This window comes from Episyrphus balteatus, chromosome X (genome assembly GCF_945859705.1).
Source record: "Episyrphus balteatus chromosome X, idEpiBalt1.1, whole genome shotgun sequence".
NCBI lineage: Eukaryota > Metazoa > Arthropoda > Insecta > Diptera > Syrphidae > Episyrphus > Episyrphus balteatus.
The window spans coordinates 5,915,436-6,057,430 of NC_079138.1; the positions used below are offsets into that span (position 1 = coordinate 5,915,436).

Sequence of the window (141,995 nt, forward strand, 5' to 3'; positions counted from 1 at the left end):
TTTTTTTTTACGAAAAGAAAATTTACCCTTTTAATATTACAAAAATATTTATAGAAAAAAAGTTATCAAGCAATCTACTTGCGTACAGAAGCCAGACTAAATAATCAAAAATTGAGTAAAATTGAGTAAAAATTCGAAAGATACAAGATACCAAACCAACACCACAAAAAATGTTTATTTAACTTTACAACACAATCAAAATCGAAAAAAACCGGCAAAGAGTAGTTATAAAAGCTCGCCGGCCATACAGCTTAACGCTTTACTTTAAAGTATCTCAAATGCGGCATTTAATAAACTACAATGGGTACACGAGTACCCCTTTATCAGAAAGAAATTTGATAATTTTCTCATTCTGAAAAATGTAGTTCCGTGAATTCCTTTGGACAAATAGAGTTTTGTTAACTTAAAAGTCGGTAGGCACAAACGACAGCGGTTTCGAGACAATTCGAAAATTTTACACTATTTTTCTCTGTTTTATTTCTTTCTAAGAGAATTTGCGCTTTATTTTCTCAAAAAAATGCAAAAACATTTTAATTTTGTGCAAAAAAAAGTGGAGACCTTTTAAGGTTTTAAAAAAATACATATTTGTATAAATCATAAACATACTAGTTCAGTCAATAATCTGGAATAAAAAGTTGTGACGTCCGTCAGCTAAGCTTGGATTGAAGAGCGGATTCACCCTAAGTACAAATGCGTAATATTTGGTTTTGTGGGGTTTTCACTATTTCAAAAAAAAAAGCCCGCAACTCTCAATATCTTGGGAACGACTTGTTCCAGGCGCCCCCCGCAAAAAACAAATTATGACTCATCAAACAGTGACTTAAATACTGCATCCAAACTTTGCTGACGTCACAAGCTTTTTTCAGTTCCCCCGCATTTGACTCCTCACTGAATTAACTAATATTCGGCTCTGTCAAAACACAAAAAGAGCTCTGGGATTGTTGGCTCTACATTGATCTCCATCTCTACTAAGTCAAAAAGCTTCAATAAACCAGATAAAAAAACACACACACTAAACAAGATTCAGAGTCATATATGTTCGACGTTGAAGCTTTTCTCGTAATGTTGTTGTTGTTGTTGTTGTTGTTGTTGCTTAATGGATATTTTTTTCTCTTAATTTAAAAAAAAAATCCTCCCCCTTTACTCCCTGCTGATGGGACAAGTACAAATGTTTCTTGTTATCTTTTTCTTGACTTAAACTCTGTGTATACGAGACTACCTACAAAATATGCGTTTTTTTTTTGTATCTTATTTCTGAATTTTTTAAAAGAAATTATACAATAATTTTTCTAACATTTTCTGTCGTCGTGTTTTTTTGTTTGTGCTTCCGTTGTCTATTAGCCTTTTTGCTTTTTGTTGATGTACCTAATTAATAAATTAAAATTGTTTATTTTTCGTCGTCTTATATCTTTCGTTGAAAGATCAATGATCACATTACGCATAGATGGCGCTGCTTCGCAAGAACAATTAACTTCAGTGATTTGCCAATTTAATTCCACATATTTTCGCCTTAGCAATTTATAGATCGAACTTAAACGCGTCGTCGCCGCTGCGGCATAGGCACAGGCACAGACACACCACCGTCACCGCTCCATTTACGCTCATTATACGCTAAAGCTAAACTCTAACTATCTAACTTCTGATTGTATGAAAAAATGTCTGCCTTCCTGCGTATGGTTGCTTGCGCTAGTAATGGTTTGGTTGTGTGATTCGAGTTTCAGACTTCTATACATTGTATAGAATTTTTTTTTTTTTTGTTCATATTAAATATTTATTTTATTTACTGTGTTGTGAATAATTTTCCCTTCGCGGTTAGTGTATCTCAAAAGAGTTACACTGTCAAAACTGTCTTGTTGACCGACCACCACCATCATCGGGGGTATCGAAGGAAGTCGATTTCTAGTTGGTTGTTGATGATCGTGGTTTGCTTTGCGCTTTAATTGAAAGAAAATAACCCAATTTAAATAAATAAATAATGAAAAAAGAAATGAATTGAAGAGTGAGAGAGTCATCGTAACATTTTGTGTTTTTGTTGATGATTGGTGAAATTCTTCGATTTTTTTTTATGGAGCGCGTATTTTTTTTTTTAATTTATCTTTTTTTTTTTGTAATGACTGATTTCTCTTGATCATCTGTTTTTTTTTTTTAAGATAAAACTTGTTGCATTCGCGTGTGTTTGTTAATGAAGAAAAATGTTTTCCTGACAAAAACAAAAAGAGGAAAAAATTGATCAAAATATACATTCAACAACGAGGAAAGACCGGTAACCTTGCCAACGATTGAAAATTTGATTTGTTTTTTTTTTTTAATTTATCGTTAAAAATAATAAAAAAATCAAACTCAGAATCATGGCAGAGTCCGGAATTGATTTGGGTTTTGATTTTGATATCGATTATCTTGAAGAAATGACAACGATAAGAGGTTCAAATGGCTTAAATGCATCAAGTATGGAATTTTATGAGTTGAAATCTCGAATTCCACCTCCAGATGAAGTGTAAGTTTATTAAAATCTTCTTATTTATCTTTATATTGAAAATTAATTTATAGAAATTAAGTGCTTATGAAAGAAGAAGAGAAGGTGTCATATTTTGAACCTTCCTTTTAAAGAGCGACAACAGCGCGGCGTAGAGTAAGTGAATCTATTCTCTATGAATATTTTTGCCTCTTGCTTAAAAAAAAAATTTTTTTCTTGCAACTTTAATCGATCACGTGTGGTTGCAAATTTGTATAAATGTTTGTTTATTGTATATCTACGCAAGTAAATACAAATACATGTAAAAAAAAAATTAAATTAACTAGTTTATTTGGGGTCTCAACAATCATTTCAAAGGAGCTAAGCAATTTAAAATCACTTTTTTTTTTTTCTTTCATATTGTCACCTTATACTTATATTGGCAACGACGTCATAGTTATCGTTAAGACAGATCATGATAAAGCTTTTAAAGGCTGCGTGAAACTGATCAACGCGTCATTGATGTCATTTTTATTTTATATTCAAAGAAAGTTATCGTACCGTCTTCAAATTAAACGAAAAGCTTATCTTTTTTTTGTTTGAGCATATATTTCATACTGTTCGCAAAAAAATTGAATCGAAACGAAACGAAACTGAACGAAACTTATTAAATTTATGTAGTCCTCTTTTTTAATATATTAAAAAGTCGGCTTACTTAAACTCTATTTATAAGAGATTCTATAACAAAAATAATCAAATCATTACAATTTTTATTGTATAATTTATTTTATTAAAAAAATAAGTTCAAAAACTAAAACTCCAAAATAACTCTCTAAAAAGAATAAAACAAAAACTTCTAAAATTGTTTGTAATGTTCATAATACTCTTAGAATATAGGAATTTTCTTATTATGGTAGAGGTTCATTATTGCACCTCTAGAGGGTGCCATATTTAACTTTATGTTATGCCGCATAGCTTGTAACAAGCAAACGAGCAGGAAGCTTACACTGATACCTCACTTGTCAAATTGCGACAAGCAGCCTAGAAGCTATAGTTGAACATATGAACCTACACACGTACAATACATACCGGTTAAAAACTAAAAATCCTCCTTTTGGATTGGCTGCAGTTAGATAATGAAGCCTTATCATCCACGTAGCATTACAACTATGGTTCGAACCTCAGTCAAAGATTGTATACGATAAATTATCGTTTTGGTTCAGAGAAATAATATCGCCTTACCAACATGGGTTTGTGGGGGGAAGATCGACCTCCACCAATCTTGATCTATTTTCAAATTATGTCCTCAATAAACTAGAAGAAGGTTTTCAGGTTAATGTCATCTACACAGATTTTGCCAAAGCGTTCGATAGAGTGAATCATTTGATACTAATATCTAAACTAAAAAGTGCAGGTTTTCACTCTGCAGTGCTATCATGGCTTTCTTCCTACTTAACGAAAAGTTATCAAATTATTTCCATAGATAAGATTCAATCTTCTCCTTTTTTGGTAACCTCTGGCGTACCGCAAGGTAGTCATCTTGGACCGTTATTGTTCTTGATTTTTATTAATGACTTGCCTAACGTTTTTAAAAACTCACACCGCCTTCTTTTTGCGGACGATCTTAAATTGTTTAAAAGCATTAAATCCTCTCGCGACTGCAATCTACTCCAAGATCGTCTCTTGATTGTTTAACTAATTGGTGCACCATTAATGACTTGTTTTTGAATGCCTCCAAATGTCAGTGTTTTACTTTTTCGCGTATTGCCAATCCAATCAATTTCGACTACAAAAAATAAACAATAATATTCTAGAAAGAGTTTTTGAATAAAATAATATTTGATTGTAAATTAAACTTTATAAAACATATCGAATACATCATTGCAAAATCTAACACCATACTTGGTTTCATAAAACGTAATTCATCTGATTTTACTGATCCCTATACTCTAAAATGCCTGTATAATGCTTATGTCAGATCTATTTTAGAGTATGGATGTGTTATATGGAACCCTCATTACAATATTCATTCTACTAGAATTGAAAAAGTTCAGAAAAAGTTCACTAGGTTCGTTATTTGGAAACTTGGTTGGAATATTGAAATGCCCTCTTATTAAACTAGATGTAAGCTAATTGATATTCAGTCACTCGAAAACCGTAGAAAAATGTACTCTGTATTGTTTGTAAGTGATATTTTGTCTTATCGTATTAATTGTTCTTCGCTTCTGTCTTTAATTGATTTGTATGCTCTAATTCGTCCTCTGAGGACAAGATTTTTATTTTTTGAAAGCGATCATAGGACAAATTATGCCAAAAATGAGCCAGTAACTCGCTGTTTCCGTGAAGTTAATCGTATTTCTTGTGTTTTTGATTTTGACTTTCATAGTAATCGTTCTACCCTTAAATGTAATCTACAACGTCATTTTATAATTAATTTTTGAAATAAGCAAAATACTATGTACATTAGGGTGTGTCACTTTTGTATGGGAAAAAAAAGTATACTCTAATTTTCAAATGTAATAGTGGTCAAAAGTTGTATTAGGGTCTGAGATTTAATAATGTGTACAAAAAAGTTTATAATATCATTCGCCTTTGGCTCGCTCAAATCGGTTGAAGTTGTTAAGAAAAAAACGATTTTATATGAAAAAATGATTTTTTTTATTCACTTATTATTTCGCAGTTTCTTTACTAAGTGTTCAATTCCAACAAATATAAGCTTAAAAGTTTTATCTTTATATCAATTATCTTTCACGTGAAAGACTAAAAATATTAAATATGTTTTTTTTTTTGTATCCAAACATATGTTTCAAAAACCTCTGAAAATCCAAATTTCTTCGATTTCTTCCTATATTTTGAGCGAGCCAAAGATATTAATTAAAATGAAAATTGTAAACGCAGGATTTAATTTAGATAAGCAATGCAACTTTTAAAAGCTATTACATTTGAAAATTCCATACTTTTGCATTTTGACACACCCTAATGTACATACCCATATATATTTATTTTTATTTATGTGAGTTATTTTCAAGTAGCCTGTAAGATATTTTTGTCTAAATAAATACTAAATACTCAGTCATGAAATTTTGGAGCAAATTTGAAAAAAAAGTGGAGCAAATCCAAAATTTCCGGAGTAGATTTGAAAAAAAAAAATTCTTACTTTTAAGGAAATTTCTTTAATTTAAAATATTAAGGTCTTAAATTAAAGTCAATGGGGCGTATTCATAGACACAGTTTAAGAAGCTTTTAAGAAAAATTCGAGTTTAGTTAAACAACAGTTTTAGTTAAACAACAACTACGAGTATGAGTTTGGCCCAATTTGATACATAAAATAGAATTATTTTGAGATAAATTCAACTTGGACCTATTTATATTGTTCTATAAACCTCTTTAATGCAAGTGGTGGTTCAAAAATGTATTTTCAATTCTAAAATAATTGCAATTTCAATTTAAAACATTCAAATCCAGTTAGTTAGGTTGGTTTAGGTAAACAATTTTTCTGTAATCATTCTTATTATTTCAAAAATCCGTGAGATGAAATCTGATTTATGGCTTAAAAATATATAGGTACACTGAGGGAAAAGCCACAATAAAACAACGTAAAATCAATGAAAACCACATTGATTTAACTATTATTCGGAATGATTTTGCGTTGAAGATGAACATTTTAAAATCAACGTGGAAAAATTGTTAATTTTTGATGGTTTCGTATCTTAAAGTCACATAAATCAAAGTAGTTCATCTTTGAAACAACGACGTTTCAACTTCAATTTATTTTTTCCCTCAGTGTATATTACAAAATAATTCAAGAATTATTCATTGACAGTTGTTGTTTCAGTTGCGCGGATGAGTTGTAACCAATTTCGATTCAAAAATACCCTCATAGATAGCGATTTATAACTATCAGCTAATACACTGATTGAAAAAACAACTTAAAATCAACGAAAACCACTATTTTTCGGAATGATTTTGCGTTGAAGACGAAAATTTTAAAATCAAAGTAGAACATCGTTAGTTCGAAGTGGTTTTCACTTACAAAACATACTTAAATCAAAGTTGTTTCAACTTTGAAAAAAGCATCAATTTAAATAAAAAAAAGAGTGTGTGTACACATGTAAACGCGACTGAAGTTATACTTCTCACTCATGAGTCGCACTCTTTACTTGCCACATGCAACTTGCCCCATGCAACTTGCCACATATGCAACTTGCTACATGCAAATTGCCACATGCAACTTGCCACATATACAACTTGCTACATGCAACTTGCCACATACAACTTGCCACATTTTGCATACTAAATGCCTCGTGCTACTTGCCACATGCACTTGCACCATGTTTTATGGCACATGGTACTTGCCACATGCAACTTGGGACATGAAACATGCAACTTGCCACGTGTTGTGTGTTTTTATTTTATTGTACTGCGGCGTACTGCATTTTTAAATACTAAAGGACTACACGGAGAAAACATAACGCCAGGGATAACTTTACTTCTAGTATATTTAATCAGAATAAAGTTGAATATACCAGAAATAAAGTTAAATATACCAGAAGCATAGTCATCCCTGCCTTATTTTTTCTCTGTGTACCAACTCTAAAGGTGAAATGACAGCCCTGCTTCCCAATTGTCTCGGAGATGGCGATCGCGTCATAATCCGTTTGACATTCTTGTCAAAAAACAAATTTTCATACCCACCGTCCCATAAGAAGTATAACTTCAAAAAAAAGAAAAAATTGGCAGCCATGGGGATTGAACCTACAACTCTTGGATTTCTAGGCGAATGCTTTATCACCGTGCTATCTCACTGTTGAAAATTAAGGTGATAAAATGCAACAAAAGCTAAAGTGCGATAAAAATCGAAAAATTTTGTGCGTTGTCTCCAATTTAGTTTAAAGATGTTTCATGTTAGTTTTTTCAACGTTAAATCAACATTGACCATATTACATTTTACATTTTGTTTTTTCCCTCAGTGTAGTTGAAAAAAATTGAATTTTGAAATCTTATTAATTAATTTAAAAAAAAAGTCTTGGAAACATGAGAATGATAGCAACCGTTATTATTGCATATTTAATAAAAAAAAATCCATTAAAAAGTTGATCGTAGTTTTCCCGTAAGTAAGGTTTTAAAATACCAAATGTCAGTATTTATCAAATATCAATTAATAGTTGGCAATCCGTAATACAGATTAAAGTTACAAGGATGGCATGACAGTAATAATTTTAAATGAAAATGGTGAAGTGAATTAATAGACACACAATCGGGCTTTTTCTCTCTCTCTCTCTCTCTCTCTCTCTCTCTTTCTCTCTCTCTCTCTCCAAATGCCAAAACGTTTATTAAAAACGCTTTGATAATTTAATGCATGAAAATAATAATTAAAGGAGCCAAAAAATCATGTGTTTTTTATGCGATTTCAACCCTCTTTCGTGGAGAATAAAATAATGCTGTACGCATGGGATAACGGATAACCTTAAAAGGACAAAAATGACAACTCAACAAACATATTTGATTGTTTGTTTCAATAAATCTTTAAAGAAGTATTGATGGCTGTAAAACCACGTTATATCATTTTATTGGCAAACAGGCAGATTCCTTTCTGCAAATTTTTTTGGTTTTTTGTTTTGCACACAATCCAAAAGTATTATGTACTTGTGTACTCGAATGCATATCAGTATGTATGCAGTACTCTTGTTTTTAATATTTTCTTATCAACAAAATTGTAGAACCTATAAGATAACACCAACAAGTATAATATGTATGATATATTTTTATATACAAGTTTAAAGATTGAAGAGATTTTAAGACCTTTTGTTTGTGTATTTAAACAAAACTGAAAAGTAGATATTGTTGTTTTTTTTTTTTGTTTTTTGCTATTGATTCAAATAAATTTATTGACGTACATTTTATTTATCATGTGAATTTAATGTTATGAAGATTGTTATCGAACAATTTTTATTACACATCCGGTTCGCAATATTTTTTGCAAGTTTACGATTAATATAAAATAATATGGTCTACCTTGATGAATTTATCATGCATTGACTTCTAAATATTGATCCATGTAAATGTTAGAAAGACCCATTAGGTTCACTCATAAGTCATAAAACAAAATCAAATAAATTTTGTGGCACGACATGTCATACATGAGACAACCTCTGAAAGAGCAAGGACTAGCTCTCAACCATTCATGTGTCGGTGTTATTAATTTGCAAGAATGGAAAGGACTTTTTTTTGCTTTGTGATTTATTTGCCTGAGGTTAGGAAGACTTTCAAAAGCTACCCCATTATTTAATAAAAAAGATTTTTATAAGTTAATAAGTTTTTTTATTTAAAGATTATCTTTTTTGTAGGTACTAATCATTAACAGCAACCCATAATTTTGGATAGTACAAATAAAGTTTCAATTTCTCTCTAGGAAATTCTCCTAAACTTTTAAGATAACTACCAATTTTAAACATAATTGCTTCAGATCGAGAAAAGGAGAGAAATATGGAATACAATTTTTTTTTAAGAACCCTTAAATTGCCCTAAAATACCAAATTTCGCAAGTTTAAATTCCAACAAAAACCCCTGTAATAAAAAAATATATTTTACTCGCCCCAAACCAACTTTAAAAATTTCGTAGTATTCTTTTTCCACTGAAATGGGTTGTGTTTATTTTCTAAAAATTGGCGTTTCAAAATATTTTTTAACTAACTTAAAAAAAAAAAAAAAAAATCAACTAGTACGTACGACCCAGCAGTTAACATAAATAATTGAGAGATTCGGGACAGTCGTACCTCTCCTCTCTCAATAAATATATGTTTCTATATTGTTATTTTGATGGCTCTTTTAGAAAAAATTGTAGACAAAATTAAGAAGAAAATTTCCAAGTTCAAGTTCAATGACAAAAAAAAAAAAAAAAACAGCCTAAAAGATATAAAAGATTTCTTTTATTTCAAAAGTTCAACTTATTGAAATGACAAAATTTATAAAAAAAAAAAAAAAATAATATTAGGGAATATAAATTCTGCAAAATAATGATTTAGTTAAACGATATATTTTATATATGGAAATGAAAAATATAGGAACAATATATTTGCAGATTATTACTCTATCGCACACATACAGTGACGAGCGAAAGTAACCGACAATTAAACCAATAATTGAATTATTAAAAAAAAACGTACAATCCTGAAAAACGAAAACCTGGAAATTCCAAAATCCTGAAAGGCCAAAATCCCGAATATGAAATAGAAAAACTGAATTTTTTATCAAAATTGTTACATTGTTTTTTTTTTTGTCGCCTTTACCTACTTCTTAATTTTACACTTAGAATTATTTTTCCGAAATCAAAATCCGGAAAATTTATTAAATAAAAAATTTTGGATATTAATTTTCAGAATTATGAGCTTTCGGGATTTGGGTATTCACTATCCCGGGTTTTCGGGATTTCGAATTTCTGGATTTTGAATTTTCTGGATAATTGGCTCTAAGGATTTTGGATTTTCAGGATTATAATTTTTTTTTTTTTTGGATTTCGGATTTTTGGGATTTTGACCCACTGTATTCTATTAGTATTTTTTTAAATAGAATTTTATGGCTAATTCTAGGCACGATATTAGCTCTTATACGGGTATTAATGGATTCAAACTTCTTTAAATTTGTTTGATCTCAAAAAATTCCCAATAAGGGTCAAGGTTTTGTTTTAGAACATTCAACTTTTCCTGATTTTGTTATACAAAATTCTGCAAACAGTATAAAAACGCTTGGAAAATATTTAAAAACGCGCACTTGCAAGTCAATTTTTTGTTTGTTCAAATATTTGCTTCCAGAATTTTGAAACCAAACAGAAAAAATATCGTTACATTTTGTATGAATATTTAAGTGTCTGTCTAATTGTATTCTTTTATATTCTATTTCTATCAACTTAGTAATGACTCAAAAAAAAAAAAAAAAAAAAACATTTTCAAAGTGTTAGCAATCACTACTGTAATTCTGTGCAAACAAATATATTGTAGTCCAAAACGCATGCGTTTCTAAAGGCCAATTTTAGGTGTTTTTTTTTTTTTTTTCTTCTGATAAACATAAAAACCTGATCACAGCACCGCATAAAAAGTTTTTTTTTTTGTTTTTTGTATCGTTGTTTTAGTTTTTTGGCAAAGTTTTTCATTCATGACACAAAATGTTTCTGGTATCGAACAAAACTCAACGATCTATCTGTCTTCCTTATTTAATTTTGTTCTTCTGTTTTTTTTTGAAAATGAAATGATTTCGAGGTGAAGTGTGCGTTTCGTTTTTTTTGACATAGAGAAATAGCACGCGCGTCTCTCTTATTAAAATTTGAAAAAAAAAATCTAAAAAAAAAAATAGCCGCGAAGTGTGTTTCGAAATCTCCTTTTGACGGGAATCAAAAGCAAGACCGCAAAGCGCCAAAAACTCCTATTTTCTTATTATTTTTTTTTTCTTGAACGAAATGAATCACGATTTTTGCGACATAAAACAAAGAAACAAAAAAAATTTATCGAATTTTCTAATGTTACGGGGATCTAATGTGATGGATAAACAATATTGATTTCTTTTTAAAAAGTGTTTATGAATTTTCGCAAAATGATTACTACATCGAATAAACAACCATCTGAAGCAACAATAAACCAGCAACAACAGCAACAACAAGATAATCAGTCACATTATTTTGCCCTGCGATCTCAATCTCAAGGATCAGAATCAAGATCACAGTCAGGATCGTCGTCGAGGAGAGACAGTAATTTGAAGGAATTTCGTGAATTTCTCAGACGAGTGCGTACTTTACAAATGTCTGCCACCAGTAGTGGTGGTGGTGGACAAATTAACGGTAGTGGTAGTGAATCCTATTCAGCAGAACATAAGTATTCTACAAATTTGTCACAATCGATCGGCGTAGATAACAACAATAATAGCAACAACCAGGCTGGTGGTGTCATTCATGATCGTTTGACAGCTGATTCGTCTGTGAAGGCAGATTTGCAAAATGTTGAAGTTGGAATCGATCCTACGCTTTTTATGGAAAATAATGTTGAATATAAAATGGATATTGAACCGTCTTCACCAAATGTAGGCCGAGTCACCAATACTTGGCAACAACTGGACGAACAACAGAAACAGCAGCAACAACATCAACAACAAGAACAACAACAAATGACAAATATTCGAGTAACTGTTGGAATTGATAAGGACTTGGAGATGATCTTGGAAATGGACCCAAGCATTGTTGATTTGGGTGATGTACCTGTTATTGAACAACCGAGAGTAATTGGCTTACCACCGTTGATAGGAGGGTAAAATTGATTGTTTTATTTTAAAAATATAGTTTTTAAGCAATTTTGTTTTGAAAGAATAAGCCATTTGTTTTGAAAGACTAAAGCTTAATCAGTATCTGATCCCTGAAAATCACCAGTTTCCAAAAAATTGTTGGCTGGTTACAAAGAAATCTGAAGCTTTTACCGAAAAATTATTATCTGATAACAAAAACTCAGCCGGTATCTGATATGATACCGAAAAATTCAGGTATTAAACCGAAAACTTGGTAGCTGATGCCGAAAATTTAATACCAGATACAGCTTATACGGTACCAGATTGCATATAACACTGGTCTGCAAGGAAATCCTCCTTTTTATGAAACTATACTTTTATAAAGGATTTTTGTGTGCTGATTCCGAATCACATTTTTAGGATATTCCCATTAGAAAATCTCGAAAACCCATTTTTTTTGCTGTTTTCGACGCAATGTTTTGGCGTAATGTAAACTTTTTCAACTAAAATTTTCACGGTTTATAAAAGAACTTATTTTTTTATTTCAAATTCAGTTTCAATCTCCTCAATGTCTCTTTTCTTATTCGAGATATCTAAATTTAAGTAAGTTAAGTAGGTTTGGCATATATTACCATAAAGAAACTGATCATTAAAAATTCATATCTCTTTCTTCCAAGTTCAAAAATATACTTTTCTAATAGATTTTAGTATGTTGATTTTGAGTCCGAATTCAAAATTCAGCTCCTGTTTTTGAGATATAGTATTTTTTTAAAGATTTTTTGACCAAAAACTTGATTTTATGACTCTCTAACGCTTATATCTCAAAATCCTGAAGTGCTAGATTCTTTTTGACTTTGGATTCGAACTCAGCACATCAAAAACCATAACAAAAGTTTACTTTTGTTCCTAGGAGAGATAAATTTGAAGATTTAGAAGGCAGTGTATCGAATGATTCATCACAGATAAGATATTTCTAAATAGAAAAATATTATATAAAATTACAAAACACGTATATAAATGTATTTTACTATAGTTTTCTTTAAATATTTTTACGCATTTGACTTTTTAAATATAACGGGTGTTAAAATCATAACATTTCCCTTAATTAAGGTATTTTTGTTCATATGGGATTTACTAAAAACTGCAGGATTTAAATATTTTTTGTTGTTTTTGTCAATTAGTATTTTAAAATGTGTGTTAACCTTAATAAATAAATACAAATTTCGTGTTATATGATAGATCATGTTATGAGAAATAAGTGCTCCAATTTTGAGCTCAATATTATTAATAGTTTTATTTTCGTACTAGGTCAACCAAATCTAAAAGGGTTATTTTCTACAAACTAGGTACTCATATTTTTCAAAAATCATTTAAAAAAAAATGGTGCTTGCCAGAATTTTTCTGAAACCAGATTTAGATTCAGGAAAGCCAAATCTTTCATAATTTCAAAAAATTATTTGAAGGAAAAACGATATTACGAAATTGCTACAACTGATAGACAAATCGTGAGTTGAAAAACAATGATTGGTTGCAGCAGATAAAAAGTGGGCCCTTTGGCTACCAGTTTTATGTTCTGGCCCTTGGATCTTGCCAAGGCCTCTTAAGAATCTTAATTTATCAGATTAAACGTGTAATATTGCTAACAGAGCCTAGAAAATAAATAAATCGATTTCCAATTTTCAAAATAGAGCAACAAAAGCTTTTGTATTGTACCGATGTTAAAGAACTTATTTTCCAATTTGATTATTTTAAATCCAAGTTGAGAAAATTTGTTAAGGATAAAAAGCCAATATCATTCTCTTTATTGAAAACATAACTCAAGCACAAGTAACTTCTGTAAGGCCTAATACAAGAAAAACTGTTAGGTAGGTCGTGGGTATTGTGTAAATGGCGTTGAATTCACTCTGTTTTTTGGTATTGAATCCCAGTCTTTTGATTTCACTCATCTTGATCATCTTAAGGGGGGAAATCCCTCTGGAATTTTTTATTTTTGCATTATTTTTTTTTTGCGTAATAAATTTATTTATCAACCGAAGAAACTATTTTCAGTGGTCTTAGCCTTAAATGAAGCCTCAAAAGTGCCTAGATAGTCCCGAAACCAATGCTCTCCGAACCTACTATAGTACGAAAACGAAAACTTTAAACGCATTTTTTTCGAAACTAGTTTTTTTTCGCGCCGTGCAATGTAACTCAAAAACTAATGAAGCTATCGACTTGAAATTTGAAGCAAATTACTCCTTAACTTATTGGCCACAACATGAACCTAAAAGTTGAATAAAATTTGTATAGTAAATATTTTTTTTAACTACTTCTTTGTAAAAAAAACATGGTTTTTTTCGTTTTTTTTATTTCTAATTTTTATTTTTCATTAAAAAAAAATAAATTTAGGTTCATGCAATGCGTATTAATATCATCTAACGGAAAAAAATTTCTTTTTTGATTTAATATGATTTCCTGGACCTGTGCATTGCACGGCGTAAACTAGAGGCGTCAACTTTGAAAGGCTCCAGAGCCGCCATTTTGTTATTTTTTCATTTCAAACAAAATTTTTTCAATACTTAATAATGTCAGTAATATCTTGTCTTTTTCCAAATTTCAATAAGTGCTTTCAGTTTTTCATAAAAAAATATTGAAAAAGGTGTCGTCCAGAGGGATTTCCCCCCTTAACACCTAGAACTTTTGCAATTATATATAAATAACAGCACATATCATTAAAGACAAATCATTATGGGAAGCTTTCATGAGAAAAGTCGTCACAAGATTTGATTAAACAATCGCTGATCGCTGTGATGAATTGTCCTGAGATGGGCTGTCCATGATGAGTTGTCTTATTATAATTAATTTTGCAGAGTTGATTTAAAACCCAAATACCTGTAAGATCTTTTAGAATGTTAAGGGTTCTAGATGATCTAGGTTTTTGTGGTTGAGTGACAGGCAAACTTGTTTTTTTTTTTTTCAAAAAAAGGGTTTCCAACATATTTCTAATAATTGTTATAATTTTCTTCTCTCAGGCCAACATTTAAAACTGCAACGCCAACATCACGAACGCAACTTAAACTTCAACTGCAACGTGAACAACAACAGCAAGAAATTGAACGGCGTGAAGCCGAAAAACGCTCCATTGCAATCCAGCATCAGAGTGGCGGCACATTGACGTCATCATCGTCGTCATCATCATCAACGGCAATGATTATGGACACCTCACAAATTCAGCCATCAGCAATCATACGCCAGCAATTGCATTCAACGCAGCATCATCATCAACAATCAGCTCATATGCAACCAATGGTACAAACAACATATCACAGTACTTTGTCACCATTGCATCATCAGCACAACCAATTGGGTCGTGACAGTATTAATACCACGGCTGCACTCAAAGTTCCACTTCAGAGTATTGGAGTGGATGTACCGCCGCAAGTTTTACAAGTAAGGGGATTAATATATTTTTTTTCCCGCGTAGATAGTTTTATTAATACTTGTTTTTGTTTAATTTTTTTTTATATTTCTGCTAGGTCCGAACAGTATTGGAAAATCCAACCCGTTATCATGTCATTCAAAAGCAAAAAAGTCAAGTTCGTCAATTTCTTAGTGAATCGTTCAAACAATCTGGTGAATGGGACGAACAAATATTTCGCCAGGTGAGTGTTTTATTTTGTATCTTTTCCGTAGCCTTTAAGCTAGTTTATTAGGCTATAAGCCTCTGTGGCACGTGTCTGTATATGGGTTTATGGCTACTTTTAAATCTTATCAGTTTTTTTTTTTCTGACGTACTATGACTTCACGTGAATTAGAGCTTAAGACTACGAAAATATTTTAACTAGGTACTATCTCGATGTACTTATAAATCGTCTCATGATTTTTATTATTTCTATGTTTTGTCTTTGTTTTTCTATGTTTTTCTATGTTTTTTCTATGTTTTTTTTTGTATGTTTTAATTTCTTTTTTTCTATGTTTTAATTTCTATGGTTTTTTGTTTATCACCTTTAATCTAGAATGGAAAAAATCCTTTGGACTCTACATCCGCATCGAACAATAATTCTCGTCCCGTTGGTAGCGGCGGCATTTCAACATTTCACAATGAACAAAATCATCGCCAGGATAATAATTGTTCACCAATGATTACAACAACAACAACAACAATTCGCGACAATGACACCAATGTCATGCAGTCATCGCCGTTTAGCGTTGGAAATTTTTCAGCAGCTTCCACTTCAATTGGTGATGCCAATTCGATTAGCAATAAAGGATTTAGTGGAAGCAGTGGATTTCATAATAATTCCAGTAATCTGTTAGCATTGAGCAATAATAGTGGCAATAATAATATGAGTTCGTCGAAAATATTAGGTAGCCAATGTAAATCGGCTTGCAGTAGTAATACTGATACAAATAATCGCGGCGGTATAAATAATTTCGGTCGCAGTGGCGGCGGTGGTGGCGGGACAAGCGGTGCAAGTCATTTTTCGAGTAATATGACAAATGCAAGTCCGGGTGCATCGGCGGGTGGTATGTCACCTAGTTTGAGTTCAGTGGCTACCAGTAATTCTGAGGTGAGTTTTTTTCTTTTCCTTTTTGTTTATTATATTTTATTTTTTTGTTTAAATTATATGACAACACATCAATTATAAACTTGCTAAGTCATACAAATTTTGACAAGTCAAAACCCTCTGCAGGGCTGGCATAGTTGTAATTTTTCTAAAAAATGTTATCATGAATGAAAAATTTTTGAAAATATTTAAATTCTAAAAAAAAAACAAAACGGTGCGATGCGATGGATTATGACGCCAGAGGTCTGGATTCAAATCCTAACTTCCACCACCTAAACATTTTTGTTTTTCATGCGAGGAATTGACAAAGTCTCCAAAAGTATTATTTTTAAAACTAAAATATTATCTCTGCTTAACCGTTGGACATCCCTGTAAATTGTAGGTCAATTCGCATATTAGAATGCGGTTGAGAGTTGTTAGCCATTAAGCTTTGCTTTTTTGTGTGAGTAAAGCAGCATAATACCAAGTTGCCCTCGAGTTCAATAACGGCATTTACATGTACTTACTTAGTGTGACCAGCGCTACAATCCATTTTTGATTTGGGATACAATCAACAAGTTTCTCAGCCAGCTCTATCCTTAGTTAGCTAGTTCTAGCTTCACACGTCAAGTTGTCTAAAGACCTCTTCCGCTTGAGTGTGGTATTCTAAAAGAGGTCTTCCTCTACTGCCAGTAGTCGAAAACTTTCCGGGCCAGTCGCTGCAATTTTAGATTAGGTAAGTGTCCTTTTACAACCCTTGCAGTCCGTAGTCGAATCTTCATGTATAATCACCATCATGCAAACGGGACCTCAAATCTTCAGAAAACAATCCAAAAATTTCGCCTTCGTCAAAGTCAATACCACTGCACCACATAAGTAGACTCCCGGATTCATATGAAAGATCGATAAAATATATCTACACGTTTTTATGAAGACCGACCCATATACCGCATCCGTCGAGTCCGTCATGTTCTCATAAGAACGTGTGTATTTTATCGATCTGCCAGCTAAATCCGTTGACGTATAGTAAATTAGCAGTGTCAGCAGTTGGCAAGTGAAATCCTTTCTAGACAAAGTTATTTACTACACTGAGGGAAAAGCCACCATAAACAACGTAAAATCAATGAAAACCACATTGATTTAACTCTATTATTCAGAATGATTTTGTGTCGAAGATGAACATTTTAAATTCAACGTGAAAAAAGGGTTAATTTTTTGTGGAATCAAAGCAGTTCAACTATTAAACAAAGACGTTTCAAAATCAAAGTTTATTATTTCTAATACGTCAGGCGTTATTGAGTGTTAAATTGTTCATTTTTGACGGCGGCAGCATATGCTTGATTTTGACCGTCAACCGTTTAACCGTTCTTATAGATAAGCGATGTAAAAGAGACTGATTCCCTTATAGTTGGTGCAGTTCAGAGGATTTTTATTTTTTGCTTCCATATTGAAACAGGGTTGAAGTCATAATTATGCAGGACTCAACAAACCTTTTACAAAATTCTGGTGATGGGATTTTTGTTCAGAAAAAAATTGGAGGCACCTCTTAAACATAACACTCAGTTCCTGTCTTAGATCATTGAAGCAGACATAAGTAAATTCTGAGCTTATAGAGATCCGCCTTAATTTTTCTTACGGAGCACAGGGCCGGTTTTAGGGGGGGCAACCTGGGCCGTCGCCCAGGGGCGCAAGCATTGAGGGGCGCAGCAGGCACCCCCGAACTTTTACAAAAGTTATATAAATAACGAAGTCTATCCAATCGATGTTTTATTTATTTTTACTTTCACAAAGGCGCCCCAATTTTTTTTTATTTTACTTTTTCAACGGCGCTCGTATTGTTTGTCTTAAACTTTTTGAAGAATGAAGGCGCCCCCCAATTTTGAGTTAATTTGTTTGGCTTCCGGAAGGACAATGGTGTCCAAAATCTTCGTTCATCTTTGGAAAACAAGGCGCCCCAATGGCTTTTGAAAGACTAAAGCAATTCTAATATTCCTCCAACCAATTTAATTTTTGCAAAGGCGCCCCTATATATGAAACACTAAATCATAGCTGGTTATATCCAGACTGTAATAATGAATAAAGAAACATAAGGGAGACAGACAGAATCCCGAAATTAAAAGTTCAGGAAGCCCAAAATCCAGAATACCCTAAATCCCGAAAACCTAAAATCCAGAAAGGCCAAAAATTGACAGCTTCTCCATTTCTCATAAAAAACTACGTTTGTGTGTGAGAATAAAAGAATAGATCTGTTCGTTGTTCCCTCCTCCAAGGCACTCTAAGTCATGTCAATTAACTGTCAAAAAAAATCAGAGTTTCTTGGGTTTTCACTTCACATCGAACACCTCAGGGCCCTAGTTTCATCAGCAAACATCGAACACAGAGGAAATAACTCTGGTTGAAAAAGGAGCTACAAAAAACGCTTGACAACGAATTCGGAGCGACCCAGAGTGCCCTAGAGCTCACAACGAACAAACCTAATACTTATAAAGGTATGTCGTTTCCGATTGGCCGTCCGGAAGCGTCCGGAATCATTCAGAAGCCTGCTACAAGTTTTTTATTCTCCTACTGAAAAAAACAAAAAAAATGATTTGATTTTTCACCAATACAGATATTAAGATTCAGAATTGGATGGTGATTCAAACTTTTTTATATTTATATTGGATTTCAGAATGAGTGAATCATTGAGTGATTCCAATCGAAAACGACATTAATGTACCTAGTTGAAAAAGTTTTTGAAAAAATATTGTTCAAATAAAACCAACTTTATACCTACTCTTTAAATGTGTTTAAACAAAAAAGTCAGAAATAAAGGTAAACTTGTCAATTGAGCCTAAATGACATGAATATTTTATTTTTTTTAATGATAACCTTATGTACTATAATAAACTGCACATTGTCAATAAATGCATTAACAAGTATATGAGAGGTAAGACATAATCTGCTATTGCATTTTTCATGATTTTAAAAAATTGTTTTAAAATTAATTTTTTTTTAGAGGCGCCACTTGCAATCTTGCCCAGGGGCGCCGCCGGTAGACTGTGGGGCAACTTGTATGGGAGACCGGAAAAAACTCAATTAAAACTAAACTACTGAACCAATTTTCATGAAATTTGCAGGAAAGGTAGCTAATAGCAAGACAAATCTACACCAATGACCACCCATTGCCACGCCCCACAGTGGGCCCATATGGCCTTAGGCGTCTCAAAAATCTGTAACTTTGTTGTCTTTTGTGATAATTTCTTCAAATTTGGAACATAATGCCTTTGATATATAACGAATCATTCAACTTACTTTTTTTTTGAAATTAAAATTATTTTTAAGCTTTTAAAAATTAGTCAAAGTTCAAAAAGTACGATTTTCGCTTGATTTGGGTATTTAAAAATATCTGTAACTTTTTTGTATCCTGAAATAATTAAAAAAAATTTGGAGCATATAATCTTTAATACATCAGAAATCATTGAGCGTAGCTTTTTTTAAATGCAAATTATTTTTGAGCTTTGAAAAGCTAGGCAAAGTTGAAAAAGTACAATTTTGGCTCGACTATGGCGTTCCAAAAATCTGTCATTTCTTCGCGTCTGAAAATAATTAACTCAAATTAGGAATATATTACCTGAAATGTTTAATAAATTATTTGACACACTGTTTTTTTAGCTAATATTTTTATTTAAGTATTAAACTTTTATTCAAAGCTAAAAAACTACGATTTTGACTAGGCTAGAACGTCTCAAAAATCTGTAACTTTTGTATCTTAAAAGATTATTTTCTCAAATTTTGCAAAATAAGATAAAAAGGGTTTCTTAATTTTATAAAGGCCTTCCCTTTGTGTCTTAAAATTACTTAATTATTTTTATGAGTATAAAATAAAGAAAAAATACATTTCAATGTAGTTTGTTTGTGTTACGTTATTTGAAATTAAAGCTATTTTATTAAAAAATTATAAGAAAAATATTGATTATACTCATTGTAAATAAAGCCGTTTTTGAGGCAAAGTGAAATAGTAGAAAAACTACGCTTTTGAGAAAAGAGCAAAAAAAAAAAGAAATCAGAAAAACAAAATGGTTGTCAATTTTCACGAAAATCCTTCTTAATTAAATACTTTAAACGGCTCTTTTGAAAATCTTCGACTAAAATCAAAATCAGTAAATAAAATCTCTATCTAACTTTTTCCATAGATGAATTTTTTTCAACAATTACAATATTAAATTCTAACATTTTTCTGCTACCTTAGACTTTTTTAATAGTACAATGACTGAATTGTTCAAAATACAAATATCTTCAATTTCGGGTGCATATACTAAGTCTAAGAGCCCACAACAAATTTTGGGAGTTGAGGTAATAGCGTATAACCAAGATGTGAGAATGCAGTTTTATAGCCTTATGCGTTCTAATAACGAATTCAAAAGTCTGGCAGCTTTAAATCGCGGCTTTATATGGTTTCCGAGAGGTTAAATATCGCGAGTTTTCCAATTAATGTGAGTAGGCTAAAATAACACAAAATCACATTCTGAATATAAAGACTGATGCTCTGTCATTTCCCCAAGGCCTGAAGACATCAATCTTGACAGTGCGATCAATAGAACTCAAGATATGTATTGAAACAGGTCAGGATGCACCAAAATACGTTTTTTTGTACTATGTCTTTCGACAGATATATCGTTATCTATCAAAGAAAAGCAGATAAAAGCAGCCAATTCTTTTTGTATCTTTTAGTACATAAACCAAAGAACAAATTTGTGAAAAAAAGTAGACAGCGGAAGACAGCGGAAACATTTAAAACTCAATTCGAAATTAAAAAACTGAAAATAAAAGCTTATTGTGTAAAAAAAATAATATTAATTAAAAATATATTTTTAAAAATTTTTATTTTCAGCAATATAAATAGCAGTTAAAATAAGCTTTCCAACGACATACAACACTTATATAATTTATTCAAATATAGTTTTGAAAACGTATCGTGAAGATTTGGTTTATTTTGTTACTCAAACAAAGTATTTTCAAGTGGAGACTTCAGATACAATTTTGTAATAGAGAAACTCATTTTAAAAATCAATTTTTTAATGAAAACATATAGATTGACTTTCCCTTGATTCATTTCCGTAAAGAAATTACCAAAAATTAAAATTTCATAAAAACCATTTTTGAGACGCAAATGGTCCTTTGGGCCCATTGTGCGCCCACTCAGAAAAAAATTATATTAAAAAATCAGAAATTAAGTTTTTGCAGCTGTAAATGACTTACTTCCAATCGCTTTTTTAGAAAAATCAAATTTTTTTGAGTTTATTTGAACATTTTATTAAATATATGTAAATCAAAAAAAAAAAAATCAAAAATTTTCGAAAAAGGAAAAATATCCAAAAACGGTAGGTATGGCATTTTTTTCAAAATTTAACTTTCTTGGAAACTTTTTTTTCCTTGGTTAGCTCTAAAATTTAAACGGCTACCAAGCCTAAACTTTTCCTTCAATTAGCGGAACATTCCATCAAATCATTCCATTCTTTTTTTGGAAACAAGTGGAACTAAAGATAAGAGAATCTTCAAATAACCAGTTTTACTGTATTCCGATTCCGATAGTTATAAATAAAGTCAAAAAAGTGGCTTAGTGAAAAAAACATTTGTTTTAATAGGTAAATGTGCAATGCAGGTTTCATTAACACAAACTCCTGATCCCAACAGCGACTAAATTGGGAAAAACTTTAAAATTGTGGGTTTAAAAATTTTTTTTGCAATCTTATCAAAAATTTTGGGCTGTTTAGCAAAACGGACTTCACATTCAGATTCAGCATACCAAAATACATTTAGAAAGATTTGTCTGGCGAAAATAGCTGCATATTTCTTTTTTGCCTTATTTTTTTTTTTTTTGGTTTTTTGAATGACTTTTTCTTTAACTATTGCTGAGATTCAATACTATCTAGGAAAACCTATCCGCGAACAGAGGCAGACGGAGGCAGTAGTTAAAACCTAATTTGAACCTAAAAAGTCACTAAAATTGAATGTTTTTTTGTCAAAAAAATGTATTCAATTCTTTTTCGCTAAACTAATGTACCATATTGTTTGTCAATTTATTTTAAGCCTATTTACAAAAAAAATTGGTTCAAACCTTTAAATTTTAAGGAAAATAAATCATTTTGAAACTACTTGTATTTTTATCAGTTTTCACTGTTTTTCAACTTTGAGCGATAATCTCCAGGACCACAATTTTTTTTTTGAAAAACAGTTTTCATTTTCTGATTCTTCAACTAATTTACTGTTAGAAACTGGTGCAGTATCAAAATAAATCCATCTTCCGAAAGTTGGGTTTTTTCCGCCTTTTCCCCGCTGTGGTAGTGCTTAAACCGGCACTGACGGAGCACCATAATTTCTTTATCGTCCATGCTGCAAGGGGCTTAATCAGGACACGCATGTTTTATTAAATAGAATGAAAAATAAAATAAAAAAAAATAAAACATGCATCTCCTGACTAAACCCCTAGTCCTAGAAAAATTGTTTATAAATTATTGAAAACAAGTGGCGGTTCCTGGTTTTCAGTTTTGGGTTCTGCATTTTTAAGTTGAAATAAAAAAAAAACCCCAAATTTAAAATGTGTAACGATCAATCACTTAAAATTTATTGCAACTTACAAAATGTAAGAAATTGGTGCTTGTAAAAGTTGCAAATACTTTTAACTGATTGCTAGTTTCGAAAAAGTTATGAATCTCCGGGTAGGAAATACCAATTAATCAAATGAGTGTAGTTTTTTTTTTTTGAGAACTAGGTACTTCAAAAACCAACTTTTTTGACTTTTGAAAATTAAAAAAAAAATCGTTAACCGATACAAGAAATTGGAAATGTAAAGAAAAAACCACGACCCTTCGCTCATTTATTACCAGCAGTGCTTAAACCAAATGAACATTTTTCAGTTTAGCCTACAAAAAAAGTGTGTGGATTTCTTTCTTTCTTTCTTACTTTTGTCTATTTCCTACTTTTTTGTCGTCAGGTTCTTTGAAGGTGGAAAGAGAAAACACATGAAGTTGAAAATGTAATCCATCTTGCGAGAAATTTTTCATGGGACAGAAATATAATAAATCGAAATTAGGTTCATGATTAGTCAACTACAGAATATAAAAAATTTATATTCGATTTGAAATTAAATAATGGTATAAGTTTTTTGTTAATTAAAAGAAAAGGATGAAAAGCTATATTTTATACAAAATGTTGTTTTCATTTTCCTTCATTTTTAGGTAATTTGAATTTGGCATTTATTTGGCCAACTGACAAGAATTGCCACAGTTGAAAACTGTACTTAATTTAGACAAGAACCTCGTCAAACATTTTTTACTTAAAGGCTATATCTAAAAAATGCTCATAAGTTAACATATACCTATTTCAAATAAGAAAAAACTTTAACCCTCTTTGGGAGCCATCTAGCGTCAAAATAAAAATCTAAAAAAATTAGGGCATTTATTTTTTTATTTTTTTTTTAAATAGTTTTTGCACTCAGGAACTTGATTCTTCAATAACGAGCGTCCTTATATTTACATTCGTACCCGAAATTTTGACTCTTGTTTGCTGACTTACCCTTTAAGACCATTTTTTTGGCAATAACAATGTAGAGAAATATTTTTTGCGATGCCAAAACCATCATAAAAATAAAAAAGTGCGGCTTTTTTCCCTGTCACCTTAGAATTGCCGGCATATTTAATTTGACACCGATCAACCATTATTTCACTATGTTTGCATTTTCACCTCATAAAATCTAAAAATTCTATAAATTTTCCCCATCTTAAGCCCAGCAATTACACAGCCACACAAAAAAAAAAAAAGTTCTGACCTAGGGTTGCGACTATGTTTTTAAAATAGTTTTTAGGTCGCTGAAACCGAATCCGAAGTCCGTTTTGCCACAATGACACGAACAAAAAATTTTTTTCTGATCTAGATGTGCAAATATGTTAATCATATAATTTTTGGGTCACTGAATCCAGATTCGAAGTCAATTTTGCCCTATCACGTCAGGTTTTCGAGATATTCTCAAAAAAATGTCAAAACCAAAAAAAGAAAAGTTGTTCTTATCTGGGAGTGCAAAGATATTAATCGTATGTTTTTTTGGTCGCTAAAATCGAATCCGAAATCTATTTTGCCGTATCACTTCATGTTTTTGAGATATCCTCAAAAAATGTCAGATAAGAACTTTTTTATTTTTGATTTGGACATTTTTTGAGGACATTTCAAAAACCTGACGTGATACGGCAAAATAGACTTCGGATTCGGTTTAAGAGACCCGAAAATTATATGAAAAACATAGTCGCAACCCCAGATCAGAACTTTTTTTTTTTTGTTGTTGTTGTATGGCTGTGTTATCAATCAAGTGTTTTCGCCACCGAAAACTCTTTGTTAATGACCGAATATTAATTTCAACAACTAAACGACAGACGACGACACAAAGTCGACACGTGTCGACACGACTAAATAATATTTATCAAATTATGATGAATTACATAATTTTAAACTAATTGATTCTATTTTTTTTTTAATAGGAGTATGTTCTTGCTCAAATACCACAGTTCAAATAGGTACACAAACATTATTTACCTATTATACCTAGGTTTTTTTTTTTTCTTATAAAGACCAAAGTGTGACAACAATGCATCCAAACTCTTTCCTTCTCATACATCAATATTTAATATTTTAATTTGAAACCCTTTGTAAATTAGATTTAATTTGTCAAAAAAAAAAAAACAAGTACCCGTAAAAAACTTGAACAACAACGTGTTCTACTTCTATGTGTTTATCTATATTTGTGTCTCACCACCATAATAAAGTGCTGCCCCTATATGACTGCAATGCGAGAAAAAATGGATCAAATAAAATATGAAATGATTATCATTGTCGAGATAGATTGTTTGTGTAGTTGAATAAATATTGAATCGACTTGAGTAATCAAAAGATGTAAGAAGTGCTACAGTAATAAGAAAGTAAATAGAAGATGCGCGCCGCCAGAGTAGGTGGAAAATGATAATTAACAAATCGTGTATTATAGTCATAGGTGTTTGTGTGGAAAAAAAAATCCTTGCATGATTTCGGGATCAAAATGCTGGGCATGTTATTTAAATATGATTTAGATATAAATAAGGTATTTTTTTTTTTTTTTTTTTTGGGAATGCGTTACGCACCATAAGACGGTATCCAAATCTTCCCGTGAGCTGGACTCCTCAAGGGATTACAACCTTATAGTAGCATTCCGACTTAGCCCCCAAAAGTGGATAGTGTAACTTAAAGAGTCGACCGATGGAACTTTTTTCCTTTCTTCTGTCCCTAGAGGTTAGCTTTGGTTAGGTTCGGAACGTTTTTTCATAAACTGGCTCTTCACATCTTTCTTGTTTCTCAGGATCTACGTCAGGTACGAGCTTATCCGCATCCAATTGCCTTCGTTTTCAAGAATCTTTCTGATTTTTTTATCTCTATTTAGCTGTGAGATTCCTATCTACTGCAGTCGAAGACTGTGTGGTAGACGTGTCGTCTAAGGTTGAATCTTGGTATTGGCCTGTGGTGCTACTTGTTTTTCCCATCTTGTTGATGTGCGTTAAAGTAACCGTGGTGTCCGGTAAGGAACTGGGTGACCTAATAGTTGACTTCGCCATGCTTCTGGTTACTCCATTAACTCACGTCTCTGATAAGTCCCGCAGTCCGACGCCCTCTGTTTTCGGACTCCTCACTTTTTGTGTAAGTGATTTCGCTTGCAAGGAAATCTATTGGTGTAACACCTGCAATTGTTCCTCGCGGCTAAGTGCGGTGGGGTGTCCCATACGATTTTTTACTTGCTCTATAGGGCAAGTATTGGTTTCGTGTAGAAAAAAAAAATCGAGGTTTTAATCAAAACCAACATTACGATGATGGAGAAGATCAAAAAAGTGGTTTTCGTCATGCCGTCCGTCGGTCGGTCTGTGCGTCTGTGCGTCCATCTGTACATCGAGCTAGGGCCTAAACGGATGGATGGATTTGCTTGAAACTTGGTACAGATGATTTTTACGTAATTCCCTAGACCAATTTTTTTAATTTTTTTAATATCTCCATTTTAACGCATACCTCCCATATAACGTTTTCGAGGTATTGCAAATTTCTCGAAAACGGCTCTAACGATTTCAATCGAATTTGGTGTGCGGAATATCCTTATTGATTTTAACAAAACTGCGTTTTTAGTTTTTCTCAAAAAATGCGGAGAACGGAAATATGGCAAAAAACGGCAACGTTTTTCAAAAATTGACATATTTTTTAAGTTCATATATTTCATCAAAGCTTTAGTTATTTTATTTAAAATTTACAGAGATCATTAAGTATAAAATGTTAAACAAAAATATTTTTAAAAACATTTTTGAAAAAAAAAATTTTTGAATTTAATTTTTGAACTTTTGATTTTTTTTGTTTTTTTTTTTCTACAAAATCTTAAATTTCCAGTAGATATTTAAGATAAAGATACTGTGAACTGCAAGAGCAAGTACGTGCGACCCAGTCGTGCATTTTATTTCTTGTCTCGACCCAATCTTTAGATTTTTAGCACATTCCTCCTGAATCACCTTGTATATCGTAACTCTCAATTTTTGCCAACCCAAAAACCACGTTTTTGTTTTTTCATAATTCTGGGTTTTCATAACTTTGACGCTCATTACTCTGGTATTAATAATTCCGTTACTATTTCTTTTACAAGTTTTAAAAAAAATATTGAAAATAAAAAAAAATTTGCATTGAAAAAAAAAATATTTATTGCAACTGAAAAATATTTGCATTAAAAAAAAAATTATTTTAACTGAAAAATATTTACATTGAAAATAAAATTTTTAGTGCAAATAAAAATATTTTGCATTAATGGTCCAGGGAAAAAACAGCACTAGTCCATTATAACTCATTTCGAGAAAAACGCATTTTAAAATTTGTGCATTAAATAATTTTTTTATACTCGTCGAATTTCTTACAATTTTAGCTATTTGACCAGACATAAACTTTTTCAACTATAATTTTAAAATTGTATTGATTTTTTTTAATGCAATTTTTTTTTTTTTTTTTCAAAATACAACTTTTTTTTTCAATGGAAAATATCACCGGCACACAAAACAAAAAAAAGTGTCATGTACCAGGAACTAGACCTACCTCTCTTTCTGAATCCGAATTTCAAGTCCGTTTTGCCTGGTCATCCTCCAGTTTTGAGAAAAATGTAAAAAAGACCCGAAAAAAAGTTTCTTTCTTTGAGTTTTTTGCATTTTAATCAAAACTGGAGGGTGACAGGGCCAAACGGACTTGGAATTCGGATTCAGCGTGCCACTTTTTTTATTTTGTGTACCGGTGTACTTTTATTTGAAATAAAAATTTTTAATGCAAAATATTTTTATATGCAATAAATATTTTGTTTTTTTTTTCAGTGCAAAAATTGTTTTTAAGGCAAATATTTTTCAGTTGCAACTTGCAATAAATATTTTTTTTAATGCAAACTATTTTTATTTGCAATAATTATTTTTTTTTAGTTTTAAATGCATTTTTTTAAAATTGATATTTTTGCAACCCTGGTTTGAATACGTTGAAAAAATAATTATGACGTTTAAATAATTTGCTTCTTTTTAACAGGAAATGAGTTAGAAATGACAAGTACTTGATTTCAAATTAAACGCACTTTTAACGCCACGCAAATATTGTAGTTTTTTTTTGTATAGCTATCAAAAAGAAGATTATGATAACATAATATATAATAAAGCGAGTCTAAAAAGCCTCAAAAAAAAGATAAGCATTGATTATCTTAATGCTTTAAATTGTTCAACTTTGTTCCACGTGCTTGTGTTCATGTTTATGAAGACTTTTATGAAAATAGTCCAGTCAGTACAATAAGTACAACGTAAAAACTGGAAAAAAGTATCTATCTATATTAGGGTGGGTAAAAAAATCGTTTTTTTTTTTTTTTTTTTTTTTTTTATTCTCAGAAAACGTTCTACTACTCTAAATGGTTAAATCAATAATTGATTTAACACCAAGGTCTTTTTTGTAGAAGTTTTGAGCCCACACATCTTGCAAATTTGATAATAATGAATTTTCAGTGAATTAGAAAATTTTGAAAACGTAAAATGTATAAATGAGTATAAAATCAAAAAAAAAGAAAAAAAGGTATACGATTTTTTTGACCCACCCTAACCTATACAGTATTAGCTATATTATTGAAACCGATAAAATTGATATAGTCTTTACTTGATGAAAACAGAAAATAAAAGAAACTAAGAAGCTTTAAAGTAGCCGTAATAGATCCAATTTAATAAAATTTACAAGAAATTTGTGATTAAAAAAAAAAATAATTTTTTTTTCTGAAAAAATTTTAACATTCTAAGCAAGTACGTGTGACAGAGGTGTGCCTTTAATTTTTATATAAAAATATATACAATGTATTTTTTTTTTGTGCCCATCTCACATAAATAAAAAATATTATATCACAGGAATGGTTGATAGCTGTTAGTCACTACTGAATTATCAATTTTGCTTCTATAAGGCATTACCGAAGCAACAGTTGCATCTGTAGGGCTTTTAATTAGAAAAATTGTCAGTTAACCTACTCCTACACCTTTGTCTCTTTTCATGAAGTTATCGGTCGATAGTAATTTCAATATAAAATCATATAACCTACTTAAGTACTTATACGAAAGTAGGATAAGATTTCAAAAATTCTCACGCACTTATTCAGATACAGATTGTAGCTCAAATGGTTTATAATTTCTCATAATATAAGTTTATTACGCCGTGGCAGCGACGACGTTTGTCACATTTTTGTAAAGCAATTTTGATACATTGTAATTAAAAGACTACAAGACAAATTTTTGATATTTCTGCGTCAATGACAAGATCATTGTTTTGCAATGAAAACAACATATTTTTCAATTAATGATATTTGTCGCCTATTTTTGTTAGAAAGCGAAACGGATATCGATAGTTAACAGATATGTAAGTGATTGATGGAATGGGGTCATTGGGAAATATCAAACCATAATATAGCGTGTGGATTCACATAAAATAGTTTAAGTAGCTTATGTCCCTAATTCATAAGCTATTATTAGGGTAAATATTATCAACGAAAACCCTAGAACTAATGAAATGAAATTCTAATTGTTTTTTTTTTTTTTTTGCAAAACTGTTGGCAGCATTGATAACTCTACGTATCTCGAAGGATATGTTCGTAGAGTAGAGTAATCGTTACCTATCTTTCGTATTCCATTTGACACTGAGTACAAACTTCTTTTTTCCTTTTTTTTATTTCAAAGTTCGATGAAGCAAATGTTTCAGCTTTTACCTTTACATTGAACGTTTTCTAGAATGTAAGTGTATTGATTGAAGCGAGTGGAAGCAAAATCTGTGAATCTACATGCCCTCAACTGGGCCTAACGCAACTAACAATATTGCTTCTTTAAAGCTTTACAGGAGCAAAATTTTATTAGTTGGAAAAGGCTCAACTTTAATCTGCTCACATGAGCTTATGTCAGATTCGAATGAACAAAATACCACCCAACTTTTATTTGTACTTTATATTCGTGTGAAAAAATCAAATTAAATTAAACAAAAATATTTCTCATAGCCTGTTTCCACTCCACCAGAGCAAATGAGATGATTTCGATTAAATTAGCTTCTAAATGAAATAATTTTCTATACGATATGACATTTGAAATGAGAAAATTGAGTGAGAAACCTACACAGAGATGTCAAGATGAGGCTGAGAATTGAGTCGAGTCCCATTCAAACAACGTCATAGAAGATATCGTCTTCATTAATTTTTACTATTGTTCTAAGCTGTAAACGACTATAAATTAAACGATTCATTGTCCAATGTAGGTATTTCGAGAAAGCCTTTCTGTATGTTTTCACGATTGAACTTGAAATCTACATCTTGACATTCAAAAGCCTTAAAAGCTTCAAAGCCTTTAAAATGTCTATACCTACCTACCTTACAAAAAAAAAAAAAAAATTCGCATGTCAATTTTAACCAACATGTTGGACAGTCTTAAGTAATGCCTAGACAAGGAGGATTAAAATTTTAACTTTTATATTTTTGAGTTGTTAAGAGTGTCTAATAAATATTTATCTTTTTTTTCTCGAAATTTTTAGATAAAAAATTTCATTGCTAAATATAGTACATAGTTATCTAACTACTTTTAAGCTGTTGTCAACTGTCAATTATTTGGGATATAATATGAATATTTATACACATGTGTTTTCTTTTTTTCATTTTTTTCACAATTATTAAGATTAAAAGTGTTTCGAAAACATTTCGACTCGGATATGGAGACGAAGTTTTAAGTGATGTAAGTGATTTTTAATCCGCAGAGCTGTGGTTCTTAAAAGATCCGGTCGCTTGTAGTGAGAATATACTTTGGGCATATTTTTTACGGATTTTCGAAATCCTTGCCTAAAACCATCGAGTGAGATAGTGCGAAAGGTCTCTTTAAGCTCTTTACATAGCTGAGATCTGGTTGCTGAGTTATTTGCAACCAAATATTTTGTTTTCGTAAGACTTCGAGGTTCAAGAAATAAGAATCTAACACAGAACTCAATAACAAAAACTTACTGAGAATTAATTCAACTTTTTTCTTCCAGCTAAAATGAGTAGAAATAAATGCATTGGAACAATTTAAAATTATGAAACATTTACCTATACAAAAAGATCTTTAAAATCATTCTGGCTTTCTTAGTTCTCACGAAGAAACACGTCTAATACCTATGAGTATCGATAATTTTTTTTAAAGCTTATTATTTAACAAACTGAACCTATTCTATGTGCCAGCAGTGTAATTCTTTTTTAAATATGTAAAATAAATATAAAGTAACGACTTGATTAAAAATGGTCATAAAGTAATTATTTTATTTTATTTTATTTTAATAAAAGAATATCCCCCCGACCATATACTAACGATAGTAATTACTATTATTGATCATTATCGCATCAAAGATCAATTCAAACTCTTCTAAAGAGGTTCATTTTTTCTCAAGAGGCCCCTTTTACTTATCATTTACACTTTAACACTCTCAACATTGTAGGCAAGTATTTATACCCACTTTTGAATGATTTAGCGCCAGAAACAGAAAAAAACCCTTACACAAAAAATTAGGTAGTGGACATTTTTATTATAAGCTTGATTATGATGAAAATACTGTTTATAAAGTGACTGGTAACTGATGGTCATGATTGTCGCTAGTACAATGCTGATTTGTTGTTAGTCAATCGTCACTTCGTGATTGAATTTCAATTCCATGTCATTTCATTCCCAATTTGTTCGTTTCCAAGTGGAGTCAATTTTGTGATTCATCAGAATACCTACTATAAAGTCTACCCTCGATCGACTCACCATATCGCTGCGCCGCCATACAATACTTAAACTACACCAAGAAGATTCTACTTGAACTCCATTTAGATACGAGAATGTATAAATTGGTCCAGTCAAAATAAACATTTATAAATGGAAAACAAATTAAATCGTGAAGTTTTTTTTTTCATAAAACCGTAGAGGGGATTTACTAGGAAAATCGGGCTTGAGCGAAAGCCGCCATCTTGGATTTAAGAAAAAAAAAAAAACATGTTTTAGTGAATAACTCGGCCATTTTTGATTTTTTATTAAAATGATTCGAGCAAAACTTGTAAAATACTTTATTTTCTACAACTTTTATTATAATATATTTTTCTCTATGACCCATATTTTACGAGTTACTTTGAGTATATATTTTAAGATCAATGCAATATGGGGGTGGTTTCATATGTTTTTTGGGCTAAAAAATCTAGCTGCAATGTTGGTTCCTGAAATTTAATAAACAAAAGAAAGTATTTTAAAAACTTGAAAGTGTTAAGTTAAACAAAATGAATAATCGTTATAAATAACTGATGTCTTACAATAGAACATAGTTTTCGAATCGATCCATTAATGCTTGAGATATGACCATAAAAAAAAAAAATAAACAGAGGTAGAAGGTTATAAACATAGGTATGAAAACAACCCCATATTGCGTTGATCTTAAAATATGTACTCAAAGGGGTTATAACGTTCAGGCTGAGTAACTGAATAGTATTTTGAAATTAACTCGAAAAATATGGGTCATAGAGAAAAATTTATTAAGATAAAAGTTGTAGAAAATAACATTTTCTACAAGTTTTGTCTCAATAATTTTTTAATAAAAATCAAAAATGGTCGAGTTATTTACTAAAACTTGTTTTTTCTTAAATCCAAAATGACGGTTCTGGCTCAAGCTCTATTTTATTAAGTTTAGGCTCCCAGTGACCGCTCTACCGTTTTGTTAAAAATAAATTTAACGACTAAATTTTTGTTTATTCCGACTGGGCTGAATGTACAATAGCTGTGGCAACACTCTTGACACACTGTTATTATTATTAATTGTTCTCTTTTGAATTATTTTTTTTTTCTATATATCATCGTTACAGTCATCATTCGTCGTACTCTCGTACTGGTTTTTGTTGTTGATTTTAATTTATATATCGTCAAACGAAGTCGTTGATGTTTTTTTTTTTATAACTTTTTACTGCGGCTATGTGCCTTGAGTTTGTATCGTCTCGTTTTCGTGTCGTGTCGTCGTCGTATAGTTGTCATTGTCGCGCTCAACCACCATCACAATTGTGGCCTTACTAACTTTACTTACTACTCAAAGTTGTAGCTGTAGCTGCTGCCTGCTAGCGCTGCTGCTTGCCTGGTAAAAAAAATTCAAAAAATAATTCGCTACTGGGTCTGGGGTCTGGGCTGGCTGGATCGATTGATTGCTTTGCTTGCTCTGCTCTGGCTGCACGATCCATTGCTGGTTGTTGAAGCTAAGCGTAGTAAGTGGTAGCACGTTGCCAATCAGTTATAGTTTGAATTCTCTCTCAGTAAAAAGCGCTTAATTCAATTCTAATCTATCTGTCGTCTATCTGCATTTGGCCAGTAATAAAAAAAAAAAAAATAACAAAATTAATTTTTATATAAAAAAAAAAAAAAAAAAACAAATCAAAATTCTAAAAACCAAAAAGAAGATAACATTTGTTTTGATTATGAAGGCGGCGCAATATTCTTTACCCTTCTATTACTGCTGAACTTGATTTTGGATTATTCAAAAAAATTTCAAACTTAATTCTGTGACATAAAAAAATAAACAAAAAAAAATCATTTAAAAATCGTTTCTAATGAATCAAAGATGATTTCTTTTTAATTAAATTAAATGAATTAAAAAGTTAATAGCAAAAAAAAAAAACCCTCGATTAAGAATCCTCACGTTTTTTTTTATTTTTTTTTTCTTCTTAGAAATCTTAAAAAATCATAAATCTTGATTTCAAATAGCTTTGACTACACTATACTGCTCGGGAAAATATCTACTTATTACCTATCTAACTTATAATTGAGAAGGAATGCATTTAAACATTTAAAACCATAAAGACTGATTTAAGAGTTGTTGTTTTGTTTGTTTATTATTATTATTTTTTTTTTTTTTAATTTAATTTATGATTATGACCAAATGTGATGTAACTGAAAAGTTAGTTTTTAATATGCTCAAAAAATTTAACAAATTCTAAACGAAAAAAATTACGGTTTGAAATAAAATAAAAGTAACGAATAATAAAAAGCTGTGGTTATAGATTTCCTTATCTTGGTTTTTACTCTCTGTCACTTCAAAAAAAAAAAAAAAAAACAGTGATTTTAGATATTATCTTGGTACTTCAAGATAAATGATGATGGTGATGATGGTGGTGTGAAACAAAATAAATCTACAAAAAAAAAAAAGCTTTTTATCAAAATAATTTAAATCCTTTGCTCGGATAAAATTCTAACAATAAGATTGAAGGTGTGCTGCAGTGCATAGGTGTATAATTATGTCAAGATAAGAGGACGATCAAGACCAACCAGGCGACACAGTTGATAATAATGAGTTTTCAATTATTATATTATGTTCTTTCGGCAATAAGAAGCGCGACTGTGTGATGTAATTGGAACAGAATTTATGTGCGCTTAATATAATCTCAATCCAACAAACAAACAAAAACAAAAAAAAATGATACTATATCTTTTTTAAACATCAATCATTGAAGTTGTTTTATATTTTTTTAATCTACCTATACCTGTGAGTTTTTTTTTTTTTTTTTTTTGTTCTAACAATAAGACAAGAAATAAAAAAACATAGGTACTCAAATACAACAATTACCAAAAATAGTGATCAAAGCGCACTTAGACTTTATTTTATTTATTTATATAAATAAAAAAATAAACTAAACAAAACAAAACAAACACCCACTTTAATCAATCAACAAGTGGTTTTTGTGTTTTCTGTAAATTTTTAGTACAAAAAAGTAAAATTTGTGAATGCATCAAAGAGAAAAAAAATTTGATTTCTTTGATCTCAAAATACCTACAACAAAAATTAACCACAGTGTTTGCTTTTATTTGACAAAAAATTAATTAAAACAAAACAAAAAAAAAAATCAACAAGTTAACCTGCAACAAGTGTTGTGTTATTGGAAGTTCTATTTTTTTTTTAATTTTTTTTTTAAATTTGTTGTTACCAAAGGAACAAAAAAAAACCGCCAAACTGCCGAAAGTACGCTGCAAGCGGATTACTTCTCATAAAAAATCTCAAAATATGCCGGTGTTTAATATTATATCACGCCGGCAACAAAAGGTGAGTTTGTTGTTGGTTTATTTATTTTTGTTTACACGCATGTGTCTCGTAAGATATTTGTCGGATACCTATTGTCTAGAAAATAATAATAAAAAAAAAAAAAAAAAACAAAGAATGAAAGATGCATAAAGTAATTAGTTTTTATTGTTTTAGTTTTGTATGTGTCTAAAAATCTTATTAGAAAAAAAAAAAAAAAACAGAAATATACTTTAATTAAGTTTGGGTTATGTTTTCTAAATTGACAAACGTTTTCTAAATGAATACCAGCATACGCGATAAGTAAAAGATTTAAATGAAAAGTTCTTTTATTTTATTTGATTAACAGAATTTTTTAATTTTTTTTTATTAGTAATAAGAAATTGTGGAGACTTAGGTACATCCTTTACTTTGAATTCAATAAGTTTCCTTATTATTAAGACTGGCAGTTGAAAGCGGTTTTTTTTTACAAAACCTTATTCCTACCCAAGACAATAATTTTTTGAAGTTATGAAGAATTGGTCCTATTGTGTAGATTTCTATTGCAAATTAATTGGCAATTAATAAAATGATTGATAGTTTTGATTAGTTTTATAAATATTCCTAAAATTCCAGTTCCATCACCAAGTCTAACACTTATCTGTTTAGATATAATATTCTTCTTTTCCATTATCGACGACAGTTTTGATCTCGAATAGGATCACAACTCTGCCACTTTAGAGCTTCACATTATGGTTCCAAATGTGGGATTTAAGATATATTATATAAATGTTAATTCTGCGTAGAACCTTCAAATTTTCTTATCTTTATTCGTAAAGTTAAGCTTTAAATTAAATAAATATCTAAATTGATAAAATATTTATCTACTAATGATCATTCTTAAATAATTTTTTTTTTTTTTGCTTCCTCATATTTTCAATGCTAATTTGAAGTGTTGTGAAATTGTTGTTTAACAAGAAAAAAAAAATAAAAAATTTTATAATTGTTGGATGAGTTTTTTTTCAAGGCTAAAACACATCATAACATTTTCAACTAATAAGATGGTACTTTAAGGAATGTTGGCAAGATAATTAATTAATTCGGTTTACAGTTTTTGTGCTGGAAATGCACTTGACTTGCTTCTTGATTTGGTTCAACAAAAAATAAAACTGAAATGGGATATTTTTTCATAGAACAGTAGAGGAGGTCTCTGGGAGCTTAAACCCAGTTTTTTAGGGAATATCGAGCTTGAGCCAAAGCTGCCATCTTGGATTTAATGAAAAACTAGTTTTAGTGAATTACTCGGTTATTTTCGATTTTTGACTAAAAATAGTTGAGGAAAAACTTGTAGGTAATTGTATTTTAAACAAATTTTGTCTTAATAATTTTTTCTCTATGACCCATATTTTTGGAGTTAATTAGAAAATACTATTTCCTTATACTGAACTCGTTTTTTACAAGAATGGTTATACCTAATATTTTTTTTTCGTCCGAAAACAAATTATATCCTAATTTAATCCTTGCACATTCTTTTCAAATTTCTGCACAAATCTGCAATACGAATTTGACTCGATGACCTTTTTTTCTTCGTTAACAAAACAACGCAGTGTTAGTAATTTAATATCAAACCTGTTAAAATTTTGTTTTATTTGCTTTGGGGTTTCTTTGTTTTTTTTTTTTTTTCTTAAAATCGATATTTATAACCATAAACTTGAATATCACATTCAAAATTTAATCAAAATACAAAAAACTAAAAAAAATTAATAAAGAAAAAGACCATAATACGATTTATTTATATTTGATGAAATATTTTGAATTTTCAAATTTTTAAGATTTGTTTATTTTTTCTTTCGTAGTTCTATATAAATCCTTGAATTTAAGATCATTTTTGTATACAAATAATCTAAATAGTTTATGTTGATATTGATATCATTGGGATAAAATTGTAAACAAATCGTAAGCCAGTGAAGTGGTTAACACTCATTGCTCTAAATTATTGGATATTGTTTCTTACTGAGTAATTATAACAATAAACAGAAATTGTAACCCTTAATTCGTTGAAACTTTTAACACTTTTAAATCTATCCAAGTTAATATTCTCAAGTATACCTACTTACTATAAAATGAACAATTATCTTCGACTACTATACCAGTCAAAAAGCTGGTACGACTTTATATTTCTAAAGAAAACAACCACACTTTCATCTTGAATTAATTTTATCGATATCGTATTATGATGGGTTTTGATGGAATCCCCGTCAGGAAATCCCCTTAAAGTATATCGAACAAAAAAAAAAAAAAAACAAAAAAAAATTTGTTATTTTTGTTGTTGATTTTTTTCACTATTTAAAATTCTTTGCAAAATTGATAAAAGTTCTGAATCATTTTAAGTTTAAAAGAAAGAATAAAAAAAAAAAACATTAAATGTGGGTTAACAGGTTACTTTCATACTGTGTAATCGGTCGTGTTGAAAAACTTTTCTCACCCCGAGGGTCTAACTTGGCTTTTTGTTTGTCTTTCAAGTTGATAAATAATTCATTGAATATTCCCTCCCTTTCGTATCTCTATCAATCTATTTATCTATCTAAAAAACATTTATTCATAATTTTGTATGAAAACAATGAATAGCCGTGACGCGACACACTGTGGGCTATTTACTAAAAATCCATTGCAAAAATTATTTTCGCACATCTGCTTGAAGTTGCAGAATTCTTAGAATACTGGATTTTAAAAAATATTTGAAAAATCAAAAACAAAAAAAAAATCTAATTTTTAGCAAAAAAAAAAATAAAAATTTCAAGATTTTTCAAATGTTGTTTTGACCTCATTGAGTCAGGCTAAAAAAAGTTTGTAAAGCCTATAAAATCTTTTTGGATACAAAGCAAAGATTCTATCGATTCGTAAGGTCATCATGAAAATTTATGAATTATGCAACGAAAAATTAAAATCGTGTCCACTGTACGGCTTTTAATTGTTTGTCCATTATTTTGTTTTTTTTTTTTTTTTTATTTTATTTTTTTTTAATTCTCATCAAAGCCGCAAAGATTTTTATCAAAATGTTAATGTATTAAGTTTGTATTATTTTATATATGTACATACCGAGGGTATATCAGTTACATTAAACCAACACATCCGATACACATTTATATGTAGTATATAAAATATAATGTTAAGCTAATGGATGATTTTCTTTTAGAAATGTTATAGAGATCATTATAATGGACACAAGAATCAGATATAACTTACGAGAATAAATAAATAAATAAATAAATAAATTCAAATAAATAACAAATTAAGTTAACGAATTGTTTAGGTTTTTTTCATTTTTTTTTTTCTTCAAAAATTGAATTGAATTTTATTATTTTTTTCAAGAAATTTGCGATAAAAAAGGTTTTTCTTGTTAGTCAATATTGCTTGAAAGCCCACTCTTTTTGGTCCAGTAAAGAGATTTCAAACGATACAAACCGAAAATCATCGTTTGTCTACCCTATGTTTAGGAAATATTAAAAAAAAAAATTCAATATTCTAAAAAAAAAAAAGTTACGCATACACCACAGTGTACTTATGTACTGAAAAAGTCAAAGTCCCTTAAAATCCGCAAAAATTACTTTTTTTCAAAAATTAAAATTCTGGTCGTTTGTCCACTTTGAGTTATTTACATATACCAAAAATCGTCGTTTGTGTACCCTACTTTTATAAGATATTTTTGAACTGAACTTCAAATTTTTGGAATATCTCCTAGACGTTTGTCCACCAAACGATGATTTTTGGTACATGTAAAGCACTGAGAGTAGACAAGAAATTTGAATTTTTGAAAAAAAGTAATTTTTTTGGGATTTTAGGGGACTTTGAATTTTTCAGTTGAAATTTTTTTTTTAATACTATACCTTTTCTAAACGTAGGGTAGAAAAAAAAATTGATTTTTGAGGATTTTCAATTTCTTAGTGCAAAATTTGTTGTTTGAATTTCTACTAAACGAAAGGTAAAACAACCGATAGTATTTAGTATGTAGGTATGTAGAATTCGAGTTGGACAAAGGATTGCAATAGGTTTAATACGTATGTATATCTCAGTCAAATTTGATCATTTTAGACGATTTTTCATTTTTCAGACTTCCTTTAAAAAAAATTGCTCTAAATTTGTTTTGAAAGGTTGTTTTGGGCTGTCAAACATGGACGAAAGGTGGACAAACGAACTAGACCAGTTTGGATCAAAAATTTCGAGGTTGCAGTTCTGGCTTCACTGAGCTATGCAACTGGTCAAAAACCTGTTGTGTTCCTTTTTTAAAGGATGTTAATTTATTTTTTTTAACTAATCCTAACTAGGCTATTACAAGTTTACTGTGATTGTTAAAAATGCATTCGTAAGCCACAACAACCCTTACAAGTCACACAACATAATTATACGCATTTTGAATATTGTATACCTACCTACTCAGGGACGCTACTGACCCACTTTACCAAATCATTCAAATAATTTCATCCAAATATTTTTGTATAAAAGCAAAAATAAAAAGAAGAACACAAAATGTATAGCCGAGTCCGAGTCTGAGTCCGCGAGTGTGTCGGTGACTGGGCTAAAAGTTAATGACCAAGATATCAAACTCTCTCAATTGGCACACGTTTCAAAATAAGCACTTATACATTTTTGTTTTTGCTGCTTAAAATATGTGTCATTTAACCCCACCTGTTTCTTTTCGGTTCAAATTTTGTGCACATTCTACCTGTTTGGAATAAATTTTTTATTCGATGATGATGTTGATGATGATGATGATGTTGATTGCCCTCCACCTCCACTTATTGGGTTTGTTATTCGTTTTTTTTTTTTTTTTTTTTATTTCTTGTACCTTCGTATTGGCCAGCAGAGAGCGTCGGATAACAAGAAAGCTTAGTATTTCACAGACTCATGGAACTAATATGAATTGAAATATAATGTTGATCTCTCAAACCCTTTTTAAAATTTGAAACGTGACGTAGGTAAAAATAAAAAAATGCAAAATCATGAATGTGACATGAAACTAAAGGAACAAATAATTTAAGTAAACGAATTCAAGTTGAATGAATCCGTTAAAGACATTTTTGTATTTAACTCGTGTTGATTTGAGAAAAAATTTTAAATTTGATTCGATATTTTTTATTTGTTTAAGGTTGAAGAAGAACTAAATGGATTTTATGGTGTTAAAATTTAGAAAACTATCATTTTGTTTCAAAACTAAAATTCTATGCTTTATTAAAAACTTAAGATAAAAATAAAACAAATCATTGATTCAGAATAACAGGGCCTAAATGGGAACAAGCGATGTTTTGGGCAACATTTGAATTGAAGCTATTAGGGGTGAGTGAGGTAAGATTGATCACTTAAGCTTAAAGGACTTTTAAATTGCAGATTTTTTTTTTTGTAAACATAAGCTAATTTTTTTAATTTAATGTTTCATTTTGTTTAAATTTAATGGTGATTATTTAAACTTAACACCAAACTTTATACAAATAATTAGTTCTTCAAATAAAATACGCTTTCAAAAGTCTGTCTTGCCCCATAATTTTTCTTTGTGTACAAATACTATGAATACGAGTTGGACCTAGTTAGGGTTGTAAATTTTATCAATACGATAATTGACAAGTATCAACAATTTTTTTGTTTTATTTTGAATCAGTTTTAAGTCTTAATTGATTGGTTGAGTCAGTGAAAATTTATTGCATTTGGATCTTTTTTTTAAAGACTCTCTTAAATTTTTGTTCTTATATCAAAAGCAGGAATTTTTTTATAAAAGCACATAGCAAGCTTTTCAATCCATTGCAAGAGTACAATTATTCCGGAAAAAGTCTTTTTATTTTAAGGTGATGGAGGCTTGGAATCTTATCAAGACCTCTGTTTTCATAGTCCATTGTATTAATCATTGCATCACGGGGAATTTTCGATATACATATACGATATACAACGATGTACCATATCTATATTGAAGTTAAAAAAATGTCAAAGCTACTATGAAACCGTTTTTTTTTTTTTTATTATTTTGTATTTCTGAACTTTCTGCCAAACGAATTACCAGCTTTATCGAAATTTTAACTGCACAGTTTTGAGTAGTATAAATTTACTTTCCAATTTTTTTTTTTACTCTTAGAAGAATTTCAGATTTTAATTATTATACCTTAAAAATTTAGTGAGTAAATACTCAAACTGCATTCCACTAAAAAGTAGCCTTGTCCTTTGAAAACCTTTGAAGAAATTCATATTTTTATTTTTTGTTATTTCAGTAACAATCTCGAAGTTATTTTTTTATTTTATTTCAAATTTAAGCCCCATTTTTCATTATCGATTATAGTTTCATTTTGTAAATATTTTAATCTTGATAAATAAAATAAAATTCTATTTTATTTCATATTTTAGTTCACTTTACAAGTTTCCATTAAAAAAAATAAATGGCAACCCTATGTTTTTTTTCATCTTCAGTACATCAAGTAATAATTAATTGGATACCATATTTTTACCTCCGATCAGCGTTGCCAACCCATTCAGTCAAAATTATGCCTAACTTCAAAAAAAAATTATGCCTTTTCAAATAAATAATGCCTCAATTTAGATTTCTTAATTTATGTTTAAAAAAAATTAAATACAAAAATTGCACGTACACATAACGGAATGTTTAATTAATTAATTTATATATAAGGCAACTTATTTGTCATGAAACAGCAACTTATTTAATATTAATTGGAAGAAATTAGCGACCAATTTTGTTCACCATTAAGAAATAATCGCCTATTTGCAAGCTTTTTAGGCCTTTTTATAGCAACAAAATTGCTTTTGTTTAATTTAATTGATTAATGTGGACAAAATTTTTCAAGAAAAACATTAACAAGAGTTAAATGGTAAAAACCAATTCTGTAAATAAAATTTAAAACAACCTTTATTTATAAGATATAATAATATACCATTAATTTTTAGTCTTTTTATCAAAATATATTTAAAAAATTATAAGAATCTTTTAAAATATAAATCAAGAGTGGAATGAAAAAAATTATGCCTTTTGGGCATAAAATAAGCCTCAATGCCTTAGCTAATAAAATTATGCCTCAGTTGGCAACGCTGCCTCCGATCTTATAAAAGCGGGCGACTTCGACTATAATGCCTCTTAAGTCATTGTCTAATAGTCATATACTCAGTTGGTAAATGTAATTTTTTTCCGCCCAATCTATCAATTCCATTTTATTCTACTTGTCTTATTTGTTCCACATTCCATCACATTCCATAAACATAAACATTTTTCTTCTAAAGTACAACTATGTAAAAAAAAAATTTAAACGTGATAGCTAAATAGTATTTATTAGTTGTTTAGTATAAAAGAAATTTAAAGTTTTCAATTTAACCATTCGAATAGAAATAATAACTTCCTATTACTAAGTTTGTGCCAAATTTATATATCTCTAAAAATATTCCAAACACAAAATGTTACACCTTGTGCTTTATTATTTGTCATCATCGGTTTGTTGTTGTCGGCTTTCTGTTTTGGCCAATGTCATACAATTTTTACTCTTGTATTTTAATGAATTTTTTGAACATATTCAAAAGATATTTATCTATAAAGTTGATTAAAACAATAAAGCAAAGTGTTTTTTTTTTTTTTTAATGAATTTAATTTTAATTAAAAAGTGTTAATGGTGAGTTGTGTTAAAGACAAAACAAAAAATAAAATAAAATTGAAATAACTAACTTGCAAGCTAGGGCCCCGTTGGTTGGTAAATAAGGAAGCAAACAAAATATAACTGTTTTGAATAATGCAAAAATTACCAGGCGTATGAGATGTTTGGTATAAGTTTTTATTTTCCATACTTTAAAAGCATAAAATTGTGCATTTTTATTGAAAATCTCAAAAGTAGGCTGGTAATTTTTTTAAACCAACTCTGTTGCCGATATTTTTTTTAGACATAAACTGTTTTAAATAATTTTGTTTCTTAGTTTGTGATTTTGCTTTGCCGGAAAATGAGTTAATGTTATTGTTGCTATTTTGTATTGCCTCCAAAATTTTGGAGGCAATACAAAATTGCAACAATAAAATTTTGTTTCTGTTTCGATTTAATCGCAATGTAAATAATATCATGTTCACAACTTTCAACATTGCAGGCCCCAATAAAAAAAAAAATAAAATAATGAAATTGTATGGAATAATATTCTTTTATTTTGTCAAACAAATTCAATCCTATTATGACTTAGTTAAAGATTTTTGTATGAGAAAATGTACAATATATGCGCCAAAATACTTTTTTGTATGAGAAAATTTTACAAAAAAATATTTAAATTTTTATCAATATTTTTTAAAATGTATTTCTAGTTGATAAAGAATGGTTCTACTTTAAACAATGATGTTTTAAATGATATTTCTATATTTTTGAGAGTTTAAAATTTAAATAGATAAAACGATCAAAACACAAAACAATTTTCGTTACTTTACTACAAATTTTAGTATTATTTTATAAAATGAGCTCTCTAATAATATAAAGTTAAATAACAGAAAAATTATTTTCAATATCAATGCGTTCCCAAAAATGTGTACACGTTTCAGTTAGTATCCCAAACATTATCAGAAATGATATTGAAAAATTGGTAACGCAAAGTAACCCTGTGTGGTAATTTTAGTACCAACTTGTTATTTTACCTTAAATTATTTTTTTACTTTCATAAGGTAGATACTACTAGATTTGACAAATGCATTAAATGCATTAATAAAACTCCATTAAATTTTTCCTCTTTATTTTGATTAAATTAGGCAACTTCACATAATCATGTAAAGCAATCATTTAAAATAACACCTTATAATAGCTGAATTCAATTATTTTATATGACATTTGTTGAATTTAATAAATTTAAAAAAAATCTAATACAATTGATTTATGGTAACACAGTGGAGCAGTAACGCAGTTGTAAACATGTAATTATACCGTAAATATATGTATGTTGTCACTGTTAGACTTATTACCATAAGAACTCTGTATACGAATAATAAATGATACAAGTTTTGTCTATATTTACACCGAAAAAAAAATTTGATAATAACAGCTATCAAATTAACATTTTTCAGTGACAAAAGTCGTCCAACAATTAAAATATCAATTTTGATATTTTATCATATCATTTTGACATTTTTTAATTTTAGGTGGATAATAAAAATTTCACTTTCACAATAAAAATATCATTTTGACATATTTTAAAGTTTAAGTGGATAGTGGAAATTTCACTTTGACAATTAAAATATCAGTGTTGACTAGATTTTACGTTTTAGTTTATTATAATGAAACCTATTTCTTTCTTTTTCTTTTTTATTATTTTTATTATTTTAAGTATTTTCTTTCTTTTTTTTTAAAACATTACTGAAAGTGAATATTCTTTACAAAATAGTGGTGATATTATTTTTTCTATTATAGGTGATATAATTGTTTTGTTATTTTCTCCCAAACTATGTGAAGTAAAATCTTAGTGCCGATCAAATTTTTTCAGTAAATCATACATTTTACTTCGAAAAAACACAAAGCGCCTTTAAATTAGTACGCATTAACAATTTTTTATTTTATTTTTTTCAATAATTTGGAATGAGAAATTGATATGAAAAAATGATAATAAAATATCAAAAAAAAATTTCCAAAATGTGACATTTAAATATCATCCTGATAATAATTTTAAATATAATTAAACACATTTAATAGAGCATTTTTGGCTGATATTTAAAAAATGTTAATTTGATATTTAAAAAATATTAAATTGATATTGGTTTTTTTTTCGGTGTATGTTACAAATGCAGTAACTCAATGGTAACGCAATAAACACTTGCACCTTTTTCAATGACTTAAAGCTATTCGTAGACCATAATATTACTGCGATTTGCAAAAAAATCAATCAAAATTTGGGTTATATTTACGGTGACCATATTTCTGGAAGCCAAACCCGGGACGGATAGAAAATTCGTTGGATCGCTTTGAAAATATTGATTTTTCAAAAAAAAATTTAAATTTTTTTTAAATGAGTTTTCATAATTTTTCCTTTTTTTGATATCAAGATTTCCTTAACGATTTTATGGGAGCTTTTTTGTTGAAATCATTTAAGTCGTTTACAAAATCAAAGTCTGTTAATAACTTCTAAAAAAATATTTTTTAATCAAAATCGGGAGAGCTGTTTTTTAACATTTTTATTTAAATGGTTTTGAAATTGTATGAACTTTAACACAACTTTTAACATGTCCTTAAAAGTTTTGAAACTTAACTGGGTTCTTTACTCTTCCATATGTTGTTCTTTATTCGAAAACATTTTTTCTGGTGTACCAACCTGACAAACAGAAGCTGGAACTAAATAATTGACGAACATTTAAAAAAAACTAAAGCCTAGTCTAGAGGCAAAACGAAAATTTTCATACAAAACCAGCACAACGAAAATTTTGCTTTTCGTTGCACAGTACGCAGCATAGGCAACGAAATTCTTACCTGTGCTAGATTTATGGAGAGTTTTTAATCGTTTTTTTTTACTTTGAAAATTTTTCGTTTTGCTTCAGCAGCACTCTAGAACAATTTTAATTTCCAACCACTGTTTTCTTGTTTTCCGTGCAAAGTATTTAAAATATTGAATATAAAAATCAGAGAATGTGCAAATACGGGACAATCACGGGACAAATTACAAAATACGGGACACTTATACGTCCCAGGTTTCTTAAATAAAAACCCGGGACAAGCTGTAGAAATACGGGACAGTCCCGGGTAAACCGGGACGGATGGTCACCGTAGTTATATTCTATTTTTGTAGCAAGTATACGTAAATAGTGTTATATTTATGACTTACTATATTTTGTAGACTAATTTGTACTTTTTCTTCATGAAAAGTAAAATTCAACCAAAAGGATACATTTTTTAAAATTCATCAAATTGTATTCTGGTGGGAGCGTATGGGAATCCCGCTTTTTAAAATCCCGTTTTTCGAAAATCCCGAAAAAAAAGTTTCAAAATCCCGTTTACTAAAAGACCGCTTTTTTAAATCCCGTTTTCTGAAATCCCGCATTTTAAAATCCCGTCAAATCCCGAAAATCCCGATTTTTTTTTACAAAATACATGCTTAACTCACAAATAAAAAATCATGAGAAATAGACAAAAATTAGTAAAACTGATTTTTTGCGTTGTAAAGCCCACACAATATGTACCTTCAACACATTATGAAAACGGTATTTCTTTTATAAAAACATAAAATGATTAAATGCTTGAATTCAGTTCACAAGTAAAAGAAATTTCATTTATTTAAATATAAACATTTTTGAAATGCATCCAAATATAAGTTGAAATATATTTAAATGAAAAATCTTTCTATTATGTAGTGTGTACTTAATTTAAGGTGTTGTGATCATTTTATGTTATTATTAATCTATGGGATTATCACGATTTGATTGTTCTTCTGAAACTTTAAAGTAAATATTAGTTTAATTGATTTCTTTTTAGTATCACATTCCTTACTTTTTCTTATTTTTTTTATATATTATATTTTTTGTTAAAGGTTTTAATTAAATGCGTTTAGAACAATCTCTCATTTTTTAATTTGTTTTAGTATCCCGATTTGGCAAGCAAAACTAGTTGTTTTATTTTAAAAAATCGCGCGATTTTTTAAAATAAAACAACTAGTTTTGCTTGCCAAATCGGGATAATAAAAATCGGGATTTTAAAAAGCGGGATTATAAAAAGCGGGATAATGAAAAACGGTATTTTAAAAGCGGGATTTAAAAAAACGGGAATATAAAAAGCGGTATATCGAACCCAACCCTATTCTGGTCCATATATTATATTCTCTTTGTAATTCAGATATAATTATATATAATTTTGTTTTGCTCAATTTTTTACCAAAATTTTTGGATGTAACGCAATACCTGTTATAAAATTTTAGAGAAAATTTGAATAACTGACCCCAATAAAAGAGGGCTCTACATTTCTAAGCCTCCCTCATCAAAATAAAAAAAAAAAACATTCATGAGTTTTTTTTTTTTTTAAGAAAAATAAACTACCTTTTATTTCTTCCTAATAATTGAGTTGAAGCAATCTTGCAGGTTCTGTTAAGCATTTTGTTACTGTTCCTATCTTAAGATCTTCTAAGCTACAAACTGCCATTGTATTTTGAAAGCTAGCGTCGACGTTGTCATCCGCTCATATTATCTTTCCACGGGACGGAAATGCAAAATCAAAATCTGAACATACACGCTTAATTATGTTCACCTTGGCATGTGGAGTCATCTCAACAATAGCATTCAATTAGTGTCGTAATCCCATAATTACATTTTTGTGGACACAAGTGAATTATCGGAATTTTCAAACTATCAAACTATACAACCATAAATTTATTGTTTTTTTTTTTAATTTTTTTATTATTTTTTTTGTTAAGTTAGAACTAATGGTATAATGGTATAAAAAAAAAGATCTAATGGCATATTGTGTGGGTGGCGTCACAGACTCGGTGCGGAGTGGTGTTGATTGGAGATGAATGATGGTTAATCGATTTATTATTATTTATTCTCTATTTTGAGTTTGTATATTTTTTTTTTATTATTATTTTTATCATTTACCCTTTGAGTGATTAACATAATCATACAGAAGAAATCAGTACCAAATTATTTTTTTTATCAACAATTTGTTGTTTTTCAGTTAGTTTATTTTACACATATTCCTGACTCTTTTAGCCTCTCAGTTTTAGTCACTATGGAAAATAATTTTGACGTATCTAAGACCGTGATTGATGTTTGTCAAAACAAAAAAAGAAAAGAATAAAGCGGTATTGTGTTATTTATGAATTTAATATCTGTATCTAAGTTATTGACAAAAAATAATAACATTAGTAGATATTTTTGACACAAAAAGATAAGTTTCTGACGCAGATAATAAATTTATAATTTTGATAAAAAATTAAAGGCTTTGTAACTTGCGTTAAGTTCTTTGTCGTACTTGATCCCCAAATAAATTAATTGACATTTCTCAGTCCAGGACCTGACATTAAGGCCTATATGACACACAGTAAATAAAATGTACGATTTATAGTTGTTTCGAGTGTTAAAGTTCTGTATGTAACAATTAATTCGAATAATATTTAAAAAGTATTAAAATTTAAAAAAAAAAGTTGAAATCATTTTAACCTCAAAACCTAGTATGCGATTAGAAAACTTTAAAAAACTTAAATTCTTGTATACAAATTAAAATAAACAAAATTGGTATGCCAATCTTTCATCGCTATAATATCGCAAGTAATGACAAGTTGTTAATAGGTAATAATGTTATCTTCGAGTTAATACTTAAAGGTGATAACAACTTGAAAAATATCAAATTCTATACTTAAGATACAATGCCTTAAACCGTGATTGATCAGTTGTAAACAAATCCTCAGGAAACTGAATTTAACGATTTAATAGTCTGAATGAAGGAAATGCCGCCGTCTTATTCATATTCTTTTCAAACTGATTAACAGCACATGTATGTAGGTGTTTTTTTTTTTTTTTTTTTTGTATCAGGTAATTGCTTTTTATTTTCTTAAGTGGTGGTATTAATTCTCATGAATACCTACTTTAATAGCGATTTTCAATAGAACGCACATTAAAAGAAATCAATACGCAATTCCCATCTACTTGAGCAGCAGCTTTCTAACACAAATGCAATGAGTTTAATGGGGGATTTAAGGAATAGTAGTTTTGTCGATAGTAAAAAATTAAATAATATAGACATGGGCAAAAATACTTTGAAAAACGAAACAACTGCTTTTACAAATTTCACCTTTTTTGTTTATAAAATCATAAAATGTACTTCAATTTAATATTAATAATAGTTTATATCAATGCGTTACCAAAAATTAATATGCAAACTTTTCTAAAAACGAACAAAAATAGGAAAAAATTAGTTCATATATTACAGTTACTAGAAGCTTCAACTTGGAATGATAAATCGGGAAGTAAAGAATTCCAAATATTATCAGAAATGCTAATAAAAAACACTGCTAACGCAAAGTAACGCAGTGGTAATCTAAGTATGTACCAACTTCTTATCTTACTTAAGAAAAACATGTTTACTTGATACTACTAGATTTGAAAACAAAATAAAATAAAGATTCCTCTAAACATAATACAATTCAAATACCTTCGATTTAACAAATCTGGAATGTATTAATAAAATTCCATTGAATTTTGCCACATCTCCTCTTTATTTTGTTCAAATTGTAACAAATGAATGCATCCTATTTAAAATAACAGCTGAATTCAATTATTTTATATGACATTTGTTGAATTAAAAAAAATTCAAAATAAATCTAAGACAATTTCTTTACTAAATTATTCTTTATGGTAACGCAGTTGTAAATATTTTACTATATTAAACATATAAATTAAATTGAAAAAGCCATTGCAAAAATGTTGTCGCTGTCAAACTTAAATATTTCGTCTATTATGTCATAAATACAGTAACTCAGTGGTAACGCAATAAAAACTCGCACATCTTTTAGTGACTTTGAAGTTTGAAGCTATTCAATTTTCATGCTTATTCTTCCTTAAATGAGGTATAATTTACTAACTTGTTTATATTCACATATGGTAACGCAGGTTACCTTAAATTTTATTCCTTAAAATATGTTGTGAAATATGTTTTTACTGGGATTAAAATAAAGTTGAAAACTCGTTACTTTGGCAAAAATGTGTCATACACACAATATTTGTATGAAAACAACTGCGTTACCTAGATAGATAACTGCGATTTCCAAACAATTCAATCAAAATTTGGATTATATTCAATTTTGTTGTTTACGTAAATACGAAAAATGAATTTCAACCAAAAGGGACTAACTTTTAGGCATACCAAATAGTATTTTGGCCCACATTATGTTTGTATTTGCAAGCATATAATACAAAAAAACTTATGTCGCGCAACGTTTCTCCAAAAGTTCCGAATTCATGTCAATATATCTACCTATTTGTTGAACAATACCACCAAATATATGAATAATAAAATATGAATAAGAATATTGCATGGAAGCCTTGATTTGAGGCGCAAAAGTACGTATGGCCGGCCAATCGCTCACGCTCACGTACTTCAAATCAAAGACGAATTGAGAAAATGTTTAATTAAAATTATTTATGGACTCTATATGATTTCAACGGCAACAATTCCAATCATAAAAATACAAATAAAAATAAATAAAACAAAACAAACCAAAACAAAACAAAAAAAAAAAAGTCTCATTTACACGAGATATAAAATTAAAAAAAAAAAAAAAAAAAAAACTTAACTTAACTTAGCTTAACATTGCCCAAAGCCAATGTCTCGGCCAAATTGAAATTCACTTTAAGCTTAAGTTGATGTAGCAGCAGAAGCTAGCATGTATATTATTTGCAAGAAGAATGTACTTGTTTGTTGTTAACGAGCTTCAAGTTATATAAGATAAGACATCAGGTTATTGAGTATGAGTATCAACTTCGAATAGAATTTCTCAGGTAAACTTTCAACTTTAATATAAAAACAAAACTATTTAGACAAGATAGGTATTTTGTGGTGGTTTTCAACTTTTTATCGAAATGTTGAATTGAAAAAAAAAAAGAATTAAAAAAAAGTGATTCATTCAAAGACGTCAGTTGATATGAAATGATCTAAATACTGGTACACATGTTTTCATTGACAAACAAAAATGCACACGCCCATAATAGGACTGTGATACAAGTAAGCGTGTCCCACTGTGAAGATAAAATAACGAACATTGGCCTCCATCACCCTCTCGGCGAGTGTCAGTGTACAGTGGGGCAATTATATATGATGAACTTTAAAATTAAAAAAAAGGTATCCCAAATGACACCGTGAATATACTCTTACTGTGAATACTCTTACTTGCAAAAGGTCCAATTTGTCGTTGGGAAAAAATTCATAAATTTGGGAGTTAATTGGGACATAAAATCCAACTTAAGACAAAATCTGCTAAAGCTACTAGGTATAGAAAGGTTATATCTTGAAACTGAAAATAAAGAAAGCTATTCTAAAAATGGAATCATTAAAGAGGGTAAATAGGAGTAAAATGACAAGGTAAAACAAGAATGTATTTTCTAAAAGGTAAATCGTAGAAATTTTATTCGTTGAAAAAAAGGCTTTCGAACTTTTAAAAATAAAAATTTCAACACTGGGCAATGAACGATTTTTTTTTAACTGTGCAAGGAACAGTCTTCGAAAAAGTGGTTATTAAGTTATTTTAAGGTTCATCAAACCATGAGCCAATTTTATTCAAAATTTACGGACAGGTATTTCTTATCATTTTGAAGGGTAAATGTAAAAAAAATTTTTAAGTTTTTGAAAAAAACAATTTTTAATTTAATTTTTTTAACTTTATATTTTTTCGAAACTCGACAAAATCATGAATTTCAAATAGATATTTAAGATATCGATACTTTGAACTACAAGAGCAAGTACGTGCTACCCAGTCGTGCATTTTATTTGATTTCAGATGATCTTACAAAACATGTAGAGATATTTTTGAAGAAAAAAAAAAAAAACAGTTTTTTAGGGATATATTTGAGTTTTTTTTAATTTTTAAGAATCTCTTGCACAGAATTTTAAACTTACAGGTTTTATAGGTGATATTAGTTAACGTATGTGTGCAAAACTGAATATTTTAACAGAAATATTTTCTGACCCCAACTTTTTGACGCTTTTCTACCTTTTTTTTGTTTGTTTTCTTTTTGAAGGTGTATATTTAAGATTGAGGCCTTTAATTAAATCAGGTAATCAGGTAAAAACATTATTCAGGTATCATGTAAAAAAATTAACAAAATGTTGTGCGTAGAAAGAAAAGCAAATCTTTTCAGCCTGAGTTTTTCATGAAAAATTAGTGATTTTAAAAAAATCATTAGGTATTACTCTTTACAAAATATATAGACTTTATTATCGTTAGAAGAAATATTAGGCTTTTAAATGGCTATTTTTTTTTTCGTAAACTTGCCATATTAAAATTGACATAACGTTGAAAAAATAAACATGTATTTTATTTCGCATTATTTTTGTAAAACATAAAACGTACAACAGATACAAATAACGTCTTAATCTTTAGCTAAAATATCATACTGTGAGATGGTATAAAAAAGTTGACAAAAAAATGTAATTTTCAATAAATTTTGTTTTAGTATATAAAATAATATGATAATTCAGTGATAATAGTTCAATTTAATTATAGTCCATTGAAATGTTACATTAACCTTGCATTTTGGGTAGGACAAGATTTTTTTGTTTTGATCTGTAGGGGAGGTTAATGTGAGTATACAATCCAGTTTTCGGGGTTGAAAGCCCCCCCATTTGGCCGCCATCTTGGAAAAAGGGGTGTAAACTGTTTTTTATCGATATCTTGCGAACCGTAAGTCCCACAAAAAAAATGTCTAAAGCGATTTTGTAGATAATTTATTTCTCTACAATTTTGATTAAGGTACTTTTTTCTGTAAAATTGAAAATAAGAAAGTTATACTTGAAAATAGATGTACATTTTCAAGAACAAATTCTTTGAAGGGCCATAGCTTTTTTTCTACAAGTTTTATTGAAAAAATACTCATGACCGTTTTTAAAGATAATTTAATTTCCAACAATTTGATGTGCTCATTTTGCAGATTTCGTTTATATAAAGCTGCTGCAATGGTTTTACAAAAAAAGGTAACAATTTATTTTCGTACTTGTATATGTTTATTTTATTATTTTTTTTACTTCAATACAGGCTGATTCAAAAGGATATGTAGGTTGGGTTGAAACAAGAAAAAAATCATAAAGTATAGGGGGGTCCATTCCCTACCGTTTGGTCAAGAGAGCAATATTCTAAAAAAATTGTCTTACTTTTGAAAAAAAAATTACTAAAAATCAACGGTTACACCTATTTTAACGTGTTATATTTTTTTGTAAAGCCAAAAACCTTTTCTTTTATATTATTTTCAATTAAACCTGTTTTATATAATAGCTTTTGAAAAAATAATTTTCAAAATAAAAACTGAAAAAAAAATACGAAAAAATTATTTCGAACTAATTTTTTTCAAAATTTTATATAATTAAGTACTAATTAAATTTTCAAAATTCAATGCCGTTATGTGTTTTCCAACAAAATCAGAAAACCGGATGCAAGAGTTTTGTCGTTTTCGAGAAATTAAAAAGAAAACAAAACTACTTTTTTCTAAGAACCCCCATTATTTTTTGTTTTTAAGTGGCTGGATATGTTGGTTAATTAATTTATGAAAAATTAACTTTTCTTCTATTATAAAGTGAAACAATTTTCGATGAAACTTGAACTAACCAAAACCATTATTGATCAAAAATGTCTTGTGCACACAATGTCAATGTTTATCTGTTTAAATTTGTGCAAAAATATCTTACGGCCGTATTATTCACTAGTTAAAAAAATACATCTGGATCTAAAGAAATTTAATTTCTCGAAAACGACAAGACTCTTTTCAATCCGGTTTTCTGTTTTTGTTTGAAAACACATAACAGCATTGAATTTTGAAAATTTTAATTAGTACTTAATTATATAAAATTTTGAAAAAAATTAGTTTAAAATATTTTTGTATTTTTTTTTTCAAAGTTTTTATTTTGAAATTTATTTATTCAAAAGCTATTCTAAAAAACAGGTTTAATTAAAAATAATATAAAAGAAAAGGTTTTCGGCTTTACAAAAAAGATATTACACGTTAAAATGGGTGTAACCGTTGATTTTAACTAAATTTTTTTCAAAAGTAAGACATTTTTTTTTAGAAAATTGCCCTCCTGACTAAACGGTACGGAATGGACTCCCGTACTTTATGATTTTTGTCTTTTTTCAACCCAACCTACATACCCTTTTGAATCAGTCTGTATTGAAGTAAAAAAAAAATAAACATAAAAGTACAAAAATAAATTGTTACCTTTTTTTGTAAAACCATTGCAGCAGCTTTATATAAACGAAATCTGCAAAACGAGCACTTCAAATTGTTGAAAATTAAATGATCTTTAAAAACGGTCATGAGTATTTTTTCAATAAAACTTGTAGAAAAAAAGCTATGGCCCTTCAAAGAATTTTTTCTTGAAAATGTACATCTATTTTCAAGTATAACTTTCTTATTTTCAATTTTACAGAAAAAAGTACCTTAATCAAAATTGTAGAGAAATAAATTATCTACAAAATCGCTTCAGACATTTTTTTTGTGGGACTTACGGTTCGCAAGATATCGATAAAAACCAGTTTACACCCCTTTTTCCAAGATGGCGGCCAAATGGGGGGGCTTTCAACCCCGAAAACTGGATTGTATACTCACATTAACCTCCCCTACAGATCAAAACAAAAAAATCTTGTCCTACCCAAAATGCAAGGTTCGGTCAAATTTTTGTAACATTTCAATGGACTATTAATAAAAGTATGGATTTACGTAATTTTTTTTTGACAACTATAATACACAAGTTTTTGAATTGTACTACTTATTCACAAAAGTTCTCAAATACAAAGGTTTAAAAAAAAAAATTGATAATAACACTGGTTTACAAGGGTTATGTTGCCGAAACAAAAATATACTTTTCTGAAGGTTTTCGGTGTGCTGAACTCAAATCCGAAGTCAGAAACAACTAATCAGCTCTCGTTTTTGAGATATTACCGTTAGAAAATTCAAAAACACTTTTTTTTGAGTTTTTCGGACCTTATTCTTTTGTATAAGGAAAATTGTTTGAGCATATTTAGTAACGGTTTCTTTAAGAACTGTTTTCCATCTTTCGATACATTTTTAAATCTTTTCAATATATTTTGTATTGCCCGAGATATCTTAAACTGAAGTAAGTGGGTTTGGCTTCATATATCGTAAAGAAGATAATGACGTTATAAAATTTATAAAAATACCAAACAACTTAGGATATCTCGGGCAGTAAAACAGATATCGAAAATATTTAAACAGATTTAAAAAGGTGGTAAATAGTTCTTATAAAAACCGTTATTAAATATGCTCAAACAATTTTCCTTATGTAAAAGAATAAGGTCCGAAGTACTGCATGTTCTAACGGTAATATTTCAAAAACGGGAGACTTCGGATTCGAGTTCAGCACACCGAAAACCTTCAGAAAAGTATATTTTTGTTTCGGCAACAAAAAAAAGGTAAAATTTTGTTAACCAGTGTAATTGACAGCGGTAATACGAATTCATTTAAATCGTTAGTATTTGTCAAATATCGTATTGATGTCAAAAATAACAACAATTCAAGATCATAAACTTCAAAACTTATTGAAAATTGTAAGTACCAGGAATTAATTTATATAGATACAATAACTTTTCCTATAGATAATTTGGCTAGAAACAAGTGCTTAGATCATTTTGCATATCATTTCTATGTTGTATGTTTTATTTGACTAATAAAGTCATATAATTCAACAGTGACTAATCAAAAAAAAAAAATAATAGTACACAATCGAATGCCACTTCATATTTTGCTAAATCTTATATAGACTGATGTCGTACAACTTTATTAAAGATATAAGCACATGTTTTTTTTTTTTTTTGTTTAAGGATTCTATCCGAAATTCTGTCTGACTTTAACTTAAATACCTTTGTTATCTTTCTAATATCAAACGCGGTACATTTAAAAATATTTTGATAAAATAAAATTCCATGCGTCGTCAACGTTCACACAGTAACTCTATAAAACACTTCATTTTACCTACCTTCCGATTAAGATTTGATAAGAAAACGAAAATTCTATCGGAGAAAATATTATCTCCAAATTAACTCTATCAATCTTTGTTAAGTTAAATTACATGATGTAATTTATCGCATGTCTGATTGCTATAAAAAAAAAAAGTTTATAAATTTTTTGCTCACCTTGAAAGTAAGTTCAATTAAAGTTCTCAAACGGACAAACATATTCATACATACATCTGGGTAATTCCTATGTTTTTTTTTTTTACTTTGTACAATAATTGATTGAAATTGACATATTTTGAATTTTTGGTAATGGATAATTTCGGGTAGGGGAACGTTTTCATTGTGATTTAATTTTTTTTTTGTGTTACAATAAAAAAATGTTATTTCAATTGTTCGTATATATCAGGGCATTAGTTTTAATTTGATAAGGAACAAAAAAGAAAAAACATATTTTTGGTATTTTAATTGAAAGGTATTGATTAAAGTAAGCATGGTATTGAGGGCATTCTATTTATGAATAAAGACCCGTATATGAATGATGGAGTTATATGCGTTATCTGGTTATTAAATAATTATTACCTTTGCATTGAGAGAAGAGGTTCTTTGCATTTTCAGCTTGAACATTCGAAGTGCTATTAAAATGCATTTTTTTAAGGAGATCTGTTTTCTGTTTTAACTGTTTTAAGGTCTGTTTTTGTTTAATGATCGGTAATAAAAAAAAAAATAATTAACTTTGTTAAACGATTTCGAAGGGTTTGTTTGGTTTTCTTAATAAATATCCATGATTTAATAGCTTGGAATAAGAATCTCGTTTGCTAACCCAGATATCACAATACATTCCTAATAGAGTACGAAATATAAATTAAAATAAATCTTTAAAACTTTATGATTGCTTTTGTTTGAGAGAAAATAATGTTAGGAGCTTAAGTTTTTTTTTCAAAGTAATAATTATTGTATTTTAACGAAACACCAGTAGCTTCTTAGCATTGTATCGGTATTGTCACAAATTGTTATCATCATCATCATCGTTATTCAAATTATTTTGTAACATTTTTAAAAATATTATATGTACATATCTCGAATCTTTAGCAAACAGATAAAAATAAAAAAAAAAAAAAAATGTTTGATATGGTAAGAAAAGAATTATTAATTTAACTTGCACAGGGTGACATAGATTTAACTTAATTATAATGTTTATTCAAAATGGAGACAGTGTGTTATTATTACCATCTCATAGTTTGATATTTAAGCTTAAGATTTATAACATCTAAAAGTACTTTTTGATTTAAAAATTGTGCAGCTTGTAGAACATGCAATGCTATGTGTGATATATCAAATGAAAGGTTATATTATCTTCTTATGAAATAAAGTTAAGTCAGTTTAAGTAAGTGTTCTATGAAAAAAGATATTATAGTGTCAAAAACAGAAACCATCTTTTTATAGTTATTTCGAAAATCTGAATATGAAAATATTTAATTCGTGTTTTGAATTCTGTTAATGGTTGAAAACGGTCAAAATATTTGCAACAAAAAAAAATAGTTTTTCCCGTTTCTCGGTGAAAAATCATTTGGAATCCAAAGTTTTGATAAACTTAATAAACAATCTCATCTAAAAATAAAAAAAAAAATTAAAAAATATTTCGAAAACTTAGACCATCTTTATTGTTTTTTTTTCATTATATTTTAATTAGTATTTCAAAATTCTCTTACCTATAGTTACCACTTTGTCGAAGGTCTATCTCTTGCATATGTTTAAAAAAAAAAACAAAAACCTTCCAGTATTTAAATTTTTTTAGATTTAGTTAGAACTTTTGCCATTCTTCTACACCATATCGCTTAGCAAAAATCGGCTTACTGTTTAGAAAATACGTTTTATTAAAGTATGTCATTTTATCCCTATTTACCCTATTTAATGATTTTATTTTAAAAAATCCTTTCTTGTTGTTGATGATTAGGTATAAACTATCAAATAAGCTACTGTAGATTTTTTTTAATAGCTGTAATACGTTGATTAAGAGTTAAGATGAAATTGAAGTCGGAACGTGAAATGAGTCATGTTTATTTCGTGGGGTTCATGGATTTTTTTAATACGTTATCATGTCAGCAATAGGTTTCTTCACCAAAATACCTTTATAGGTTAGGTAAATCGTAGGTTCTACTCGGGTATAAGACATACTTTCCTTTCTGCATTTTCCCACCAGAAGCCGAACTTGATTTTACAGAGTTAGAAGCAATAAGTGATTTCATATTATCATTTGATGGGACCACCCTTTTTTTTGTTTATTCATAAAAACTGAAAAGTAGTGATAAGACAACGTACTCTAAAGAATCTCTTCTTTTTTATAACTTAAGATAACTTAAGAGAGCAAATAATACAAAAAAAAAAAAAAAATACGGGCTTGGTAGCAAAAACTTATTATTTTAAAAGCTAAACAAATAACATCAAACGTGAGACCCAGATAATTGAGGTGTGATATACAATTTTTCTTCTCTTATTCTCCTTTTTTTTTTCTTTATTATTTTTTCAAAGTTTTATTATTTTTTTTTTTTTGTATTTTTATTTGATTTGAAGAGGAAAATCGTGTCACTCTGGCGACACACAAATTTATTTATGATTTTTTGAGAAAGTTGTGAGATTGGGTAAGGGTGCGGTATACATTTTGTGCTATAATTTTAAGCACACGTTTTTTTGTTAAGCTCTAACAAGTGTCAACTCTCATCTGCATTTACAACTACCGTACACAGAGGATAGCTAAAAATAGAATAAATCAGTTAAAATTAAGTTATTATTGTTTACTTATTCACTCACCATCATTTTATATATATCAAAATAGTAATTGTTTGTTTTTTTTTAAATATTATAAAACTTTCCCCCCGAATAAACTGCACTATCTGCCCAATAAATATTAGCCATTTACTAATGGCGCCAATTATAATGCATACATTTTTTCGTCAACAATTTATTTTTTTATAGATAAATTGGTTACCTACTTAGGTTCACTTGAGATTAACAAGTGAGAATTTCAAGTACGTAATTCATTCGCACTTCGCAGTTAACAAAAAATTTAAGAGTTTTTTTTTTTTTATTATTATAAAAAAAGTAATTTCTAACAAAATTCTAAATCAATGGACCTTTTTAGAAGATAGTTATAGCTTTCATATCAAACCATTGCAAGGCTGATTTATAATATTTTTTTAAGTACGAGAGCTAAACAATTTGATGCTCAAAAGATTGGTGGTAGTTTGCTTATTTTTTTGAATATTTTAAAGTTTTTTATGTGTAAAGTTTAAGAATAATCAAATAAATTATTTGATTATAATCTATGTAAGTCTCTACCAGAGGCCAGGGCTCCAGAAACATTTCGTGTTTCGTCTTCATAAAATTTATGATAGTTTATAGTGATCAACTGCATCCAACCAAAGTTTTGACACAATTAACACCTTGGGAGATTATAGTTGTCAATTTTATCAGTATGCCGTTGTCTATCATCAATATTTTTGATAAATCTTAAAATTTGAAAAAAAAAAAAAATTGGTATTTATCAAATTTTTGTATCAATTAAAAATTGCTAGTTGATAATTTATTTGTTTTTTTTTTTCCTTTATATGTTGAATCAGCAGTAATATTTCTAATTTACATAAAAAAGATCGTAGTATGGTCAAAATTATTGAGGAATTCTTCAATATTGTACAAAGTGACTTGGGTAGATAAAAAATGCTTGATTTCGGAAAAGGTTATTCGAATGTAGTCAACATTTTTACACTTAGTATTACTAATTTATCGACGCAATCGACAGTACCTATAACTCAGGCGGTAAAAAATAGTAATTAATAACGGATTGCTGCCGCAATTTTCTACTAAATGACTAACATTTAAAAAAAAATACAGACAAAAAATAAAAAACAACTTACAGTTATGAATTAAACTTTTTTAAAAGTCAGAATCTTAGACTTTTAAATTTTAAATGAATATATTTCAAGGAATAATTTTTGAAAAAATTAATTTTAAAGTCAAAGTTTGAAAAACACATTCAGTGTAATGTTTTTATACTTCGAACTTAGGGCTCAGTTATAGCTATCAGTAAAATCCATCAGTAAAACATTTGTTTTGCTATTTTGAATACTTTAATCTTATATTTTGTGGAAAATTTTGATGAAATAAAATGAAAACATATTTCCACTAATTTTTTCAAAAAGAATCAATGAATTTTGTGTTAAATTTTATACACAAACTCATTTTATAAATTTTACTGATGAAATTTAATTTTACTGAACAGCTGACTGCCAAATGCCAAAAAAAATTCCATTTCATTTTACTGATGGCGTTCCATTTTTTTACTGTTCCGGTGGCATCATTAAAAAAATTACTGATGAAATCAACAGTAAAAAAATTGCTTGAGGCGCGAATGTCAAAGAAACATTTAATTTAATGACGTACATTTATATTGATTGCTATAAACGCTCATCAGTAAAAGATTTCAGATTCCTTATGTTTCAATTTTTACTGATGGATTTTACTGATAGATAGCTATAACTGAGGCCTTAAGTACAAAATCCTGAAAGCCGCAAAACGTGTCAGGCAAAATCCTTTTAGCTAAAAAGCTTTTGAAATTGAGGCCTGCCTAGTGACTTAAAATCGTGAGAACTGAGTGAAAATTAAATCAGTGCAGTGGGACTTATTTCCCCTGAACTCGCACAAAGCTCCCAACTCAACTAACTCTATATTTTAAAAACAAAGTCCTTTTTGCGATGATGACTGTTAGTACCAAATTTATGAAAAAAAGCAAACATTAAAACCTGGTAAACTAGTAAATTTTCAATTTTATCAAAAATTAGAAAGCATATAGTTTTCAGTGTTTGATAAATTAATCAATTGACACAGTTTATCAGGGGCGTATACAGGTTTGCTTCTTGGGGGGGGGGTCATGCCAAATTTTTTTTTTTTTTTTTTTCAAAAGTTTTGATAGCAGGCATAAACTTGAAAATGGGCTTTTTGAATTATTAAACATTAAAATTTGTGCGTCTTGCATTTCGAATCGAAAAGTTCCGAATGTAGTTCTTAAAATAACCAAACAAAAACGGTATGAGATTCGTTTAAGTTTAGCATTAAGCCTTGAAGCCTAGAACGCTGCTGATGTGAAACGAAATTTTTCGTCGGTCTCCACGAGGACAACGAAATGCTTGCGAAATCTGGACCGAAAAATACTCAAAAATTGCAAAACATAAATGAAAAAAAAGCAAACACGCATCGCAGAAAGACATGCAATGACAAAATGAACAACAAAAACAAACAAAAAAAACTCAAAATGTCATTTTTCCACACAGAATGAATGTCCCCGGAAATTGTTTGTGTACGAAAAAGAAGTTTAGACTTTCAATTTCGTTGTGCCGAACAGCGTACTACAGAACGAAAAGTTGAACGAAATTTTTGGTTTACCATTTCGTTGTTTCATTTTTGTATGGGATTTTTCGTTTCTTATCAGCAGCGTACTAGGCTCTAATTTTGACTAATTGAGGCTATCCTCTCAAAAATAAAATGTACTGTACGAGTACTTCGATTGAATAATTTGCCTTAAAACAACTGTTCATTGTTCATTGCTAGCCCAGAAAGTTAAAATAAAAATCGTTTTTACTTAATAACAGTTTTAACTTTTGAATTAAAAGTCTTCCTAACCTCAGGCAAACGAATCGCAAAGTTTTTAAAAAAAAATTGCATTTGAAAATATAATTTTTTTTAAATTTTGTTTTAAAATTGTATGGGAATTTAAAATACCTCTATTAAAATGGTAAAGACAAAAAAAATTCTTTTGGCGATATTTTGGAATTCGTCCGTTTTCAGGTATTAATCAGCGGCTTACAATATAAAAAAAATTCAGTTGTATTTATTAGATTAAGCCCTGCTTTTTCAATCGTCAGATAGACTATCAGAAGAATAAATGTCACTATAAAAAAAAAAACTTTTATTCCTAGGAATAAGCTCTAACTTAGGTTTATCTAACTACATATTAAAAAAATTAGCCCTAAGTGATATTTAATAATAATATTTAAATTGCCTTAGATAAGGTTGCTTACATTGCTTCTATAATTGGCTGGTCATTGATGGATTAACAAATCGATAGTTGTTTAAAAAAATGCAACAGATCTAGCAAATTTAGTATGTACAAAATACTGTTATATTCTGTAAGCAAACAAAATTCACCAAATTTTATCAGACGAATGTATTGAACTGGAACATTGCAAAAAACTAAAAAGATTTGAGAAATGATATCCTTCTTTAACATTTTGCCGATGACGAATTTTATCAACAGAATTGACCTCCACACAGCAAGGCCACAGAAAGCTTCCCTATTTAAAACATATTTTATTCACTTCATCATATACAAAAATAGAAGATATGGCTGCTTCTTTTATTTGCTGGTAAGCAGTGTCTTGCCCTTAAGATATTATTTTTGTTTACCTACCAGATTCAATTTATTTTAAAAAGCTTTGAATATAATACTTATCCGGGTTTTGTTTCCATACAAGCTGAGCTCAACTAATATTATCGAACGAATCAAAATAATCCTAATCCAGCATAGCGTTCGCTAAAAATATGGACACATCCCCAAAATATGGTAAAATAGTTTGTTTGAATACCAAAAATTTTTTTTACTTTTAATTTTCGTTCATGTTCTAAAACTTCAACATTTTGAAAATAATCTTACTCAAGAGATTTCAGCATCACATAACAAATTCTTTTTTAAGTTCTGAGTTCTTGGGGGGGGTCATGACCCCGTGACCCCCCCCCCCCCTTGTTTTTTTACTTACTTTTTTCCCAAATTTTGACTTTGATTTTGATTTAAAAATTAGAATTAACAATTAAGTGTAAAATTCTGGCTTTTAAACAAAGTAACATTCATAAATGTAAGTGTTGCCATATTTTTTTTATTTTTACTATTTTAAACCGCCTGAATTATCGTTCTCTTGCCGGGTGCTCTTTATTAATACTTCAAATTTGAACAAATTTTAATAATTTTAAAATTAAAAAATTATGAAAATTTTTCCAGACCCCCATATAATAAAATCTCAATTTCCCGTAATAAAAGCATTTCTTAGTATGTACCTGTACTGGCAGATTTTACATCTGCGATGTTAGTTAAGAAACTTTATAAAACAAAAAAAAAAGGTGCAATTTTGTTTACCAGTGTTATTATTACGAACGGATCTTGTGATTGTATTTTCTTTTCGAGATTCGTATAAGATTTCCGATACGAATGGAATTTATGATAAGGTCGAAAATTTTCAAACTCAAAATAACAATTCGAAACATTTGGGTTATGGATTGAATTTTTGTTGTTACTTTCTCCTAATTCATTCATTTATTTGTTGTTATCGTTGTTTGATTTTTTTTTAGTATGTTTGTATCAAATTCATAGCATGCCAGTTTAATTTCAGAATCAATGTATGTTGTTAAGTCACGTAGGTATATTGCAAAAAAACAACAACGTTGCATATATCTTCGACGAAATAGTCAACGTACTTTTATGTGTTTGATTATTCAGGGCACGGATATGTGATTTTTGACTAACTTAGTTTTAATATAATTTGTTTTCTTTAGATTTTTTTTTATTACCTTTGCACTGACATTTATCATTGACAATTTGAAGCTGTAAGGTTTTTTTTTTTTTTGTCTTACTCATAAATGATTCAATAAAGGGCGAACTTGTCATTTCGATATAGGTCGTGGCGATATTTTTGGTTAAAGTTGATTACTTTTGATGCACTCTGAAAGCGTATATCTGGGTATGAAATTTTTTAAGAAGCCTTGAAAAGTAGAAAGTAGGTATTATTGTTGTTTGAGAGATTAATAGATAGGTTAAAAATAAAAATAAGGTACTTTAAATTGATTTTGTTTATTAACTAAATGTCACAAGTAATTTATGCTTCGATTTTTTTTTTTTTGTCAAATCTGTTAAATTTTCTTCGTACTGGTAAAATCTTGACAACTATCATTATGAATATAGTTTTTTGTTTACCTTTATTTTTTATATACTCTACTCAGCCATGAAAATTGAAAATAATAATAAAAAAAAAAAAAGTCAATGATTTTCTACTGCTGTGCGTAAGCGTACCTTGCGGCTAAGTTCCAACTCTAGTTGACTTACAACATTTTTCTGTTAAATTGTGTGTGCGTTTTTATTTTCATTCATTGAGACAAGCTTTATCTATTACTCCGATGACCGAGATATTGAACTTAAAGAGGATTGGCGATGACGACTCTTAAGAATTAACTAGATATTGGATAAACCAAAATAAAAAAAAAAAAAAAAACTGGTGGTTTACCTCAGTGCTGTATAAGCCTTTTAAAGCTTTACATCTTATGTATTGGAATTCATAGTCAGATATTGTTGTTGCAATGTAAACAAGCAAAAAACAAAATAAGATTGAATGAAAAATTATGTCAAGAAGCAAGTTCGCTATCATGCAAAACAAGTATATTCAGGCTTTGGATCTTAAATTTAACTAAAAAATTGTTTTTTATTTGGTTTAGAGTTGAGGTAGTATTTTTTGTTCACATTAAAGAATGGTTATAACTTAGTTTCTAATGAGAAATTTTCGAAAAAAAAAATAATTACATTCACAATTTTCTTCCACTTTTGAAACAAAAAAAAAAAAAAAAAAACAAAGAAATTGGAGTGTCCTGCATCTCTATTAAGGTTGTCAATTAACAATTGCTTATTGATAAAAAATAAAATTGGAATAAGTCACTCTTAAAAATACGACCAAATCTATTTAAGGTTTAAACTTTATTTGATAGCGAAATTGCAGTAAATATACTTTTTTATTGCTCCTTCGGTGATTTCATAAAAGAAATACAATTAAATCGTTATAAGAAAATTACTATGTAAGTTTTTCTTTCTTAATCATGGGCACATTTAATACTTGAATTCATAAAAGTTTTGATCATTTAAAATGATGAGGGTCATTACAAGTTGTTTATTAATAAATATTACTTTAGGAACTTAATAAATTGAAATTGGGGTTAGTTCCAGGACAACAGCATGTGTTTTTAACCTTTGAAGCTATGACAATTGAATCATTTATTTGCAAAACATGATAAGTCCACTTTTTTTCAAAATTCGTTTTTTTGACTAAATTTGTACTCCAGGGTTAACCACGTCTGTCTTTAAAATATGAAGTATCTACTCTATCTATATCCGATTTTACAGCTACGCGAAATATTTTTTTAGTATCAAAAACAAAGCTACTTTAAAGTTAAATAAGCAGTCCGGACATTTTATTTTATTCTCAAATACAATTGTTTGATAGACTGGGGCTAAAAGCAAAATTGCATATCCATTTAAAAACTAATTTCACATCCGTTTATTTTCAAAGTATGATAAGTCCAAAAGCGTTTTTATTTTTTATCTTTTGAGCTATCGCTCCAAAAATTAAAAACGAAACGGTATTTTGTAGCTAGGCAAGAGTTCTACAGAATATATTTTTTATAAATTTTTCTACGCATATCAAAAGAAAATAGAACGTTTTTTTCTTCTCCTGAAAAATTTAAAATCATGGACTTATCATGTTTTGCAAATAAATGATTCAATTTCACTTGCTTTGTTATTTTTTTTTTTTACAACTAAAATTGTGGATTATTGTCCAAACTTTCAACCAATTAGTTATGGAGTTTTTTCTTAAAGTAAATCTATGCGCCAGGATGAGTTATTTTATAAAAATTTTAGTAAATAAAAGTGTAGAAACTTCGAAATTCAGGAACCATCTTTAAACTGCATTTTCACTTTCGGAATTCTCGATATATTTAATTTTTTAAAGCTATCGACAAATATGGATATAATAAAGTAACCTTATTTATTTATGACTGTGAATTAAATCTGGTAGTTCTGGTTTTATAAAAAATATATTACATCTAAAAATTTTCCGACAAAATTGTCAAAAATACATACAAAAAATTTTTGAAAAATACCTGAATTTTTCAGTCTTGGGTGATTAAGACCTGAAGGGAATGTTTTTAATAAAAAATTTATCTATCACGACATTTAAGCTAATACAAAATTTTCAATAATTTGATCTCGAAATCGTGTCTGTGAGGTTTTTCGAATTTCGAAAATTTGGTCGAAATCGAGTACCTGCTTACTTAAATGTTTTTTTTTTTTTTCAAATACGGTTTTAGTAACCATTGGGGTCTTCATCTTCATTTAATTGAAAAATATGATGCAACTTCAATTTCAATCTTCTGTTAAAAATAGTGGTTCTAAAATAGTAACTAATAAAATATTATAATACATTTTAACTCACGCTCTAAGATTTGAACAAATCACTATTGGTGGTAATAATATTAAAGTTCGGACACTATTTTTTTTTTTAATTGCAACAATAAACAAAAAACATATACAGAAGAAAAACAGCTTCCAGCAATAATAAAGTAAACAATATCACTATAACTAAATAGTCGTGATATTGCTATCAATTTGTTTATGTCTAAGAAAGAAACAGCTTAAAAATTCCATGGAAAAATAAATATTATATGCTGCTATTATTCGTCTTGAATTTTGTCTAAAATGTTTTTTTTTTTTTTTTTTTATTTGTCAATAACAATAAGTTGGTATTTAGGTAATTTGACTTAATAAATTATCACAACTTAGTTTTTTTTTTTTTATTTTTATAGTAAAATTTTATTTGATAATAGAGTTTATATGTGTATTTTTTTTTTTTTGTGAAGTTGTTAGACCAGTGGAGCAATATTAAGGTGTTAGAAAATGATAACCAAGGACGCTGTTGCATCTTATGTTAACTTAAAAATTGTTTTTTTTTTTTGTGTGTCATCACAAAATAGTATTTAGTATAAAATTAATCTTGACTTTTATTTGGGCCAAAATACTTTTTCGATGCCTAATTATGGCAGAAAATATTCAAATACAGACAAATTAATTTCATTTAATTTTTTTAACAGATTATATCAATATGTATTTTTCCTTCCAAAAACGGAGGGAAAATTGCAAAAAATAGTTATATTATACAGTTAGAAGCTTCAAATTATGATGATAAACCAGGATGTTTAATCTAGCCTAAATATTATCAGAAATGCTAAAATAAAAACTGGTAACGCAAAGTAACGCAGTATAATAATCTTAGAACCAACATGTTATCTTACCTGAACAAAGTTTTTTACTTTCATAAGGTTGATACTACTAGATTTGAAAACAAAATAAAAAAAGCCACGTCACATAATACAACTTAAATACCCTCAAACTAACAAATCTAGAATGTATTAATAAAATAATTCAATATTTAGATGGTATCCCATTCGGAAGAGTATAGACTCAAGTTTTTTCTTTATTGTACATTGTTTGTTGGCTTTCATTTATGTAAAAAGTTACAACAAGCCGAACTAAATGAGTTGCTTCATTAAATTAAAGTAGAGTAAATTTATGTTTAATTTCACACATGGTAACGCAGGCTAGCTAAAATGTTGTTCCTTGAAATATTATGTGAAATATGTAATTACTGGGATTGGAATAAAGTTTAAAACTCGTTACTTTGGTAACAATGTTCAAGTTCAACACCCATGTTCATAATACTGATGCTCTAGGACAGCAATATTTTGTATGAAAAACAACTGCGTTACCAAGATAGACCACAATGTTACCGAGATCTACGAACATTTCAATCAAAATTGATACTATATTCTATTTTGTTGTGTACGTAAATAGTAGGTATTGTATTTATAACTCAATATAGTGAGTATAGTGAAAGGTTTCGAAAACTGGAGAAATATAAAAAAGGGAACAAATTTCTGAAAAAAAAAACATAAAATCTATTAGATCAATTATTATTGTCACTGGCTTTTCGGTCTTCTCTCTTCTATATTTAATAATGGTTTATTCTAAACATAAAATTGCGACAGGGTCGCAAAAGATAAATAAACAATTAACATGCTTTAAAATTATGTGCCTGGGCACATTATTATCGTACATACAACATTTTGTTATTGCTGTTGGATATAAAAACGTTTATCGTGTAGTAATTAATTACAATTTTTCGAGGCCTCAATCAATTATCGTAACTTTTTTTTTTTTTTTTTTCTTTATTATTTACTCCAACTTATAATACGTTAAGCATTGAAGCATTGTGCGTAAGCGTATGTATAATGCCGCAAAACAATCAAAAGTTTTTTTTTATATTATTAATTTTGTCTAGTTTTACTGCTTTTATCCAGATTAATGTTGTTTGTTATTGGGCTGCATGAGCGGCTGAAATCAAAAGAATCTCTTATTTAACTGGCAGTACATCGATTTCAAACGCGAATTGTAATGTTCTAAGTGGTTAACAAAAATATTACTTTCTAGGGCGCGCGTCAAAAGAAATTGATGTTTTACTCAGTTTACTTTAATTTTCATAATCTCTAGTTGGTCCTATTGTGAAAACTGAGTTCTCACAGGGAATTTTGTACATGATAGTAGCAACTAAGTTGGTCTTGTCCTATTTTATTCATGACTTCAATTTTTATCTTGAGATATTCTTTATACATTCTGGTTAAACTTTGGGTCTTTAGGGACCTTACATGCCACGTGCAGACCAAAATTTTGTGTGCTTATTTTGTTTGCAGGTTTTTTCATTAGTAAATCTGTCCGTTAACACGGCTTTATGTGGTTCCAAAATTTCCTTTTAGACCAGGTCCTTTAATAATTATAAGTTCAAGTCACTTCATTGGCCTTAACTTTGAATTTTTATCTTTATTTTAGCAAAAAAATTATACATGTTTTGTCATTACAAAATGGCTGAATTGCATAATTTACATAGATATGGTTCTATCCTACCTTACTAATGTTAATTTATATACATTTTTTAAAGTGAAAAATTGATTTAATTATAGTCGAAGGAAAATTTACCAATAAAAACCTTCATTCAAATGTTAACTTTGGTTAGAATATGTTGTAGAAGCTGTAAAAGATTTTCACTAAATAGTTTATCTTGACTAAAATTGTACCAACGTGGATTTTACCCTAGAAATTTAATTTCAATCAGAAAGACCCTTGAAAATTTTCTATGAGGCTTGAAAGTTTTTCAAAATAGCAGACTCAGAATACATTTTTTTTTAATATTCGTTGAAATTCTTAAAATTTTGACTATTTGGCCTTAAATAAGCTATTTCAACTATAAAATTGAACCAAATAGTTAGAATTGTTAGAAATTCGACAGATATTAAAAATAAAATAGATATTTAATGCGCATAATTTGGATTGAATTTTTCTTCAAATCAGAGTTTTTTTTTTATTTGCAATACATTTTGTTTTTTTAATGCAAAATATTTTTATTTGCAATACAAATTTTATTTTCAATGTAAATATTTTTCAGTTCTTTTAATTTGTTTACAGTTTATCTGTGTTAAAAATCGTAACTATTTCATTAAAACTAACAATTATATATTTTTTGCTTTCTAACGGGAATATCCCAACAATTGGTATATGATAGAATGTTTCGGATTCGACCTCAGAATACTTAAAACCTTTAGAAAAGTATAATTCTGCTATAGAAAAAAAAAAAACTTAAATTTGGTTGACAAGTGCAATTGGGGTTGAAGTAAATAAATTGATAAAGAAGTTAGACAGGAAATAGAATAAATCTCATCCATAACAGTTTTTAATCATTTTAATTTTTTTTGTAATTTTAATTTTGCAATTTCTTTTTTTTTTTTTTTATTTTTAGGCGGATGACATTTTCTTGGACGATATATTACAATACGACTCGAGTGCTTTGCATGATTCTTTTAAATTTGATAGTAATTATTCGTCTGATTTATCAATTAAACAAGAACCACAATCATTAACCGATGCGGAGATGCATGCATTGGCTAAAGACCGACAAAAGAAAGATAATCACAACATGAGTAAGTTTTTATTGCTTTTTTTCTTTTTTCATTTCATTTTATTTGAGTTTTTATTTGTAGTCGAAAGACGGCGCCGATTTAATATAAATGATCGAATAAAAGAGCTAGGAACACTCTTGCCAAAAACAAATGATCCATATTATGAAGTTGTACGTGATATACGACCAAATAAGGGCACAATACTTAAATCATCAGTTGATTATATCAAATGTTTGAAACATGAAGTTAATCGCTTAAAACAAAACGAATACCGTCAAAGACAAATGGAGGTTCAAAATCGACGTTTAATTAATAGAATTAAGGTAAGTTAATTGAAATTAAAAAGATGTCGTTGATGTAATGCAATCAGATTTTTGAAATAAATTTGAATTAAATGTATGTGTTCTCTCTTGTCAGGAACTTGAATTGCAAGCTAAATCACATGGTCTACCTCTGTCGGAATTCAACTTAACATCAGTTTCTGCACCAACACCTACATCGTATCTCAAATGCTCAAGTCCCACATCACATAGTCACCATGCGACACCGCTGATAGCTGATATTGTAGATAAGGTAAGCCTTGTTTTTTTTTTTTTTTTAGTACGGCACAGATTATCCTGCTCACACAATTCGGTGATTAGTGGAAAAAATTATTTAAAAAAAAATTGAGACCATAATCTGTCATTAAGACGACTGCTGCCTTCGGTAAGGGACGCGATATAACGTCTCTACATATCAAAGCTATTCAGCCATTGAATTTATAACTTTAATCAAGCAATAAAACCAAAATACCTACTCACTAGAGCCCCTGATTCACCTAGCAGCTCCGTGAAGCCTAAACCGCGACCTCAAATTTTTTTTGGATAAATTCAAAAAAATTGAAAATCACATAAAATGTTCAAAAACTAATCGTTTGTTTACCCTTTGCTTAGGAGATATTCAAAAAACAAATTTTTATTACAACCCTCACATAAAATATCATTTTTTTCTAAATCCCCCAAAAATTACCTTTTTATCAAAAGTTGAAATTTCTGTCGTTTCATTATTCTTTATTTCTTTACGTTAGCCAAAATATCGTCGTATCTCCACCCTACGCGTAGGAAAAACAAATTTTCTACTGAAAGATTCTGGGTCCCATAAAATCCTCAAAAAAAGTTTTGCAAAAATTTTAGGACTAAATCGTATTCAAAAAAACATAAACTCTTCATATGAAATAGACACAGTAACCCAAAAAATTAAAGGAAAAAAACAAATTCATGATTTTTTATAAACTGTATCTCAATGAAAAACGATAGAAATTTTAATTTTTGAAAAAAAGTACTTAATTTTTGAGAAAAAAAAGTAATTTTTGGGTATTTTAAAGTTTTCAGTGAGTACACTGTGGTGTATGCGTAACTTTTGTTGGGAATTTTCAGTACAAAATTTATTTTTTGAAAGCTTCTTAGCGTAGGGTAGACAAACAATGAATTCTTGTTTGTATCAATTTCTTGAGGACAAACGATGGCCGTTTGAATTTTTGTAACAAGAATAGTTTTTGGGGATTTAGAAAAAAAATTCTATAACAAATTGTTTTTTGAATTTATCCTAAACATAATGTGTTAAACGATAATATCACCGGCACACAAAATAAAAAAGGGTCATGTACCAGGAACCAGACCTATCTTTCTATGTGTTTTTAGCCACGCTGAATCCGAATTTCAAGTCCGTTTGGCCCGGTCACTCTCCACTTTTGAGCTGTGACTGCATTTTGCTTGGATTTTTATGACTTTTTTGCATTTTTCTCAAAACTGAAGGGTGTTCGGGCAAAACGGACTTGAAATTCGAATTCAGCGGGTCCAAAAATATATAGAAAGATAGGTCTGGTTCCTGGTACATGACATTTTTTTTATTTTGTGTGCCGGTGTATTTGATATGTATATAGAACTCGAAGAGGGCAAACGATTGTAATTGGCATTAAACATCTATTTCTAAGCGTTTTAGACGATTTTTAATTTTTCTGACTTTCTATAAAAAGAAAAAAGAATGTGCTCTAAATTTTGTTTCAATGAAAATTTTGGGTGGACAAAAGATGGATAGACCAATCAGACTAATTTGGTTCAATGGCTGTTATGCTCTAAAGACTGCTATTTCTTCTTAGCCATCCAACATGATTGTTTATCAAGAAGAAGCTTATAAAAGAATTTGTGTCGCTTATTTTGTTTTGTATTTTATTTTCTATGGTATTCACTTCAGAATTGAATAAAATAAAATGCACGACTGGGTCGCACGTACTTGCTCTTGTAGTTCAAAGTATCTTTATGTGGAGAAAAAAAAAAATAAAAACAAAAAAAAAAAAAAAAACGAAAGTTAAAAAAATTCAATTTTTAAAATATTTTTTGAAAAACTTTTTTTTTAATTTTTTTTACATTTTACACTTCAATACCTATGATGTCTGTAAATTTTGAATAAAATTGACTTATGCTTTGATGAAATATATGAACTTATAAAACATGTCAATTTTTGAAAAACGGCAACGCCATATTTCCGTTCTCCGCATTTTTTGAGAAAAACTAAAAAACGCAGTTTTGTAAGAATCAATAAGTCTATTACGTAAACCAAATTTAATCAAAATCGTTAGAGCCGTTTTCGAGAAAGTTGCAATACCTCGAAAACGTTATATGGGAGATATGCGTTAAAAAAGAGATATTGAAAAACTAAAAAAAAAACGGACCTAGGGTATTACGCAAAAATCATCTGTACCAAGTTTCAAGTAAATCCATCCATCCGTTTAGGCCCTAGCTCGATGTACAGATGGACGCACAGACGCACAGACCGACGGACGGCATGACGAAAACCACTTTTTTGATCTTCTCCATCATCGTAATGTTGGTTTTGATTAAAACCTCAAATTTTTTTTCTACACGAAACCAATATTTGCCCTATAGAGCAAGTAAAAACGTATCTCTGTTCACAATGTCGTTATTCGTATGTTTTGTTTCTGGTACTGAAGAAGTACCAAAACATATAAAATACACCTTTAGTAACGAAAGTAACGGTTAACGTAGCATTTCAATTTTACTTCTACAAGCCTAATTTTCAGAGATGTATCTATCCTCTTCGAAATTGTTTATTAATAATTTCTCTTTTCTTTCTTTCTCTCTTCTGTACTCTCTTTCTCTCCCTTTGTCTCTCTTTCTTTCTCGCCTTCAGGTCGTTATTATATTCTAAGTAATAAAACTAAAATTCTTTTTCTTTTTTTTAGATACCCGATGTTGTTTCCGAGGGTAATCTAAGCATAAGTCAGATGGAAGAACTTATGGAAGATAAGCATCCTGTTCAAGGTAGTGATCCAATGCTTTCACACCATCTGCTCTCGTCGCCCCACTCGCCAACATTGCAACGTTCGATGTCGAATGGTAGCAGTGTCTACGCAAATGGAAATGGCAGTAGCTGTCTAAGTGACAGCAGCACATGCTTAAGCACAACACACAACAGTATACTTCAAAATGATGACTTATATCATCCGACCAATCATCGTCATCATCATGACCAGCATAGCAACAATAACAATAATAATAATAATCTTAATAATAACAACAATAACAATCATCAGCATTATAATCAAAATAATACCAATAACGGTTGTGTTTCGGATTGTCCTGGCAGTGACATATCACCACATTCTCATCATCACCACAATCACCCCTCCCCATCGTCCTTACAACATCACGGATGCGATCCTTTGCTCTCATCCTCACATCAGCAATCAGTTGATCTCAGTTGTATCAGTGATTCGATATTATCATCAACACATCATAATTTATTATCACCCACGCATCGATCAAATATGGATTCGATTTTATCCTCACCGGATACGGATTCTTTGGTAAGTGATATTGATATGGTAGCATGATAATTACTGCAACGGCCGTTTGATGGATGGATACAAAAAAAAAAACAAATAACGCTAAAATCAACAAACTAGATCACAAATAAAATGGTTCTAAGAAGCAGACAGTCATAAGACGGAACAAGAGAAATAAGTTTAAATATTGACCAAATGTAGTATTGAATATAATTTATTATTTTTTTTGTTAATACCTACCAAGCAACCAATTAAAAAAACAAAAGAAACGCATTGCAATGCGGGAATCCTCTCCTTTAAATAAATTTATCTTTCTGTTAGCAATACAATAATGAAGCATAAAAAGAACAAATAAAGCAAAACGAAAGTATAATGTAAATAAGGAAACAAAAAAAACATAACATATTCCATAAATAGGTAAGCCAGCAGTTTTTTTTTTTTTTATGAGAAAGACAATAGTTATTTATAGTTTAGAATGGTCTCCTTTACTAATCCTGCGATCACAGACATATTTGCGAACTATCAATTGACAGATAGAGTTGATAAATGCTGAAATTTGGTATATTTTAAAACCTTATTTATGGAAAAACTAATCAATTTTTGAACAGAATTCTTTTTTAGAAAATTAATTTTTATCAACTATCAACTGATAGTTGTAAATCGTAAAAAGGATAGTTGAAGTTATAGAAACCTCTTTTGGCGTATTACATACGAGTTAAATTTAAGCGGATATTTTGAAATTTTAATTTGTTTGTTTTTGTTTGTTATGACAATTTCCATTTGGGAATAACCTCTGGCTCAGTGGTTAGTGTAATAAACTATTACACTAGAGCAGAGGTCTGGGTTTGAATCCTAGGTTTCACCACCTTTTTCAGAGGTACTGCCAAAGCCTTTGAGAATACAATTGTGATGAAAAAGTCTTTCAGACTCGGCGATAAATTTTAGCTCCTTTCTGTTCTTTCAAATTGATAAGCTGATTCAAGAATAATTGAGACTTGTTAGTCAATACACTTGCTTGCTTATTCATGGGCTTTATTTATATATTATGTATTATGTCAATATCCATTTAACACATAAACATTAAGTTTGTTTATTTCTCAGTATTAAATATTTTTTTTTTTATTTTTTAAGCGTTAGTACAAGTCAATGATAAAGAATTATCCACCAGTATTGCAATTGTCAACTATCAATTGATTGTTGATAAAATACTCAAATTTGGTTATTTTAAAACCAAATTTATGGTAAAACTGGACAATTATTTTAATGGAATAAAAAAAATACTTTTGCATGATTCTGTTAAATAAGTTATAAGATATACGAAATTAAACTTTTATCAACTCTATCAATTGATAGTTGTTGTAAATTGCAATAAGGGTGATAACACACTTTTTCAACATTTGAAATTTTTAAATTTAACTGAAAAGTTGAAATTTCTTTTTTGTTTTCTTTGTTTACACAATAAACGTATCTTGTTTTCTGTTTTTCATGACATACTCGTTAGTTTCAACAACATACCTAACATTAAAATTTTGAAATCAGTAGAGAAGCAAATAATTTGACAATTTCTATTGTCCTGCATGTCAAGCAGGTTAAAGGATATAATACAGTCAAACCCGCTTAAGAGAAACGGCAAAATGTCACAATTTTTCTTTCACTTAAGCGGGTTTTTCTCTTCAGCGAACCACCTTTAGATAAAAAAGATTTTCGGGGATGACAAAAGTGTTTTAGATAAGCGGATTTTACTGTATTTATTTAATTACAAAAACAAAACTACATCAATTTGAGGTTTTCATTTTTCGTAATGAACGCCATAATTCTGGTATATTGGAATCGAGATGTGCCATTCAGTTGTGATTTTTTATAGAGTTTTTTCTGCATAGTACGTAATATTAAAGGATTCAAATTTCTGTTTAGACTGTGGCTTGACGTGATTGCAAGGGAAACATTTCTTGACAATTGTCTAATCATTTGCATACGAAAAAAAATGTTAATAATGTTTATGAGAACTTCGATCATAACAAGTACAACAGATACGACAGAAGCAGCGGTCGGACCTCACAGAAAAACAAGCCTTAGGGCCATTTCACACTACGCAAATCCGAAAACTGGCCGGGAACCGGGTAAACGCTCCTTTTAGATGGTTGCAAGATGTATACATTCTTTTACCTAACAACCATCTAAAAGGGGCAATTACCCGGTTCCAATTTATTTGTGTGAAAGTGCCTATAAGAACGTGTACCTAACAATCGCCTAAATGGCCCCTTTACCCGGTTCTCGACTTCGTCGTCGTGTAAAATATATAGGCCTTATACTTGAATTAAGTCTATATCTCGCTTTTGAAATTTTTTAACCATTTTTTGTCTTCAAATGTTTGCAAAATTTTGCACAATATTTTCCAATTCAGAGAGGATTTCTTCCTAAATATTTGAAAATTTGACATTTTTCACATTTTTGTCCAAAAATAATCCAAAACAGACGTACCTATATATTTAGTTTCCTCTTCCCTAAAATTAAAAAAAAAAAACACACCTTATATTGTAAATACGGCTTAAGTTCCTAAAATTTTACGTTTTATCTATTTATGTGTTTTTTTTTTTTTAAATAAATTAAAAATAAATTAAAAAATTAAATCTACCATTTGACAAATACTAGAAAAAAAAATGATTTTCAAGACTTTTTATTAATCCCACAAACAAAATAACTTCCTCTGAACTTCTCGGAAAAAATTAGTTCCGAATATGTATTATAAGAGTTTCAAAGTTTAGTTGAGATTTAAGGGCTCTTTTACGGTAGTCAAATATTATCAAAACGATAATTGACAAATATCAACAATTTTATATAACAGGTATTACCGAGAACTATTGTGAAAGACTTTTTATCAAAAAATTGATATTTATCAAATATTATAGCAGTTAAAATTACCCAAGATTGTCAAGAAAGGCTAATTTATTATTTTCTATTAGTTCAAAATTCCTTGTAGAAAAGTGTATTGTCGGTCGGTTCTCTAGATAATATAATACTTACCTATTCTATGGTATAAAATTTTTATTTTACGTGCAATTGAAAAACAAGTTCCTACTAGTAAATGTAATAATATGAAGATGAGTTCAATACCTACTAAAAAAAAAACAGTTCTTAAAAAAAAAAAAAAAAATGGAAATGTCTTAAGCCCCTATTACGATTGTATTGATATTTGATAAATATTGAAATTGTGTCACTTTTAAAAGTCAATTTATAATGACCATCACTATTCTTAATAATACCAAAACCTTTATCAATTATCAGTCATAAAATATTAAATTTCAACATTTATCAATTTAAAATTGACAAATTGTAATAAGGGTCTTCAGTTATAGTCAAAACCTTAAAACCTTCAATTCTACTAATTTTGATTTATTTATGAGGGCAATCAAGTCAAAACATATCGGTACTTCAGAACGGCAATATAAGGCAGTATACATATGACTTCCAGCTTTCAGCAGGGTGTTTGCAATTATATTTCTAAGGACTTTTCGTTTTTATTCTTCTTGAAACAAATCACAAAATAAACCTTAGTTTTCATAATTTCAAAAATATTCAAAGAAAAAAAAAAACACCTGAAACTCTCTTCGTTCCTCTTGATTATTCCTGCCAATATGTGTATATGTTAAAATATAAAATAATTTTATAACTTTATCCATAAAACAATACCATACTGGAAGGAAAAGCGGTGCTTCTATTAACCATTACATTTAAAATAAATTTTAAAAAAATCCTCAATACGTGCTAGCATGACGGTCTTGAAGGCTGAACATTTGTTATACACAAACGCAAAAAAAAAAAAGAAAAAAAACAGATACGATTATTTTTATTTCTATATGCTTAAGTCATCGATAAAATTGCATAGGCCAATGTACATATTTTTAATATTATTACTATTGTATTACAAACGATTATATATACACATACTTATACACAAATATGTACAATAGAAGAAAAAAAAATTAAAATAGCGAAAAAAATACGAGCAAACATAAATTATAATTTTAAAATTAATTATTTAAGTTAAACACTCTAATTATATAAAACAAACAACAACAGCAAACTCAACAGTATTTTTCATTTAAATATATTAAAGATAATAATGTGCGGCTAAAATATAAGTTAAGCAAACAAAAACAAAAATACAGAAAATATAATTGAATAAAATAAATAATAAAAATCCAAATGTTATGTTATGTGTTATACTACGATAGTTATATTATTGTTTAAATTTAAATAAATAAATATATATATTATATAATATAATATATATAAGAGATGGTTGATTATTTTGTAAGAATATGCATATATGTTTATTATATATGTGTGCACTTATACACATAAATGTATAAAATATACAATCTGTCACAGTTATTGTTTCACACACTTGTATTTAAAAAAATATACATATATTTGATGAAATAAAAACATACATATTATGTGCCCATGATTTTGAAAGTGGACTAAGTCACTTTTTGCATTGTTTAAAGAAAAACTTACATAATAATTTTCTTATAACGATTTAATTATATTTCTTTTATATAAAGAAGTTTATTATCTGCAATTTCGCTTTCAAATAAACTTTACCCTTTAAATAATAATAATTTTAAGGCTAGATTTGAGGCCATTTTTAGGAGTGACTTAGTCCACTTTCATAATTAAAGGCACATATTTATGTATATGTCTCTTCAAAATGTAGTATGATTTTATTTTAAAAATAAAGTTTGTTATAAAAAAAAATATACAAATTCATAATCAAGATATATAAAAAAAAAAATATTGTTACTTGAAAAAAAATTATTTTTTTAGATCCTTGTTCTTCTAAATAAAAGAAAATATATATATATATAAAAAAATTAAAATATTTGTTTTTTTTTTTTTTAATTGTACCTACTAGTAGTACCTACTAGTAGTTACTTTCATTTAGATCGGAATATTATATATTGGAGAATTTCATAGAACTTATGGCCGATTTCACAAATAACATTTTTATATTTAACGAAGGCTTTTGAACCTTAAAATTGGAATTTTTTAGTTTCGCCAAGCACATTTAATACAACAAACTTTGATCCGAAAATTTCTGCTTCGGAAAGTAAGAAAAAAAATGAATAGAGTTCAAATAGACCTTTCTTTTGATGTCTCACTCGATGGATTTGGAGAAAATTTTTGAAAATGTAAATTTTTTAGGAAAGGCGTTAACCTTGATTTTTTCTCGAAGATCCGAAAAAAATAAAATTTAATTTTGTCTACCAAAATTCATAGGCCTGGTTACTATGAACTCATATCTGTAAAGTGTAAACCAAGCCTTGTTTCGAGACTTTTATCCGAAAATATCTGCTTTCGAAAAAAGAAAAAAAATTTCAATTGTATATAATTCAGCAACCAGACCTTGAAGAAACTTTTGGTTTTCAGCTATGAGTTGAGCTCAAAGAGTCCTTTCTTTTGATGTCCCACCCGAAGGATTAAGAGGAAATTTTTGAAAATGTAAATTTTTTAGGAAAGGGGTTACCTTGATTTTTTCTCGAAAATCCGAACTATGAACTCATATCTGTAGAGTGTAAACCAAACCTTGTTTCGAGACTTTTATCCGAAAATATTTGCTTCGAAAAATAGAAAAAATATTACAGTTGTAAATAATTCAGCAACCAGACCTCGAAGAAACTTTTGGTTTTCAGCTATGAATTGAGCTCAAAGAGACCTTTCATTTGATGTCCCACCCGAAGGATTAAGAGGAAATTTTTGAAAATGTAAATTTTTTAGGAAAGGGGTTAACCTTGATTTTTTCTCGAAAATGCAAAAAAAATAAAATTTAATTTTGTCTACCAAAATTCATAGGCCTGGTTACTATGTACTCATATCATTGAACCAAAACTTGTTTCGAGACTTTTATCCGAAAATATTTGCTTCGAAAAATAGAAAAAATATTTCAGTTGTAAATAATTCAGCAACCAGACCTCGAAGAAACTTTTGGTTTTCAACTATAAATAGAGCTCAAAGAGACCCTTCTTTTGATGTCCCACCCGAAGAATTTAGATTTAATTTTTGAAAATTTACATTTTTACGAAAAATTTTGGTGAAAAAACCCAAAAATGTGTTTTTCTTTAATTTAATGGCCACTTTAGCTTATTTGTTTCAAACATGCCACTAATTTACAATAAAAAAAAAACAAAATTTCAAGTAAATCCATTAAGCCGTTTTGAAGGAATCGATTTCGATTCCTTCAAATTTTCGTATATTAAACTACCTACCCTCTGAACACATCCCAACAAAAAATTCCCTTGAATGCTCTGAAAATCCCTTGAATGCTTAACATCCCAAAATATCCCACTTGACTGGAAATATGAAGCACCCCTCCCGGAAAGTCTGCTTCTACACGAAGACGCAATGCGCAGTAATTATTTTTGAATTTCCTTTTGATTTTCCCTTCGGTGCATAGCGGGCTTCTACACGTAGATTTGACAGCTATTTCGTATGTATTTTTTTTTTCCAAAATAATCACCAAAATATACAAAAAACAACTCCAACTATGTGCAATGAAAACATTTAAAAAATTTTTTAAAAAGTTACTTTTCACCCAAATAATATATGTACATCCCTTTAAGCAAAGGAGTCCGAATCGGCTCCGAAGTGAGTCCGAGCTGGACCTCGCATCGGGCTCCACGGTGGCGGCTCAAATTAGTATGGAAATAATATGGAAATTATATATAATATGAGAATTATAAGGGTGTACCCGACAGCTTCTATTAAGCAATGCAATTGTTGCTTCTGTAAAGCATTATAGAAGCAAAATTGTTTGTAGGGTATTTCATACAAAATACAAAAAATTAGTTTTATACACCAAAATTTTCGTAATATAGGTGTTAGAAGCAAAATTATAACTAGTTGGGAATGTGGTGGTGGGTGCGGAATAATTTAAAAATAAATAAGTGCAAATGTCGTTTCCCATTTGTTTTTGTTTTAATTTGTGTGTAAAATTACCGGATTTTTCATAAAAATGGATATCTTTTGTAATTTGTGTGCAAAATTGTTTCATAAATAAAAATTATAGCCTGAACTACAGCTGAAATGAGATAATTTCGCAAATAAGTTCAGTTAAAATTTCAAAATTAACTTTTTTCTATAGGATTTGATATTCGGAATGAAATAATAGGTCATGTTTGGGTACCCAAAACTTACAATTTCGCTTTTGTAACGATGGTGAGAAGCTTCTCGTCATGACTAATTTCCCCCCTAAAAGACTCATATAACCCTCGTTAGGATCAAAAAGGCTCCGTTTTTTCACTCCTATTAAACCTATGAGAAGTACAATGTAAGGCTCCTGTAAAGTTTCTCATCAATAGCCAAAAGTGGTATTCGATCCTACAAATGTGCGAAGAAGTACACTGTAAGACTTCTGTAAATTTTCTCATCAGCAAACGAAAGTGGTGGATGAGAAATAAAAAGTGAGGGAGGATATTATAAAAGGAGGGGAAATAAAAGGAGAGAAATAAAAAGAAATTAAATTGTGTTTTCAATATAAAGACTTATAAGATAACTTTAACTTATTTTTACTAACCAAGTTTATCTGAGAAGCTAGGTTGATACATAAGCCTGGTACGCTGCTCGCGCTAAATTTTAGCTCCCATACAAATTATCGAAAAATTTTAGCCGAACTAAAATGAGTCCCATACAAATTTATCGATAACTTGTATGGGTATTTTATCTTGGCTAAAATTTAGCGCGAGCAGCGTACCAGGCTTTATAGTATAAAAGGGAAATACTTTAAACTTAACACCAATTTTAACTGTTTTTATATTTAGTTTTAACTAATTAACACAAAAAATAATTACAATAACGCAATTGAGAATTTTTAAGTGTGAGTAAAAATCAAACACTTTCCAACTAACTTCATTATATTTTGACACTATAAGCACTTCCCAACATCATTATAGTGTGACACTAAACCGAAGTCCAGAGAAGCTTTATACAATGCTTAGAGAATTTTTCATCGCACCTATAATCCTACTATAACTATAAGATACTCCTAAGAAATTTCTTAGAAGTATAAATATCAGCGTTTACTGATAATTTGTTACCGTGAGTAGTACACCAGTTTCCAGTTTTATAGGTGCGAATAACCCTTTGGACTCCAAACTCGGAAGCAAAAATGTTAGTTGGGTATACTGCCTAAAACAGAAATATTTCTACTTTTTTCAACATTTTCAACCCAATTCCTGTTTGGGTACTGTGAAATTGTGCATTTTTTCACAAATAAGATGGCCGCGAGAGAGAAAACAATTTCCCGTCTTGCGAATTTTTGCAGAAAAAAATCTGTCAAAGGTATAGTGCTTTCTTTGTTTTTCTTTATTTTTTCTTGTCGCACAACATAAACAAAACAAACTACAAACATGGTGGTGTGACTTTTTACTTGTTTTCTTTTCTTATTTATAGCGTTTAAGTGGTTTAAAAAAAAAAGTGTTTCAAAATACAAGTGGTTTTATTATTTTTCATTTTTTCAATTTGTGTTTACTCTTTTAGGTGAACAAAACAAAGTACAAACATCCCTACAAACAATTTCGCTTCTATAAAGCTTTACAGAAGCAACGATAGCACCTATAAAGCTTTATAGTAGCGAAATTGTTAGTCGGGATGGCTATGTTTAGTGTTTTTATTTTTATTTATTGCGTTTTAGGCCGAGTGTGAATTGCGTTAACACCGTGTAAAATTTTTAACACTAATGAGGTGAACAAAATAATTTCACCTGTATGGCTTATTGTTTAAATATTTTTCTCTGCCTATTTTCTGCTATAAAACTCCTTTTTAAAGCCTTAACTACATTGGCTCAGAAAGTGAACATTTTCAAACGCATTTTTGTATAGTTTTTCGTGCTGAAAAATTAAAACTATCGATGCAGAAAACTTATTTTTTGGTCTAGAAATCAATTTTTATACTATTTTTTACAAAAAAATTTCGATAGCCAAAAAAAAAATATTTTCACTTTTGTACTTTTTCAAAAATTGGTGTATGTAGTTAAGCCTTAATACGAAAAAAAAAACTAAACAAAAACATCTACAAAAAAAATTTAACTCAAATTTAACCAGGTCCCAGAGCCCAATAAATTTTTAACAGCTGAAAATTTTTTATTCACCTCAATAGTGTCAAAAATTTTACACAGTGTTAACTATTTAACGCAGTTCACACACGGCCTTAGTGGTAAGTGCTCTATTTTATAAATATTTTAGGAAAAAATCAATTTAAAAAAAAATGCTTGCAAAACAATACAAAATGTTTTGATATTTTTCATTTCTATTTATTTTTTTTTTTTCATTTGTTGTTGTGTTTATTTTTTTTTTTTTTTTGAAAAAGTAGCAGACAATTTTGTGCTAAAAGCGTTTGGGTACTTTTACACAATTTTTCTTTCTCTGAGGATTTCATCCCCGCTCCTTAAAATTTGACAGGTTTCATATTTTTTGTACAAAAACAACCCAAACAGAGCTAATTTGGGAAAATATCTCATTTTGGCTATGTAAGAACAGGCTATTCACAAAAAAAAAATTGTCATCGATTTGCTACTAAACCGAGTCAAGAAAATATTTGCTTAGTGCGTTCAACCCATCAAAAAACACAATACACATTCTGTTTCCACCATAATTTAAACGAAGATAGTCACAGTTCGCTTATATCAGGCACACACCAAAAAGAATTCAGTACCAAAAATTTGAACACCACCAAGGGCGAAGCCATTTTCTTTCACATCATCCAAGGCTTTGAAAAAACCACACATAAAAGTACCATCGGACATTGTTGAACCCGATACGGGAGGACGCCATTAAACAAATATTTCATTAAAAATACAAGAAAAAAAAAAAACTGAAAAGAAACGAAACGACAAAACATTTTTTGTAATGTGTGCTTGTAGTTATTTGATAATTTGTAAAACCTGATAGTTTTTTTTCGGTTTTGCGGGATTGTTTTTCAACTCCAAGTGGTATGTTAATAATGATAAGTTTTTTTTTTTTTTTGTATTCAAAAGTATTTCATTGAAAAGCGCTCCACAAAAGGTAATTACTAGAGTTTTTGTCGTCTCCCAATCTCGTTGAATGTCTTTTGGCTCTTCGCGATGTGATTTCTCGTTTCTCCACTGGGGGAATTAAACGTAAAAAAAAATGCTGTTAGGTTTGTGCGGCTGAAACAGATATATAAACTTCAAGTGAGTGAGGAGTACCGATGTCGAGTTCCAAAAGATTCGTTGATATTTTCGCAAATATAAAGTTTTCATATAAATTTTTTTCGAAAAATAAAATTTTGATTTTATTTTGCTCATTAATGCTTGTCTACTCGTTTGTGACAAATTGCAAATATTTGTTCTCTATTTTGTGGAGATTTTTCTATTAGTTTATTGAGTAAAAATAGGCAATCATTGAATTGAATTGAAGTATCTTGCGTTTGTAAAAAAGGCCAGAGCAAGATATGGCTAGAATAATTTTGTTATACCTACAAAAATCTTGAATGATCATGATTTTTGTTTGATTTGTTTTCGATTTTGAGATTGTTGCTAAATCAAGCTTCAATTAGTTTGTTCTTGTTTTCGTTTTTAAAGCAAACGCAAACGAAAAATGTTTATTTTCTTATCGAAGCATAGCCATATTTTTTTTTAACAAACTATTGGAGTGAGACAGTTGGATTTTGAAATGATTGTATTCTCTTTTGATATTTTAATCTCGAAGAAAAATCTATTGTTGTCTCCTTTTTTTTTTATTGGGATAACACGAGAAAGTGAAATAGCCGTACGTTGTTGTTGCTTTTAAAAAGAAACGTTCTCAGTTGTCTTGTGCACTGACATTTAGTGGAAGTTCCGGATTTTACTCATTTCTCATAGGAAGAGAAGAAAAAAAAAAAAAACAAAACAAAATTTGTTTAAATATAAAAATTTCGTATATTTTACTTGTTAGTTATTTTTCATGAAGAATAACAAAAAATTAATAAATTGCTATGATCTGTAATGCAATATGGTATTAGATGTTGCCGCTTTGGGTTTCCATTTCCGATATAGTAGAACCCGCTTATCTGAAACACTTTCTAATCTCCTACTATTTGTTTCAGTTAAGGCTAGGCACACACATGCGATTTTAGTCGCGCGATTATTCAGTCGCAAAAATGGATCACAAGGATTTCAATGTCTGTGAACACACATGCCTCCCGCGATTAAAAATTTGAAAATTGTGTCTACAGTCATTGAAATTGTTGTCATCTAAATTGCGACTGAATAATCGAGCGATCAAAATCGCATGTGTGCGCCTAGCTTAAACGGGGTTCGTTTAAGTGCTAAACCCGCTTAGGGGAAAGAGGAACTATGACATTTTGCTGTTTCTCTTAAGCGGGTTTTACTGTATATGGAAATACGGGCACGAGTGCGATAACTTAAGCGATCCATAGACACCACACTTGTGTGCACACCGGTGTACTGACAACGGTGTGGCATTGCGCCCCACATGAGACATGCCAATCCAATTTATTTTATTAACTTAACGGACTTACCGCGATTTTTTGTAATTCAAATTAATTGAATATTTATTCCCGACGTTTCGACAAGATTCCACTTGTCGTGGTCACGGGTAGACTGTGGAATCTTGTCGAAACGTCGGGAATAAATATTCAATTAATTTGAATTACAAAAAATCGCGGTAAGTCCGTTAAGTTAATAAAATAAATATGTGTAATCGCGAATATAATAGTTTAAAATCTAAAAATGCCAAACCAAATTGTACACACAAGAGATTTCAAAGAGAAAAATTCAGCAGAATTCGCAATCACGAATTGACATTTTAAGCCTGGTACGCTGCTCGCGCTAAATTTTAGCTGAGATAAAATTCCCATACAAGTTATCGATAATTTGTATGGGATCCATTTTAGCTCAGATAAAATTTTTCGATAATTTGTATGGGAGCTAAAATTTAGCGCGAGCTGCGTACCAGGCTTTATTGAAAAAAAACTTCCGACGCTACGCGTCCAACAACAATTTAGATGCAAAAACATAATAATTGTTTGCGCGCATCCCCATAGACATCACACCGATTGAGCCACCGACACAAAAAAAAAAAAAACAAAATCTCGCTGCGTGTCTGACACCGAAAATCGGTGTCCAAACCAGCCCACACACAGCACACGTTTCCGCACACCGACACAAGTGTGCTGTCTATGGGCCGCCTTAGGCGACAAGAATTGATAACGGTTTTTTTGTAGAGGAGTTCAATACAATCCTTTTTTACTTGCGATATAGGTACTATATATCAAGTTATGCATTCTTACAACAACAAAAAAAGTTGAGATAACATTTTTCCATGACATTACGATGATAGAGAATGCCAAAAAAAAGTGGGTCCCGGAAGTCCGTCTGTCTGTCTGTCTGCATACGAAGCTGCAGCCTAAACAGATTAACCGATTAATATCAAACTTGGTATGTAGCGTTATTTGGCGACTCTCCAGAGGGGTTTTTGTAATTAATTTTTTTTGGCCCAAAAATAAAGGTACTTGTCATATACCGATTTTAGTAAAGTTGAAATTGCTCAAAAACGGCTCCGACGATTTTGTTTAAAAAATTCAAATATAAGTTTTAAGACAAGATCTATCTTCTAATAAAAAAAAATGTTTTTGAAAATCATTATTAACGGTACCTGCCATAGAACCGTTTTTTCTAAATCCTATTTTCTTCGAAACTGCTTATTCGATGTCAACGAAATTTTTATGAAGAAGCATTTATATAGTCTTAATATAAATCAAAAATAAAATTTCGAAAAAAATAATTTTTGGATTTTTAAAAAAATTTTGAAATTTTTTTTTGAAAAATCAAATTTTCGAAAACGGAACATTGAATTTTTTTTAAATTTTGTTTTTAGGTGTTATTAGTGATTTCTACAAAATGGCATACCAATTTTTTTTTAAACTTTCTTCCAAAAAATTATTTATAAAAAATTATTTTTTTAAAAAACGGCTCTAACGATTTTGAATTTTTTTTTTCTAAAAATGCACCTTAATATATCAAATAAAACTACGTACTTTTTTTGGAGGGCAATTTGATTTCAGATTTTGTTTTATTTAAAAAAAAACCGCATTTTTTATTTTTGTTTTCAATGTTTTGTTTTTGTTTTTATATAGGTACTTACATTTCCCAAATTTCTTTATAAAAAGTATTAAAAATTTAAGCAACTTGAACTCTAAGAGCAAGTTCGTGCGACCCAGTCGTGCAGTGGGAGGGGCAATTTTCTAAAATATGAATATTAAAAAACAACGGCAACACTTAAAATTGTAATGATACCTTTTTCAAAATCCGGAATTGTACACTCAATTTAAATTTTTAAATCGAGTTATTTTAATCGGTTATTTTCGAAGGGTTTATCCCCAATTTTTTTTTTTAGAAAATCATATGATGAGAATTTGAACAAATACGACCCACATACATATCTACTTGTACAATGTACAATATACATATGTATGTATGCATGCAGAACTTGATGAATTGATTTTATATTTTAGTGATAAATCAAAAATCTCCATTTAAGGCTAGGCGCACACATGCGATTTTGATCGCTCGCTTATTCAGTCGCAAATTAGATGACAACAATTTCAATGACTGTAGACACAATTTTCAAATTTTTAATCCATTTTTGCGACTGAATAATCGCGCGACTAAAATCGCATGTGTGCGCCTAGCCTAAGTCTGTTCCAATTTTGCTGCGTTTAAGTTTCTAAAGGCTTTGAATAAAATAAAATATCTGAAAAAAGTATTTTGTTTTAAGTAACGATTTGTATGGAATTTTCAACCTTATTACAAGTGGTAACTTGTAAGTCGTATACACCAAAGCGGATTAACATAAATTGAGTGTCTTTTCTTTTTGAACAATTTGTTTTTGCTAAAAGAGTTCGCTTTTAAGTAATAGGTAAACGGCATAAAGACAAAAATTATGCATGTCATTCTTCTTGCTGTATAATAATTTGTTTTGTCAAATTCAGATTAGTGCACAGCACCTGTTAAGGCATGCGTCAACACATCAAACTAAGCTGAAACGAAATGCAAAAAAAATTGGTCCTTCAGCCTAAATATTTGAAACTTTCATTTTTAAATGTTATAATATTGACGAAAACGGATTATTTTTGTACTTTATATATTTGAATCTTAAACTGGCGTAAAAGTAAACAAATTTTGAAATATTTTGCTATTCTGGGTGCAGGTTAAATTTCTATTTTCAGAGAATACATTTTTGAAAAAGAGGTTCTGTGTATTTTTGTAAATAAATTTTCAAAATTTTAATAAACAGAGATATTTGAAACTTAAGAAAACTTTGAAGCCACGTATCCATTTAATATTCAGCAAAATGTGTCAAAAATGTATCCATTTAATATTTAACCCAATTAACAAACAGCCTAAGAGACAAGAACATCAATTTTTGGTTATTTCTAGATATTTTTTTATACAAACCATCAGTAAGAGAAATGTCCATATGTCATTTTATTGCTGTTCAAACCTTTGATTGTATCTAGTGTTTTTTAATGATATTTTACGAAATAGTTTTTTGTATGAGACTTCGGAAAGCTTCAAACAAAATTTTTCCTCGCTAAGGCTAGCATCTAAAAAATATGTAAAAAAAAAAATTTGGTCTTCAATTCATTTAACATAAATTGAATAACACCTTCAATTTTAAAAGTTTTGTTTCGAAATAAATCCAATTTTCGAAATTTTTTTTATTTTTAATAATTTGACCTTGTCCTACAAAAAGTCAAATATGTATTTGAAAGGTTAACGAGAAGTATCTAAAAAAGTTTACAATTTCTGAAAGCACATTAACAACAGAACATAATGACAATAAAAGATTTTGCTAAGCCCCTTGCCATTTTACTTTTTCATCTGTGCTTGTGACTCGAGACGTTCATTCTTGTTATTCACTAAGAGACAAATTTAAACTATTTAAAAAAATTTCAATGTATTGGTGAAACTAGACAGTCGGCTTTTTTGTTCCTTAATGAACTTAATTCGAATTTTTACCAGAATATGATATCTTTCAAATCTCAACCATTTATTTACACAAATCTAATGATTTTCTTCCTTCAGAGTCATAATGATAATGGTTTTTCTATTTTTCGATTTATAAAAATATATTATTCTGGCTTTCAGGAAAAAAAAGTTATCAAAAAAAGAGTTATCAGTGTATCAGAGCTTGGATAAAACTGCTTGCGTGTCAAAATGGCAGACCTCGACACCGCAGTTGATTATAATTTGGTTAATTTTTGTGAATCTGCTGATGATCGTAATGAAAATATGTTGGATGAGCTTGAAAACTACCAACAGCATCCACAACAACAACAGCAACAACAACAAACAGAAGACAACAATGAAATGGTGCCATTGAATGCATCATCATTTCGTTGGAAGCGTGTCGTAAATCCGACGGGACCTCAACCAAGGCCACGTCATGGACATCGAGCGATAAATATTAAAGAACTTATGGTCGTATTTGGTGGAGGAAATGAGGGTATCGTTGACGAATTACATGTATATAATACGAGTAAGAAAATTACAAATTTTGTTAAACTTAAACAAATTCTAACATATTTATTTTATGCAGTTGGTAATCAATGGTTTGTGCCAGTTATGAAAGGTGAAGTTCCACCTGGTTGTGCGGCATACGGTTTTGTTGTCGAAGGAACACGAATGTTTGTATTTGGAGGAATGATTGAGTACGGAAAATACTCAAATGAGCTTTATGAGCTTCAAGCCACAAAATGGGAATGGCGTAAAATGGCTCCCGAAATGCCAGATAATGGACTACCGCCATGTCCAAGATTGGGCCATAGTTTCACAATGGTTGGAGATAGAATATTTTTATTTGGTGGATTGGCTAATGAAAGTGATGACCCTAAGAACAACATTCCCAAGTAATTACTTTTTTGTATTTATTTTGCTTCCTGTTTGTACTATTTTTTGTATTTTTTTTTTCCCATAATAGATACCTTAATGATTTATATATTTTGGAAACAAGAGGAAACTATTCGGTGAATGGTAAATGGTTGATACCAAAAACATATGGCGAGAGTCCTCCACCTAGAGAATCTCATACAGGTGTAGCATATACATGTAAAAACACTGGCCAGTTAAACCTCTTAGTTTATGGTGGAATGAGTGGATGTAGACTAGGAGACTTGTGGCTTCTCGATATAGGTGAGTAGGGTTTTTAAAGAAAGACAATTATTTAATTGAATTTGTTTGCTGACTAATTTATTTGCAGAGTCTATGTCTTGGACCAAACCAATCACAAAGGGAAGAGCACCTTTACCTAGATCTTTGCATAGTGCCACAATGGTGGGCAATAAAATGTATGTTTTCGGTGGCTGGGTACCGCTGGTAGTAAACGATTCAAAAGCAGCAACCGAACGAGAATGGAAATGCACAAACACATTGGCAGTGCTAGACTTAGGTTTGCCGATAAATAATTGAAAGGATTCTTAAGTGTAACAAAAATATGTTTATTTGTTTCATTTTTTGTTTCTTTTTGCAATCAAATTAGATTCAATGAACTGGGAAGATATTACATTAGATACAGTCGAGGAACATGTTCCTCGTGCGAGAGCTGGGCACTGTGCTGTGGGTATTCAAAGTCGTCTTTATGTATGGTCGGGTAGAGACGGGTATCGTAAAGCTTGGAACAACCAGGTCAGGGTGAGCTCGAGTTTATACTTCTGTTTGTCTAGTAAAGCTAATCATTGTTTTAAACAAGTGTCGAGGCGAGTACGCAGAGATAGTATAATTGTAGTTGAAAATTTAATTTGATATAATATTTTTCTATGTATCTATGTACATTCTAGTATGTGCTTATACATAAATTAAACTAACTTCATTATACAGCTGTTTTATTGTAGTATTTTTTTTTAACTTACTCGACACGGTGATTTCTTTACATTACGACCAACGGATTTGTACACTTGTCATAAAAAAAAAAACAACAAGTGAATAATTAACATAATATACACATAAATATCCTTTAAGAATTACGTAAGCCCGCACTGTTTTATTTTGCTTCTAATTGATTATTATTTTCCTTTAATTTTGTCTTTTTTTGTTACGATTAAATATGTAAAAAAAAATATTTCAGGTATGTTGTAAGGATCTGTGGTATTTGGAAGTGTGTAAACCACTTTATGCCGTAAAAGTGGCCCTAGTTCGTGCCTCTACGCATTCATTAGCTTTATGTTGGACAGCTACAACCTTTGCAAGTGCTTATGAACTGCAAACTCAAAAAATTGAACCAATAGCACCACCTTCTAAACCAGCAGCTCCAGCGGTCACAATAATGACACAAACAGTTCAGCAGCCAAACAGTTGCAATACGACTGCAAATGGAAATGGTAAGAGTAATATCGTAGTTGGCTTTATTTATTTTTCTTACATTTTCGTTTCAACAGGTATAAAGCAAGTGCATCTAATACGGCAAGGAAATAATCCGCATTTCCAACAACAAATAAATCCGATACTAGCCTCTCCGCAGCAACAACAGCAGCCTACCCCAGTTCAAAGCCAAGCACAGGCCCAACAAATGCCATTGCCACAACCTCAAACAGTTGGCATACGACAGCAAGTTACAAACGTAACACAGTCCCAAACTCAAATCATATCACAACCTCAACCAGTTCAACAACAACAACAACAACAACAGCAGCAACAACAACAACAGCAGCAACAACAACAGCTGTCATCAATAAGCCCAGTTGTTACCATTTCTCCTCAATGTACAGTATCTACTGGTGTTTCAATGACGACGTCGATAGTAGTAGCCTCTCCAGCAGTTTCTTCAACAGCAAAAATTATAACTCCACCAAATACTCCAACAAACTCCATTCAGACTATCGTTTCAGCCCCAATTACAGGGACCGTTCAGGGAGGCACAGTTTTGCAAAAATTTCGACCAACTACGGTTCTTTCAAGGGCCGCAAATACAAATTCGTCTGCTGCAACAGGTTTAAGAGTAGTATCTGGTAATCCTCCAGTACGTATTCTTTCAGGCGGTCAAGCAGTTCGCATCGCAACAACTCAGGGCTCATCGACAACAATTTTAAAAACATCCACAGGTCAGACTGTCGGCACTCCGACATCAATTGCAACAGCAACCACAATAGGTGGTAAGCAATACTTCATACAAAAACCGTTGTCACTCGGCCAAAATGTACAATTTCAATTGATTAAAACAAGTACGGGAGTAGCAGTGCAAACACTGCCCAAAGTAAATGTTTTAAAAAATATACCTGGCGGTGCAGTTGGTCAAAGTCAAGTGCAAACCGTACAAACGTCTCAGTCAAACACAATCACAAAACCAACCGTTGTAACGGGCAATCTAGTTAAGTTGGTCTCACCGGGTGGCAAAATCGTAATGAAAAATCCAATAGTGCCAATTGGTAAAGTGGGCGGGAATGTCACTGGCAAGCCAGCATTTGTTATAACTAATAAACAGGGCCAACAAATAAGGCCAAATCAACAGATTATAATTGTGACAACTGGTTCAGCTATTCGTACCGTTAATACGGGGGTTGTAACATCAGCGGGCGGTAATATAGTTTCCATTGTTGGTTCACAATCAAACACAATAACATCGAGTGGAACAGGTTCGGTTACAGGAACAGGAGTCACAGACGCTGGCACTGTAACACAAACTGGTGGCATGAAAATGCTACGTGGAGTAACAAGTGCAAGTGGCCGACCAATTACTCTTACTCTTCCAACAAACATCAACCAAGCCAAACCAACACAGGGTGGACAAATTTTACAGCAATTCCCTCAAAAGACAATAACATTGGGTGGCAAAGCTGTCACTGTTCAAATGGCAAATAGTTCCGCTGGTGTACCTAAAACAGTTACAATTGTGTCTTCGGCAAACGCTGTTTCAGGTGCTGGAACTGTTACTCTTACAACGGGAGCTCAGGGCAAACTAGTTATGATGCCCAACAAAAAGAATTTCGTTTTTGGAACCAATTCAAACACTGCAGGTACTTCGGCTGGTGCAATCGGAATTCATAAGTCGACAATTCAAAACATTCAGCAGCAAACAATTGTATCGCAGCAAAAAGTTGTAACTCATGAAAATAATGAAACGACAACCATGTCAAACGCGGTATTTGCAAATGATAATACTTTTATTGAAGGCGATCCAATGGATGACATTATTGAGCAGCTGGACGGAGCCGTGGATAATTTAAGTGGTGACCTAAATGAAGATCTACCTTCTTCTGATGCTGATGATTCTGGATCAGTACGAATCAATGAATTAATGCACAAAGTAAAGCATTCAATTAATTTCAAAGCAAAGAACACTATCAGTAGTGGCATTAAGCCGAAATATTTTAAACTAGGATTATTTGGCGGAAAAGGTGGCAATGGAGGTGTTGGGCCATTAAGCCAAAATGATTCAGAAGCAGAAAGCACAAGCAACGAGCAGCAAGTAGAAATACAACTTGACCGGCAAATCTGTCCCGATCAGCCGGTATGTAGTTCGTCAATATCCGAATCGGGTGAAAATGTTGCTGATGCAATGGACTTTCAGCAACCAACAAGCACGACAGACGCAGATGCAGATATCGCAAATCAAGAAAATGTTATACAGTCATCAGCTGTTGGTGGTGGTGTCAGTGGTAGTGTTGGCATGGGTATGTTTTGTTTTTTTCTCTCTTCATTATGCCTTCACGTAAGATTTAATGTATTTAAATTAATGTAGATGAACCAACTCCTGATACTACCGAGGGACCAAATACAACAGAATTGCAAAGTGCTGCGAACGAAATAAACAATCAAAACAACGAAGCTATAGCTGCTGATATCTTTAATGCAATCGAAGAAGGTAGTTTGCAAACTTCTTCCTCATCTACACCCAACAAAATAGACGAGAATGCAAGTAAAGTAAGTTACACAAAGTTAATTACTAAAATAATTTCATTTATTATGTATTTTATAAAATTAAGAAAAAAAAAAACGAGCTTAATGATAGGTTTGGCAGCTCTTTAGTTTTTTTTTTTTTTGACTCTCAAGATTGTGATGTTTTTGACAAACAATCTTTTTTACAAAAAAATTTTAATGAAAATTAATTTTTGAAATTATAAACGAGTTCTTGGAATCGTCTACGAATTAGCCAAAAGAGTGTATCTCTGCTTTTCAGAAGAATGATAAAAAAAAATTAAACTCCATTTTTTGTAGTTAGAACATGATTGAAATATTATTTTTTCTTTTTATATAAAAAAGAGCTCATTGTTTGGAGCAACACCAACAGCATCAGAAACTGAAGCGGCAAATATTTTAACCACAATAAAAAGTGGAGAAATGTTACAAAAAAGTCCAGCTAATCAATGTCCCGATGAGTCTTCAATGTGAGTATTACTTTTTTATTTGATTTTAGTTTTTTTACATAAAATCTTCAAAATAGGCAAGTTGATCTTCAAAAAGATGTAGTTCCCTCAGAGGGTGATTCTCCTCAAACTTCGCTTAACGGTAAATAAAAATAAACTGTGTTTCAATGCAAAATTAAACTAAATTAAATTGTTCTTTTTTTTTGTTATTTTTTTTGTAGGTCGTCTGGATGCGCTTGCTTCTGCAGCTGTTCTACAAGCTGTTATGCAAGCAAACACTCTTCGTCAAAGAGACACATCTTTTCAAGTATTTGGAAGCCCTAAGAGTGCGACTAGTGGAGGAGCAGCAACTCAACAAGAATCTGGCGTAATGGATATCATCAATTTTGCATGTCAAGCACAGGTTGAATCACAGCAAAACATTCAACAGGATCAACAGCAACAACAGTCTCTTGTTGGCATATCATCAAATACACATAAAAAAGCGACTGAATTGACGGTGACTTCAAATATGACACAAAACTCAATAACTAACAGTGATATAAATATGGTGGCTGATAACAAGCAATTATCGATAACACCTTCAACAGGAAATTCCAACACCGGTAGCATGGTTCAATCGAATATTCGTCTAGGAAGTTCATCGTCGTCTCCAGCAGCAGCATCAACGATCAATCAAGGAAATCGACGAAATCAAAAAACCAAAACTCAAAGTTCCGCACAAATAAAAGTGCATAGCGAAAACATTGAGGTGTGTATTTGTGTAACTATACCCTTTTTCAAATTCAATTAATCCTTTTGCAAATCAAATTCACCATTGTAATAACAATATATTTTTCCATATTTGAGTTACATGGAATTCAATTTATTTTAGTAAAAGAAAAAATTAATTTGATTCGCAAATGAATGAATTTAATTTGTAAAAGCGTGAACTTAACAGAACAATTTATGAAACTTCCTTTTATAGCCTATTCGAAGTGATCCGAACTCCAAATGGCACACAGTTGGGATATTTAAAAGTTTGTCCCACACTGTAACAAGCTATATTGAAAACATCCATTGGAATGATTCAATGTTTGATACTTATGATTCAGATAATCTACCAGACTTGTCTGAATATCCTCGAATAAATCTTGAGCCTGGTACAGGATATCGTTTCCGATTAGCAGCAATTAACACCTGTGGCCGAGGAGAATGGGGAGAAGTGAGTGGAAGATAATTATTAAACTCACCTGTCAAATACAATTATTATCTTTTTTTTATTTTCTTTTCCTCATAGGTTTCCAGTTTTAAAACATGTTTACCTGGTTTTCCAGGTGCCCCATCTGCAATTAAAATTTCAAAATCACCAGAAGGAGCTCATCTTACATGGGAACCACCACCGTCACAAAATACTGGTGAAATTATCGAGTACTCTGTTTATTTAGCTGTGAAATCTACACCAAAGGATAAAATGCCTCCTCCGCAATTAGTTTTTGTGCGTGTATATGTAGGTGCAACAAATCAATGTACAGTTGCGAATAATTCGTTGGCTACAGCTCATGTGGATTGTTCTAATAAACCAGCTATTATCTTCCGAATTGCTGCCCGAAATGAGAAAGGATATGGTCCAGCAACGCAAGTTAGGTGGCTTCAAGGTGATTTATAAAGTTCTAATTTATATTACTACTATTATTGAAAAGCTCATCTTCAATAAACGAGTAGTATGTATTGTAAATAACAATTTAACGAAAGGTTTTATCTTGACTCAGTTTTTGAAATCTCGTTATCAACAGAAAACACAATCAGCAATATTCTGCTATCCATCGGGGGGAATAATTTCTAAATATTCACCAATTACTATTCTGCTATTCATCGGGGGGAATCCAAACTCACGTCGGTAATATCGGTAATGTTGTTCGATATTCCACTATTCACGTGAATGAACTTGCTCCATACATTTGCAATCCGCATAAAAAATGTTGCGGATCTGTCATTTTTGGTTGTAAACATAAATTCACCATCGTTAAAATTAGGAAAAATGCCACTTCTCATAAATTTTTAAGTATTTGTTAATATATAATTGGTTGTTTTACAAAAAAAATTTACTTCGTCGTCATTTTTCTTTAAGTTGACGTTCATGTGGACGTCAAACAGAGGTATGATAATGCAGTTCACCCGATGGGTAGCAGAATGGCAAGGTAGAGTTAAAGTGAACCGACTCACAGTGGAACGAGTGTATGAGAAAAACGGCAAAATTAATATCTTAGAAATAAAATAAGAAATTCAGCCAAATATGCTTGAAATAGTATTTTAGCACTTATATCTATGATTGCAACATAAAAACAAAGAAATTGATACACTAAAACATATAAATCTAGGATATTTTATTCAAAAGAGCTGAGCAGCGAACTTATTTTTATTGTAATTTTTATTTATAACTGTTTGCTTATGTTTTGCTATCTAGATTACATTATTTTAAAAGCTAAATAAATAGTTAAACAAATTTATACTTCTATACATAAAGTAAACACCATCATTTTCGGAAGAATTATGCATATTACTAAGATCTAACTACATGGGTAATTCTGCAATTTAACTATTGTTAATTGTTATATTTGGGTCACTTTTCGATAATTGAAATTCAGCACAAGATCTGATGCTTTAATTATAAGGATCTGCCGTTATAAACAAATGGTTAATCAAGTCGGTAATTGAGTTCAACATCTAACTCTTTCGAGTATGAGCCAAACTAGCTTTCCTTATTTTGTTGTACCTTGATTCTAACGCTTCTATCGAAAGAACACCTAAAGAACACAGGTAAATCAAAAACCATGTTATGCTTTAAGCATGGAGTAAAAGTTTTTATACACTGCTAGGCATACAGTACCAGCTGTACTTCGAAAGATAAAGATTTTTTGTTCAAGAATTAGTTCTTCAAACGTGTCCATATTTATTTCTCGACCAGCAGCTAATGTTGTCAAAATTAATGCAAATTTAAAGATGAGATCCTTATGTACACGGGTTTTTTCGGAACTGAACTCTGGTTACGAAAAAGAACGTCGACTAGTATTGGCATATCATTTGTTGTGCCATAACAAGGTTAGGTTTGGGTATGTCCACTAGAAGTCCCATTTTTTGTCTGAAGTTCTCTAGAATAATTTTTTTTTTTTTTTTATCAAACAGAAGCTTATGTTCTGGTCTGCGAACTTGCCAAAAAAATTTAAGTGAAGCAATCGTTGGTTATCCTCAATTAAACTCTTTTTCTTTCTCTGGCAATGCTGCCATTTTTGCTTCAAAATGACACAAAAAGTCTCGAAATTTCTTTAAATTTCGCATTTTCTCCTTCATTAAGCTCTTCCAATCCAAGTAACTGCTTAATTTTGTTCGAAATTTTCACAATCGAGCCATATTGTGAAAAAGTCACAATTTTTTATGTACGCAGTTGAACCTAAAAAAGTCAATTTTCTTAAAATGGCGCAAACTTGCGCAAGATTTTTTTCTTCTTAATTCAGTTTATAGACGTTTCTTATTATAAAACTAAAAAAACCCAAGAACCATATTTAGAAAACTCCACTTAAAATTTGAAAATATTTTTACACATTTAAAATTGCCATTAAAAACCAAAACACACGGTAAAACTATTTTAATTTAAATACCTTGACTATTAATATACTCCATTATTAATTTAATTTTCATAAGAGAATTATATTTGCACAACAATTAGCTGTTACAAAAAACACCTTAAAACTCTTTATAAAAAAAAAAACAGAAAAATGGCTATGTTCACGTGTCTATAACTTATGGACCAATAAATAAATGCAAAAAACTTTATTGCATTTTGAGGTTTCATATATTTGGGATCACTTACCAACTAATTTTAAGTACCCCTAAAATAGTTGTATTTTTTAATTATTACCATGAGTCGTCCCACTGTGTGAATCGGATCTGAGATTCACTGGAATAGCAGAATATGGCTGAATGTCTGAAAGATTATTTGTTTATGTGAAAAGTTTCCATCACATATTTTTTTTTTTATTTCTTGTTCCAAGCAAGAATTGCTACATAGACTTTCAAATTTGCTGTTGCAAAAATCAAGACTTTTGGAAAAAAAAAAAGAAAAAATATCCTGGAAAATGTACTTAAAAACATAAAAAAAATTCAATGTATCTGTTTTTGTAAAACATGATTAACAGCCCTATTCTAATAATCTTTAAAAATCTACCAATTACTATTCTGCTATTCATCGGGGGTGAATCCAAACTCACGTCGGGAATATCGGTAATGTTGTCCGGTATTCCATTATACACGTGTGAACTCGCTGATATGTAATCCGCATAAAAAATGCTGCGGATCTGTACATTTTACTTGTTAAAATAAATTCACCATAGTTTGAATTAAGCAAAATGTTATTTGTTATAATTTTTACGTATTTTTTAGTATGTTATGGGTTGTTTTTATTTATTTATGCCAAAAAACAGCAAAAAAAAAATTTATTTTTCTTTCAATTTACTTCGTCGCCATTTTTAAGCTATTGCATAGATTTTATGGAAGACCTTGGCATGGGGATGGGGACTGAACCAAAAAATTTAGTAACGAAAATAGTAACGAAAAATTATTACGCTGCACACATGGATGGTTCACTAAACGTGTAAGGTATGTGTGTGTGTACACATGGTACGAATGTACAATTGTACGAAGCTTGTATGTATCGAGACGAACGAGAGCAAGCAAGCTCTGTTTATGTGAATGGTTTTTGGTTCAGACAGAGAGGGTTATATAAATTGTGTTAGACAACAAAGAAAGGAGTAAGGAAGAAGATCATAAATTTTCTTTTCTTTTGTTTTGTTTTCTCTTCCCATTCTTCTGTTTCTTGTTGAACTTGTTGTGATTTGTGAACGAGCAAAGCGTTGCGTTGCGATTGTAGAGAAAAAGTATTCTTGTGTTTTCTTATTTTTTGGTCTGGAGAAGTTTAGGACATGAGATACAAAACATGATCATTGGTTTTGTGTAGGGTAGGTACACAAATTATAATTGCATAAGTTGACAAAAAATACAATGCAATAGCTTAACCGCGGCAGTCCTCGAGTGCCACAAGTCTTTTTTTTTTTTTAATTTGACGTTCACGTGGATGTCAAATAGAAGTATGATAATGCAGTTCACCCGATGGATAGCAGAATGACAAGGTAATGCGAAAGTGAACCGAATGTGTGAATCGGATCTGAGATTCACGGGAATAGCAGAATAGGGCTGTAAAAGAATATAACAACAAATTAAATCCATGCGTTGGTCGCATGAACTTGCTTTTATGATTCGAATTACCATGGGAAACTCTTGCTCTTGTTGTTTTCTCTACAAAAAATGAAAATTTAAAAAAATCTATGCCATGTTGGTTCTTAGCTTACTAATATAATTTATTTTCTATAAAAAATGAAACGAATATACAAATTCTAGTGCTGGTTCATTATAGTTTGTATCCAATATATTTCCGGATATCTGTATCCGCAATTTAGCAAAACACGTGGTATTACACGATATAACCAATTCAATGTTGATTTCTCGGAAAGTTATCAGCCCTATTCTGCTATCCACCGGGGGGAATAATCTCTAAATATTCACCAATTGCCATTCTGCTTTTCATCGGGAGGAATCTACACTCACGTCGGTAAAATCGGTAATGTTGTTCGATATTCCACTGAACTTGCTCCAAACATTTGCAATCCGCATAAAAAATGTTGAGGATCTGTCACTTTTGGTTGTAAAAATAAATTCCCATCGTTAAAATTAAGCAATATGCCACTTTTCATAAATTTTTAAGTATTTCTTAACATGTAATCGGTTGTTTTTATTTTTTCTATGCAAAAAAAGTTTTTTGTGCGCTGAGCTCGAATCTGAAGTGAGAAAAATTCTTTGACATCCTGTTTTTGAGATATTCCCGTTAGAAAATAGAAAATGATGCTTTTTACTAGTTTGCGAGGTTATTTCTTAGCGTTTGTTTTTTTATATATGTAAATTTGTGACGGTTTCTAAAAGAACTAAATTTTATCTTTCTATATCCGTTTAAATCTTTTATCTTTTTTCTTCTTCGAGAAATCTTAAGTTGAAATCAACATGTTTGGTACACCTCATGTTCATTTGATTTTAATAGCAAATCTCGAAAAGTTCTTTACTTACATTTACCGTAAGTTTTAATATCGGTAGTAATTGTTCTAAAAATGTACTAGTCTTATTTAAAACAATTTTAGAACTTACAGAAATGTAAATGAAATAATGTGTCAAAATTTTATAGCAATTGGTAAAGAACTTTTCGAGATTTGCTTAAACTTAAAATTTGTCGAGGAAAAAAAAGACATTACAAAGATTTAAACGGATTTAGAAAGATAAAATTTAGTTCTTTTAGAAACCCTTACAAAAAAATTAACCAAATGCTAAGAAATAACCTCGAAAACTGGTAAAAAGCGGCATTTTCGATTTTCTAACGGTAATATCTCAAAAACGGGATGTGATAGAATTTTTCTAAGCTTAGAGTCGAGCTCAGCACATAAAAAAACCTATAGAAAAGTATATTTTGGTTTCTGTAACAAAAACAAGTTTAATTTTGTTGACCATTGTAATTTATGCCAACCATTTTTTTTTTTGTAAAAATGGTCTAAATGTGGAATGTGTATGAATTCGAAGATGTTTTTTTTATTTTTTTTTTTAATTCATAGCTTGTTATTTACGATGGATTGTGTCTGTGAAATTCTATTTGTTTTTTTTTTTTTTCAGATCCAGTTTCTTCCAAACAGACATCATCTTCACCAATGTCCCCAGCGTTGAAACGTATTCAAGATAAAGGAACTGGCTCACCAGTGTCGAACAAACGTCCTCGAGGGTCAGCCACAAACGTTAAAGTCATGCCAAATTCACCCAGCGCTGATTAGCTTATAAGATTTATCAGTTGCTCACAATTCAATAACAATTTAAATTAATTTATAAGTGTATGCTGTTATAATAGAATTGATTTTTATTTCTTTTTTTTTTTTTTTAATTCAACTTTACAGAATAATTTTGTTAAGCTTAAACTAAAATTTCAATGGAAAGATAATGTGATTTCTATTTTATTTTTAATATTTTTTTTATGGAAGAGTGTTGTTATATTTGAGGAGGAGGGAGGAAGGGAGGGTGTTGTTACAATTTTGAGGGTAACTAATTGCTTTGATGTTTTTATTAAGGTGAGCTTTCACCTGAGATGTGGATTTATTTTGAGGTTTTTGCACCGATATATTGGTCATAGATTATAAATATATCTTTTTATTTATCGACCCTGGGAAGTCAAAATTAAAATTTTCTAAGAAAAAAAAAAGACTTATTGCAAAACAAGAGATAATTCATACGATTTTAAGTTCTAAGATCATATTATTCATATTATACACAAGTTTAAAGTTCGGCAAAATTTTTCTGTGAAGTATTGAAACTTATATATATAATATAAGAAAAATCTCTCGCATGAGAGCTTGATCTATGAAAAACGATGTCTTCGCGGTAAACATCTCAAAAAGTGTTAAGTTTGCAATAATTTATAAGTTTTGTATTCTGAATCTTATAATTATACAAAAAAAAAATAAAAACAAAAAAAAAAAAACAAAAACAAAACATACGAACCCGTACACATATTTTCTTACATTAAATTAAATTTCGATTATTGAAGTTTAGGTATAATTTAAGCCTAAAATATAATTACAAAAACAAATAATGTAATACGAAAAATGTAACACAAATCATTTTATAAAAAAAAAAAAAATTATTGAATAATCTAAGTTTTATTTAAATGAATACATATGTATTACATATTAAACTGTATATGACGATATAAGTAAAAAGAAATCCAAGAAGCAAAATAATTAATAAGATTCATCTTTTAGCTCGAAACTTAATAAATTATGGTATCATTTTATTTTCACATACAATTATATTCTAAATCTGTTTTAGCGGTATTTTGATCAGTCAGCTGTAGAGATGCCGCGAACTATTCGGCCACTATTCGGTATTCGGCCTATTTTTCTGGAATAGTTTAACTATTCGGCCGAATACCAAATGGAGAAGAAAAAAGACTTAAATTATTATACCAAAATGTGTGTTTTATTAAAAAATTGTAATTTTAGTACTTGTAATCTACTAAAGGCAAGTTGTGGTGAATGAAAACTATTTGTTCCGCATTTGTTGTGTAGTAAACGATTACGTTTATCTTCGTAGACTATTCCTGCTTCGAAAAATAGTCTTTTACTGTAAACACTTGTCCCAGGAGAGGAAAGGTAGACTTTAGCAAATGTTGTCAAAATTGGAAATTTTGTAGTATGTGTTGACCACCTATTGTATGGGTCCGATGTTCGATCTTGGCGAACAGTCCTCATATGTAATTCGATTTTAGATGTCTACTTTTACAATAGTAGGTAGTGTGTTCAGACATTTATCTTAAAAGTAATTCATCGTTACAATAGCTGTGTTTTATTTTCCTCGTGATCCAGATCAGATCATTGTATTTATTTGCGAAACAATAACAAAACAAAATCCTGCTTTTGTTGTAAAGCTAATAAAAACAATGATCTGATCTGGATCACGAGGAAAATAAAACACAGCTAATACGATGTTGTTGGGAATTTTGTAAGCCACATCTATTCTTGAGACAAAGTATAAAATTTTTGAAATTACCAACGTTTTTTTCTGATTATCCTTGGCCGAATATTCGGTATTCGGCCGAGGAGCGTGGCCGCATATTCGGTATTCGGCCAAATCAATGTTCGCGGCATCTCTAGTCAGCTGCCAGTTGGGTGTTATCTGATTCATGAGAAATTCGAAATTAAAAGAGATTTATGCAACTTTTGGGCCAAGAATCATGGATCATGGTTTCGAAATTCCCATGGAATGCACCAACTTCACTGAGGATTAATCCAGCATGTCACAACACATATAGTCCCCGTCAAGCCATAACCGTGAATGTGCAAAGTAATTTTTATTACTTTGCTTCCTTTATTTGTATATAATTCGCCAATCTCTGTTGTTCAGTTTGTTTAGTCAGAGTAACATATTAATCGGCCCTAGCGAGGTAATCCGTCGGAACTGTTTTGTCCGATTTCTTCCGAATCGGACAGTTTTTACCTGTCGGAAACACACCTCGAAGCATATTTCGTATGAAATCGGAGAATTTCCGCTCCAACGGATTACTTTGAATTGGGTCATAGTTTACGGCAGCGATTTGCTTTGGAAACCGATCCTACCAAGTTTTCAATTTTTTAACATTCATGCTTTTGGCCTGAGGGGGACGTTCTTACAGTATGACAACAACTCATCATGGGAAAGTCATAAAAGAAAACATTCATTTTATTTCAATGCTCTACGACGCATTTTGGTGGTAGTTTTAATTTTGTTGAGTTGTTTTTCTCGATGAAATGTTTCCTGTGATGGATTGTACTTTGGATGGGCTGCTGAGGATTTTCGAGAAAAAATCAAGGCAGGGGTTAAGCCTGGTACGCAGATATAGCAAAGCTAAATTTTAGCCGTAGCTCACATACAAGTTTTCTATAAATTGTATATAAAAGAGATCAGTGGGTAAAGCCAGAACTATAATTGACTGAAGCGTCGGATGAAACGGAGGGGAACAGCGCACCCAACCGCACTCGACGGATGAAAACTTATCGAAAATACAAAGAAAACAACAACGATTGACAGTAGCTTCCGACTCAATCCGCCAATTATGGTTCTGGCCTAAGACGTACGAAAGTTTCCAGTCTTGGTATAGTATGGCAAAGTACTACTAGTAGTTTACTAGCGATTTTCAATAGAACGCACTTTCAACAAATTCAATACAAATCGTAGCCCTGTTCCATTGGAGGTGGTAGTTTATTACTAGTAGATACGATACGATTTTGTATTGAATTCGTTGAAAGTGCGTTCCATTGAAAATCGCTAGTAAACTACTAGTAGTACTTTGCCACCTCCCAAAAGAACAGGGCTCGTATCTACTCGGGAAGAAGAGCATGAGTAGATGATAGTACTAGATTAACCAAAACATCTACTAGTCATATGGCGTTTTTAATTGGAAATCCGGAATTGTTCTTCGATTCGGAATCCCAATTGAACAGTTTTTTTTATTCCGAAGAATCTAAAGTTTGGTGTGAATGTATTGTTTGAGTTTAGCATGTTTCACATATATGTGTATTCGCGCCAAATTTCATTTGTATTTGTGCTGCAAACATTTTGTACTGCTGACATTTAAATCTATGAATGTGTGAGTGATTCTGCTTCTGATTCTGTTTTTAAAACCAGAAGAGAAATTCTCTTTTTTTTAGAATCAGAACTGTCAGTTTTGCCCAATTGAACGCATTCAGATTGCTTTTTTTTGCTTCCAGATTGCCAATTAAAAACGCCAATAAACTACCACCTCAAATGGAACAGGGCTATTAGGGGTTTTTCTGTTTTAGTTCTGAACAGAGTCTGAACTGTCAAAAGAAAACGTATTTCTTTTTTGTTCAGAGCGTTCAGAGCCTCAAAATTTGTGTATCTTTTTTGTTCAGAAGCTTGTTCAGAGCACGAACTTCGAGCACGGAAAAAAAAGACTGAACATTCTGAGTAAAACCTGAACGCTTTAAGTCAATGAAAAAAAAAAAAAATAAATGCACAGTAAAAATTAAAATGGTGGCTGAAGCTGTCGGCTCCGGCGTATTTTGTAAGTTTTAATAATAATTTACTTCAAAATATATATTATTTTAAATGTTTAAAACATATTTTTTTTCCTTTGTTGGGTTTGACAACTATGAATATTGACAAAATGTCATTTGGTGACAGTTTGTTCTCAAATCTGTTTCAATTTTAATTCAGAGCGCTCAGAAGTCAGAACACGTTCAGTTCAGAGAATGTTCAGAGCGTGCTCAGAATGTTCAGACTCTGTCCAGAGCTTTCTTCTGAACTTAGGCTTGGTATGGTACGCAGCTTGCGCTAAATTTTAGCTCCCATACAAATTATCGAAAAATTTTAGATGAGCTAAAATCAATCCCATACAAATTATCGATAACTTGTATGGGAATTTTATCTCAGCTAAAATTTAGCGCGAACTGCGTACCAGGCTTTAAAAAGAAAAACCCCTATTAAATAAATTGCACGACTGGGGTCGCACGTACTTGCTCTCATGCTTAAAGCAACTATAATGTTAAAGCTTTTTATTCAAGAAATTTAAAATTTGATATTTTGAAGAAATTTCATAAGTAGTATAAAAAAATTAAATCGGTTTTTATAATTAATTAAACTCCGTCATACATTATCTTAAAAAAAAAAACAAATATGCCATTTTATTTCTTGTATAAAAAGGTATTTTTAGAAAAAAATTTTCGAAAATTGTAGGAGCCGTTTTTTAAAAAAATAATTTTTTATATATAAAAATGTTTTAACATTTTTCAAAAAAAAAATTGGTATGCCATTTTGATGAAATAATTAATTTACACATAAAAACTAAATTTCAAAATTTTTCATTGATCCGTTTTCAAAAAATTGATTTTTCAAAAAAAAATTTTGAAATATTTTTTAAAAAACCAAAAATGCGTTTTTTGAAAATTTTCTAAAATTTTAATATTATCTTTACTTAGGTACACACTTTTGTATAAAAAATTTCATTTAAATCGGGTTAAATTTGTACGAGATATTCAGAAACGAAAAAAACCGTTCTATGACAGGTACCGTTAATAACGGTACAAAAAATATTTTTTTTTATTTAATAAGTTGGCTCTTATGTGCAGTACTACACACAAAAATTTTAATCAAAATCGTTAGAGCCGTTTTTGAAAAAAATTAACTTTTCTATTTCCGTTATATGGCAGGTACCGTTAGTTTTGGTCATAAAAAAAAAAATTTCAATTCCCCCTCTAGGGAATCACCAAAAACTGCTAACTACCAAGTTTGAAGAAAATCACTTCACTCGTTTAGGCTGCAGCTCCAGATAGAGACAGACACATAGACAGACAGACAGACAGACAGAATTGCCGGACCCACTTTTTTGGCATTCTCCATCATCGTAATGTCATGTAAAATTGTTATCTCGAGTTCGATTTTTTTTACGAATCCTAAACTTGCCCTATAGTACCTATATCGCAAGTAAAAAAGCTGAAAAATAGGTTTTGATGAAAATTGTCTGATGAATGTGAACGAAAAATATAAAGCCAGAAATATAATTGGCGGATGGAGTCGGAAGCTACTACAAGACAAGACAAGAAATCTCAGCTGAGTGCTCACTTTTTTTTCTGAGATTTCTGAGACGAACATTTTTTGGATTCTTGGTGGGACGTACCTAATGTGAACCTCCTTAAATTAGGGGTTTTTCTTTTTTAGTTCAGAAGAAAGCTCTAAACAGAGTCTGAACTGAACGTGTTCTGAGCGCTCTGAATTAATATTGAAACAGATTTGAGAACAAACTGTCACCAAATGAAATTTTGTCAATTCATAGTTGTCAAAAACCCAACAAAAGAAAAAAAAAATATATTCTAATAATTAAAAATAACATGGTTTAAAGGAAATTTATTATTAAAACTTAACAACTGCACCGAGCCGACAGCTTCAGCAGCCATTTTAATTTTGATTGTGCATATATTTTTTGTTTTTTTTTTCATTGACGTAAAGTGTTCAGGTTTTACTCAGAATGTTCGGTCTTTTTTTTCCGAGCTCGTAGTTCGTACCCCGAACAAGCTCTGAACGATTTCTGAACAAAAAAGATACACACATTTTGAAGCTCTGAACAAAAAAGAAATACGATTTTTTTGACAATTCAGACTGTTCAGAACTAAAAAAAAAAAACCCCTATTGGAATAAAAAATTACTGAAAATATAATCAAAATGAAAAATAATATTGCAGCACAAAAACAAATCAAGTTTGGTGCGAATACACATATGTGACACAAACATGTCAAACTCAACCAATACATTCACACCAATCTTCAGATTCTTCGGAATAAAAAAAACTGTTCAATTTTGATTCCGAATCGAAGAACAATTCCGGATTGCGAATTAAAAACGCTATAATCATAAGTCAGCTATTACACGAAGCCTCAAGAGGCTTGACTCTTTTTTCTAATTTTCTTTTGATAATCATTCCGTGAGGCGCGTACTATTACACGATGTCTCTTGAGTCCAGGCCTCAAATTTTGACATTTCTCTTTTGATTTAAAATTTGTTGTTGTTGTATTGCACCAAGAAGCAAAAAGAAATGAAAGGGAATGTTGAAAAAAGAAAAAGTGGAAAAAGAAACGTCAAAAAAGAGTCTCAGAATCTCGACCCACGACTCTCCGGTCGGATAATTTTTTCTTTCATATTTTTTATCTTTTGCACTCATTATGTTTGAAAAGAGACGCTCCTCTTGAGACTTCATGTAATAGCCGACTAAGAGGGACAGGAATGGGTGTCAGGATCACAATTTGTGATCCTGGTGAAAAGCTAGATCTCAATAGTTGTTGTAATACGTCAATACGTGTTAATTAATGATCTATATGGATCAAGTGGGATAATAAAAAACGGCTATAGACATTGTACGATGAGGGATTCTTTTTCTTTTCGTTAGATCAGTGTGTGCACTGTGCAATGCACCCCCTGACGAGACGCCACTGATTGTGAGTGGTGGTTATTTGACAACACTATTCTTCGCATGTTTTCTCATCATTCCAGATAGTTGTCGGATAAAAATCTGAACCCGCCCACATTGCAAAGGTTGAATTGACACGAACACGAACAGTTCCAATAACCAATACAGCACAAATCTGTTTTGTCTTTTTGTAGTTTCGTGTCGTATCGTTGAAAAAAAGTTGTTGGTTGTTGCTGTGCTCCTGTCAATAAAGTTTTTGATTAATTTTTATTTTCATTTTTTGTTTGTTTGTATTTTGTTTTATTTTTTTAATCATATTGGTGGCAATTGTTGGGGAAATCAAATATAAATTACTTTCGCTACAGAACTAAGCAAAAGAAAGTAAATCAAATTTATATATATTTTGTTTTTACTTATTTGAGAAAATGATTTCTCATTTGGGAAATGCCACCGTCGCCACCGCCGCCGGTTCAAAGTTCAGTGGCGGGGCAGCCGTAGCAAAACGGTTACAACTACTCCAACCCAACCGCTTTAAAACTACCACCTCCTCTCAAGACAACTATCAATATCTACATAAATCGAAGCTACCAACTCTCTACTTTCAAAAATCTCTCCCCCGCCTTCCCATTCCCGAGCTGGAAAAAACTTGCCAACGTTATTTAGCTGCCGTTGAGCCTATATTATCGCCAGAATCCTTACAAACAACCAAATCGATTGTGTCCAAGTTTTCCTCTGGCACAGGACAACAGCTTCAAGAGCTTCTTAAAAAATCAGATACTACCAACAAACACACAAGTTACATATCTCAGCCATGGTTCGATATGTATTTAACCGATAGATCTCCATTACCAGTTAATTACAATCCATTGCTTGTTATGAAGTACGATTCGAGGCCCGAATACAATAATCAATTGATTCGGGCATCCAATCTGGTAATAAGTTCATTGCGATTCATGCGATCGCTGCAAGCGAACTACCTCGAACCCGAGGTATTTCACATGAATCCGTCTAAAAGCGACAACGATCGATTTAGACAAATTACTAGCTTGGCGCCTACAGCTGTTGCTACTTATGTAGCTTATGCTTTCAAGGCTTTTCCTCTTGATATGAGTCAATATAGTCGATTATTCGGAGTCACTCGTATTCCACAAATAGGTAAAGATCGTATTTATCAAACTAATGATGGTGAGGGATCTCGTCATATTCTTGTGATTCGTGGTGGGAAATATTTTGCGGTGGAAGTAATCAATGATGATGGAGAGATCATCCCAGCCAATCATATTTTGGGTCGATTAAAAGTAGTTATGGAACAAAATCCATCGGGAGAGATTTTAGATAATCAACCGCTTGGTTTAATGACTGCTGCTAATCGTGATGCATGGGCGAAAACTCGTCAATATGTTATAGATATTGGGCATTCTAAGCAAATGGAACTTATCGACTCGGCTCTGTTTTGTTTATCTTTGGATTCGGACGAAATTAAATATGAAGAAGCTGAGCCCCAGAAGCTTATAAAAGATTTTCTAGCTGGAAGTGGCATTAATAGGTAAGACTAATTTTATTTATCTATTTAAAAAAAATATATAATTCAACAATTCACATATTTACATTGGCTCCGCGAAATAAGGCCCCAAAAGAAAAAATGAAATAAGGCCCCAAATTGGGGTATTTTTTCATAATGAAAATATGCCCCAGTGAAATAAGGCCCCATCGAAATGAAAAAATGCCCCAAAAATAAATGAAATAAAGCCCCAACTTGTTTTGAACTTTTTTAGAAAAATGAAATAAGACCCCAATTTTTCTTTTTCATAATTAATTTATTTTTGGTAATGAAATATCACCCCAAACCAACAGAACCATCTTTATGGACGGAACTTTTAAAATTGTTCCTCAAGGATGTTTCAAACTGTTGTGTTTTTTTTTTCGGTTATTCTGTTACTTATTAATGCTTTTTTCCATGATCGCTGATGGTTTTTTTACATTGAAAGGCATTTGCTTGCAGTGCAGCACGATGTTTACATTGAAAAGCATTAGAAAGTAACAGAATAGCTGAAAAAATCGCGCGATTTTTCAGCTATTCTATTACTTTCTAATGCTTTCCAATGTAAACATCGTACTGCAAACCATGGTTTACTACACAGTCTTAACATGGAAAGGTATTAGTTTGCAGCACGATCTTAACATTGAAAAGCATTATTAAATAACAGAATAGCTGAAAAAATCGCGCGATTTTTTCAGCTATTCTGTTATTTAATAATGCTTTTCAATGTAAAGATCGTGCTGCAAACGAATGCCTTTCAATTTCTTGCTGCTTTTCTGTTACTCCCTGTTGGTTTGCAGCAAAACTTTACATTGTAAAGCATTAGTAAGTAACAGAATAGCTAAAAAATCGCGCGATTTTTTCAGCTATTCTGTATTTTTGTGTATTTTTTTGGGGCCTTATTTCATTTTTTTATTGGGGCCTTATTTCCTGGGGCCTAATTTCGCGGAGCCATTTACATTTTATTCATTAAGAATTAATCATTTGAGCTTGTATAGCACCATTTATTTTATGGATTTTGTTGCCTTTAAAAATAAGCGTTCCTTATGGTTTAAAATTAATTCGGGTGTACCACAAGGTAGTCACCTTAGTCCTTTATTGTTTATCTTATTTATTAATGATCTTCCTTCTGTTCTGAGTAATTCTATGTCTTTAATTTATGTCGATGCCGATGACGTGAAAATATTTCGAAAAATTGACTCAGTAGCTGACTGTGAACTTTTACAGGAAGATCTTCAAAAATTCTGGGATTGGTGCAATACTAGTTATCCGTCTGTTAAATATTGATAAGTGTAAAAAATTTGCTCGTGACTTTCGTTATCCTTATGCCCTTAAAATTCTGTATGTTTCATTTGTTAGGTCTATTCTGGAATACGGTTGTATTGTATGGGCCCCATATTACGCGGTTCATGTCAACAGAATAGAATGTGTTCATAGAAGATTTATGAGATTTTGTTTACGTTTTCTTCCCTGGCCTTGTAGTATTGATTTGCCACTATATACACATAGACTTCAACTAATAAATCTTCCATCTCTTTTAAGTCATCGAGAGTACTTGCAATTCTGTTTTATGGTGGGGATTGTTAGCGGAACAGTTACAGCTCCATCGGTTCTGTGTAGATTGATTTTTTGTGTTAGTTGTTCTGGATTAAGAAGGCAATTGCCTCTTTGTAATAATTTTAGTAGATCTAACGATGGGGCCAATAGTACTCTCAATATTTTGATAAATCAATTAATGTTAATGTAAAATCGCACAATTTTACAAATATGTTTAAGTATTTATAAGTATATTAAATATACATAATGTTATAAATTATAATATAAGAAATTACTGCGTTAGTGTTGAACGTGTTGAATAAATAAATATAGCTGCCGGTCAATAGAATAGGTTCACTTTGTTAACGACAGGGGAGAGTTTTTTCTCCTAAAAAAAACTTTACAAAAATCTTTTCGTGGATGTATTTTCAAAGCATGTCTGTTTTCCTAACTATAAATCAGAAAGAGGTAGTTGAAAAACTATTGTAACGGTAAATGTATGTGGGCCAAAACAGTATTTAGTGCCTAAGAAGTTGTCCCTTTGGACAGTGAATTTTGAAAAAAAAAAATATGGACATTTTTATCAATATATTTTCATATATGTATTTTAGTTGACATAGAATGGTTATACTTTAATCTATTATAAAATAAAATTTGTTTGGAATGATATTTCTATATTTATGACAGTTTAAACAGAAAGTGATCAAAACCAAACAACTGCGTTACTTTACTGCAAATTTCAGTTTTAATTGTAAAATCATAGAATTAAGCTTTCTGATATTCCTATTTGAAACTAAAGGAACAACATAAGTCCCCTATGAAGTTAAATCAAAGAAAAATTAATTTCATTTAAATATTATTAATAGTTTATTACCAAAAAATCAGCTTTAAAACTTTAAATACCACTGCGTTACCAAGATAAACCACAATGTTACCGTGATTTGTAAACAATTCGATCCAAATTTGGGGTTCAAACTTCTAAACTTAACTTAATTTTATAACTCAATATAGTTTTTCTACTAATTTGTACTTTTTATTCAAGAAAAACGAAATTCAAAAAAGGGATATTTTTTTAAACACTAAATAGTATTTTGATTCATATCCTGTTTTGGAATGTTTCTAAAAAAGGGTTTGCTTTGATGGGTCAATAGAATAGGCTCACCCAGTATAAAGTAAGTTTGAGTTCATAGTAACTTATATTAGTAGGAGTGCTTTTGGTGGAGTAAAATAAGGTTTATTTAAACATGTTTTAAGGGAAAATGAGACATTGAATTTCTATAAGTGTCAAATGAGTTAAAAAAGAGATTTGCAGCGCATGTGTCAATTCCGAAGAATTAAATATAATTTGTATATCCTAGACCAGGGATGGCGAACCTTTATAGAGCCCCGTGCCATTTTAAGAAAATAATTTATTTGAAGCGCCTTTGGCGTGCCATACATTTTTGATCTAGTTTATTAGTGACAAATAGAAACAAAAATAAATAATTTTAAACTACGCAGTTTTTTTTGTAAACATAATTAAATGTTTGAAAGTCTGTTTATAATTCATGTTAATAAAATAACGAAATTTCAGATTAACTTAAAAAAAAAAAAAACAAAGAAATAAAAAACAGTGAACGATATATTTCGCTGTATTTCGTCACCTTAAGCAAAATGCAGACTGATTCATTTGACAACGTGTTTTTAAGCGAATCTTTAATGTTATAAGTTTTTTGAAAAATAAGGACTCACTTGAGGGTATACGAAGATATTGACAAGAAAGCAAGCGCCTACTTTTTCAAGCAGCAAGTTACGTTTATCAAAGGATGTCACATCAGGGTACATAATAAACTCAAGCGTTTCCGATAACTCTTTCAATAGTTGTAAAAACCTTTACGAAAATTCTTAGACTGATGAACTAATTACCGATAAAAAAGTCTTCAGTTAGTTTTAGTCTGGTTTTTCATGTTAATTCAATATAATCTTTACTCAAAATGTGCAGTTTACCCTCAACCAATCAACTTCTTCCACTAAAGATTTTTTTTTATTGCTGTAATCAACCGAGAAGATAAGAAGAAAAGATTTTAACAGTGGAACAAGATCTCAAGAAAAATCTTCTGGAAAATTCGTTGAATGTCGCTCAAATGTGCAAAATTGTATTATACTCAATTGGTGGTGTGCCGGAAATATTTCATGGCGTGCCATCAATGGCACGCGTGCCATTGGTTCGCCATCCCTGTCCTAGACAGTTGAAATAATTTCTAAATGGATTTAAAAAGTGGCAAACTACTTTTCCAGCGACGTACTCAAAGTAATAGTCATAGTCGAATTCATAATTATAAAACAACTTTTTCAGAGTTAAGTAATTTATTTGGATCCTTTGGGTAGACTTTTCCCCGAGTTAACGAGGTAATCACACCATCAGAACAGTTTTACTGCGAGTAAAACCTCGCAATTCTGTAATAGTCTTACTTGTTCGTTGGCTTGTTCGTGAATTCTATGAATTTGGATAATAATTTTCAAAAAAAGCAACAATGATTTCCGAGCATCATTTATTAAATTTGGAAGAGATTACAATGTGAGTCTATCTATTTATACATATTGTGTTTGACCTCAAAAGTAATTGAAATTTTGAGTTATGCTTCTTGCAAAGAGAAAGAGAGTCACCTGCAACTCTGCAGCAAATTGTCGAGAAAAGACATCCTCGCGGTAAACGAATTTATATTGTCCTTTTGTTTTTATTGACATTTAAGAATGCATTTTTTTCTCGGAGTATTTTTTCCCATATTCGAGTTTTGTTTAGAATAGGAGAAAAAGAAAAAACTCCCGAAAATTTTTAGTTTCGAATAAGGGAATAAGAAAAGTAAAAAAAAAAACTAAATATGTCAAATTTCGCAAAAAAAAAAAAACGGCAACGCCATATTTTCGCTAGTCGAATGTTTTGAAAGAAAAATAAATATGCAGTCTTGTTGTGATCTCCAAGGCCACTAGAAAATTAAATTTAATCGAAATCTTTAGATCCTTTTTCGGGAATATTGCAATACCACGAAAAAGTTATAATATTTTAAAAAGGAAATACTGCTTCCTGAAATCACACGCCAAAAATTATGAGCAAGTTTCAAGAAAATCCACGTATCTGTTTAAGCTCTTTATCGATGTACAGATAGAAGCTGTTCGCATGGTATGACGAAAACAACTTTTTTTGATTAACTCTTCATTTTTTTTGTGACAAGAAGGTACAATACTTGCCCTATAGAGCAAGTAAAAAATATGGGTGGCGCCATCTGTATCAACAAAACAACCCAAAATATACTCTCAGATCATTTAAATACGGAGGTGGAAAGGGAAGATGAAAACAATCCCAAGCATATAACCCGTCCAATGTTTGGGTTCTATAACATATTATCAAATTCTGAAATTGCTCCAAATCTAATTTATAACTAAAATCACCAAATTTTAAATGAATAAAAAAAATTTTACTCGAAACAAAACTTATTCATTTTTCTTTTCCTATTTAAGATGGTTTGACAAATCTATCACACTGATTGTTGGGGGCGATGGAACTGCCGCAGTTAATTTTGAACACTCTTGGGGTGATGGGGTAGCTGTACTACGGTACTTTAATGAAATCTACAAAGATTCGACTGAAAAACCACACATACATCCAAGTACAATACCATATTTACCTCAAAATGGTGATAACTCAGTACGCTCTATTGATTTTCAACTGGACGATCGCATCTTAGATGATATATCAAAAACTAAACAACATCATAATAAAACAATGGATAGCCTTGATATCGATGTACTACGTTTTACAAATGGTATCAACAAGAAGTCTTGTAAACGCAGTGGTGTCAGTCCGGATTCTGTAATGCAATTGGCTTTTCAATTAGCTTATAAGCAAGCATTTGGTAAATATGTTGGCACGTATGAGTCGTGCAGTACAGCAGCTTTTCGACATGGTCGTACTGAAACAATGCGACCTTGTACGATGGCAACTAAAGCATTTTGTGATTCGGTGCTAGCATCAGATAATCAACACAAGCCCGATGATGCAGCTTTGCGTGCAATGATTAACAAGTGTTCAATTGTGCATGGCCAATTAACAAAAGATGCAGCTATGGGTCAGGGATTTGATCGTCATTTGTTTGGATTACGCCATGTAGCTCAATTAAATGGAATAGATGTTACAGATCTTTATAATGATGAGGCTTATAAAAAAATTAATTACAATATCATAAGCACAAGCACATTGTCATCGCCATCTGTTTTGCTTGGGTCTTTTGGGCCAGTTGTAACCGACGGACTTGGTATTGGGTAAGAATAGTTAGTGTGTGTTGTGATATTTGAATATTAACTCTTTTAGTTTTCTTTCTTTCAGATACACTATTCAGGATGATGAATGTGGTGCTATAGCAACAACATACAAAGGCCAATGCAATGGAAGTATGTTTATCGATAGTTTAAATGAAGCATTTACCAAAATTCGTGATATATTAGAGACAGAAAAAACATCATAAATTTAATTCATGTGTCCACTTGGTGCTCGTTATTTTTATTTTAAATTTGATTTCTCTGTAATATTTTTTCTTATATATTTTAAATTAAGCCAAATAAATAAAAAAAAATGTTTGAATTAATGAAACAAAATTATTTATTATTATTTAAGCCACTTTGCAGTAGTTGAGCATCAGCTATAGGTAAGATCGGATGCAAATTCATTTTTATTGAACGAGTGGTTCGTGGTTGAAATTGAAAAAAAAAACATACTGATTCTCATAAATCGTTATGGAAAAAGGATATAAAGAACTACGCACTCATGTTATCGCCAATGATACAGTACTGATACAAAACAGGAGAAGGTATTGATTCTTCAAATTTTAAAATCGAAATTCGCTCTTGAAATTTGGTACACATCATTTTTTGGTAATTTCCAAAGGTTTTTTTTTTGTTTTTTTTTTTTTATAATCTCACCTAGAACTTTCTTAGTTTATGTACTTTGAACTATTAGAGCAAGTACGTTCGATCCAGCCATGCATTATATTTTTCTTAAATTCTCAATCAGATATTTTTTCGGATCAAAGTCTCGAAACAAGTTTTGGTTTACAGGGTCACACACTTCAGAGTGAACATAATGTACCTATTCATTCAAGTAAAAAAAATTAAAATCTAAGATTTTCGAAAAAAAAATCCATATAAAAAAAGGCATTTAAAAAAATATATTTGCAAAAATTTCATCCAAATCCATCCAGTGAGACATCAATAGAAAGGTCTCGGGTTGGGGTCTAAATTCTGTATGTTTGCAAAATTCTGTATTCAAAATACTGTATGCCAAAATACTGTATGTCAAAATTCTGTATGTGCAAAATGCTGTATGAGCAAAATTCTGAAAGTCAAAATTCTGTATAGCAAAATTCTGGTTGGTCAAAATACTGTAGGTATTTCAAAATTCTGTAAAAAAAATATCGTTTTGATAATGTTAAAAAGTGCTTACAGAGCATTGAAATACAGATTTATTCAACAGAAGTTTTATTATGAGTATTTAAAGATCAACTTAATAAAAAGGTAAGCTTCTAATCATTATTAGTATAGGTACCTTATTAGGTACTATGGGAAAGGTGAGATAAAACTTATTTAACTCTTTTTCGTTCATTTAATTTTCCCTCCCAATAAATAGTATTGAATTCTCTCGTCTTTTTTGGTAAATTTAAATTTTTATAAATGTATTATGTTAATGTTGTGTATTCTTTCTTACTTTCTTCTTTCTTTCTTCTAATATTAATTTAATTTTTTGTTCTTCAGGCATAGTACGCAGATCGAGCTTAATTTTAGCTCCCATAAAAAGTTCTAACCAATATTAAACCAACCTAAAATTTAGTTACGAATTTAATTTTGTTTTCGAGCTGCACATTTTGTATCGGCCACAATTGAATGCACGGAAACCAAGTATAATTTTATGACAAAAAATTGTTTGAAAAAAAAATGTTGATTGTTGGTGCCATTTTTGTTCAGGTTTTTTATTGTATATTAAAATTTTCAAAATAAAAAAATTGGTATGACATTTAAAAGGAAATATTCGGCACATGAGAACAGAATTTCAAGAAAATTCATATTGGTCCTTCAACAAAAAATTTATTTTCAAAAAAAAAAAAAAAAAAAATTTGAATATATTTTTTATTAAATCCAAAAATGATTTTTTTAATTTTTTTTTTCTAAATTAAAAGAAAAATAAAATATACAAAAAAAAAAAAAACGTTGTATGGCAGTTCGATTTTTTTTCTTGAGATTCCAAAATTTGCCTATGGTAAAGAGCAAGTAAAAAATCTCAATATATATCATAGTGGAATTCTAAGGGTATATCTATTAGGGTTCCATCTATCGGAATCACAACTAACCTAATCAACTAACATACGTTATGAATTCAACAGATTAACTGTGGGTATACTTAAAAGTAAAACTTTGACCCAAAATAAAAAGTTGTGCTCACCCCCTCATGAACAGTCTTCCTTACCCAGGTTATAAACCTTAAGTATAATCATCACACCCCCGACCTCAACAACACACTCAAAATTTGGCCATTAGGTGGTAAACCACCACCGTCGGTCGGTTTGTTCCTTTTATTTCCCTACATATATTGTGAATATGACGAGCGAGGTATAAAATGTTGCTCCTATATTGTTCTACCTGTACTTCTTTTTCTTGATTTTTTTTTTTTTAATGTAATAAGAAACTCCAATAAACAGTGCGCATTTTCTATTTTGGCTCTTTATTTAGATTTGCCTCTGTGAGAGACCAGGAATTGCGCACTGATGATTCCATTATTTTATTTTTTTTTTTTTTATGATAATAACTAAAGAATACAAGCTAAAAACCATGTACCTACCCTTATACTCCTTAAAGATAAATAATGAAGAAGAAAAAAACACCTAGGAAATTGTGAAGTTTTTCACTTTAAGTACCTTCATGGTCATACATTATGTTTCGATATAATTTTTTTCGGGTATAATATGGAAAACGAAAAAAAAAAAAACAAAAAACACATTTCATTTAATTTTATTTGAATATTTTTTTTAAAAATAAAACAAGAAAACGATGAATTTATCCTTCCAATTGAAACGTAAATAATAAAATAATCAATTAAATGTAAAAATCTTCAAGAAGAAAAACGAAAAAAAAAAAACGTTGTTTTTGAATAAATTTTTATACCTACGAAATTTATATGAACATCGTCGTGCTGCGATGCCATTGGCGATGGGGCATAATGAAGGTGACTTGACCACGCCATAGAGACCACCATCTCTAAACTTAACACAACCATGGTGCTGCTGATGCTGGTATTATAGTGCTGCTTTAGTGGATGAATATATAGTATTCCAAAACGAAAGCATCATCTCAAATAAGAATAGTGCAAGTTGCAGTGCAACGACGACGGCTAAAGTGGTGCTTTATTATGTCTGTGAACTGTGGTGTGCTAGGAATAGGAGACATAGGGGCATTATAGCGTATCAAAGAGATTCAATCTATTTCCAGTTAAATCGTTAAATTGTTAAGTCGCGTCGGTTCGGTATCGGTAGAAAAGCAGAGCAGAGCAGAGCAGAGCTCGTTTTAAATTCATGGACAGATGATAGATAACTTTTAAAGGTTCCAGAAAACAAGGCTTTCTCTATTAGTATGGGTGGTAGTGGTGGTAGCTACGGTTTTTATAATATTATCGTCGCATCGGTCGTCCGTCGTATGTCGCCGACTCAACTTTAGCTCCCATTTAATCTTTTTTTTGCTGTGTTCCTTATGGTCCGCACAAGCCAAAGCCAGCCCGCCTCAAAGCCTTGTTTCTGCTTCTCTTAACACTCTTCTCTCGCGTCGTCGTTGTCTCGTCTCGATTCGTCTCGTCGTTATCGTTGTTGTTGTCGTCGCCGTCGCCGTTGTCGTTGTCGTCGTCATCGTCTTTATCGTCTTCGTCGTAGTTTTCAAATCAAAAGCTCTTAGGTATACTATATATGAAATTGTTAAAATTGAAAAGCGAACAAAATTTCTAAGACAAAAATAATTCTATATCGAACGAAAATATAGCTATCAAGTATACTCTATCTAACCCTGAATATTTTATTTTCATTTGCATTGATAATAATTTTGATGTTGAAGTCGATGTCGAACTCAAAGTTGTCGATGTCGGTCTCAATATTTCTTTGACGCTTTAGTGATGTTTTTTTTTTTTTTGTTGTTATTAACCTTATGAGGCAATCAGTCAACATTCAACACACTAAATTTTGCGGTCTTAGGTATAGAAATTTTGTACTTAATATTCTCTCTCCGGGGTAGTACAGCAGATATAGACATAGAGTCAGAGTGTAGAAAAAAAAATTCTTTTTTTTATTTTTTCTGTATAGTTCCATGTTTTTTCCATGACTTCCATGATTTTGTGTTTTTTTTTTTTTCTTCTATTTCATATGATTATATGCGCAAAAGAATTTCAAGTAAATTCAACAAACGAAGTAAAATAGTTATATAAATATTTTATACATATGCCAGCTATATATACAAAAATAAAAATATTGGAAATTAGACTGAATCTGTGAATTTTGTTATTCTAAAAAAATAAAACAACAAAAATTAAGAAAACATCGCCCGATTTCATTGTGATTTAAAAACAAAAAAAAAAAAACAAAAAAAAACTGTTTTGTGATAGAGAGTGATATGGTGTTGACATTTGTGTGAAATCTATAGAAGCACCCACAGGTCATGTATCACATCATCACTCTAAGCTTTAATACCAAAAAGGAATATATTTTATGAGAAAAAAGTCGTAACTTCTTTTCTTTTGAGGTGAGTAGGTTGATTTTTAAGGAATTTAAATTAAACTAATTTTCAAAAAATTAATTATTAAAAAAATCAAATAAAACAAGTAAAAAAAAAAATGTGATGTTATAGTAAACAACAAAAAAAAAAAAAACAAAGACAAAAGAATTGATGCTAATCGTATTTATCCCCAGAGTAATACTGTTAAGTAAGATGACGTACCGTCGTCGTCGTCGTCGTCGTCGTCAACATCGCCGTTGTAATTATTGACAGCACATCAATGATGATGGTGATTTTTTGTTTGTTTCTGTTTTTTTTTTTTTTTTTTTTTATTTCAAAGTATTTATTATTTGCTGATCACAAATAGTTTTGATTTGTTGTTGTTGTTTTTCGCTGTCCACAAAAAGACGACTGACCGACAACCAGGAATTTATAATAAGCTTGTGGAAATTAGCTATCGATAATGCATTGTCATTTAATATTTATGTAAATTGCTCTTTTCCATTTGCTAAAAATGATACATTTTTTTGTTCTTTTTTGCAGTTTTTATTGTTGTTGTTGTTGTTGCTTGTTGGTAGGACCACCTCCTATAGGTAAACTGTTCAAATTTGAATGGAAATGGTAGGCATCTGAGAGGTCATGGAGTAGAGCGTAGGTAGGCTGTTATTTACTATTCTGTGCGTTCTTGTTCACCAGCATACCTACTCTATAATCATACCTATCTGAGTAGCTATTTTGTTTTTGAAACAAAAATTATAAAGAAATAGTAATCGAATGGGAAACTCCATGTGCGAAGAATGTTTTTCTTATAAAGTGCACCTAATTTCGTTATAATTAATGCAATTTATTGTCTTTTAGCAATTTTATAGTATAATTGAATAGGTACCTACCTTCTGTAGGTAGGTAGGTATATCGTATATGACCTATTTGTGCATTTGAATTTAGTTTTTACTTTTGGGTTTAGTTTTACCTTTGATTGCAAGTACCGAGGTACCTACCTATTCATTAAAATCAGAATATTCTGAACAAAAATAGTAGGTAACTATATTGAAAAATGCTTAATTTCAAACGATTTTTCTGATATATATCATATTTGGCGGGAATGATATTTTCAAGAACTTAGAGAAGACTTTAAATATTTAACAAAAATATCGAATGGTATTAACTTGTTTGCTTAACATATTTTAAATTAAGTCAAATTGAACACATTAGGAGGCGTTATTATTATTTTATGCAGAGGTACAGTGAGTAGCAAAAGTGTTAATAAACTAATTAATTCTAAGAGTTTTACTTAAGGCGATGAGAAAAAAAACTCGCTATATTCATTTTTTTCAAAAATAAGATTTTGATGCACATTTATAGAGTATATGTATCATTGCACAATTTTGCAAAGTAGTTTTTTAGAAAAATTATTCAAATCCCTTTCAAAATTCAAGTTAAATATTGGGGTTTACTACTAGCCCCATATAAAACTTGAAAGGTTTTTTTCGGTTTTTCTCAAAATTAATGAGTACACTTATGTGTACACGGTTAAAAAATTCTGTAGTAGTTTTCAAAGACAACTTTTGAATAAAAAAATAAAATTAGTTTTTAATATTGCGATTTTATTACAAATTTGTTCAATAAATTTTGTATTAATTTCAAATACAAACCAATAAAATGTAAAGCATTGAAATATAAGAAAAATTTGAATTTAAAACTATTTCCTTTGCACCTAAATTATAACAATATCTGAGTAAAAATTAAAATTAAATAATCGTCTTCTTTTTTTTTAATACAAGAATATTAAATTTTTATTAAACTGTACGAATCAAACGTAAACGAAAATGGAAGCCATTTAAAAATAGAAATACAATTTTTTGTGTTTTTATTTAGGGTTACCGCTACCTGAAAAAGTACCTACATACAATATACCTTTGGCATTTGGTAACCTTTTTTTTTCTGATAAAAAATAAAAAATCTGAATTTGCAATAATTTGTGTTTTAGTGTTTCTTTTTTGTAGTAAAATGTATGAATTACTGATAAAATTTGATTGGATATAAGATTTTACTTCACATACCTAGATAGTTTGTGAAAAATTTGGTTTATACTTTTTCATGTCGCTAGAACTTTTTTCGGTCCCACTATTTTATAGAGAATCATGTATGAAATTGATGTAGAATATTCCGAGGAATTCAAATATCGTAAAAAATGTATTTTCACCCTTATAAAGACAATTTTTTGTGACCACTTTTAATTTTTGTCTTGCCAAATACGCACCCGTGTTCCGACAGAGGGTTAATGATGAATAATCACTTTCAGAAATGTTTTGTTTCATTTTTAAGAAGTAAGAAAAAAAAATACCTAAAATAATAAAAAAGAAAAAAAAAATATCATACAAAAAGTACGTATCAATTTGTTTCCTAATTAATTCTTTTTATTTTTTTGTTGACTGAAATACAGCGAAAATCTTAATCTAAAACAATTTACGAATAACAAAAAGGAGGTATACTGAAATTTTGCAATGTAACACAGAATCGAAAACTAGCAGAAAAAAATTCTTGTTGTCCTTAAAAACAAAAACTTTGAAGATTATGATCTTATTTTGAAGAAATAGTGCTTGGTTAGCCTTTCAAACTCTAATCTTCTTCTAAGCGCGCGGCCTTTTGAGTTATTTTCTTGCCACTCTGACAGAATTAAGGCTTTCAACTGACTCTTCGACATCCAATGCCTTTTTCAAACTCTTGCTTAAAGATTCCCATAGATATAATAGTTATGATACAAAAGTATGTGAGGCCCTCATTAATGCATTATACTGCAAGCTTTGTATGTAGGTATACTTCTTTTTGTCGCAATATCATCAATTTATGACAAACTTATCACTAAAACCTTATTTATCTATTCTTGAAGATGGCAAGTGAAAAATTTCAACATTTGAGTCTTTTTGAGGCTAATTATATATTATATTATATTATTAATTATATACTATAACGAAAACAAATTGTAGCGATAATAATTTAAAAATGCCTTCTGTGATGTTTAATTAAATATCTTTTAATCAAAGGTAAAAGATCTTTGAATAAAAAACACGTTTGTATAGGTACACAAAATTGTAATGCACAGGTTATACCAGGGTTCGGACTTCAGTTTAAAAATTTCGAAGCAACTTTGGAAAAAAAGCAAAGAAGACCCGAAGTTTCGGAAGTGGATTTCAAAATAAAACTCTCAGAATATTTTTTCGCAAAAAAAAAATTATTTTACAAAAATTAAGTTTCTCTCATCTGCGTGTTGCAGCCCTGCTGTGGGGTAAAACAGTAAGATTCAACATTAACATGTTCTTACAAAATTTTGAAGACGAATTCTTTTCCTTTCATATAATTTGTTGCATTCAGTATAGAATACCAAAATATAGTCAAATCACTTTGATATATTTTATTAATATTGTGAATTCGAAATGATCTGAATATATCTATCATGTAAAGTTCGAACCCATCAGCTTACTACAACTTGGCACACGCATTGTTTCTTGCATAACCTCAAACATTTTTTAAAATAGGTCAAAAACTAACTTTTAACGAAAATGGTTGGATTTTAATTAAATTTTGTGAAAAACTACGTTTTTATCTTTCAAGTAAGCTTGAATTTTGTTTAAAGCAAGATATTAATTTTTTTGTTTAAAGTGCTTAAATGGGGCTTATTCGTTTTGCACTTCTTAAAAATTTCTAAAAATCCAAAACAAAAATTTGCCTAATAAATTATATTTAAATTTTTGTTTCAGACTCATTTAAATTAACATAAATATTCATAGCGGAATCGATCTACAGAAGAATAAAATATATATATAAATATATATCAACATAAATACTATTTAAAGATAACTATTATACACAGTAATTCAAATACTTTCATGCGTCAATATTACACAAGATATATTAAATATTTGATTAAAAAAGTGCAATAAATGTTTTTAGTATTTTTTTCTTTTTTAATTTATTGTTGATGAAGTGAAAATAAAGATAAACTTATAATTATTATAAATTTGTTGTTCAAAAAAGATCATAATAAAAACGACAACAACGAACGAATTGTTAATATAGAAATTTTATAATTAGAAAAGTGAATTTCATACGAGATAAAGTTCTAAAAATGCCACTTTTTGGCAAAAAGGACTCGGGTAAAAAAAGCAAAAAGGAAACTAAAGATCTCAATAAACAAATCTCAATTGAAGATAAATATAATCTTCAAGGATTACTTGGAACGTGAGTATATTTTTTTTTTCTATTTTCTTACTAGTGACATTTAAGTTTGTATACTCACTATTGATTACAAAATTCAAGTCTGTCTATCTTTAAATAAAAAAAGATTATTTTAAAAAAATTTATTGTATTGGTTCCCATAGAACCGTTTTTTTTTTTTTTTTTTCTTAATTTCGGTCTATCTCCCAAGTGGTTAGTTCAATTATAACCATTTTTTTTTGTCCAAAAACATTCATATTGTCTTAATTATCCATTATTTATAACCATTAACCTTGTCTTCCTCAGTGGTGCCTTTTCAGAAGTTCGTTTAGCTGAGAGCAAAGACAATCCTGGACAACATTATGCGGTTAAGATTATCGATAAAAAAGCATTAAAAGGAAAAGAAGATTCACTCGAAAATGAAATCAAAGTTCTACGAAGGTGAGCTTACAAATCTAAAAATACTATCTCTAAATTCTCTTACTTTCATAATTTTTTACATTATTAACATTTTTTTAAAGAACATTAATACTTCTAAACTTTTTATAAAAAAAAAAAAATTATCAAATTTTCTTAGTTTTGTGTGAAAATAAAAAAATAAAATTTTATATTCATTTAAAAAAAGCCTTTAACAGGCTTTGAAATAATAACAGTAATTTTCATTATTTATTCTTTGCTTTCTTGATTTAAAAAATGCAATTTTCAGCATAATATCTATTGCTTACTTTGATTTATTTATATTGATTTTTTTTTCTTCTTTAACAAATAAATATTATTTAACGGAAATGTGAGACTTACTCGTATTATTTTATTTTATTTTATTCTTAAATCAAATAAAAGTAGTAAAAGTAATTAGGTAAAAGTAAGAAGAAGTTTTATTTTAGCCTTGTTTTGTATTGAAGGGAGAGGCAGCAGTAGTTTTATTTGTTTAATAATAAATACTTATCTTTTAAGTAATGTTTATTTCATTTTCTCTCGATAAGCAATTTACGCTATTGCAAAAACATTCATAAATAGGGTGTCACACAGTCACTGCCACAGACGAAAATCACTAGGCACATACATTTTTATTTTGTTATTTTTTTTTTCTCATTTTTTGCTTCATTTTTAAGTTTTAAATTATTATTCCTTATTGGAATGGAATCAACTTAAGCTTCTTAACAGGAATGTTATAATATGGACTTTATTCAATCAAGTAAGAATTCTAAATCAAATAAATAAAATTTTAGGCGTAATGCCAACACCACTAGTGGATTTAATTTTTTAAAATTATAAATCAAAAAGGTCACTGTGGTGTATGCGTACTATTTTTTGTTTTCTTTTGAGAGGTGATTTAAAACTAATGCTTCTATAATTTTTAAACTAAGCGTAGGATAGCGAAAATAAAAGTCGGGCTATCCTGGGCAAACAAACTACAGTTTCAAACCAACGATTCTTTCACAGGTAAAAAAATCACAAATTTTTCGGTTTCTGATATGAAAAAAAGTTTTTTGTTGTATCTTTTGAAATAAATATCGGAATAAAGAAAAAAAAAAGTTTATCTATTCTGGGCTTACGTTGGGCAAACGAACCACAGTGCAAAACCAACAATTTTTACACTGAATGAAAAAAATTATTTTTTTGTGATTTTTGAGGTTAAAAAATAATTCCGTTAGATTTTAAGAACTCCTTAGTAAGTATGAGCTAACGAAAAAAAAAAAAATCTTGAGCTATCCTGGGCTAACCTTAGGCAATCGAACCAACGTGCCAACTTCACATAGCCATGTTTTCGAGCCTCTAAAAGTACGCGATTTTGTTAGAATTCGTCGGTCGTACCTATGCTATTCCCTTTTGAACTTTCAGTATAATTATAATTAAGTAAGTATTCTTAGTTCAGTCAATGAGGAGTCAAATGCACAGGGGATCCGAAAAAAAAATGTGACGTCAGCTAAGTTTGGATGCAGTATTGAAGAGGGGTTCATCCTGACTATAAATCTCAGTTTGCATATTGTTTGATCTTGTGGGGCGTCCGCCATTTTGAAAAATACATTAGTCTCAATATCTCGAGAACGACTGGTCGGACAGAAAATTTGCAAGGACTTTTTAGATCGGAAATATAATTATTATCTTTCTTTCTCTAAAACATCATTTTTCTCTAGGAGTTATACTTTCAGAGTTACGGTACCGCAAAGTATCTCATTTTCAGTTATTTTCCACTTAACTCTAAGGTCTGTTAAATATATTTATAATATCAAAAACTGCACTATTTGCTGTACTGTAACTCTGAAAGTATAACTCCTAGAGAAAAATGATGTAGGTACTAGAGAAAGAAAGATAATTATATTTCCATTCTAATATTTGCAAATTTTCTGTCCGACCAGTCGTTCTAAAGATATTGAGACCAATGCGTTTTTCAAAATGGCGGGGCGCCCCACAAGATCAAACAATACGCAAACTGAGATTTATACAAAGGATAAAGCCTTCTTCAATTTAGCTGACGTCAAAATTTTTTTCAGATTTTTCCAATGTGGTCAAATGTTTTGCCTTTTTTGAAAAAGTTGTGTAAAACTAAGTGTTGTTTACATAAAATAAATCGTTTTAATTCTATTATTTTTCTTTATTAAGCCACCATTAGTTTTACTGATTAAAAATTTTAAAAATCAGTAGTACCATTATTGATTGAAATTTAATCTAAAAAATGGAGAGAACCTATCATATTGGTGGGACTTGACCAATTCTGCTCGTTTTGTAATAAGGGTGCTAGAATTAAATTTTACCACTTTTAACAATACCTCGAGATACGATTTATCAATCTGCGAAGAAATAATTTGAAAATTCGATCGTATTTCAGCTTAATGGAAAGCTCAAAGCTCATCACTGTTAGACTTGTGTTTTTTTCTGCCCTTACAATTTCTTTAAAATGTTCAATAGATTTTCAGCCAGATTAGGCCAGGGCTTTGTGCTGACTACGACATTGTCTAAAATGTCTGATTTTTGAAGCAATATTTGACAATTTTAAAGGTTTTGGTGTGGTCTTCATCTACATAGTTGAAAAATTATATCAGACAACACGTGGTCTTCTGTTGCCAAAAAACTTGGTGAATTATATCGTTTTATATAAAGAAAGGTTTCCCTTTTCATCATGTCTTCAAATTGTATCAAAATTCGGCAAGAACTCCCCCCAAACTCAAACAGAACATCACTAAAGGGCAATTCCATTATTGCGGGTGCAACATTTATACTCATTCGAAAGGTTTATTTACTAACAAATACAAAAGTATTTTAATTAAACTATAACTTGAAAGGGTACATTTAACCCTGTTAAACCCTACCAATTTGGAGAATATGAGTACTTCGATTGACTGATGAAAATTGTCAAAAATAACCATTTTTTTAAAACTATTTTAACAGTTATTCCAATATTAACTATTTTTTCTCTGAGTTTTTTTTGTCATGTTTGTCCACTCAAAATCTTCGTTTCCCACCCTTCGAACACATTTTAGAGAAATTATTTTTATTTATAGGAAGTCTGATGAAAAATGAAATAAAATGCACGACTGGGTCGCACGAACTTGCTCTTACAATTAAAGTTGCTTAAATTTTTAAGACTTTTTATATAGAAATTTGGAAAAAAATAAAATTCGTTTTTTTTTTTAAATTAAAAAAAAATCTGAAATTAAATTGCCCTCCAAAACAAGTATGCAGTTTTGATTCAGATATTAACATGCATTTTTAGAAAAAAAATTTTCAAAATCGTTAGAGCCGTTTTTTAAAAACCTAATTTTTTATAAATAATTTTTTGGAAAAAAAGTTTTAAAATAAAATTGGTATGCCATTTTGTAGAATTCACTAATCAACATCTAAAAACAAAATTTCAAAAAAATTCCATGACCCGTTTTCGAAAATTTGATTTTTCAAATCCAAAAATTATTTTTTTGGAAATTTTATTTTTGGTTTATATTTAAATTGTATAAATACTTTTTCACAAAAAGTTTCGTTGAAATCGAATAAGCAGTTTAAGAGATAATCGGATTTGAAAAAAAAAACGGTTCTATGGCAGGTACAGTTAATAATGATTTAAAAAAAAAATTTTCATTGAAAGATAGACCTTAGCTTAAAACTAACATTTGAATTTTTTAAACAAAATCGTTTGAGCCGTTTTCGAGATATTCCAATTTTACTAAAATCGGTATATGACAAGTACCATTATTTTTGGTCCAAAAAAATTAATTCCAAAAACCCCTCTGGAGAGTCGCCAAATAACGCTACATACCAAGTTTGACATTAATCGGTCCATCCGTTTAGGCTGTAGCTCCTTATACAGACAGACAGACAGACAGACAGACAGACTGACAGACTGACAGACTGACAGACTGACAGACTGACAGACTGACAGACTGACAGACTGACAGACTGACAGACTGACAGACTGACAGACTGACAGACTGACAGACTGACAGACTGACAGACTGACAGACTGACAGACTGACAGACTGACAGACTGACAGACTGACAGACTGACAGACTGACAGACTGACAGACTGACAGACTGACAGACTGACAGACTGACAGACTGACAGACTGACAGACTGACAGACTGACAGACTGACAGACTGACAGACTAACAGTTTTCAAAGTTTCATTAATGGCAATAAATAGACCTTCTGGGCTGCTGACAATATTGCTTAGAATTCATTGGTTTGAATTTATTTTTAAATTTTAATTTGAATTTTATTTATTTAAATTCTAGTGTGCCTGTTAACTCTTTATGTTTTAATCAAACTATGCTTATTTAACTATCGCCTTATTAGAAACTTTTCGTGATTGTTTTCTTTCTTAATTGACAGAAAGAATACAATAAAATATTACTATTTATACAAAAAAAAAACAAAAAAAAAATTAAAAAAAACAATTAAATGACATTGCGTTCAGAATAAAAGAAATATGCATGAACTAGTACCATTATTAAAATAAATTATTTATTAATTTAATATTATATTTATTTTATACATTTATATTTTGTCTTCATTTAAAAAAAAAAAAGAGAACTTACACTTAAGGAATATATTGAAGGCAGGTGCATCTTTAATATGGTGAAACAATTTATAGATATTATGAAAAGAAGGAATTTAATGATTTGCGCTATATATTGCCAATTCGTTTATTTTTATAGAAAGTCACGATATATATTATATCGCATATATATTTATTTTAACTTCATTTATTTATTATCTTTACACACTTTTTACACTTTTTAATAATTATATTACAAAATGAAAAAAAAAAAAACAAGACAAAAAAAAAAATTACAAAATACCAAATTGCGAAAAAAAGAAGAATTTCAGTTTATTTTTTTGATTTCAACTACTTTTCTTTTTTCTTTGTTTTTCTCTATTTCTCTATATTTTTTGTAGGTTCAGCTCCAATCAAAATGATCCGGATGGACCTAGTGGACCGCGGTGAGTTTGCAAATTTAAAAACACCAAGACCCTCTCTATCAGATGAATACAAAAACAAATCTCAAAATGTTATTTGGTCGCCAGTAAATTTTTAATTTTGGCAGTCGAAAAATAATAATTAAAAAAAAAAAAAATACAAAGTTTTCCTTAGTTTTTAACAACAGCAGACAAAATTTAATAATTTTATGGCATTTTACCGTGGTTTTTTAAAGCATACAAAAACTGTCCTTGATGATAAAAAAATGTTTCTTCGCGGAATTGTAAAAAAAAATGTCACCAGAGATAACGAACTCAAACAGTTCTCATTATAAGTTCATGATCTTCCATTTATTCATCATTAAATTTTGATCGCAATTTATTTCACTTTCCTTTAAATTGATGAGTCATTCTCATTGGCATGACAAGTATCTAATCGTTGTTGAAATTGGTTTCATATACGAATTTTTATTCTTGTCTCTGCTGTTGTTCAAAATTAGGATCTTTCATCTGTTTTTTTTTTTTTTTTTTTGTTTGACAAACAAGGACTTTACATATAAATTACTTTAATACACTTTCCTTAAAATGTTACACAAACACAAATCTGCACGTGTCATGGGACAGGCTTGTCGGATATATTTTTATTTTTTTTTTTCGGAGATACAAACATCGACATAGCAGCACACACTGTACGGGATTTTGGAAATACAATAAAATTACAAAACATTTCTTCCTATGCAATTTTTTCCAATTCTCTCTTCAATAACGGATAATTTTTGAATTGGGATTAAGAAAAAAAAAAAAAAAACCAATTGAAGAATTGCTATACATATAACTAAGGAAGAAACTGGTTTGATATTATGTGTCTTCAAATAAAAAAAAAGTTCATCAATTTAAGTTTTCAAAAATGAAAAAAAAATCCAAGGTTTGATTTTTAATTTTGACAAGTTAGTATCACGCAATCTGGCAAGCCTGAATCGGGCAAACATTAGTGTTCACCTAAGATATCTTTGATATGGACGAGCCAAATTTGTAACATAATAAATCATGATGTGACTTACTTTTCCCTTTTTCCTGCAAGGAGTTTACTTTACTACTAACATTATTATTGTAATATCCATTCCTTGCATACAATTCAATAAATAATAATTGCAAATGCGATTTCAAACTCGCTTATATTTGTTGCCTTCATAATAATTTGCATTATGATTTTAATTTTTAACACAAAAATTGTATGAAAAATAACTTAACTTATTAAATCCTACGCCTTCAATATATTCCTCTGAAATGAAATGTCATCAAACTGATTAAAGATCCTAAGAATTGTTATGTTTTTTTCTTTTTTTTTTTTTAATTTTAATCCCCAATTCGTTCCTTAATTGAATCTTAAATATACATTTATACATTTATAAATAAGTGGTGTAATTATAGTAAATTATTAAAAACCAAAAAAAAAGAAAATAATTAAAACATTTTTTGTTAAAATCTCAATCTTACTTTGCACTGCATGACTGTTTTTTTTTAATTTTTTTTTTTTTAAATTATGTCTTCAGATTTTGATTTATTTATCTATATTTATTTATATGTATTTATATATATATATATATATTTGACAGGCTTACACATCCGAACATAGTACAGCTGCTGGAAACTTATGAGGACAAATCGAAAGTGTACCTAGTAATGGAATTGTGAGTAACTCAATGTAAATAATATTTATTTGAATTGTTTGTGTTTTCAAAAGATGTCATTGTCATGTTGAAATGTAAAGCTTGATTTGGAAATTCTAAAGGATTATTATATTTGAATAAAATATTATATTATTAAAAGACTTTTTGGTCATTCTCAAGAAAATCCATACAGTACTAAAAGCAAAATCGTGATTTTTTATACGATTTTCAGTTTTCATCGTTATATACATATATATTGTTAGTTGTTTAAAAAAAATTTAATATTAAAAGTATTCTAACTATTATGCTATTGGAGAATATCTTCAAATAAGATGTAACGGGTGTGGAGTTAGAAAGTCAAATGTGCCCCATGTGTAAAGGAACCCCATCTCTCCTAACATTCAATTTTTTTTGAAATTTTGGTTTTACGTGTTGATTAATAAGTTGATACAAAATGACTTACCAACTTTATTTTAAAACTTTTTTTTCAAAAAATATTTACAAAACATTTTATTTTTTTTTTAAATCGGCACTAACGATTTAAAAATTTTTTTCTAAAAATGTATCTTTATAAAAGAAATTGAACTGCATACTTTTTTTGGAGCTCAATTTTATGTTTTTTTTTTTATTTTTATATTCATTTACTAAATTTTCATAGGAAATTGAATTGAAAGTTGAATTCTAAAAGCAAGCACTTGCATTTTATTTATTATTATACCAACTGTCCTATTACAGAAGCTTCAGCTTTTTAAAGTTTAGTAAGGTTGTTGGGTATGGAAAAAGGAGGACTTTATACAAGTTAGGCCCTGTATAACAATGTCCTTATGAGGTCTATAAGAAGCTTAAACGAAGTTTTACCGAAGTTTTGAGATTTGAAAGATTGCTTCGGAAAAGCTTTAATAAAAGTCTTATCAAAATTATAAAAAAAAAAAACAACAAAAACAAGAAAAGAGTTTTCTGTTTGAATTTGTTTTGATTTGATTTTAGATCATGAATTTTACCATTTAACTTGAAAGGGAAACCGACGAAGTTACGAATACCAGAGTTACGGGCGACAGAGTTACGAGCGTCAAAGTTACGCGAAACTGAAGTTACGAAAAACTAGAGTTACGAATTCTAAAGTTATGTTAAGCTATGACATTTGATTTTTGGGTTGGCAACGATTGCGAGGAACGATATGGAATTATGGAAATACAAACAAGAGATTAACATGTAATATTGCACCTACGTATCGATATTCTCTTATTTATGTTTCCATAATTCCATATCGTTCCTCGCAATTGTTGCCAACCCAAAAATCACATGTCATAGCTTAACATAACTTTAGAATTCTTTACTCTAGTTTTTCGTAACTTCGGTTTCGCGTAACTTTGACGGCCGTAACTCTGTCGCGCGTAACTCTGTTATTCGTAACTCCGTTACCATTTCAACTTGAAATTATATAAACTCCTGCTCAAAATTAACGCACACATTTTTCGTCTGAAGTTATACCCCTGCATCTTATTTTAAAAGGCTTTAAAATTCTTCGGTGCATTTTTTTGTGTTTTGTTATTGTTTAGCAAGTCGAAAAAATGCTAAACTGCAACAGTATTATCAACCAAAAAAAAGATAAACCAAATTTAACAATTCAAGGTCTGAAAACTGATTATAAAATAATTTTTATTTTTAAGAAGAAAAATTTTAAAAAAATGGAAGCGGGTGACGGTTCTTTCCCATTGTATGCAATACTTGGTATAGTCTCCTCTAGCGCATATGACAACCTGGAGTCGTTTGTCCATTCCACTAATTAACTTTTGAAGGTTTTGTTTTAACACTTCTTTCACTGAAGTTTTCAGTTGATCAAGACTGCGTGGAGGTGGATTTCGGTCGCGAATGCATCCTTTCAATATTTCCTACACATGTTCTATTGAATTCAAATCCAGATTTCTGTGTGGTTAATCCGAAGCTGGAATATTAAAATCTTGAAGATATTCTCAAACTACTCTAGCATGCATTATCGTGCATCAGACTAAACTGTGGACCAAATCTAGGGGTGATTGGAACCAGATGCTGTTTGAGGGCATCAGTCAAGTATTTTTGGGTACTTAACTTAGGTGTAGAAAGGCTCGCTAACTCCGTAGGTGTTGTAAAGCAGATTTAACTCCATGAAATTTTATGACTCTGCAAATCTCTCCCCAAATCTTCCCGACAAACATATTATTCCATACCTTTAATTTAAGATCACTATTGTCTCATTTGAGAAAATAACCATGATGCTGTGGCATAAAGTAATAGCAGGACTTTACTTTAAAATAAATAGGATGTGCGTTAAATTTGAGCAGGAGTGTATAACATTTCATTAGTTTTTAGTATATCTATTAATAATAATTTCAAAAGTAAATCATTTTGTTACTTCACCCAGGAATTGATCTTCACCACTCTACCGTCAGAGTATTCATTAAAAAAATCAAATGTCAAAATTTAACCAGTTCAAATAGCAGGAATTTTTGACCTAGATTAATCTCAAAACCAAGAAAAAAAGTCCTAGCTATATTATTCAATTTCAAAACCAAAATTCAAATACAAAACTTGGTAATTTCTGTAAAGGTTCTGTAAGTTCATTAACCGAAGCTTATCCGAAAAAAAAAGCTTTCTTCGGTTAAGTTTCTTTAACACTATTTAAATAACTTATTAGGAGTTGTTAAACAAGTTCGAACTTCTATAAGCAATTAAATTCTGAAGAAAGCTGTATACAAGCTCTATGAAAAGTAATACCTGCGAGATTTTAATTTACAAAAGCTGTTGTGTTAGTAGGGATAGAGCTTAGACTAGATAGGTCCTATCTTTTAACTTGATCATATTCAAAAACGTAGGTACGGTACATATACCAAATGTTTCCTTAGGCTTCTTCTCACCTCCATTTAAGTATTGCGATCTGATTGTCTTAAAATTATATCATATCAAAACTAAATTAACTTTATTTGATTATTTCCACAGAGTTACCGGCGGTGAGCTTTTTGATCGAATTGTTGAAAAAGGATCGTACACCGAAAAAGATGCTGCCGATTTGATAAGACAAGTTTTAGAAGCTGTAGATTATATGCACGAACAAGGTGTTGTACATAGAGACCTTAAAGTAAATTTATTTCATAACATTTAAGGAAACAAACAAATTAATAAAACTTTCCCGCTTTCTAGCCCGAAAATCTTTTATATTATAGCGCAGATGAGGACAGTAAAATTATGATTAGTGATTTCGGCTTATCAAAAATGGAAGACTCTGGAATAATGGCCACAGCGTGTGGTACACCTGGTTACGTAGCCCCAGAAGTTCTCGCACAAAAACCATACGGCAAAGCGGTTGATGTATGGAGCATAGGTGTTATATCTTATATACTATTGTGTGGTTATCCACCGTTTTATGATGAAAACGATGCGAATTTGTTTGCACAAATATTAAAAGGTACGTAATAATTTTTTTTTGTTTATCAAAATGTTTATATTTAACAACCATTTTGTTTTTTTATTTCAAAACTACCACAGGGGAATTTGAATTTGACTCGCCATACTGGGATGAAATAAGTGATTCTGCAAAGCACTTTATACAGAATTTAATGTGTGTTAATGTTGAAAAACGATACACATGCAAAAAAGCTCTAGCACACGCATGGTAGGAAAACAAATAATATTTTTTTTTTTTAGTTTTATTTTAAGGAGTTTCTATTTATCTCGTATTTGTGGTGTTTTTTTAAAAACATTTTGAGTAATTTCCTGAGTTTGACGTAGAAATTTTTCCATCAAAATTTATGTGAGGAAAGAGGTCAAAATGCGGGGATTTTTCCGGACGTGAACACTATGGAAAATTTGAAATTCAATTAATAGTCTGTTTTCACTAAAGGCCAAATGAGATAATTTCGCAAATTGTATTGAAATAAAATGCACGTACTTGCTCTTGCAGTTCAAAGCACTCTTATGTTAGTTTACATGTAGATTTTAAGAGCTGCCTCTATTTGAATTTGAAAGAAATTTTATTGATGTTGGGCAAATTTTTTTTTGTATGCAAAGGAATTTTTTTTTTTACTTTTTTTGGAAAAATAAAAATGCAGTCTTATTGCAATTGCTTTGAATATTACGTCTGCTAAGTTGAAACAAAATCGTTAAAGTCGTTTTCGAGTTATTTAAATTGAAAAAATTTGTATGGGAGGTACACTTTCTAAGCGAGAATAAAAAAACAACTTTCAGAATTCCATAAAAATCATCTGTACCAAATTTGAAGAAAATGCATCCACTCGTTTAGGCTTCGGAAATGTGTACAGATGGACGCACAGACGCGCGGACGGAATTGCGAGACCCACTTCTTTTGGAATTCTCCATCATCGTAATGTTGGTTTTGATTAAAGCCTCAAATTTATTTTTCGACACGAAACCAATACTTGTCCTATAGATACGGTGACCATATTTCTTGGAGCGAAACCAGGGACAGATACAAAATTTGTTGGACCGTTTCAAAAATATTGATTTTTGAAAAAAAATATATAATGACTCATCGTAATTATACCTAATTTTGAGGTCTAAATTTCTTAAACATTTTTAAAGCCTAGTACGAAGCTGAAGCGAAACCAATTTTTTCTTAACAAAATAGAACAACGAAATCTTGAACTAAATTTATTTTTTTTTTTGTTTTAAAACTTATTTTTGTATGTTTTTCTTGATTTTTTTTTTCATTTAAATTATTTTGACTTTGACATAAAACTTGATGGTACTTTTTCGTTAACTTTGGAGACTTGTAATTTATAAATTTTTCGTTCTTCAGCCGCCTCAGAAATGAAGAAAACGGTTTTATAATAAGTACTGTTAATAACTTCTAAAAAATATTTTATCGTCGACATCGTAAGAGCTGGTTTTTGACATTATATTTTATTTAAAACGGTTTTGAAGTGGTGTTATCTTTAATTCAATTTTTAACATGCCTTTTAAAGTTTTGAAATTTAGCTGGGTACTTAACTCTTCTATATGTTGTTCATTATTAAAAAAAAAAAAACTTTTTCTGGTGTAGCTTTTCAAGCTTGAACTAGAAAATTGACGAAAAATCTTAAAAACTAATGCTTTTTTTTATAATAAGCGCGCACTAAAGGGATTAATGTACCCTTAATATGGTGAACACAGTACGAGCATTAGGAAAATAGGGAGGGGTTTGAAAGGAGATACCGATTAACATTAGTTTTGAAGTTCTGAGTTTTGAAATGGGATGGGAAAACAGAGGCTTATTAACTAATTAGAAAAACTTTTATTTTCCAAAAACTGATTTCTTGTTTTCCTTACAAAATAATTCAAATTTGAGTACCTACACAAATCAGAGAATTTGCAAATACGGGACAGTCACGGGACACATTTTAAATCCCGGGTTTCTTAAATATAAACCCGGGGCAAGCTATAGAATACGGGACAGTCCCGGGCAGTGTTGCCAATAGTGCAGATTTATCTGCATTTTGCAGATTTTCAACACATTCCCAGACTTTTGAGAACCATAAATCTGCACTGCAGATTTTATCTGCAACTGAAACTTAACGTTTCAATAACAAAAATAGATTTCATTTCAAAAAATCCAGTAAAATGGTATAATTATTTAACTTTAGTTTTCAAATCAGCTGAAATTTGTTCATAACGTTCTATATTTTTCCTTCTTGACTTCTTGATTTCATTTTCTAAAATTCAAATTGTAACAAAACTCAGTATGATTTTGATTTTATAGAGGAAAAAGCCTAACAATATAATTATTTATGCACACTTCCAGGGTTCCAGGGAAGAAGCTATTGATACAAATTTAACAATTTCAGCGAGAAAAATTATTCTCGAAATTAATTTTAGCTGACACCTGTTCGCAATTTTTTTCAAATCGTGTCTTCCAAATTTTAAGAAATCTGCATTGCAGATTTTTTTTCATCGATTCTGCAGATTTTTCAAAATATTTTAATGGCAACACTGGTCCCGGGTAAACCAGGATGAATGGTCACCGTACCTATAGAGCAAGTAAAAAACTAAATTTGAAACCTGAACTGACCTCATTTACGAAATTATCTCATTTGGACTGTAGTGAAAACAGGCTATGTAGTGAAAACAGAGCTAAATAGCTTTAAAATGGAAATTCTTCATTTAATTTTTGTTTATTGAAATATTGCTAAACAACTTTTAAAAGCATTGATTTAAACTTCACTTATATGTAGGTAAGAATTACTCGTTATTTTGCGATTTTTTTTTTAATGCGGAGTTTTCACGTTTATACTTAACACCAAAGATACGAAAGATGAGTTAAATATCTAAACATGGTTTTCTAAAGAAAACTCGAAAAAAGAGCAGCTTCAAAAAGTGTTTTGAATGAAAAAAAAAAAAAAAAAAAAAATGAGACTTCGAAGTGAAGTAAATGCCACCAAGTTTAGCTTGGGAATCCGTCGCATCTGCTATGTCGATGGATTTAATTGACAGCTCGATAAAATACAAACGTTTTCATAAGAACCGTCCCATAAAACGCATCTGTCGAGTCCTTCATGTATGGGTCGATTCTAATAGAACTTTTGTATTTTATTGGGCTGTCAGTTGAAACTTCGCGACGGATTTTGTGGGCTTGCCCCTTTAGTTTGTTTGAAACTCAATTCATCATGGTCATTATGATCTATATAAAAAAGGCTTAAAGTGATAACAAAAGTCTGAATGGAATTTGTCGTTCAATTGCTTGTTTTTTTTTTTCTATCAACTAGTGTTAGCACAAGTAATAAAATTTAAATTTAATAGGATATCCGGAAATGCCGCAAGCAGCAAAAATATTCATGGAACTGTTTCAGAGCAACTTAAAAAGAACTTTGCCAAATCTCGCTGGAAGGTTGGTCTTCCTTTGGATATTTTTGACTATTTAATAAAAAAAAAATAATTCTTATTTGTAGCAAGCATATTATGCTGCAACTGTCATACGTCAAATGCAGCGTATGGCTTTAAATAGCAATGCAGCAGGTAATAGCAGCAATGCAGTTAACCCAGAGCCTTCATCTATGACTTCTACAATGGAAACAGAGCCAAGTATAATAACAACAAATGAAACTGATTCAGCCGAAGTATCAACACCATCCGCCAATATTGCTAATCAAGATGACAGTCAGATGGATTGTAATGACACACCGTCAGTTGTGAATGGGAGGACCCCGCCAAAATAGATTTTATCTGATCCTATCTAATATATTAATGTAAACGACTTCATCCTCACTTTTGATTTTTCTTTTACAGAATATATTTCTCTTAACTAAATAAAATACAAATAAAAAGAATAATTATAAGTAATTGTTATCCAAGCGAATTCGTTAATTTGTTATACTGGTATATTATTCGAACTTTGTTAATTTAAAAATTAAACTTAAAAAACAAAATGCTTGTTATTTAAAATTAAAACAAAACAAAACAAACAAAATATAAAGAAGACATCATGAGATTAAAATGAACTTCAAAAAAAAAAAAAAAAAATTAAGTTCAAAAGTTGCACCGATTTACATACATATAATTCTTCTCCTCCTAAAAATATATTTATTAAAACAAAACTTAAAAAAAGCAAATATGATATCAAAAATATTCGACATAACTACTTACAAGCAACCAATCGTAAATATGAAGTTTCTCCACTCTCTATTTACACACTCTCGGAAATTATTTGTCGAGATTATAAGATTAAAATAAATTTGAATTATTAATAAAAAAAAAAAAAAAAAAACAAAATAAAATAAAAAAAAAAAATATTTTTACTGTAAATAATCTTCGAAAAAAAAAAAAACAAACAAACAAATGTTTTGGCTTCAATCTTCAAAATAGCTGATAACAGTTAAAAAAAAAAAAATAAAATTTAAAAATGTAAACAAATATAATTTTAAATTAAAACAAAATTTCGAAAACATAAATATATTGTTGACCTATTTAGCAATTTTTATTTGGTATTTTTTTTTTTTGTTATTTTCCTTGTTGTTGTTCGTTTGTAGAATAACAATGCATTTCTTCCGCATTGTTAATTTCTGAAGAACAAGCGTGGTTGATTCGGGAACGGGTCGTTATTCTGTATTTCAATTAAAAATTCTGTATGAACATAATTCTGTATTCCATTATTCTGCTTTTCTATTATTCTGTATTTCAAAATTCTGTAAATCCAAAATTCTGTTTTCAAAATTCTGCAAATCCATTATTCTGCTTTTTGAAATTCTGTATATTCCAAACTTATACATTTTTATCTTGCCTGTTGAACAATTTATATTCAATTAACAAATTAAGTATAAAAGTGTATAGCCGTTTGCTAAAACTTAAGGATTTATGTTCTACATAAAACCTTATGTGACAGTCTACGCAGAGGAAAAATTAGGGAATATGAGTTTATGTTCTACTTAAATATTTCAGCTTTGTGTCAGCAAATGGCAATAAAAGACCTTACAAAAAAAGAGAAATAAACTCTTACCTTACAAAAAAAAAACAAATACAAAATAACAAAAAACAATTTGATGAAATATGTACATAATTAAGATTATTGGCTAAATATTACTCGTATTTTGGTTTTCAAGGTATGTCATTGCCATATGCAAATTAATTGGGGAGATACTTTACTTTAAAGTATTTTCTGCAAAGAAAATACCAAAGATCTGTAATCAAAAAATTTGTAAATAATAAAAGAAAAATTGTTTTGATAATGAAATAAATTGCACGACTGGGGTCGCACGTACTTGCTCTTATGCTTAAAGTAACTATAATATTAAAGCTTTTCATTCAAGAAATTTAAAATTTGATATTTTGAAGAAATTTCATAAGTAGTATAAAAAAATTAAATCTGTTTTTATAATTAATTAAACTCCGTTTTAAATTATCTTAAAAAAAATAAAAAATATGCCATTTTATTTCTTGTATAAAAAGGTATTTTTAGAAAAAAATTTTCGAAAATAGTAGGAGCCGTTTTTTAAAAAAATAATTTTTTATATATAAAAATTTTTTAACATTTTTCAAAAAAAAAGTTGGTATGCCATTTTGAAGAAATAATTAATTTACACATAAAAACTAAATTTCAAAATTTTTCATTGATTCGTTTTCAAAAAATTGATTTTTCAAAAAAAAATTTTGAAATATTTTTAAAAAAAACCAAAAATGCGTTTTTTGAAAATTTTCTAAAATTTTAATATTATCTTTACTTACACACTTTTGTATAAAAATTTTCATTTAAATCGGGTTAATGTTGTACGAGATATTCAGAAACGAAAAAAACCGTTCCATGACAGGTACCGTTAATAACGGTACAAAAAATATTTTTTTTATTTAAAAAGTTGGCTATTATGTGTAGTACTACACACAAAAATTTTAATCAAAATCGTTACAGCCGTTTTTGAAAAAAATTAACTTTTCTATTTCCGTTATATGGCAGGTACCGTTAGTTTTGGTCATAAAAAAAAATTTCAATTTCCCCTGTAGGGAATCACCAAAACCTGCTAACCACCAAGTTTGAAGAAAATCACTTCACTCGTTTAGGCTGCAGCTCCAGATAGAGACAGACACACAGACAGACAGACAGACAGACAGACAGACAGACAGACAGACAGACAGACAGACAGACAGACAGACAGACAGACAGACAGACAGACAGACAGACAGACAGACAGACAGACAGACAGACAGACAGACAGACAGACAGACAGACAGACAGACAGACAGAATTGCCGGACCCACTTTTTTGGCATTCTCCATCATCGTAATGTCAAGTAAAATTGTTATCTCGAGTTCGATTTTTTTTACGAATCCTAAACTTGCCTTATAGTAGGGTAGATGTACCCATTTCCGAACAGCTCCAGTAGCCAAACACTTTTCACTTAAATATGTAAAATCAAACTGTTTTGTCCCGTTAGAAGTAAAAACCCGGTTAAACTAGAATCTATATACTATATTCGATCACTCCTTGCGATATCTCGCTCAGAAATCTATATTTTCTTGTTCAAATAGCTTTCAGTTTGTCGGAAGGATCACATGCGTAAAATTATCGTATTTTTTTTGTAAAAAAATTAGTGCAAGTGGTTACATGAAATAGTGTTTATTTGAATAAAAATAAAGTTTAGGCTAAATTTTATAATTTTATGCGTTAGTTTAGACAATAAGTAATTGATTTTTATTATTTTTATTTTAAACTTATTTTAAACTGTTCGGAAATAGGAAGCCAATTTTTATGATTTTCCTTTCACCGAACACTTCTGTTTGGAACTAGGCAACTTCTTTAAATTTTATTTATTTAATATTTTTTCAATAAATATTTATACAAATTTATAAATATTTAAACAAAATAAATAATTATTTCTATTTCATAAAAAAAATGCACTTCATTTCTTCTCCGAATACAACCCACATCGTGCTAAAAATGTAGCCGGCAAATGTTGGAGCTCAAAAGTCACTTCCGAGCTTCAATGTGGGAATGGACCAGTTTAAAAGACAACGAACGTTGGAAAATTCCTAGGTGACAAAAGCAAACTTCTGCGGACTGTTGTGCACGTTTTAGAAAATAAAGACCTTTTTGGTTTTGTACAAATGCATTGCGCAGATATGGAATTAATCCCTTCGCGGTCGACCATACAAAATGAATCCATAGTAACTTTCTCTTATATGTCTACCAACCAGTTATTAGAATGCACATCTAACGCTACGTCTTCATAGCCATAACTTAAAAAAAAGTTCGTTTTAAAACCGTTCTTAAATTTGTATCGGAAGCACCGACAAAATTGAGCCCATTGAAGAGCCAGAACCAAATGATATAGGCCCGTTTCCTATATGGTTTATAAATATATATGTATGGAACATTTTTGTTTACCTTGAAAGTTCCATATTTTTTTTATTTAAATTAATTGTAAAAGAGTTTTTATCTAAATAATAGAAGAAAATTGTTAAAATGTATGGTGTTCGGAATTAGGCACATTAGTGTTCGGAATCAGGCGCCTTGTGTTCGGCTTCTGGTGAAAACGACATGCCTTCAGTTTTTATTTTTTTATAAGAAAACTTTTGTACTCATTGACAAAATTTTATTTTTTTATAATAAAGTATTCTTACACCTTTCGTAAAAAAAATATTTTAACTTTTTTTCTCCAATAAATAATTTTTTGCAGCTTTTTTACTTTTGAATTTCCGTTAACTGTTCAGGTATTGGTACATCTACCCTACCTATATCGCAAGTAAAAAAGTGCGCACTTTTTTTCATTATCAAAACGATATTTTTTTACAGCATTTTTACAGAATTTTGATATACAGTATTTTGCCATACAGAATTTTACAAAACAGAATTTTGCATGTCAGTATTTTGTTGATACAGTATTTTGACGTACAGAATTTTGTATTTACAGTATAATGACGTACAGAATTATGGTATTACAGTATTTTGACCCCACAGAATTTTGTCGTACAGAATTTTGACAAGCAGAATTATGACCCGCTCCCGGTAGGCAGTGGTGATTGTTTTGTTCCATTGAGACTGTTGCATCTTATTTCGAGGCTGTCAATGTCTCTGATGCTGTTTGGACAGTTTCTGATCGTTTGCGAAATTTCTAGGCAATAGTCGTCCGAGTTCGTCGCTCTCGGTTGTCTGTACGTTAAGGAGGATTTTGGTTCTATACATATATCAAAGCAAATTTGCCGGTGATCTGAAATT

The 141,995-nt window shown here is 30.0% G+C and overlaps 4 protein-coding genes across 10 annotated transcripts; all 4 read left to right on the plus strand.

Annotated features, from left to right (window-relative positions):
- The first annotated feature begins 1,767 nt into the window (after positions 1-1,767).
- Positions 1,768-73,313, plus strand: LOC129920742 (uncharacterized membrane protein DDB_G0293934). 2 transcript variants are annotated; one of them, XM_056002338.1, is made up of 8 exons: positions 1,768-2,494; positions 14,731-15,148; positions 15,235-15,360; positions 15,715-16,269; positions 69,210-69,390; positions 69,451-69,692; positions 69,787-69,942; positions 72,611-73,313. In XM_056002338.1, the coding sequence occupies exons 1-8, from the start codon at positions 2,349-2,351 to the stop codon at positions 73,259-73,261; spliced, it is 2,475 nt and encodes an 824-aa protein (XP_055858313.1). In that variant the 5' UTR covers positions 1,768-2,348; the 3' UTR covers positions 73,262-73,313. The 2 variants fall into 2 exon arrangements, with proteins under 2 accessions (XP_055858313.1, XP_055858312.1); XM_056002337.1 differs by lacking the exon at positions 1,768-2,494 and adding an exon at positions 10,586-11,745.
- A 9,639-nt stretch (positions 73,314-82,952) lies between these two features.
- Positions 82,953-101,206, plus strand: LOC129920511 (host cell factor). Of its 4 annotated transcripts, none has more exons than XM_056001794.1 (15): positions 82,953-83,201; positions 88,383-88,773; positions 88,834-89,143; positions 89,215-89,426; positions 89,494-89,682; positions 89,773-89,924; positions 90,358-90,610; positions 90,668-92,899; positions 92,968-93,149; positions 93,489-93,613; positions 93,670-93,734; positions 93,814-94,343; positions 94,560-94,796; positions 94,872-95,229; positions 100,340-101,206. In XM_056001794.1, the coding sequence occupies exons 2-15, from the start codon at positions 88,452-88,454 to the stop codon at positions 100,492-100,494; spliced, it is 5,322 nt and encodes a 1,773-aa protein (XP_055857769.1). In that variant the 5' UTR covers positions 82,953-83,201; positions 88,383-88,451; the 3' UTR covers positions 100,495-101,206. The 4 variants fall into 4 exon arrangements, with proteins under 4 accessions (XP_055857769.1, XP_055857773.1, XP_055857770.1 ...); XM_056001798.1 differs by having other exon boundaries at positions 82,954-83,201; positions 89,773-89,918; XM_056001795.1 differs by lacking the exon at positions 82,953-83,201 and adding an exon at positions 83,257-83,274.
- Positions 101,207-107,352: 6,146 nt separating this feature from the next.
- Positions 107,353-114,865, plus strand: LOC129920608 (carnitine O-palmitoyltransferase 2, mitochondrial). The gene is made up of 3 exons (XM_056002015.1): positions 107,353-108,717; positions 113,746-114,546; positions 114,611-114,865. Exons 1-3 carry the CDS (start codon positions 107,597-107,599, stop codon positions 114,747-114,749), a joined length of 2,061 nt encoding a protein of 686 aa, XP_055857990.1. The 5' UTR covers positions 107,353-107,596; the 3' UTR covers positions 114,750-114,865.
- A 2,735-nt stretch (positions 114,866-117,600) lies between these two features.
- Positions 117,601-137,812, plus strand: LOC129920519 (calcium/calmodulin-dependent protein kinase type 1). 3 transcript variants are annotated; one of them, XM_056001811.1, is made up of 11 exons: positions 117,617-118,215; positions 118,696-119,052; positions 122,784-123,264; positions 123,547-123,681; positions 128,634-128,678; positions 130,271-130,345; positions 133,301-133,439; positions 133,502-133,766; positions 133,847-133,973; positions 137,093-137,180; positions 137,242-137,812. In XM_056001811.1, the coding sequence occupies exons 3-11, from the start codon at positions 123,152-123,154 to the stop codon at positions 137,506-137,508; spliced, it is 1,254 nt and encodes a 417-aa protein (XP_055857786.1). In that variant the 5' UTR covers positions 117,617-118,215; positions 118,696-119,052; positions 122,784-123,151; the 3' UTR covers positions 137,509-137,812. The 3 variants fall into 3 exon arrangements, with proteins under 3 accessions (XP_055857788.1, XP_055857786.1, XP_055857787.1); XM_056001813.1 differs by lacking the exon at positions 128,634-128,678 and having other exon boundaries at positions 117,601-118,215; XM_056001812.1 differs by lacking the exon at positions 117,617-118,215 and having other exon boundaries at positions 118,283-119,052.
- Positions 137,813-141,995: the final 4,183 nt, after the last annotated feature.

Excerpts from the sequence above, each read along its gene's own strand:
- LOC129920742 (XM_056002337.1), top strand. The coding sequence starts at position 11,024 with ATGAATTTTCGCAAAATGATTACTACATCGAATAAACAACCATCTGAA. Across the intron at positions 15,149-15,234 it reads TACCGCCGCAAGTTTTACAA|GTCCGAACAGTATTGGAAAA; the intron begins GTAAGGGGATTA and ends TATTTCTGCTAG. Across the intron at positions 15,361-15,714 it reads ACGAACAAATATTTCGCCAG|AATGGAAAAAATCCTTTGGA; the intron begins GTGAGTGTTTTA and ends CCTTTAATCTAG.
- LOC129920511 (XM_056001794.1), top strand. The coding sequence starts at position 88,452 with ATGGCAGACCTCGACACCGCAGTTGATTATAATTTGGTTAATTTTTGT. Across the intron at positions 93,735-93,813 it reads TCCTCAAACTTCGCTTAACG|GTCGTCTGGATGCGCTTGCT; the intron begins GTAAATAAAAAT and ends TTTTTTTTGTAG. Across the intron at positions 95,230-100,339 it reads GCAAGTTAGGTGGCTTCAAG|ATCCAGTTTCTTCCAAACAG; the intron begins GTGATTTATAAA and ends TTTTTTTTTCAG.
- LOC129920608 (XM_056002015.1), top strand. The coding sequence starts at position 107,597 with ATGATTTCTCATTTGGGAAATGCCACCGTCGCCACCGCCGCCGGTTCA. Across the intron at positions 108,718-113,745 it reads GCTGGAAGTGGCATTAATAG|ATGGTTTGACAAATCTATCA; the intron begins GTAAGACTAATT and ends TTCCTATTTAAG. Across the intron at positions 114,547-114,610 it reads ACCGACGGACTTGGTATTGG|ATACACTATTCAGGATGATG; the intron begins GTAAGAATAGTT and ends TCTTTCTTTCAG.
- LOC129920519 (XM_056001811.1), top strand. The coding sequence starts at position 123,152 with ATGCCACTTTTTGGCAAAAAGGACTCGGGTAAAAAAAGCAAAAAGGAA. Across the intron at positions 133,440-133,501 it reads TTGTACATAGAGACCTTAAA|CCCGAAAATCTTTTATATTA; the intron begins GTAAATTTATTT and ends CCCGCTTTCTAG. Across the intron at positions 133,767-133,846 it reads GTTTGCACAAATATTAAAAG|GGGAATTTGAATTTGACTCG; the intron begins GTACGTAATAAT and ends AAACTACCACAG.